The sequence below is a fragment of the Falco punctatus genome (genome assembly GCF_963210335.1).
Source record: "Falco punctatus genome assembly, chromosome: 17".
NCBI classification, from domain to species: domain Eukaryota; kingdom Metazoa; phylum Chordata; class Aves; order Falconiformes; family Falconidae; genus Falco; species Falco punctatus.
Window position 1 is genome coordinate 5646050 of NC_137597.1, and position 120403 is coordinate 5766452.

The following is a 120403-nucleotide window of genomic DNA, read 5'->3' on the forward strand; positions in this document are numbered from 1 at the left end:
GCCTGTTGTTTGCACAAACAACCCAAGGTCTGACATGGAAGGGGTGAGAAGCAGACTGCGGTGCTCGGCTCTCTTAACAAGGAGCTGCGAAACTGCAGTTGGGGAGAAATTGGTAATACACAGGGACAAGCCAACATTTCCAAAAGTGAACGCAGATCCGTGGATGTCAAATCGCACGTCTGATTTCCACCCCCTCCCACCACATACTTTGTAAGCCAAAAAAAGGCTTTATCTGGGTGGATTTTCCAGGGAAGGAGAAGCCCTTTCTGTACCACTGCCCAGTTCCTGGATCAAACAACAGAAAATGGCACAGCTGACCAGATACCATCACCCCCATCCTTTCCCACAGGGCTCCAGCCACAGAATTTATCCCATCAGCTGGAAACCTTCCCCCAGCAAGGCAGCTCAGCCCAAATGTCAGCAAACAGAGTGTCTTACCTGCACAGGCAGCGGAGGGCAGCTCCCAGGAAAGGTGCATCCCTGCAAACAACCTGTCCAAAGTCCATGCTAAGAGCACACATCCAGCCTGGGGGTAGGATCGCTGAGCCCCAACAGGCAAGCCAGGAACAAAAGCCAGTCACTCATTAGCCTTATTCCTAAACAGAGATGTTCTTCCCTGCTCCAGCCTCCCTGCCAGTGGACTTGTGCCTTCTTAGAAAGCTGATTATGAAGCGGTAAGTCATCCAGCATGGCCAGGCCAAGCCAGCCAGCTGTTTTAATTTAGCTGGTTTGTTCGTTAAGTCTCGCTGTGCCCTTAACCCCTCTGTTCCCAGGGCAGGGGCTCCGGGGAGCCCCAGACAGCAGGGAGAGGTGAGCAGAGCATGGGGTGGGAGCTACTGCATCAGCTGCAGCACAAGGCCATGACATACCCCACTTCTTTGCAAGGAAACATTGCATTTTGTGCTTAGCCGCGGCTCCAGAAGAGCTTGAACCATATCCCAGGACACGTGCAAACCAACAAGCAGCTCCTGTCCCTTTTTGCTTCCAACTTCAGGCCTGAGATGTGCTGCTGAGCCACCTGAGGGTTAACGCCGAGCCGCTGCAAACCTTCTCCACCTGTTTCCCATTACCAGCTCCACTTTTTGTTACTTAGGGCCAGGATCTGGCCCAGCTGGTGGCTAGCTGTCCAGGCAGCGGAGGAACACTCAACTGACCCCCTTTGTCTCTGCAAACACTTGCCTGTTTTCCAGCCTGTGTGGTCCCATGCCCGTAAAAGCTATTTACTGTTCTGAGAACACTCAAGGCTCCAGTTTGCTACCTGCCCCAAGCCAGCTTCTGCTGCTGAACCACTGGGTGAACCAGAAATCACACCAAGAATTGCATTTGCCCCAAATAAAACTGGGCTCTGGAAGGGACAATTGTTAATAAAAATCCAGCTCTCATTTTATGGGGGGGGGGGGGGGGGGGGTAAAGAAAAAGAAAAACCTATATGCCATCATCCATCTTAGAGCTATGTTTCCAAAGGGGCCTTCAATCAAACTGTGGGTTTGCACTGGCCCTTACCTCATCTCAGAGGATGAGCAGCCAGCACGAGCTCCACGTGGGCTGCAGCTTGGGGCTGTCAGTGCTGTCACTTGTGCTGCCGAAGATGGAGGGCTCTGCACTGCGTACTGCTATATCCAGAGCCGCAGCTGCAAATTTAGAAACGTTGCCTGAATTTCTCTTTGTGCTCTCCCACGTCCTGCCCTGCTACAACTCCTGTCTGCTTGCGTTTCGGTTCTTAAAAACCACTGCTTAGCAACCTGACAGCCTTTTCGCTTCGAGCACAAGGCAACCAGTTCCTCCCATTCCCACTCCTCCAACAGACAAACCATCCGAGATGGAGCCAGGCTGACAGCCCGGCAGCCGTGGTGACATGAGGGCAGCTTGTGTCACCTCTTGGCAGCTCCAGTGTATTTCTGTCTGTGGGAGGACAAAGAAGGGTCTCCATCCCTCCTGATGCCACAGATCGCATCTGTACTTCCACAACAAGCGTTTCTGCTGTGGAGTAATATCCTCACTGGAGCAAAGGATAGGTAATTACAGAGCCTTCAGTAAATCTTTTAAGCCACTCATCCAAAGTCCCCAGAGGGAAGCAGGTGAGACTATAATGCACATTGCACAAGAGATACGTATCTAGGGTATTTTATTTTATAAAAACCTCTCTCCCCTCTCTTTGCGGTTTGTTTAAAAGGAATGGCAAAACAAACCAGCCCTGTCTTCCACAGCGGATCCACCTTGGGAGCAGCGTGGACTCTGCCATAGCTGCTCAGCAGATAAACTGCTGGAGAACAGAGCAGGGCCTTGCACTACCGATGAGGCACAGCCCTTCTTGCTCCACACTTTGGAAACGTGCAACCTCCCCAGTTGCCTTCGGCTGAGAGCAGAGGGAGGCAGGATGGGGCAGGTCCAAAATGAACAGGGAGTGCTGTGAAAGAGTCTGGAGCGAAGGAGAAGAGCAAAGGGGGGGGACACAGATAAAAGCACAAGACGGGCATGAGTCATGTTGGCATCCAGCCGCTGAAGAGAGCCCGCCAGCAAAGAGGGTATGAAGTAAATTCCTAGCCAGGAAAAAACCCGCTAAAACAAAAGGCAACCCCAAAGAGGCTCTTGCATACCTGTCTCCTCTGGCTCATCATTAAAGGTTCAGCATCGTGTGAACTCGGGCTGTGTTTCTTGCTGGCATCTGGTCACCCCAGAGGTGGGAGCACCCACGGTGCGCTGGGAGAGCGCTCGCTCCCCCAGGCAGGGCCAGAGCTCCAGCTAAGCCTTGCAAAAGCTGCCTTCCTTCCCCAAAGGGGAGAGCTCTCGCCAAAGAGTCCACATCAGGGTTGCAGGTCTCAGACACTTCCACTTGCACACACAGGAAAGAAACCCCGCTGCAGGCAGCTCCTTTCTGTTCAGCCTATCCACACCTACCCACTTATGAGCTAAGGATGAAGGAGTTTAAAGCTGGGATCCAGAAACCAGCCCTCCCAGACCTTTGGGGAAAGCTTGGATCTGAAGTCAAGCAGCGTGGCTCCAGCTATTTCTGTCGTAAACCCTGCTCTCCCGCCTGGGGATTAGGAAAGCAAGTAATGCAGGTGTTCTCCGAGAAACACGCCGCTCAGGCACGCCAGCCCTTTGGAAGCCAACAGCGGATCCATTAGCTGGGGCTCCCGCTGCAGCCTTGCAGCTGGGGGAGCCACAAGCCGGTTCCCCGCTACGCTGCGGCTGGAAGCTGGCCAGCCAGCCTGCCTTCAGCTGCCGGCCTGCTTGGTTTTACAACCCAGAATCTAAACCCAAAGCCAGCTTTACTAACGTTTCTCCTCGACGCTAACATCATTTCTGCACGCACTCACATTTCCACTTTGGAGAAACTTTTGCTGTTTATAGGGGCCAAAGGCATGGGGGAAGCGGACCCTGCTCGTTGGTGCCTATACAGGCTGGACCGTGGCCCTGCAGCACGGGAACAACAAAAAGCAGGAGAAACAAGTTCATCATGGGGACCCTCAGCGCACCAGAGAACCTCACTGGTGGAAAGTGCCCTACCCCATCTGTCTCCAACCTCCACAGCAGCAGCATCTCCTCCAAGGGCAGCAGAAGCAACCCCAAATATTCTAAACTAAGAATAAATCAAGGAATTTCAGCTCCCTTGCTCCTTTCCCTGAAGTCACACTGTGGTAGCTTCTCAAAAAAGCTGGACCAAGAGCTCTGGTCACTGCGCTGAGGAAGGAGCAGCCAGCAACAGCCAACATCTCCAGCCACACAACACTGTCACTAGGACGGATTGCTTTACAAGCTCGTGCTTCTCACACAGAAGTTTGGTGTCTCGTCCAGAGATGCTTGTACCATCCCTCAGAGCAGGACACCTTATCCATCCCCACCAGTCTGGCTGTTTCCTTCCCCAGAGTCATCACTCGAGAAGGGCTGCAGGGACCAGAGAACAACCTCTTTGCTGTACAAACATGCCCTCCACAGGGCAGGGAAATGAGTTCAGCTCACTTCCCTGTCCTTATGTTGGGTCCAACCCAACACTCCTCACTGAAGTCAGCTCAAGGGCAGCTTGAAGTGCGTGAAGTCCTACTCTGGAAGAGAACTGGGGTAACAGCAGAACAGCATGAGCGCACCTGAGTGGAAAAGAGCCTGGAGGTGCTAAATATCAGCTTGAGACATGCTGGCAAAGCCACACAGAGAGGGCACACTGCCTAGCTTAAACTCCTGATGCTTATTCTTTGTTTGTACAAGTACTTAATTCCCTCCCAGATGTTTGCAAAGGCTGGGGAAGTTGGCACAGGAGCAAGCAGTTGGCCTTTAATTAACCAGAAGTCAAATACAAAAAGGACGTCAGCAACCTGTGAGCTGCACTGCTCCCCCTGACCGGAGCGTGCTGCTCCCCTCCGGCTCCATACGCACTGGTGTCTCTCCATAACGCTGCTTTTTCATGCCAGCATGTAAACACGGAGTTTGCTGCTGCTACTTACGTGTCTCCTGGTGGCCTTTCAACACGCACCACTGAGCGAGCCGAACAGACGCACTTCCCACCCCCCTCAAACTGCAGCCGCAATGTCACATCCCCAAGGACGCCAGCGCACCCGGTGCCAGCCGGGTGAAAAACCACCAACACAGAAAAGCAGAGTTAAGGACAACACAACCACCACCTCAACCGCAGCAGAAAAGCCGTCCCCAACGTCTGCCTTCAGGCCCCCACAGGTGCTGCATGACACAAACACCCCCCCCATCCACCCCCGGTTCTGCCTGGATGCCACCCTGCCAGATGAGCTCATCGTATGGATTTCTGTGTGAGTCCAGAACGAACCCTCCCTGCCCATCTCTGGAACGCTGCCGATGCAGAGCCTTGGGATGCCGGTGTGACTCGCAGCTGCCTAAGGGATGCCCCACGGTGGGGACAGCCAGCTGGGAGCCACATGCTGCCTGTCATGCTGCTGCAGGTGGGTGACACCTATGAGCTGTGCACAAGCACCTTGTAAATCTGTCCTCTCCCCCAGCCCCACTTCCCTACACACACACACGCTCACCCTGAATTATCTTGTGTTTCCGTCACGTATATTTAAGAGAGGAACAGTGGTACCAGAAACAGGCTGTGAATATGTGACATCCTCGGACAGAGAGAGGCATAACACCGGACCTCCTAGAATTCATTAGGGTCATTTCCCTCTCTTCGTTAGTGTAGTGGGTTTTGCATTGTTTGCTTGGCTTCAGGGCTCCTGGACTCAGCCTCACAAGGATGAGCAGCAAGATTTAACTTCTGCTGCCGCCATGAAGCGTCCGCTGGCTGTACGGCTGGCCTCGGTGGATCTTCACGTGTTTGGCTAAATGGTCACTGCGGGCAAACTTCTTCTCGCAAGCGGCACACTGGTACGGCTTGACACCGGAGTGGGAGCGCTTGTGTCGGGAGAGCTCATCTGAGCGGGAAAACCTGCAGGAGAAGGGAAGCATGGTGGATCCAGCCTTTGCTGCTAGACAGGACAGGGAATGAGGACCCTGGCACGTGGGAGGCTGAGGTCTGGCTCTGCCACAGCCTCTTGTGTGACCCTAGACAGGTCAGTTCTGCTCTGCTGCATCCCACCTACCAGTGAGGCACCCCAGGCTCCTGCTGGAGGAACAGAAAGAAAGAAACCCCTCCAAGGAGTGACGGAAAGATAGGAAAGAGGAAAATAATTCACTGAGATCTTCATTTCTTTCCACTGCTCTTAAGGGACACTTGTCCACTAACTTCCTTCAGTTGTTTCAGACTTGCTGAAACCTTTCGGAAGCTGACAGCCCCAAAGCCAGATGCTGAGAGAAATGGCTTTTTGGGGCATCAGCCCAGGCTGGCAGCAACTGGAGGTCACCGTTCAGGAGCCTGGGTAGAAAGGCTTTACTGTAATTCCCTCACCAAGCCAAAAAGAGCATCGCTGTTGAGAGAAGGCTCGATGTTCCTCGGAGAGCATGGGTTCTCCCTGCAGACTCCGAGCATTCCCTTGTTTCTCAGAATGGCAGTGAGTTTTCACTGTCAGCCTGGGCTGGGCTGGGAGCTGGGGAGAGAGGAGCTGGTTTAAATACCAAGCACAAGGGAGGAAAAGAAAATGCACCCAGCCTGGAGCGCAGAAGCAGAGGTTTCCGTGCCAAAGCAAGCTGACTGCTGTTCTGAGGATGCAGCAACAAGGACCACAGGAGTACCCAGAGCTCAGACTGCTTGTCTGTGTAATTTCCACACCTGGAGCAGATCAGCCTGGGAAGTCCCTTTAACCACATGCATGTCCCCATGGTTAATTCTCCTGCACCCTTCCTGGCACGCACAGATCCAGACCTGGGGGCAGCTGCAGCAAGCTGGTCTGCAGCTGTTTTATGAGTGCCACCTCAAAGGTCTCAAGAAAGCCTGGGAGCTGGTGTGACTTCAGCACGCTTTGCATGTTGAGTGTCGGGGGAGTGCTGGAGAGGGGGGCTGGACAGGATTTACTCCTGTTCTGCCTCTAAGGAGCCAACACAGATGGCAGGAGTATTAGGACGGAAGGGTTTTTCCATCTGGCTGAAACATGCCCACGCAAAGAAGCACAAAGCAAGGAGCTTCAGCTGTAACCCCAGACTCCCAGCGATAGGATTTCCAGCTCACACCTGGTACGGTAAATACTGCGGCTGCTCACAAAAGGCTCCGCAAAAACAAAACGCGTCCCAAGGCCATCCTCAGCTCTTCCATGCAAACCGCTGACTTCATTTCCAGCTTTACTGTTAAGAAGCGAGTTCCAAGGTTTCAGCTCCTCACAGAAAGCAGGGCCAGGAGAAATGATGTTATTACAGTTAGGGCCACATCTAGAAAAGGGAGGAAGGCTCGGAGAACCCCAGCCATGGCTGAGTACATCACTCGACAGCAGAACTGCTCCCATGGAGACGGAGGGCAGGGCAGCAAGCGGAGCAGAGCACAGTGACTCAGTGGACAGCCTGCAGGATGCTATTGTACAGGCTAGCACCATCCCTTTCCTCCTTTCCAGAGGGAAAAGTGTTGATTGTGTGGTTGCCATTGTCCCCTTCCTCAATCCCCAGGCTTTGAGCGTCAGGTCCGGGAGGATTCAGCAGTACTGGTTGGTACCGGAAAAGGAGCCAACAGCTGCCAACATGTACTGCGGTTGTGAGTGAAATGGAAGGACAATTGCTGATGGCAAAGGGACGGCAGCTTGGCAAGAAGAAGTCCCAACATTCAGATCTAGTCTCATACATTCCAGACTTTCACCAGCCTGAGACAGAAGCCATAACACACCATCCGGGGAAACAAGGCAGCCGTGTATGCCAAAGCATTGCACAAGGAACCAGGAAAGCTCAGGGCTGCCAGCACCAGTTTGCTTTGTGAGATGCTTTGAGATCTGCTGATGAAAAGTGATACGCAGGACCCGAGGACTATTAGCCCTTCTTGCCAAAGGCTGTACCGAGCATCCTGCCCCGCCGGGACAGGTACGCAGTGCCAGGAAGAGAACACCACAGCAGAAAAATAATCAGAGAAGTGCAGCAAGATTATAAAGCAGGATTAATTTAGAGAACACAGATGAAAGAAAATGACAACCATCGTCATGTGCAGAGCAAACAAAAGTAAATGCAGCATGGAGATACGCTACAGGCGCACAGGTGTCTGAGGGATGTAAGCAGCCAGGGCAGGCAAACAGCAAGAGAAAGCAAAGGGTCGCTAAAGAAACACAGAATATGCACTGGCTCCTGAGGAAGCACTGAAACTCTTCTTTCCTGGGACAAATATTAATGGGAAAAGCCTTTTTTTGTAGCCCAACTGCAGAAATTGTCCTGAACTAGACAAGAGAAAGTTTGCAAAATTGTTGTAATTTAAATTTAAATAACCAACGCTGTTGTAATATAAATAACCAACATCATTTGGTAAAGCTGTATTGCTAGGGGGTGTTTAGGCATCCAGTTCAGGGGGGATTTGGGGTGTTCAAGGGGGAGGGTGTCAGCTATGCCTCCCCCAGCTGGAGGTTTTCAGCACTTTTGGGCTGAGTGAAAACTCCCCAAAGCGCTCCACAAACTCTACTCCTCTCAGCCTCCTTCCAGCTCTCATCTATAACTCACTCGGGAAAGAAAACTCGTGATTTTATCCTGGCTTTCCACCAGCCAAGAGCTCTCCTGCAAGCAACGGCAGGCCTTTGGCGGGGACACCCACCCGCACGGTCCCGCGACTCCCACTTACCGCCAGCCGCAGTTGGGCCAAGCACAAGTGTAGGGTTTCTCACCGGTGTGCCGACGAAAGTGAGCCTTGAGGTGGGAACTCTTGGTGTACATCTTGCCGCAGCCCGGGTGCGAGCACTTGTGGATGCGGACGAGGGAAGGGGGGGCTTTGTGATGCTTGGGGTTTGCCTCCACCTCTTGCACATCCCCCGGTGCCGCTGGCCTCATGGTGACTGGCAGGGGGGCGATTTTGACATACTTTTGGTCCATGATGGTTACAGGGGGCTGGACCTGAGGGAGGAGGGACAGGTTTTGGCCCTGCAAGCTGATAACCAGCTGGGCCACCCTCACACCACCTGTAGCACTCTGCGCTAGCGGGATGCCACTGTCCACCTGGAGAGGCTGGATCTGGAGGACAACAGGAATGCTCCCAGAAGCTACTGCCTGGTCACTACCATCCGTTGTCCCTCCAGGCTGAGCAGCGTTTGAGACATCTTCTTGAACAACACCAGAGACAGGCTGTCCCCCAGAGCTACCTAAGCTGATCTCAGAGTTGATGCCGACCTTCCCTCCACCTGGGTGAAGCTCACTTGCTTCTTCTTTGAGGAACTCAGCCTTCTCCCTTAGGAACTCCTCAATCTCCTCCAGGGTGGGAATGAAGTCCTGGGAGAGGCTGCTACAGAAATCAGGCAGCCTGAGGTGAGCCTCGCAGACAGCGGCTTGGGGTTTTGTGTCTTCCCCCTTTGCACCGGCTGGGGGGAGCGGGGTGCCTGCAGAGTGGCCAGTGGTGCCTGCAAGGAGGTGGCCAGAGCCTTCTAGGTGGCTGGACACCCTCTCGCTGCCGTGCCCTGGCAGAAGGGATGGCGGCATGCTGCGATGCAGAGCACTGGCAAAATTTTCTAGCAGGGAAGAGCTGGTCAAGGAGGGCAGCAGCTCCTGGCAACTCACAGAGACCATTTGTTGACTCACGTACTCTACCCACACACAGCTCCTGGCTTGGCCAGATCAGAAGCCTCCGCAAGAGCTCAGCGGGAGCTCCTGAGGCTGGGGAAGTCTTCATTCATCTGCAAGGGAACACCACCAAGGTTATTTCCAAATCGAAAAAAACCCAACCAAACAACAAACAAAGAAGAAAACCTCAACCTTTGAATAAAATGGACTGTGCATTAGAAAGAAAACATCAAAACTAGTCGGTGGCCTTTGTTTTTAAAGAGTCTGTTGCTCAAGAAACACATGCTCACCATTTTCCTACGCAGGATGCCAACAGGCGGCAAAGAGCTAGATTCCCCCCAGAAGCAAACTTCTCTGGGGAGTTTTATTAAGGTAAAAATACACAGTGAAACACTTCATCCGTCTTCCACCTACGCCAGAGGGCAGGTATGTGCTGCTATGGCAGAGAGGATGACTTGTGGCTTACAACTAGGAGTTAATTGAGATCCCTGCGAGGGTGCTGGTTTCCCCACGCTGCAAATGTTGGTAACAACCACACCCTGACGCAGATCTATCATGGCTGGATTAAAGCTAACGAGTTTGGGAACAGATAACGAGACAGGGATGAGAGTGCCGGCTGCCAAACTGCTCGGGGCTCCGGCGAGCGTTCACCAGTGGTTACACTGGTGATGGGTGCCTGAACCAGCGAGTTTAGAGCCAGTTCAGGCAGGTCTGCCCCAGCTCCGTCACACCTCCAGAGAGCATCGCAGACAGCCTGTCTGGGGTCAGCTCACAGGGCCCTTGAGGACACCGCCCCCACATTTCAAAACAGATCGCAGTACCTCCAGGTTAGACCTGGGAGGTCTCCAGAAGGTGGCTGGGCTCCCCACGATTCAACACGTCAAACCCTGCGGGTCACGGGGCTGTGAGCACGGAGCCCCAGCACCCACCGAGCTGCCATGCACCGTCCCTGCCCCTGCCAGGAGGCAGCTTGGGGACTACATCCTGCTCCTGCAGCACCTAAACCACCCAAGAATGCAGGATCTTCTTACATGTAATGCAGAAAGTGAGTTTCCAAGAGAAAGAAAACCCATGCCAAAGTCCCTTAAGAACCTTTTCCAGAGTGAGTCCATGAGATCTCTGCGGAGCTGCAAACCAGTCGAGCCAGTCCTTGTTACTCCTCAGGGTCCTGAGAGCTAGGAAAGGGAATTATTGAGCAGCAGCCTGGATGTGATATAAAGGCTCTTCCCCTTAAGAAGAATTAATCCCCACATCGTTCAAAATCTGCCAAGAGCAAGAAGCCACACTGCTCGGAGTCCCACAGCCCATCTCCGGCATGGCTCTGCACCAAGTCCTGATTAGCAGAGACAATCACAGCTCACACGTGAGGTGAGGAAGGCGTTTGGGCCAACCTCAACCTTCAGGCTTCAAGTTTTCATCACAAGACAAGTGCGTGCTCTGAACCATCACCTTCAAGGCAGCACTCAGTTCCACTCCTTCCTCCACACCAGTTTTATGATCTCCTTCTGATCTCTGCTTCTCTGACTCTTGAAAAGCCTTCCCCCTCTGGCTACCAAACAATTCTGTTTACCTCTTCCACAAAGTCTTAATACCGGATTTTCCAACAAGGTTTCCTTGTAGAGCAGCTCAGGAAGTCTCCATCCCTTCAGTATGCCCCCAAGACAACTTAATTAAACTATAAACTCCTTAGCTCGGGAGCCTTATTTAGTATGTGTCTTGCAAACTCAGAGTGAGCAGTTTTGTTGAACTAACAATAGGAGGAAAAGCGCAACCAGAGGGCAAGAAGGTCCGGTGGTTGAGCTGCTGGCTTGGGACTAAGGAGATCTGAGCAGGACTGAGGAGGTCGGATCAGGTCTGCTCCACTGCAAACTTCTCGTGCAATCCTGGGGTAGTTGCTGGCATGCTCCGGTCCTCGGTTTCCCATCAAAGTGGGGGCAATAGTAACATGCTACCTCACAGAGCAATGATAAGGAGAAACGCGTGAGCTGGTGGCAGGCTCGGTTACCGACAGACTTCACAGATCCCCGTTACAGGTGTCAGCACCTTGTAACTTGGAATTTTTGCAAAATGCACGTCAGCAGCACTATCATCCCAGATAAGCTACTGCAAGAAAATAGAGACCTGACTTTGGCCTTCAGTGAAGCAGGCTACAAGACAAGGTCAATGTCGTTTTCAAGGTTCACTTTGCATTTCTATTCCTATAGTTTTTCAGATCCCCAAGAGCACTGAATTACTGTATGAAATCAGCATGTGTGCAGCTTGAGCGCATGGAGAAAAAGTAATTTGCCCAAGGTCAGCCAACAAGCAGGAGCTGGGAATGCAGCTGAGGGTTCCAACTCTCCTCTCGTGACTGAACGCCACGAGCAAACTCCTGTAACCTCCTCAGGGCCCTGAATTACACGCACAGCGTCCGTGCAAAACCTGGGCTGCCAAAGCCCTTTGGGCCACCACCGCCCTCGAGAAGCCGGACACCGCTGGCGCCATGTGCCACATGGATCCCGGGGGATGAAGGGATGCCCCGCGCTTCGCCCCGGCCAAGGACAAGGCGGTGTGAGCACAGCCTGCACCAGCTGCTGCCCCCAGACCCGCGCAGGGCACCGAGCCAGCAGCAGTCTGGGACCCCCGGGGGCCGAGGGCACCGAGCCTGGCTGGGCGGCTGGCTTCATCCCCGGGGAGGGAGGGAAAAAGGATGAAGCCCCCCCGGCCAGGCCGAGCTCGCCCCACCGAGCCACTCCGGGGCTGGGGCAGCCCCCCGGGCCGAGCCGCCGAGCGGAGCCCCCGCACCCCCCGCGCCCCCCGCGCCCCCTTACCCGGCTGCGCTCCATGCTGGCCCCGGGCTCCCGCAGCGCGGGGGCGGCTCCCGGCCCGCCCCGCCCCGCCGAGGGCTCGGCTCCGGCCGCCGGCCCCATTGGCGGCCAGCGCCCGGCACGGCACGGCACGGCACGGCACGGCGCCGGGCTGAGCGGGCGGCCAGTGCCCGGCGCGGCACAGATGGGCCCGGCCCGGCACCGGGCTGAGCGGGTGGCACGGATCGGCGCGGCACGGCCCGGATCAGCCCAGTCCGGCACGGCACGGCACCGGGCTGAGTGTGCGGCCAGCACCCGGCACGGCACCGGGCTGAGCGGGCGGCCCGGATCGGCACGGCACGGCCCCGGGCTGAGCTGGCAGCCCAGCCCTGAACCCCCCCCGTGCGGGTCCTGCCCGGGCCGCCGGGATTCGGGCTGTCCCGGGGTGCTGGGGCTGGTCCCCCAGGAGATGCTCCGGCCGCTGCCGCCGTTCACCATCGTTTCCTCGCCCCGTCCATCGGCCGGGAAGTGGGAAGCGGGAAGCAGGAAGCGATCCCAGATGTCTCCAAGGTTTCAGGAGAAAAGCGTCGAGCCCCAGCAGGCAGCGGCGATGCTCGCTGCTGGCACGGTTTGGACCCGTCTTTTCCATTGCTTTTCCATCACCGAAGGAATAGTCCTGGCAGGGCAGTGGCGCTGGGGGCGGCTGCGGTGACCAGGAGCTGTACCAGGCCACCTGTCCTTGCCGTGGTTTCGCAGGCAGCTGGTGGCTTCCCGAGGGACCGGGCTGAGGGTGGCCTTGGGGTCCCCTCTGACACGGAGGCTGAGCCCCACAGAACCACACCAAGGGGTGGCTCACAGGCCGCTGGGGACCGATCCTGCGCCAGCAGCAAGCGGCGTTCCAGGCTGGCAGGGTCACTCAGGAACGCGTGGTGTTCCTCACGGCATCGTGTGGTCACTCAGGAACACGCAGTGTTCCTCGTGGCATCACGGGGTCACTCGGGAACGCACGGTGTTCCTCGTGGCATCACGAGGGGCATGCGGCTGCGACGGGCAAAAGCACCAGAGTCACAACAATGACAGCGGGGTGCCCCAGCCTGTGGCAAACACCGACCAGAGGGGGGAAGCGCCTTTACCTAGGACCACTGGTAGGGTTTGATGGCGACGGGGGGTTGGGATTGAATCTTTCCAAGCAGGAGCACATTCCCAGGCAAGCAGCGCCTCTGCAAAACGAGGGAATTTCTGTTACCTACCCCATAAGCACAGGGCAGCGCAGCGTTTCTCCGCTTGGTAAGAAGCATGAGACTTTGAGCCTGAACAAAACCTGCAGTAAGGCTTCACATTTGAAAAACAGAAACAAAACAAAACAAAGCCACCCCAGCAATGAAGATGAGTGGTCATTTGGAAAGGGCCCCCCATTGCCATTGCCCCGACTCACTGCCGTGCGCTGGGTGTCACTTATCCCGCACCTCCGCTTCGCAGCCTTTGTAAGTGCTGATAATACTTAAATCCCTTGTAGGGACCACCTCAGCTCCTCCAACCCCTTGGGTTGTACCTACCGCCACACCGCAGGGCTCACACACAACCGGCTTTGATTTACACTGTGGCACAGAAATACTGGGGATTGGAGCAGGGAGCACGTTTTCCCCGAGGCTCGCACAGCACCTAGCGGAGTGAGGGGGATGTTCACGCCCGAGCTCCACGCACAACGCGTTGAAGCGCTGCCACAGGTAACAGCAGGCGGCTCCGCACCTACCTGCCCGCCTGCTCAGTGGGGAAAGAGGCAGGGAAGCGGGTTGGTGGAATGCTCGGTTACCGGTAGGATGCTGTGTCCACAGCTCTGGTGCTTGGTTACCAGCAGGATGCTCGGTCCATGAGCACAGTGCTCAGTTATGGGGCCCACTGACCAGTGGGTTGCTCAGTTACTGGGCCCAGTTACCAGCAGGATGCTTGGTTATCAGCAGGATGCTCGGTTACCAGGCCAGTTACCAGCAGAATGCTCCATGACTGGGCCCAGTGCTGGGTTACTGGGCCTGGTGACTGGTGGGATGTTCAGTTATCAGCGGGATGCTCGGTTACTGGGCCCAGTTACCAGCAGGATGCTTGGTTACCAGCAGGATGCTCCGTTACCAGGCCCAGTTAGTGGCAGGATGCTTGGTTACCAGCAGGATGCTCCATGACTGGGCCCAGTTAGTGGCAGGATGCTTGGTTACCAGCAGGATGCTCGGTTACTGGGCCCAGTTAGTGGCAGGATGCTCGGTTACCAGCAGGGTGCTCGGTTACTGGGCCCAGTTAGTGGCAGGATGCTCGGCTACCAGCAGGATGCTCCGTGATTGGGCCCGGTGCTGGGTTACTGGGCCCAGCGCTGGGTTACCGGGCCCGGTGACCAGCGGGATACTCGGTGACCGGCGGGAGGAGCCCTACACCGAGCGTCCCCCGGCCCCGGCCCCGCCCCGGCCCCGCCCCTCACCGCAGCGCTCGTGGCGCCACCTGGCGGCGCTCCCTGCAATGCCATCGGTTTAGCGACACACAGAGCTGTCCCATTTAAACACCTTTTATTTCCTCCTTTTCATAAAAATTTATAATAGCCTTCCTCTTACATTTTATACAAAATATTTACTCTACTGAATAAATAAAACATGAACATCTGGCAGACAGTATATGATCTCAAAAGGAAAAACAGCATCCATCCATCCTTCCCTAACCTTGAGATTCACAAGTCTCACATTAAAGACATTTTCCCCTCCCCCCCCTCTGCTCTCCCCTCCCAGAAGGAAAGGAGAGGCACAGCATGCTTCACCCGTGAGCAGAACGTAGAAGTGCACCTACTACCTGAAACAGAAAAGCTCACGGTAACCGCCTCCGAGGAGCTCGTACCGCAACGTGTGATTTGTACAGCATCATCAAGTCCTGGGGAGATTTCGATGTTCACACAGGTTCTGTCAGTGACAACATGTAAGGGATGCGCTTACCTTTACTAGAACGCGCCTGTGTCCCTTGCTGGTCTGTACGTGACCCCGACACAGAGAAGCCGCTCTTAGCAGCAGCACGCTGGGTTAGGCGGAAAGGACAAATCTCACCAAGAAAGGAGTTTCTCAACAGATGCTCTGGAAAATGCCTCTCCTGTCAGCCCCAGCGAGTCCCTGGACTAGGAAGAAAGGCTTTTGGTAACAACAGAGCACACGGAGAGGGCCCTTGTGGCTGTGGGGGAGGCAGCTGCTGACCCCCCAGCTCCAGACCTGAGCTCAGTCTGTGCAGCCAGCTCGTGCGACGGGCTGGCATCGCGCTGGCGTGAGGTTACAAGCATGAAGGGTTATGAAGTGCTTTATGGACAGGGCGAGGCTGTAACCAGGGGGATGCTCTCACCCACTGCCAGGGCACCAGCATAGTGCCAAAGGCCGGTGTCCGGGGCACAGCCAGCCCAGTTCCAGCCAGTGTCCCATACTGGTCCTTCACACAGCTACAAAACTCAGGTTTCCCTGGAACCCCCGCTCCTCCTGATCCCTTACCCTGATCTCTCTCCGTTCTCCTCTGAGGCTGCTGCCTTGTCTTTCCTCCCCACTGAACTCTCACGCAGAAAGCTGCTCCCCTTGCCCCCCAGCTGCCCACCACCCATCCAGGGCAAACAGCCCGAATCTCCTGATGGAACAGGAGGGTAAGAAGGGAAGGAGCAATTACTGAATTTGCAAGGTTTCACTCCAGATGGAGAAATGGGAAGAAGGTTGCCAGGGGTAGGGGAGAAATGAGTCTCTTGGATAATCAAGTAGCCCTTCTCATACTTGCTGAACTGGCTAAAGCAAAAGCAGTGCAGCCAGAGGACAACTGGGTGAGGAGCCCCTGGTTCAGGCTGGATCGTGTCCCTCCAGCTGGATCAGCCAGCTCCAGAGAAACGAGCTCCGTCATCAGCCCGGGCACAGGTCAGGTCAAAGCAAGATGATGGGCACCCAGCAGGGACACGGTGGCAAAGAGCAAGAGCAGCCAGCTGCTGAGCCACAAGTTTGGTCACTCAGCTGTCTTTTCTGAACATAAATTAAGGAAAAGCAGGCACCTCCCTGGAAGCATATCTGATCTATAAGAAAACTGGAAAACCCCAGCCTGCCTTCTCCTAGGACCAGTGAGATCAGAGCCCACACTCCAGAAGCAGACACCAGATTTGCGGAGGAGATCCGGGTGACAAGTCCGTGACCTGCCGCCACGAAGGGGATGGGAGAACAGGGGGGCCAAAGGCACGCTTGGTCTCTCAGTGAAGGACAGGTCTGAGACCCTCCCCACACTAATACTAACCTGTCCAGCTCAGCCAAGACACAGGCTACACGTGCCATGAGCCCAAACCTCAGCGTGTCCACCAGCGACAGCTGCACCAAAGCCACCTCAGCACGTGGAGGGCAGGTCAGCCGAGGTATCTGGCAGGCTGAAGTGTTCTCCTCTTGAGAGACAGACACAAGTTATGGATCAAGAACTGCAACATCTCGTTCTTTCACGTTCCAAACTGAAGAACATTATAAAAGAAGGCTGCCTCCCCGTCCAGCCCACCGTTTTATCTCTTGGATGTCTGTAATGAAGTATCCAAGACCTTTATCCTCAAACCCGTACACCTGAAGTTTGGTGTGGAAGTACTCTTTAGGCACTTAAACAAAATGGCTCAATTATCAAAAGCACTTAACAGCACAGCAGCCTCCACCTGTGAAGGTTCCCCACATTTTACATCAGAACAAAATAAAAATAAAGGATTCTTCAGCACTCAGGTAGGGACCCATGAAAAATTTTGAGGCAGAGGTTACTGACCACTGGGAGCATTCATCCAAGAAACACCCCACCTTTGGCAAGAACATGTTGCCTCAAAGGCATCCTCCTGAAGCATGAAGAGGACAGAGACCAGGGTAGGAAGTACAGATGAAAAACTGTTTCCGTAGGTGGTTAAGCAGCTGCCAAATTCATCCCCAAAACAGCTGCATTTCAGCACACAAACCTTATTGTGGGAAAGGGAGGCTGGTAGGCATATAATTTGAGAAGAAATAACACAAAAACAGGGACCCTTTACGGGAAAGAAATGTTTAAAAAACTTCGAAGCCCTCTCAGGACTCGTCTGCAGACAGCAGGGGAGTAACCTTGCTTCCACGCCAAGGAATAGTCTGACAAGATCTTGCAAAAATAGCAACATTTTGCCCTTCAGCCGAACCTCACCAGCGCCTCTCACTGCCCACACACCTCCGCAGAAAAATTAGTCACAAACACTTTGTTTAGAGCAGCCACAGTTAAGGACCGTTGAACAGCTGCATACTCACAGCCTGGCCTCCAAAGGACCAATTCATGCCTTCCTCCACGCTCCGTAGGCAGTTTGGAGTCTACGTGGTGACTGCGGGCCAGGACCCTAGACTATGAGTAGTGTATGAGTAGTCGAGTGGCAGAAATCTGCCACCAGCAGAATTATTCCAGCTGGTCCAGTCCTATGGGGAATGGGACTGGCCAGAAGGGGACACGATCTGCTCGTGGGAGATGACTCACACCTGGGAGCTCAACAGACGGAACCATCCGGAAGCATTTGGTCCCAGTGCTACGGGAGCAAGAGGCACTTTGCCTTACTCTAACAGTGTTTATGTTGTGCCTCAGTAGTAACAGTATCTCGATTCCTGTCTAGAAATCAAACAAATTTCAAAAAGCCCAAACAAGTCTAACATAGTAAATATGTAATCTGGATCAGCAAATCACAGGCGTATTCAGCATCAAGAGTTTCTGTCCTGCTCCGTTTGTCCAGCCCCCAAGAACTAAGCTCACCCTGCTCTGAAGCAGCTGCCAGAGCGGCTGCAGGCACATTTCATCCCACCCACCTCCTGTTAACGATGCTGCTTTAGGAGCCTCCCTGGGCATGCTGGCAAGGTGTTAACTCTGCCACGGTGCTGGGCGGGGGGCTGCGCTCCCTGCAAGGTGCGCTCCTGCCAGCCGGCAAGCACAGCTGGCAGCCTCTGTCTGGGAAGAGGAGTCTGGCCTCGAAGGCTGCTTTGGGGACACGTTCCTGAGGGAAAACAGACGCAGCCAGCGACCAACTCCAGGCACCTACGCCAGCAGTGACTGCTGCCGAGTCCAGCTACTCATCAGCGGAGAAGCAACTGCTCCAGCCCCTCTGGACTGGCACGCTTGCTCCCAGGCAGCCTTGCAGCAAACCCCTTCTGGTCTACTTTGCTGCCACAGGACATAAAACCTCCTGAGAGCAGATTTTCCTTGTGATATGGCAGCATCTTTTAGTGGCCAGGTGTGGAAGAAGCACAGATCTGTTAGGGGACAAGGCAGGCAGCAGTTCTGAGCACTGGGGAGTGAGAGGTCAGAGCTACTGAGAACTGTGTGAAGAAAGCTAAAAACAATCATTAAAAAAAAAAAAAAAAAGTTAAGAAGTCTTTTCCCTCTGATGCAACTTGGTACATAGGTAAAAGGTAAGTCACTTTTTGGAACTGGTCCTAATGAAACGTTACTTGTTTTTCCAAAACAAGACATAGTAAGTTTTCTCCTAAATGGTTTCTCCCAGTCACAACAGAGGTGGGGAAGGACGGAAGCGTGTGTGCACACATACGCACCCCCTTTGCTCCACGGCCAAACCTTAGCCACCCATCTTTTTTTCCAAAGAAAACTCCTCCCAGTGTCCTATTTGCAGAAGTATTGCTCAAGAAGTTGAGTAAAACTACAAGCGGGGGAATAGGATACAGCTAGAACTGGAAAACAGGAGAGCCAATGATTCCCTCCCCCCCTTCCCATACCACCGCCTCTCCTGCTCACAAACACGACCCGTTATTAAAGGAAAAGTCCTTTCCTGTCTCTCCCCTGTATAACCCCTTTGGTGCTGGCTGTGCAGTGCTTCCTTCTGAACAAGGCACCTTTGGAAAGCACTGATGGCCCGAAGCACAATGCCCCGATGCCTCATATTTACACCTGAGATTAGCCCTGCTGCATCTCTCCTGCCCCCAGCCCCAGAACTACCCCCCCCCCGGGGCTATGGCATGGGGAGAGCAGGTGCCACACGAGGCTTCCCGTGGTGGCCACATGAACACACACATACACCTCGTATGGCCACGTGCAGGCACCCGCGCGCCGCCCCGGCGCTTTCCACATCACACCGAATACTTCACCATGTCACTCTTATCAAAGACAACTTTGGTTGCAAAGTAAATGGCGATCAGGCCGAAGCCGGCAGCTGACACCATGTAGGCAGTCACTGACTGTGTAAACTGGACAATGGACCCCATGAAGAGCGAGGGGACAACCTGAGAGAGGAGGAAAGCACTGTCCAAAATAGCCAGGTCCAAGCAGATCCCTCGGCCGGGAGCCACCGAGTCCGGTTCTCCCACCATCATCATAAGCGAGACGTCGCAGGAGGAGCTGACGCACAGAGCCGAGCTGGCAGCTGGAGGGCAGGAGGAAGAGGAGGAAGAAGAGAAGAGGCTCCCAGCATGTCCATTCTGGTAAGGCAGCTTCTGGCTGGAAAGGAGACCTTTGGAGAAGGCTGATTTCTTGTCCAGTCGAGCTGCATCTCCCTCCTCTTTGCTCTTGTATTTATGCAAAAATACCTGGGGGAAAGCAGAAGGGCATGTGAGGAATGAGTCGGCAGGGTGGAGCCCAGCAAGTGAGGTGGGGGGCAGGGGGGGCCCCATTTTTTGTGCAAGAGAGCAAAACCACTCTGTGCTTTGTGTGCACTGGGTCAGGCTGTTGGAGGTGGGGAGCGCCTGCAGAGAGCCTGGCCCATGTGAGATGGGCTCCAGGAGCCAGCCTGGCTTTTCCCAACTGGCGTGGGGTTCAAAGCAACCCTGACTCACGGGGGGAATCTGGCCAAGTGGTGCCTTTGCTGTGCTGAAGCTCTGGGGCTCAGCAGAGTGCTGCACCCCAAAGTCAGCCCAGGCTCTGTGCTGAGCCCTGGGTTGTCACCTCCTCACTGGGTGCCACGGGAATCTGGGCACCAACTACAGCTCATCCCACCCCGACAGCCGCTGGCGCACACTTGCAGGCCAGGAGCAAAGGGCCAGAGCCCACCTTGGAGCTATCACAAAGCCAGACCGTCCCCTCCGGTGCAAACGGGAGCGTTTATAAAACGGTTGACTGGGAAACCCAAACCCTCCAATGGGCAGGCAAACAGTTCAGAGCCCTGGGTGCACAGCCACTTCTTAGCACGTGGGACATTTCCAAACCAGCCGAGATGGCACAGCGCTGGGAACTCAGGAAAAAGCTCTGTTCTCAGCTCTGCAACAGACCGTGCATGCGTGACCTCAGCTGAGCTGCTTCATCTGCCAGACCTGCGCCTCCTCACTCAGGCTAGAAAAGGTGGGGGGCAAGAACAAGAATCTTTTTCTTCTCACGTTTTTTAGCCTCGCTCTGCTCAAGCTGTGAGATCTCTGGGGCATGGCTCACTCAAGCAGTATTCACAGAGTTATTTGGATCAAAAAACTCTCCAGGTAACACCAACAAATAATGGGCAGTCACGTGCAGACAGCAAAAATGCTGCAGAGCTCCAGCTTTAAAACTCCAGGGCACTTGCAATTATGCACAACCGCTGGTCTGCATGGGGTACAGCAGATAACGAAGGACACGTTAATCCATTATCTGCATGAGACTGAACAAAGAAAGAAAAGAAAAAGGAAAAAACAGCACCTGTTGGAGAGCACCGTACCCCCCGCAGGGCTCAGAGGGGCTTGCCTGAACTTCCTTTTGCAGGTGGGGCCTGGACACGGATCAGGAGCGTGTGGGCACTCCAGCTCTCTTGCAGGCCATCCCAATGCTTCCTGCAGCCCTGGCACCCACCCAGTTACACCCAGCCCTGCCCCGGTGTGTGTCAGCACCAGCCTGTCTCCCTTCATGCCGCCCCAGGCCATGGCTGCAGATCTGTAGCAGAAACAGTTTCAGATTCAATCTGAGAAGAGAAACCAGACGAGAACAATTTCACTGAACAGCAGTCCTCTTCCAAAAGCTTTACCTGGGCTCTGCTGAGCTGCTCGCTACACCCTCAGCTCCTCAGTTCTGCCTGGGCTCATGAATTTATGCTTAAACGCATCAACCCATGACCGTCGCTCACCTTGCGCGGAGCTTCAAAATCCTCCCACGTGCCTCCTACTGCCATCACGCTGCAAAGCAACTCAAACCCAGCACAGAAAGGGCACAGCGTGAGCCAGACTAGGATGTCCCCCGCAGCTCCAGCCCTTTGCACTTGACACTGACACTTCCAGAACCCTGCTGAGCTGCCCTAAAGGCTCAGGCCACAATTGCTTCGTTTCTATGCTGATGCCGGCTAGGACTTCAGAGATACGTATATGAGTCCTGGCTGGAGCATCTAAAAATACCAGTGCAGAGAATTTAGATCTAGAGAAAACGACTTAGAAACTCACAGGCATGACCTTGGTGAGAACTTAGGCTTTAAAACCACCCCTTGTAAGACAGGACACAACCACAGGAGCCACCAGTGCCTCAACCAAGAGCTTCATCTGCCTCTACAGCTGATGGGGAGCGGTGGGAGCAAGGAACCCAGCTCTCCCCAACCTCCTGCAGAAGGTGTGAGTGCTCACCATGCATCTCACCTCTACCGAGCTTTCAAGCGCTGTTAGAACATGCAGAGCTTTTCCTCCTGTTCCAGACGAGGTTTAGCAGCCATGCGAAGATGAGAGGACATGCAGGAGAGCAGAGTGACTTACACAGCCTGTGCACAGCAAGGAGCTCCAGCTGAGGTGGCCTTGCAGGCTTTCGCCAACGATCCCGCACAGGGTGGAAGCAACAGCCACTCTGGATGCCCCTTCTGCTGATTTGCTTCAGGAGGAGTGTTTAAAGGGGGGGGGGAGGGGAGTAAAAAAAGAGAGGGAAGAGAGGAAGCAGGAACGAGGGAAGGCAAACAAAACCGATGACAGATTCCAACAGTATAAGAATAAAGGACAGAACAGAAATGGGGACGCTGGACAACTTTCCACAAAAGGCATTTTGGGGGACTACTTCTTGTGGGGTCTCCCTGCAGCCTGCCGCAAAGTAGTTGGTAAAGGAAGGAGGAACTTTCAAGTTAGGGCAACAGAGAGGCCAAACCCAGCTGCACCCACACCTCGTTGTACTATGAGCGCTTCCCTGTCAAGCCTTTGACAAACAGTTGGGCATGTGGCCTTCACATTCCCAGCCTGTGGAGCTTGGTTTTCATTCTCTTGATCTTATGTCCATGGGAGATCCCAGCCAAGCTGAGTTTTTGCAAAGCAGAACACTCCCTCCTACCCCTATTTTGACAGGGTGCCTGATGCAAATTGGGGTGGGTTGGTCACAAGTATTTGCTCAATGTGAACATCTGGATGCCTGTGGTAAATCTCCTACTTATTTCATGAACCGCCTGCTATTGGGATGAAAGAGCTGCTCTCAAACCACAAATTAATTTGGCATTTGCAGCACAAGAGAAACTCCTATTAATCCAGTGTGCAACTCAGGAACCTCCTAGGACTTCTCCACAAGGATAACATCTGTGGGACACGATTACTAGCTTTTGTATTGGTGTCAAAAGTTTCACAATGTTTATTTTTCTTGGAGCTAGGGGAATAGAAAGAACCTCAGGTTTTCATTTTACTGATCTTCATGCTACAGACAAAAATTGGAAGGCAGGACCTCTAAGGGCTGAAAATTCTGGAGACTTTTAGCACCTCAGGTTGGCAGCGCTACAGATGTGACTTGGATGCAGAATGCACACAGGTGTAACTAACCTGCACCAGGTTCCCTAAAAGTATGCAGAACACAGAGAATCACAGGGCGCCCCTTTTGATACACCAACCCTAGCTGATTTCTCCCATCTTACTGCCTCCCCACTTTTTTAAATTGCATAATATGCTTGTTGCCAGCAGGGGATGCCTAAGGAAGGAGACGCTAAACTCTCTTAGCTCCTCCATTTCAGATGAATCTTCAGAGAAGACACAGCCTGGAGAGAAGAGGCACATGTGGAAAACCTTTGCACACAGGCATACGTTTCTCTTCCATGGGCTGAACTGACTGTACCAGCTACAAGTGGCAAAAGAGGCTGGCCAAGCTGTCCCCACAGCTACCTGGCACGTTGCCCCCTGGCGCGGATCCCTACCTGTTTTTCATGATGATACAGTGATGCCAGTGTGTATGGCAGGATCTGGAGTGCAGAGAAGGTGAAGCCCGTCAGAGCAGCTGAGATGGTAACAACGATGACACTGTGGGAAAGGCACATGACGAAGGCAGCCACGGGGAAGAACACCACGCTCGCCAGGTAGACTGCCCGCGTCCCAAACTGCTTCACCATCCGGTCCATGATTGTCGAAAAGAAGATGGATGTGATGCATTGCAGGAAGAGGCCCAAACTACCCATCCGGACACCTGTAGGTAAGCAGAGATGGTGACAGACACATGGTGACTACCCCCAGGCGTCACACAGCCAAACACCTTTGGTCCCCTTCCCCCTCCTTGGGTGCCCAGCTCAGTACAGCCCCTGCGGAGTGCAGCACAGCTGCAAAGAGCCCCAAGAACCGCACGGCTCGGTCAGGAAGCAGAGCAGCATCACCTGACGTATCGCAGGGCTGCAGCAGCCAGCCTGCAGCTCCCACCCTCCACCAGCAGCGAGTATCTCCTACGCTTGCTCCTGGGCACCCCAGTCTAACCAGAGGGGCAATGGGAGATGGGAGTCCCAATGCCATTCTTCTCTTTGGAAGTCGTTGTCCATTGTTTGCACCTTCCTACTCTTGAGGCAGGATCTGTCACCTGCTTATGAACCAGGATCTGCTGTTATCTGATGCCAAAACCAGCAACAGAACAAAAGGAGCAAGGAATTGTGCTTAAGCCAAGGTAAAGTATACAACACCCCCTAAATGACTGCACTATCCGGTAGCAATCCAGACCTTACCCTTTGCAAAGATCTATCAGATTTCAGGGAATTAAAAGCATTAACTCTTTGAAGTAAGGATCATTACTCAACACATGTTTCTATGACAGCTAGCACAATGGAGTCCTGACCTCCTGGAAGCTATACAGTGCAAGTGTTAAGTAATAATTAAGCTCCCTTTAAGTTAAACAGACACTCAGCACAAAGAGGCAGTGTACTGCAGAGCTCACGGAGGCAGTGAGTGGAAAACTCAGAGGGCAAGACATACAGCTGGAGGAGGAGGGCCAGGAAGGTGCCACCGACAATAAAAGACTTAGATCAGGGAGAGCAAAAGAAGGGCTGGGCAGCGAGTCAAGGCTCTGGCACACCACAGCAGGCAACAACAGTAGGCAGGTAACGTGCCACAGCGAGCAGCATCCCATGATGTGGACATAGCAGCTACAGATTCCAGCGGTGAGCGCTATCGGAAAGCATTGGAGAGAGGGGTGAGAACTGGGGAAGCGGCTCAAGGGCTCCCGAGATCCAGATGTGAGATGGGAATCTCACAGCAGCATGAAAGGAAGATGCAGCAAAGCCCACCGCACTGCCACTGAGCATGTCCTGGTTTTCCAGCCCCTGCTCTCCAGGAGATGGGGAGCACCATCACCCCTCATGTAAAAAGGAGGGAAAAGCAGTGAAAGGAGCTGGCAACAGCAGCCACAGAGAGAGCCGGATCCATCCTGTTCAGTGCACAACCTGCCGGATTGTTCTGCCTCTTAACAATTCAGCCCCAGGCCAGGGCTGCACTGCCAGATCCAGTTCTCTGCTGGGTAACTCACAGGACAAAAAAATTTCCCTGTTTGGTCCACTGTGCAATGCTCTGGGAGCCGGGGGGGAATGCTTTTTCCTGACCCATCTGTAAAGTCTACTTTCCTGTAACTATTTCACATTACGAGCAGAGCTGAGCTCATTCCTAGCTTCCACCAAACGCTGCTGTCCTAGGGAACACGTGCTGCAGCCTCAGAGTAGCTGGTTCACTTCTCACCTTCATCATAGTGGCGCCTGGCATCCGTGCCCGGCTTGGCTCTGGGGATGCCGTGGTACAGCCCTTCCCCAACAAAGTCTGTGTAGAACAGCATGAAAGTCATGAGTGCCATCCAGCTGCAGAGCTCGGCCACGAACAGGCGCCGGATGACCTTGGGGATGCGGCAGTAGAGGCTGTGAAGCCGCGGCACCAGCGTGCAGAGGTTTCTCAGGGCCTGCATCGTATGCCTGGCCTGCAGGAGACACGAGCTCCTGGAGAGCTGGCAAGAGCAGCAGGCAGGAGGCGAGGGCTTAGGGGGAGCGTCCTTCAGCGCTGGGCCATCCAGAACATCTGCCGGGGTGGCCGCCTCCTCCGACACAAAGAGTGTGGCCAGCACACAGCCGAGGAAGATGATGGCAAGGAGGCTGAAGAGGCAGGTCTCCTGCCCTCCCAAGTACGGGGCCAGGAAGCTGCCGCCCCAGTCAATGGCTGGGAGCAGGTAGCCGATGCAGCCCCCCAAGCTGATCATGAAGGCGTACATGGAGAAGGCCTGGCGGCAGTTGTCTGGCTCCTGGAAGAGGTCTGAGAGCAGGGCCTCCAGCGGCGTGAAGCAGACCTGGCCGCAGAAATCCAGTAGCCCAATGCCCAGGATGAGGAAGGCAATCTCCAGCGGGCGAGTGTTGAGGGCAAACAGGCTGGCCAGGCTGCTGGCATGTGGGATGACGAAGAGGCTCAGCAGGACTCCCAGGCAAAGCATCCAGATGAAAGGCCGCCTTCGGCCATAGCTGCTGTGCCAGTGGTCGCTGGCAGATCCAATCAGTGGGACAAAAACCAAGCCAAGGACAGGTCCTATCCCTGGAAAAGAGAAAGGGGTGGCGTTAGGGGGACAGATCTGGAGGACACTGGTGTGCATGCTCTGTATAAAAAGCCTGGGATGCTTCAGGACCTCATTAAGCTTCACAGGGTCACAGCCCCCTCCTCCAAGGCTGCCCTTGACCAAACAGCAGCCTTGCAACCACCCCGCAGAGGCAAGCCTCCATGCCCTCATTAGCCCACACCCTCCAGTCTCGAAGGGGAAACAAGCACCTCAAAGACGAGAGACGAACTGCCTACCCAAAACCATGGTCATGAACTTCTCCTCCACACCCACTTCCAGCAGCAGCGGAGGCACGTAGGTTATCCCTGCTGCCAGGCAGACCTCCAGGCCAAACGTCAGCGAGTTGACCAGCAGGAGCTGGGTCTTGCGGTTGTGGAAGAGCATGGTGAGCCAGGTCCTCTGAGCCACGCTGCCCCGACACCCCTCACTGCCACAGGGCTGTGTCGCTCCGGCTGTGGCACTCCCGGGCATGCCCCCCAGGCAAGGTCTGGAGCTTCCCTTCCTGGTCTGCTGGACAGATGCTGTCTCCCATTTTTAGCAACGGTGAATGAACCGTCTTTTCCTCTTCCTCTTATTGCAAGATGTGGCCCCAGCACTGTTGGGTCTGGCCGTGGGCTGGCAGGAATCCCACCCCAGGCTTCCCCTCCTGCTCACGTGCTGTGGTCTGAGAGAAGAGAGAGCTTGTTAGGCACAGTGCGGTCCAGGGCAGGGGAAAGGGCAAAACCCAGGTATCATGCAGACATGTCATCCCTGAAAGAGAGTCTCCCCATTCCCGACAGGCTTGCAGGCACAGGACGATGAAGAGGGGACATCTGGGAGAGCGGCAGGGTTAAAAGATGCAAACTACATCGGTGCCAGGTTTCGTGACAGGTGAGACAGGCACCTGTCAGACATGGTTCGGGAAAATCCAATCCTGCCTTCGGGCTGAGGGAGGTCTAATGACCTCTCAGTGTCCTGTCCGGCCTCTTCTTATAGATGGGCAGTTGTAGCAGAGAGACAAAAGGACTGAGGGTCCCCTCTCCCAGTGAAATCAATTAAGAGCCCACTTGGAGGATCAGGGCTGCAGGCACTCGCCTGCAGTCACACAGGGTCATCTCTAGAGACCCACACCGCTCCTAATGACCGGGGCATCTCCCGTGCTGCTCTGCAGGCTCCCAGGGAAGCAGTTTCACCCCAATCCTGCCTCCAGCCCCTGAGATGGGGCGCAGAGAACAGATGGTGCCTCCATGGAGTTTCACAAACAAACCTGACCCACTTTAGCCTCATCTAACAGTGAATGGCAATTACCTTACTCATTAGTCTGAGTCATTTATTTGCCCAGTAACATGCTCCCTCTCTCTCCAGCCTTCTTCAGAGGGGAGAGGCCACCAGATCAGGACAGGGACTAAGTAGCTAAGGCAAGAGTAAGCAGATGCTTCTTAGTAACCTGTTATGAGCCTGCCACTATGTCAGTCTACGAACAAAAGAAATCCTGCAAGGTTGCCAGCATCTAGCCCACCAAACTGCTGTTTTGCTAAAAGCATCTCAGAAAGATGGTCTGTAGTTATTCTGGGAAAGGTAGAAGGAGTTAGCAAGACATTAATTCAGGAGTAAAACAACTTGCTGCCTAATTCTCAGGGTTCATGTGCTCCGACTTCTCACCCTAAATGAGCCCTGATCGAGTTGCCCTGTGGCAACAAGGCACAACGGGTCCGATCAGCCTGAATGTCCTTCAGCTTATGACCCATTTCTGGACTGTGCAGCATGTTCCCAGTTTGCAGAGACGCTTCTGCCTCCTGTCCCACCACAGTGCAGCCCCAAGTGCTTTGGGGTCTTTGGATGAAGGGGACTGAACAGAACGTGAGACACACAGGAGGAGTTTCCCCCCGTAACTGCCTGCCTGCACCCCGCACGCCAGAGCAGCCGGCTGGTGCATCGTTTCCCTTCCTTAGCTGCAGAGAGGGAACCCATCTGAAGAAACGAGGAGAAAATCCAGTTTTGCAGCCCACTAAATTCTTTGCCTCCATTGCAGCGGAGAGGAAAAGGCTCCTACAGGGCACGTCCCCGCCAACACTCGCCTTTGCCATGCCTGGCAGAGCGGGTGGGACCTGGCAGGGCGGCTGGTCAGGGGGCTGAGCGGGGTGCTCAGAGGGTGTGCAGGGGCTGCTGAACCTGCAGTGCCCCGGGCCACAGCTCTGCCACAGCTGCACTGGGCAGCGGGAAATCTCCAGGTTATCACCAAACGTGCTGCAAATTAGCGTTCCCTAACTCCACAGAGCGCGCGTGTTTATTGGACCTCCATCACGGCGCAAGTGTTAGTAAACAGGTACAGTTGGGGCAGTTTCCCGCTTTCTCACTTTTCTCTTTCTTCCCCTCTTTGCCATCAGCCAAATAACTCATACAGAGATGACTGGGTGAAGCTGGAAGCGTGGCCATGAGGTTTTTACAAAGATGCAAGCATCGCGCTCTCCTCTCGCCGCTGCAGAGGAAACACACCACTCCTGAGCTGAGGAGCTGTCGGGCTGCCAATTACGCACAATAAATACTATTTTCCTTCCAGGATCCCTCACTTTCCCCCTCCACACTTGCTTAGACCTCGACTGTCACAAAAGATACCTCCTTTTAATAACCGTGAACATTTAAATAACTTGCCCAAGGTCAAACAGCGAGCTAACGGCAGAGGGGAACAGCAGCAGCTTTCCTTTAATCGCACGACAAGACTTCAAAGGAACGCTTGGAGACCCCAGATAGGCTCCGTGTTGCTTCAGATGCCTTCTATCTGCAAGGAAGCGATTGGGGGCAGCAACCACCTTTCTCAGATGTGGGCTAGACACAGGATGTCTCAGCCTTGTTCGTTTGTGATGGGTGCCCAGCTGGCTGACAGCCTTGGGATAGGAATTTAAGCTGCAGCCCTGCAGCTCCAGCAGCGCAAGCCTCGGTGCTATTCGCTGGAGGAAGCAGACTCACAAACCAAAATGAACCGAGCCACCATCAGTGTACATCTCCTTTCCAGGTCTAGCTTAATGTCCACTGCCTGCTGTAGTCCAGGGTCTGGAAGGCTTGCAGAGGGGGGTTTAGCCCAAGGTAAACCCCAAACGTTAAGTAAAAGATGTCTCACACGCACAGAGAAATAAAAATGGGTTTCTTCCCTTTTACTGCAGCGTCACCTCTAGCCCTGGGGAGGAAGCAGGAATCTGTCCGTCTCCCCCACTGCCTGACAGTTTCAGTTTTGAGGCAGAGGGGCTGAATTTCTCGTCAATGGCTAAGACAAGACCCGTCTCTTCCCCTCTCCACACCCTCAGAGGGCTTTAACAAAAAAATAAAACCCAGCATACCCAGAAGCAATACTCACATACAGCCAGAGATGAGAAGCTGACAACAGCAACCAAGTTATACGCAGAGTTGCAACCGATTCTGAACCCTTTTCTGTTTAAATGGCATTTTGTCCCAACACCCATCAATGACTTTGTTTTGTTCACGGGATACAGAGAGACGGATTGGCTTAGCTGCAAAGAAATACCAGCGCAGACTAGGAAAATCATCTGAACAAGTTGTTCTGTAAGGAAGAGGCAGAGGGATGGAAAAGGAGGGTTTGGGAGGCCAGGCTGAAAGGACGGCAGAAGCCGGGACTCACCTCCTCGGCGCTGAGCGGTGACAGGTGATCCCTGCGCTCCCCAAAGCCAGCCCAGCGCGGCACACAGCATTCAGGAAAAGCTACTTAAGTAGTTTGCAGGCAAGCAGAGGTGGAACCGAGCGGGTTTGGTTTCAGGGCCCTCCCTGCCTCCTGATAACACCACGTTACTATATTATATTAGCTCCACAACCACACCTGCGCCTGAGCCCCTCGCATCAGGCGCTGAGCAAACACACGCTGCAGGCACCAGCCCTGGGAAGCTGCCGTTTGCACCGTGCTTCCAGCTCCGAAGGAAACTCCAGGGCTGGGTTCACACCTGAACTTTGCCCAAAGCACTGCCCTGCCGTTAAAATTTGTTACCTGCCCTCGCTGGTCTCGCTGGCACTTCACAAACAGGCAGCAGAGAGAGATTTAGTACAGGGAATTGTTATTTTCGTTTTACAGATAATGAGACGTTCCCTGCAGCTTTGCAGGTAACAGTCTGGCTCTAAATAACAGCCCCAGCAGCAAAACCAAACACTTCATTTAAACCACTAATCTCTCCCAGGACAATTCCTCTGGCATACTATGCAGGAGGACTGGTTTGGTGCTGGTGCTCTATAGCTTTGTCCTGGTGTGGAAGGAGGCAGGGAAACATCTCCTGACTGGGAGATCCTGGTGTAACAGCAGCATTTGCACATCACACCCAACAGCCTGTCCAGCCCAGTGGGATTTGGCATCTTGTGCTGGGGAGACCTTGCACAGTCTGGCAGGGGGTGGGGGGTGGCTGGTCCAAAAAGCTGCACGAAAGCAAGCACCTCATGCCCTGTGGTCTCAGCTTCCCAAAACTTCTACCATAGGGGCAGTATTTGTCCTTCCCTATGGAGCACAATGCCAAGTGCCTTGGCAAGGATAACACCCACCCCCCCAAAAGGGCCATAGCAGCCCCTCTGTGTAAGCTTTCCTGCACACAGCAGCAGGAGGGAGCCACATGTGGGGCTTTTTCACAGCTGCTCACCAAGCTGTCATGCCATGGGGACATCATCTGCTGCTGAGCGTTAAGGCTCTTCCTCTGCTCTTCCTCTCCCGCCCCAAGGAGAAGTAAAGCATCTTGAAACCCAGGGTTTCTGTTTTACTTTTAAGCTTGCAAACCAAATTTTTCCTTTCTCTGCAGAGAAACAACAGATCAACTTGGAGAGGCTGGTTCACCTGGCAGCCAGGTAGGAGGGCGGGTCCTGGGGGCAGGAGCAAAGCAGCAGATGCTGGACAAAGGCAACCGGAGGGGAGAGGGCTCTCTGCCACCCACCTGCACAGAGCAGCCTTTTCAGCAACGGCAACCAAAGCTGAAAGGCTGGCACCTCCTGCAGCCCTGGTGTCTCCTGCCCTCTCTCCCCTCTCCTGCTCAAGCACCCAGAAGAACGGGGAGCAGCCAGGCAGGCTGCCTCCGTGGGTGCAACTCCCCCAGCAGCACCAGCAGGGAGCAAGGAGAAGGAGCAGGGATGGAACCAGGGAAAGCGGCTTCTCAGGGGCCATTTCTCTAAAGGCAACGGGCCAGCAGGTTGAGTTCACACGTTTCCCCTACTCAGAGTTCGTTCACACACAGCAGAAGCGTTGACAAACGTCTTCCTGCGCTCACTGTGGCACAGAGACGCAGCAGGGCCCTGCATGAGGAAACCCCTGGTCTGAGCTGTGCCCCAGCAAGGGCACAGACACGCACGTGGAAACGGGGCTGAATTCACGGGTGATGTCAGATGCACGGGCTCCTTTACAGAAAGCAACCCCAGCGTCAGCAGGCACCCACCTCCCGCCTCCCATCAGCCGGCGCAGGCGTTGCTGTGTGCCCATGCGAACAGACTTTGAACCGCACCTTTCACTTTCAGAAGAAACGAACTCCAAGACACCTGAAGAAAGTGGACTACGTGCAGGGCGCTGACGGACGTGAACGAGCAAACACCGAGTCTCTCCTCCTCCCAATCTCCTCTAATCTTTCTGACGTTCGATCTTACAAGTAATTGCATCTAAACAGTGATTAAATAGAATGAAGATGGAGGGACAGATATTTTAAAAATAAAATTGGGGTGTAGTTGCATGGCAGACAAAAATTCATTTATCTCTCAGAAGAATCCACACCCTTCCATAATCCTTCCAGTCTCTCACACGGGTGCAGAAGGGACAAGAGTCGTTATTCAAGGTGGTAGCAGCAGCCTCCCTGATTTATCACAGCCGCGCACCTACCCCACAGTTCAACAAACAGCCACAGCAATGGTCAGACAACAGAGAATTCGATTCATCAACTATTTGTGACCCGTCAGGGCTCTGTAATAACCTGAGCCCTGTCTTACATGGGAAGGAATTTCCCCACGAAAGCCTTTGCCTTGGCAAAGGAAAAGGCAAAGCCCTGGCTCTGCGGAGAAGCACACGAGGCAGCTGGTACTGGCCAGCACTGGAGGCAGGAGCTGGTGCTGTGCGGGGAGCTCTGGTGGGAGCTGCTCCAGCCCAGCCATCCCCAGGTGATATGGACCCACACCTCCCCTCCCCACGGCACGGCAGGTTTGGTGCAGGAACCTACTCCCACCAGGAGCAGAGAGAGGGGAGGGGGCGAAGGGTATGGCTGGCCATTGGGTTTCCATTCATAACCACCCGTTACATTTCCAACCTTCCAAGGGGCTCTTTATGAATGTTATTAATTCCCCGCTCCCTGGAAGCCCTTTGGAAGAAAGGGTGGGAGAGAGCACAAGGGCGAGTGCTTAGGGAAGGGCTGTTCATACAGTGCCAGATCCTTTCACAGCTATCAGTGTCCATTCACCGCAGCTGAATGTGAAATACACCATGGAGAATAGCCCTGGCAGGCTTGCGCGGGATGAAATGGAAAACTCACCTGACCCCTCCTGACCCTCTCCCCTTCCCCCTCCCCTCCCAAATCTCCTTGACCCCATTCACAGCGTGGGGAGAGGGGAGTGGTCATTAAGCAGGGATGGGAGAACGGCCATTTATTTAGTCTCTCTGAATTAACTCTGCGTTTCCTTTGAGCTCGGGGGCTCCATTATATCGGCTTCGGCAGCTCTGCTTAGGGAAAGAGCAGCAGTGGGTGGAAATCCCCTCCGACGAGAACAAGGAAGACCTGGGCATCCCAGCCCATTTGAAATTCCCTCCCTCACCCCACAGTGCAGCAGCCCAGACACCAGGATATATTAATCTACGACTAAATGCTACAGATGCTTCCAGAGTTACAGGCAGGGGCAGGTCCCCGCAACAGCGCAGAAGACCTTCCACGCAGTTTGGTTCAAAGGGAGACATCTGAATTTACTAGGACTGGGGGTTAGTTCCTTCCTGCCGTGCTGCAATTGCGTTGCTGCAGCACCTACAACGTGATCATCCGGCTTTCAGGGTGACGTAAAAGCCAGAGCTTAGTTCAGGCCCTCTCGTGCTTGCCGCTCTCCTGATGCAGGCTGATCCCCAGCCCAACAGACACACACCGAGGCTGAAGGCAGCTCACCTCCATCCCCGTTTGGTGAACTGAAAGTAAGAAGCCAAAGAGAGAAGAAGCCACCAACGTGAAGCACCTGCAGCCAGCAGCTGATTTTCAGGAGGCTGCATCTTCCCCCGTCTGTGGGCCACTAAACCAGACTGCACCCGCTCAGTGAGCAAAGCTCTGGTCTCCCGTAACCACCGAGCCATTCACCTTCCCTCCAGGTGGCTAGGGCTCACCAAGATGGACTTTGAGATGCAACCTCAGGTCCTGCCAGGCTCCCACTGCCTCAACCACAGAGCACAAGTCATTTCAGAGCCAGCAGAATACACCTGCAGCTGCCATGGAGCAGGGGCAGGGCACAAACCACCCGGTGACTTTCCCTTTACCTTTGGCCCTCCTGACCTGGGAGGCTGGTCAGTCCTGATGGTGAGCAGGGTTGGGCTGTTCCAGAGGCAACCCAAGGGACTGGTTCACTTCTGCAGAAGCTCTGGGAGGCATTTTTTGCTGATATCCTTCAGGTAAAGGTGCATCTGTGAGGGCAAGTGACCACTGAGTGTCTTCTGTGTGTTACAGTGAGCAGCAGGGGCACGTGAAACAGGTCACTGTCCCACATTCACCAGCTGACTAAAGCAAAGGCACCAGGGAAAGGCAAATGAAAGTCCCTATGAGATGGATGCGGAGGTCAGAATATTTGTTAAGAACGGGAGTTAGGAAAGGATGTTTTCCAGCCTGGCAGGCTAACAGCACTGTCCTTGCTCTGCCTGTCATGCAGAGAGGATGCCTTCCAGGGTGGAGAAAGATCTGTCCCGCTTGCCCTTCACCCTGCACGTCTGTGGTATCTCTACGCTCCTTTCAGGAGCTGTGCCAATAGCTTTATCCTCACCCCGCAACGTGAACATCAAACAGACAGCAGGGCAGCCCACAGGCTCCACTGACCTCCTGTCCCACAAGCTGCTTCTCTCTGGCAGACAAAGGAATCGCCCCTGCCAGGAGGCTTTCTCCTGGGCTTTGGCTGCCTTAGCTCCCGTGCCCGCCTGCTTGACCAGTGAAAAGGATACAGCAGCAGAAAGTGGCCAGTTCCAGCTCATCCTCCTCCTCCTCCCCCTTTACAAACAGAAACTGCCTGTCTAAAGAGGTCACTGACTCAGCGGAGGCCACGCTGACACTTTCGGAGCTCACCACACTTCTCCAAGGGACGGACATCAGCCCAGCAGCGCGCACCGCGATGGATGCCAGCGGGTATCATTAACTCTCCCACAGTTGGCAGGCGTCATTGCCACGTTCACCCAGCGGCAGCAACAGGCTTCGGGCCGCCTGGGAGATCCTGCTGCCGTCCACGCTAGGAGGAGCCTGGCCAAGATCAGACGGCGCAGGATGGAGCTGGGCACCCGGCTTTCTGCAGGCAGGCAGCAGCCCAGGCTGAAGGGCTGAAGCCTTGCCTTGCGGGTCTGCAGCTCAGCCCCATCTCCTTCAGGGACACCGCAAAAAGGTGACTGCACTATAGAGGGCCAAGTTCTGCTGTGGTGCGGTGAAGGACTGAGCACCCCAGTAAATACCCTGTAGCTGAGCTCAACTGCAGAGGGATCTTCAGACTGTGCTGAAGGAACCGCAACGGGACTGCTCATGCCCGCCGCACGGCAGGATGGTTTAGGATGGTCTCACAGACCAGATTTCATTAAGCACAGAAGCACCGCACGCTTCTGAGCACACACAACGCCACCTGAGAAACAGCAGTTTCAGCCTCGCTCATTCTGATCGCTCCCTCCTGACTCAGCGTCAGGTCTGCTATAAACAACCCGAGACCTCCAGATGAGGTTGGCTGGCTCTACATCAGAGCTACAGCTTTGTTTTGCTACTGCATGGCCCAGGCTCTGGCTTTTATTCACGAGAGGAGCCCGTGTTTTGGAGCGGGAAGGGAAAGGAAAGATGATCTGGTTCTGCTTTTCACTTAGGTTCATTTTTGGTGTTTAAATACCGTGCCCATCGCCCTGGCGTTTGGTCTGAGTCAGCCTCTCCCCCACCCCCTTCTTCTTTTTTTTATTATTTTTTTTAGCAGAAGAATAAAAATGTAAATTGAACTGGAAAGGGAAAAAATAAGCCCCCTCCAGGTGCCCCCCTTCTCTGCAGCGTGGTAACGGGCACAGATTATATCCGGCACCACATGACCAGGGCCCGTATTTATATGTCAGTGTGTAAAACCCACCCTGCTGAGCTGCCTTTTCTCTGCCTGAGGCTGGGGGCTTCTGCTACGCGTCTAGTCAAACAGGCCCACAAAGGGGATTAAGGAGAGCCCCTCAGCCCCGCAGAGTAATCCATCAAATTATCCCTTGTTGGCGTTGCTGTCCTCTTCAGGAAGGGGGGGGGGGGGGGGGGGGGGGGGGGGGAGAGAAAAAAAAAAAAAAAAAAGCCCTCCAAAGGCTTTTAAAGGCACTGAAATTACACTTGAGCCTGAAACACTCCACCCAGCTGCTGTAGCCCACAGCACAATGGGCTGGTTGTAAAGGGAATACCGGGAAGCGAGGGAAAAGAGATGGACACTGTTAAAAAGGGCAGCAGCCTCCCCGTGTCTAAAACTCCAACAGGTGGCCCAGCCCCCCCCCCCCCGCTGCCGGGACCCCCCAGCAGTGCCGGCCACGGTAACACTTGGCTGCGCATCCCTGAGGCTCCAGGATGTGTGTGTTGTGCCCAGGACCCACGGACACGTCCTCCTCCTCGGAGAACCTTGCAAAGGCAGAGTCTGCACCCAAGAGCCTGCACCCAGCCCTGCAGAGGAGCACCCAGCCCTGCAGGGGACCAGGGCTGGGGTCCAGCAGTGCCCCTGACCACAGGCTGTAGCACTGTCACCCCACGGTACCTGCCTGGTCCCCAGAGCTCTGCGGCTGGACAGTCCTTCGAAACCCTGCAGCACACCTAACACTGGCAGCAGGCTCGTCTGGGGCACGCTGGGGCACACGGCATCTTCACTGGTGCCCCCATAGGCAAAGCAAAGCCAAAGAACGCCCACGCTCACCAAAATTCTGGGAATGTCTACCTGGATTGAACCTGTATTTTCTTCCACAGCTACCTAAATTGCACAAGAACTTTTGTGCCGGTCATTACCACCCTATTTTGAGGTACGATGTCCTCTATCCGCCAGCTCTGCCTAAGCAAGCACGTGGGATTTCATGGGGTTGCGTTACTGTAATCCTGCTTAGGGGAAACGATCACCGGGGGTGAAACAGGGAAAGCAGAGAGCAAAGCTCTTACCCCAGCAAACTGGAACTGGCAAAGAGAAAAGCAAACCGGTTCTGGTGGATGGCTGTTACCACGTACAGAGAACACATAGCTGTCCCACTGCATGCTACACAGGTCACCTTAGCACTGAAAAGTGACACAAAACTGGGTTTTAATCACTAGTGCTGAGCCCCAGAAGAATAATTTCCCCATCTTTTACGGAGAAGAGATGGGAAGGCAGAAACCCTAGCTGCTTTACTGTGTCCATTTTGCAATGCCTGTTCACAGGGCTGGGAAATGGGAAGTGAAATCGGAACTTCTTGTTTCCAACCAAAGCACAAATGCCACATAAGGGGACATCTGACTCCTCAGCAAGCCGATGTCATACTTCGGCTCCGAGACAGCTCTAGGACTTCTACCCCATGACAGAGCTTCATCATTTCTGGCTTTATTTGGGAAGCTGTGACAGTCACGGGGCCAGCCGAGTCTCAGGACTAACCTTGGGATGGAGAGGACCATTCTGAGGTACCAGCAAAACCCAAGGGCCGGAGCAAAGGCCACAGCCGGCACTGACACGTGAGACTGTAAATCCAAACCAGCAGCCACGGCTCCTGGGCCAGCAGCTGCCAGGGGCTCTGCAGAAACAAACTGCCCAGCCCCGGCAGGGGGGCGAAGGGATTCCTTAGCCCAACCCGCACCCCAACAGGCTGATTATCAAGTAGCAGCGAGGGGTCCGACAAATAGAGCCCCAGCGGGAGCTGCCGCCACCTAACACCGAAATCTAACCTTCCTTCGTTTTGCCAGAAGTCGTGTTTGCCAAGGGCTGCACCGAGGAAAGGAGGAGGAGAGCGAGCAGCCAAAGCGCCGCGCACGGCCGTCCCCGGAGAGCAACAGGCACAGACTTCCACAGTCCCTTTTGCTTCAAGTTTTGGGAGCGTGACCTCGTGCTCTTCCTCAAAGGATATACTCTGAATCCTAGACACACACAGAACTAATGGGCCCTTTTGTAATCACATGGTAGTTAGTCCATTTTTTCATGGTAATTTTCTGGTCTGCAATTCCAGTTATTTGTGTCCCTGCCGGAGAAGTTTGATGCTAACATATCTCTCAGTGAGCCCTTTGACCTCTGCTGGCAGGTTGGTGGGTTTCTCCCTCTCTGTTTTCTGTCTCTAAAATGAGGTCATGGCTTTGAATGAGACAAAGAGCCTTTGCAGCGTGAGGAATAGCCCCAAGACAGCTGTGAGTACAGAACCCCCATCAGTCACATCAGACCCTGATGTGCTCGGCAGCAGCCCGCAGCTCTCCCGGGAACGGCTGGGTTTTACCCCCCTGCTCAGAGAAGAGATCATGCAAGTGCTCCTAGCAGAGCTGGTGCAAGAACGGATGCACAACAGGCAGCTACCTCTGGTGGGAGCATTAAAAGGGGGAGAGAAAAAAGCAAAACCCTCCAAATACTTTGGGCTGGGAGTTGATTTAAGATACCGCTGTCCGCGCCGCCTGCCCCTCTGGCAGAGTTGCAGTTTCCACCCCGCTTGCTGGCTCTCCAGCCACCCGTGCTCCCCATCTACCCTCTGGGCTTCAGCGGCCGGTGGAGGTGGGTTTGTGCCAATATGCCAGACTGTCCCCTTCAGTCACAGCAGCCGTGGGCCAAGCACCCTCTGCCAAAGGGACGCATGAAGAGCACGCGTGCAGGGAATAACAGGATTTCTCTGGGGTGCTTTAAGGTCAAAGACCACATATCGGAGTCCCGAGATCTTTCTTATAAAAGCAGCACTTCTACGTGTCCGACTTCTACTTTGCTGTCTTAATGAGGACCCTCAGGTCACCGCTGGAGCAGAGAGAACTTTTTCCTTATCATGACAGACCAGTCACAAGGCCTGGGTCTGAAAACATGAGATGCTATGATTTTTACTTCTGCCTGAAATTGTCCGGATAACGGCAAAGATAAGAAGCAATCAGATTTTATTTTTCAAGACAGATAAGTTTCACTGGAAGATCGTTATAGGAAACTTAAGAAGCCTTTTCCTTTCCCCACTCTCACTATCAGTTTCATGTGTAATGGACCCTGAACACGCAGGGATTTAACATTAAGCTGCAGCCGTTCACACAAAACACACGGCAGCATGGAGAATCTGGAAGGGGAGTTTTCCATTTTCAAAAGAGAAGGCTCAAAGCTGCCATTTGTACAGGAGGTGAATGGAGCAAGGCATTTTTACCATCCCCCTCACTCCCCACCCCATCTCTCCTTACAAACAGGAACCTAACTTCTGTTTTGAGCCCTGGAAAGAATATCAGTCCCAAATATTAGCTTTTTAGTAATTAAGCATGGAGTTCAAGTTCAAAGCTCCCTAGATTTTGCAGGGCACTCTGAGCAGGGGCGCTCAGGCTTTTTGCTGCACATGGTTAGTTTCTTGCTCTGGTACCGAGAGCACAGACTGCATCTATCAAGGAGGACAGGCAGGAAAGGGGTCAGAGCACTGAAATTACTTAGCACTTGCTGAAAAAGTCTGCTGTAAAGCAGGGGATAAATGAAAGTTTGTGCATTTCAGACTCCAAGTAGAGGCAGGATTTTCTCTCCACGCTGGGCTCTCGCTTGCCCATGTTTACTGGAGTAAAGTTCAGTGAGCTACAAATGAAGCAGAAAAGACCTCTGATATTCCCGCAACATGCTCTGGGCTGCCTTGGGCAAACAGCCAGGGCACCTCGGGCAGGCGCAACGCTGGCTGTGCCCAGGAAGAGCCAGGAAGGAGCTTATCAACAGCAGCGTCTCGGGCCACTCTGGTTGTGCATCAGCATGTGCTAACTAGCCTCAGTTACAGTCTTCTGTTAGCAGAGGGGATAACTAGCATTCCCTGCTCTTGCCCAAAAGGCTTATACGCTGCTATCAACATTGGCCACAGACAGTGATGAATGGGAGTATCTGGGGGCAGCACAAACGTAGACTGTGTTCACAGAAATCAAAGATGAAAGAGGCCCTGTTGAATCATCTTCCCTGGGGCTGCTGCAGGACTGCTCCCAACAGCACATTCTCCAGTGATTTGTCCAGTCTGGATGGATGGGTCTCGAGTACTGAGGTTGCAAGAATTTCCCCTGAAACAATATCCATGGGCTAAGAGATTTAATAGCTGGGAAGCGACCTTCCTTCCTTCCCTCCCTCCCTCCAGTCATCCCCTATGTAATTCCTATGCTCTCCTTTTTACATGCATGGTCAGACCCCTCTCCAGACTACATTTAGCCACTTTCCTAAACCTAGCTTTAGTCAGTCCTCACGAAAAGCCACCCTTCCAGGCCCATTAATTGCTCAGTCGGCCTTGGCTGTAGCACAGCAGCCTTTTGTTCCAGCATTGCTCCAGCTGCTCCCACCACCCCTTGCACACAGGAGTCGTTTTGTCATAAACATTCCCAAACGCACCTCTGAAGTCTAACAGCAACAGTGCCCGCACAAAGCCCTCCCCTGTCACGCCAAGAGCCAGTACCTGGTACGCACACAGCACTGCCTTGGAAAGCCACTGTCATCGCATTGTTCCTTTGTGCTCCATCTCTTTGTATTTATGAACTGCCTCTCGCCACAGACCTACAAGGAAGCTCTCTCTGTGACCAGAACAATCCTTCAAGCTGTTTGCACAGCTCTAAGCAAAGGGAGAATTTTTGCCAGAATCCAGACTGAGGTAGCACAGCGACGACCAGTACACCACACGGGCAGGGAGAGCACCAACAGGGGATAATCACCACCAGCAGTGTCAGCTCAGGTCTTGTAGATCACCAAAATGCTTTGGGTACCCCCTCTCCAAACAGAAGATCACACCAGAAGTGGCACTACAGCCCTGGGCAGAGGGGAAAGAGATGAGTGTAACTTCCCAGACCAGTGGCAGAGCACGCTGCCGATGGAAAAAGTGTAAAATCACCAGCAGGGAACTCACACACAGGTTCCAGAGCGACGTGGAGGCTTTTGGCCTCTGTGCAGAGAGGACAGAGAACTAAGTGAGTACACTTACACCCACCTGGAATCCAACTGAAGAGCCAGCTCTGCCCATTGCTCCTAAATAAGAAGGAGGCAACTGGGAGGAGAAGGCAGAAGAGAGTCAGATTTGGGGTTTGATCACCACCTCCGTTTCTTTGACGTAGCAGGTCAGATTCCAGCAGGAATCACTCCTAGCATTCGGTAAAGAAAGCGTGATCCATGGATTTTATTGCATGCACTGTTTCACTAAAACTCTTAACCCATAAATCTAGCGCAAGATTTAGATGTTATCCACAACTATGTACACATCATTCCTGAAGTTGGCTCTAGCCTGCTCTGCAAGAACATTAATGGCTTTTGAGTGCTGACAGCTTGCACTGATTTGAGTCAATGCACTCACTGTATTTGCATTTTTCTTGAAGTCCTAGCTCCTGGAGACAAACCACCATGGAGACCTTCAGCTTTCAATAAAATGAAGGTGGAAGAAAATCCACTCCCTTGATTGAAGCGAAAAACCTTAGACCTCACAAACCAAACACAGTACCCATCATCGTTTTAAGTTTCTTTTTTCAAATAAACCTCGTTGTTTTGCCAGAGGCCATCCTTACACCTGAGTATTCAAAACCTGGCAATTACAAGAATTCATCTGCAAGTCCCCAGAAGCTGGTTCCTTCTGAAATCAACAGAGCTGATTTCAGGTGTTTCTCAAAGAAGGTCTCCCTGAATGTAAGACAGGGCCAGGTCCCCAAGATCTGGACTAGCAGCAGTTTCTTTTAGTGAACATAAAGTAACAAGGAAAAAGAAAAACGTTTCAGAGCTGCAAATCAAGCACCTGCTTATTGCTGTGTGTGTTCCAGGCACCCTCCAGCACCGAGACAAAGAAGCCATTCGGACCACATTTCTACAGAACATTTCTTATTTTGCCAGACAATATTCACGGGGGTCTGTTTCTCCTCTTCTGCAGGCTGGCAAAATGTTAAACAAATATTTTTGAACTGCAAGAGGAACTGACATTTTAGGATATGAAAACAAGGAGGAAGGGCACAAATTTGAGGACCTCCAAGGAACAGCATGCATACAAATAATAATAATAACTAAATGGTGCCTTTATAGTTCCATTTAGTTATGTTTTTTGAACAAGCAACTCAAGAACTTCATTTGTGGACGCATCAGCAAGTTCTGCAGGCCTGCAACACTAGACCAGACTGATTCTTACAGCAGTGAGGAGCAACAGCAGCACAAGAAGTAGAACAGGCTTCAAGGGTTCAACATATTCAAACATCAGGCACAGAACTGCAAAAAGAAACCTTTGATTTACTATCCTCCTATTCTTTTGTGGGGAGCGCAAGGTTTCCTTTATGTTACACAGATCCATGCTTACAGGCAGTCTTCTCTGAGCATCTATATCGTGTGGCAACCTTGCAGAGACACCTTTAAAGTTTCCCAGTTTTATAAAAGCAAGGATTCCTCTGTGATGCTCTCTGTCCTCTCAGCTGAGCCCTAGGATCCTTGTTTTCACACGGAGAGGTTTGATGTCTGATATTAAGCATTCAGAAATCAAGTAAACATTGAAAACAGTTGACAGGTGCTCACAAGCTCCTCATGACTCCCTTGCTCCACTCACAGCGCAACCTTGGTCATGAGTTTAACCGCACGGCTGAAGGATCACAAGACTCCACAGGTTGGCTGTCTAGGGTTAGTTTTCGTTAAAAGTAGCTGTCTTAGGCTGACTGCCCCCCCCCGCCCCCCGCAGAAGCCACAGGACACCGTCATATGATGGAATTGTTTGCAACAGCAGAAGTGAATGGAGGAGATTCACCAGACAGAACTCTTTTTGGTTTCTGCGCATCCCTCTCCACACCGCCTGGTGCTTCCTTCTCTCCAGGCACGAGGCTTTACAGCTATTATTGCTTTGTCACCCCCTACCACTACGTGCGGTTGCTCTCCTCCCATCCCTTTGGTCCTTTTGCTTCGGCTTCCTCGTAGCCTTGACTCCATCACAAACCTCCACAACTTTCACCCAATGGGTCAAGTGTTTTGCTTTGATGTTGCCTTAGCCAAGATAAAGGAGATAGCAACTCACACATTAAAGAAAACCCCAAACAGTCAACTACCAAAACAAGACACTCCTTGGATGAACTGCTCCAACATAGAGAAAGGTGGAGGATAAACACAAACAGATGTTACTCACAACACTTATAGCTCATCTGAAAAGCTCTACAATCCCACTGTGACAAGAGTGGCATAAACCTCCAGAGAGACTAAAATCCGAGGACTGCATTAGTCCTATATCCACTGCTGCGTACGAAATACGCTTAAATTGCCTGAGAATATAGAGCATCGATAAAAAAAGAGAATACAGAGTATTGATAAAAAAAAGAGACAATCAGCAAATCGCTTCGTAAAGTTCGTTACGTGTTTTCTCTGGTCATTTAAGCAAGCTCCTAGCACTGGTCTAGACTGGCACCAGACCTGACTGAGTTACAAGCAGCTTGAATCCAACCAACGGCTAGTACCGTCGGGGAGAACACACAAACCCAGCAGTATTCTGAAGTTCTCGGCCACATCACCGCCTGCAGTACTCCTTCGACAGGGAGCAGTCAGAAAACTGCCACAGGCAGAACTTTTCACACCATTTTTTATCAGTGTAAAACTATGGAAACCAGAGATTGAGACTAATATAATCTAGCAGATTAGAAATATCGCTATTATAAAGACTACTTTCACCGAGCATCAACGTTTGCCTTCCTTTGCTCTTGTACATCCCTCAGTATTAATTTGCAAACCCTCAGAGCTTCTGGTGGATCCAACACAAAAGACTCTGGGTTATGATTTCCACAGTGATGCAGGCACTCTGCGAACAGGCTAATATTTCCAAAGAAGTTTTGCAGAAAGACACGCAAGGAGACACACGCAGTTATGTTCAAAATGCAGGTTTTGCCTTGTCACTTCATCATACAGTGGATTCAATGCTTTTAGCACCAGCTTTTTTTGGTCCATACTCTGAACAAAGCTTCTACAAGCAACTTCATTACAAAACTAGGCAGCTATCGTTATATACAGTTTTAAAAATTATTTTCAGGACTGCGCACTCACAATGCCATCAGCCACAAGAGCCCAGCCATCACCCTGAATTCCATATGGAAGCTTTAGTCAAAAGAGCAGAGATGTGTAACAAGGGAAAAACAAAACCACACACACCCCCCTCAACACTGCCACTGCAGTGCTCCCATGAAATAAACAGTTTGGGGAAAAGGTTAACAAGAGTTTATGCTAGACATCCCTACTTTCAAAGATAAAGCGGAGCAAAGGCTACATTTTCTAACTCAGCGAGCAGTCCAGTGAATTCAGCTTCTCGCACTATGGCTGTAACATTTCTCACTGCCCACAACAGCTGACTGTCCACTTTCACAACGATGCTGCTGGTGGAGTTTGTCCCGAACATATTGCAGTATCTACTATCACTCTTATTACATTACAGTGACAATAATCTTAGAGCCACTAAGACCACTGCTTTGTTCACAGATGATGTTATCCTTATCTCCAGGCAGCTTCTACACAAAGCCATGGGGCTTGGGCCTTCTAGCAACAGCTCCACGGTGGGAAACACCTTGAGGTTCAGGTACTTTGTAACTGGAACCTCGCCAAGGAGACAAGATGTTCTTACAGCTGACACTGCACTGTAACAAGCTGTAGAGGGATATACCCACCAGCAAACAGCGCAAGAAAAATCTCCCTACAAGGAGAAGTTTCCTACTAAATCCCAAGATTGGTTTATGCCCTGAAATACAGGGATTGGTATCCCTTGTAAAGCTCTCATTTAATTTGCTATTAATTCTGGAGATCCTTGTTATCCATATCAAATTTCTAATCCTTTTTTTCAAATCCCAGAAGCCAAGCGCTCTTGGCTTCCACGATGCTTTGTGGTAATAAGTTCCAGAGTTTAAGGCACTGCCTGGAATCCAAGCGCAGGGCTGGCAATCTGGCATGCCTGGGTCCGCCACCGCGGCCACTCCCCACCGAGTGGAAGGGCAGTAGCTACGGATGATGCAAGAAAGTCCAGGTAGCATCACACATTTAAGAAAACAGAAAGAAAATTGCAGGTAGGGTGAATAATATAAAACGTTTAAAGGCTGGTACATGTTTTTCAGGAGTGCCTGCATGACTTCAATGCCCAGGTCATTTGGGTACTTTTGAAGTTCTTACTCATGTTCTGTTTCTATAAATTTCCAGTTATTCTCACGTTATACAAAGGCTGCTCTCTTCAACCCACATCTAGAACAGTGCCAGAATGGGACACGGTTTGAGCCTGGGCACTTTCCCTGTACTGCTCATGAGTCTGACAAATCTAGATGAGGATCAGGAAAGCTGCTCCTGACACATTTCCCTTCCAAAAAAATTTTTTTTTTTTTTTAAACATAAGCATCTTGCCAAGCCTGGCTATCACCAGCATAAAACTATTAGTTTATTCTAGTGCCTGCCACTTGCTCCTAAAGCTGTCATCTGCAGGAAGACAAATTATTCTTTTAGTTTATGTTTACCATAAACAGCTAAGGCGTTTTACTACCAAAGTCCCCAGTCATGCCGAAGTCAGTAACGTAGGGACTGTCCCCGTTAGGATCTTTAGGTACCGCTTTTAAGACAACAGCCTCCTCCCACTCCCGCTGATGGGGAGAGCCAAGTTATCCAGCGCAGGCAGAGCCCTCGGTGAGGTGCAATGAAAACTGCCCTTTACCAGGCGCTGGCTCCTTCGGTTCTAAGGATTCACTGACCTGTCCCCACAAGTCTTCAGGATTCCTGGGAGCCGGCGGTCACATCACGCTTCCCAAACTCCTTTCCCATCCGAGAATCTTTAACGCGAACTCGGTCGCAGCAGATGTCTCTGTAACAATGAGAAGCACGGGGGGGCAAAACCTCTCCTGCCACATCCCGGCCCTGGGAGGGCTCGGGGCGGCCTGGCCGGGCGCAGCGCCGCGCTACCTGCAGCCGCTCCCGCTTCCCCGGGCGCCCGGGGCGGGGGGCTCCCACCGGGAAGCAGCGCGGATCCCAAGGAGCATCAGCAGGACCACTGCAGCAGGACCCGGCGCAGCCGCTCCAGTACCAGCGCTGCGCCGACCCCCCGCCGCCCCCCGCTCCCGTCCCCCCGGCGCTGCCCAGCTCCGGCTCCAGCATCCCGCAGCCGCTCGGGCTCGGCGCTCTGCCGCGACCCCCCCACAACGCCCCCCCGCACCACTCCCGTCCCCCCGGCGCTGCCCAGCTCCGGCTCCCGCATCCCGCCGCCGCTCGGGCTCGGCGCTCTGCCGCGAACCCCCCCAACGACCCCCCCCCCAGCCCTACCTCGGCGCGGCCGGGGCTCAGCCCTCCGCCCGGCCCCGGTGCGGCGCCCGCGCCTCCGCCGCCGTTTAAATGGGCAGGTTGCGGCCCGGCAGGGAGCATGCGCTGCCGCGGGCGGAGCGGGGCCGCGGGGGGGCCCGGCCGCCCCCCGCCGCCGGGCAGAGCAGCCCCCAGCCCCCGCGGCCGGCGGAGCGGGGCTGCCCGGGCCCCCAGCGCGCCCGGTGCCGCTGCCAGCAGCCCCGCGGGGACCGGGCATCCACGCAAACCACTGGCATTTGGAGAAGGAACATCTCCCTCCTCCCCCCCCCCCGCCCCTTTTTCCTCCCTTCTTCCTTGAGTATTACCCAGTGTGAATGGTTTCCCATTTTGTTTGATTTTACTAACCTATTCATTACTTGTAATTGCTCGGATTGTATGCAAATGGATTCCCATGCTATGGGAAGCTTGTGACCTGGCCCCTGGACATTATTCATGGTAGATGACTGCTTCAAATCACATGGCGTGTGAGGGAGAGAGACAGACAGAATATATATGCTTGTACAGAGAGATCTAGACATTATATCGGTATCTAACTTGTCCAACAATTGCTGAACAGAACTGCGAGTTGAGGAAAATGAATGCTCTTATTCAAACGTACAGCCCTCAAGATGTGGACCCTCAGAAGAAACAGCCTTCCTTAAACATCTGCATCAACAAATATCTTTTTTTGTGTGAACACTCACGAGCGGAGGATAGGAAACAGGAGACAAGAATGCAGTCGACAAAACCAGCTGTTCTTAAATTAATGTTTGCAAATGCTTGGGCCAGTTCTTCAGCTGATAGGTCATCAAAAGACTTGTACTAGTTCGTACTATTTAAAGATTTGGCCCCCTGTTCTGCAACGTATTAATCCAGCTCTGCTTGCTGCAGAAATGTTACAAAGATCTTGTTATTTTTAATCTTCGCAGGGTCCCCTCCTTTGAGCAACTCTGTACCTCTCAAGGTCAAAAAATCCATTTCCATGTCACATTTCAGCTTGGATCAGCAGGATAGTCTTGTTTTCACTGTGAGCAGCTGTTCCCTCCCAAAGTTTGCTGAAAAGACTTACCCTACATCGAAAAAGCAGAGAAGCACCTGCATTTGTTGTCACTTGAACTGATGAGAACTCACTCTCGCTGGGGGGGGGGGGTTGACAAGGAGAAACGGCACCGCTGTTTCCTGAAAAAAGTTTTTTGGCAGTCCAGATGCAGCTAGGAACTCGCAAAAACTGCTGAAGAGCTAGGCTATGACTTCAGTTGGTGAAGTGGAGGGTCCAAATTCAGGTGGGGAGAACTGCCCCTGTTTTATAGTCAGGGAAGTTCAAAAGCAATTAAATAGCTATTAGTGCTGCTGCTTTTTTTTTCTCTTTTTTTTTTTTTCTTCTCCTTTTTTTGCCCTGGAGCGTCTGACTCTCAGGAGGTGGGTTCCCAAATGCTGTGCACTGAGCTCGAGGAGCTCGGCATTGCAGGGCTCAGTGGTTAGACTAGCAGCATGAATTCGAGTTTCCTATCTTCTATTCCCGGCTCTGACTCACTGGGTGAGCTTGGTCCAGGCACAAGCAGCCAATTTTATAAAAGAAATTGCAGTCTGTGGTGGTGGATACTCCTAGACCGTCGCGCAGAGGAAGCTCTGCTCGTTTTGCCGCATGCCACAGCGGGCTGGCACTGTTTGAACGGGCCGGGAGTTCCACGAAGCTCTGCGAGTCAGAGAGCAAACCAGCAGCTCCGCTGGATGATACCACCTCCCTAGGATCATCTGTGCTCACAACAGGACACAGGGCAGGTCATAGGAAGGTCTGGCTTGCTACTCTCAAAACTCTGGAGGGAGATTTAACATTTACAGTTCCATAGCTGTACCAAAGAGCAATACCTCCTGGAGATGGACAGGGCTTGCTCAGAAGCGGTGCTCCAGACCAGAGGCAGGGCAACCTGTGCTGTTAACAGACAGATCACATTTTTTAGATTTACCAGGCAGAAGGTGGGTTTAACTGTGGCTAACAGGGCAGATTAGGACAACCGATACTCTGCTATATCAAATACTAGTTCATTCATGCTTCAGTTATGTTCCTAGGGCACACGACCAATGCCCTTCCATCGAGGCACCATAAAAGTTAGGTGCTTCTCAAATACTTCAGCCTTCCCATCTCTCGTCTCATTTATCCTTTAATAAAGCAGTGATAACAATATTTGTGCACTCTGACAAGCACTTGGCAACTTGTTGATAAAGGCTCCAGCTGATGCGATATATCTTTATTGCAATAATCTCTTCAAATTCCAGCCAGACGCTCTGCTCCTCCACAGAAAGCATTCACGCGTTCTAGCTGCAGGTGAACACACCTCTAGTTCCTCCCTCTTCAGCAAGGCATTTTCACACTTACTTAAAGCACACCTTCGCCTCACCTGGCCTCTGCTGTACAGGACGAGCTCCATGCTGAACTGCTACGTCTCACACTGGTTCCCAGTACAAGGAGTGCAGAGGGAACCCTGAGCTCCTCTACATGTTTTTTCTTTGTACAACTTTTGCCCCTTCCTCTCCACGACACCACTGTTTTTATTTATTGCCTCCTGCTCTTCTCTGGGACAAGACCATACCTTTCTTTAAGCTGACAGCAAGGTACTACTACTGCACAGATAAAGAAGAAAACAAAAAAAAGAACAATTACTCCCCTTTAGAGGAATAAGCACTGGAAGTTACACCCAGACATCATAAGAGAGACTAAGGTGGCAGCACATCAGAGACAGCACTTGCACGGCTGTGAGCAAGCACAAATTTGAGTTTCACGGTCCCCAACACAGCAGGGGCAGCTGCGAGGGCGGCTTTCACCCTGCGCTGCCTCTCGCCAGCTCACGCACCAACGCAGCGTTTGAGTGCCGATTTCCAAAACACCGATGCTTGCCTACGGGGCCTCAGCCGAGGCTTTCCACAGTCATTTCACAAACGTTACCAGAAGGAAAGAAGGGACATGTCACCACAAGAAGTAAAATACAGCCACACACTGGTGGAACTTCCACTGCTCCCTGCTCAGGTCCTCCTTCCTTCCACCACGGCTCTACGGATCTCACATCTACCAGACAACTCCCCACAGCTGAGCAAGACCAAAAGACCAGGCATATCCTGGAGCCTTCTCACATGCTCCTGTAACTCATCCACCAACCAGCCGAGGATTTCACAGCACGTTAGAGGTTTTCCTGTTGCAGGGCTCCATGCTGATGGCTGCTGAGGATCCCACACCTCGATCCCAGAAGCACTTTGGCAAGGGCCCAGTGGGATCTTTGGTGGGATCAGCAGCTCTGAGAATTTAGACCATATAGTTGGGTACCTAAACATGGCAATAAGAGCCTGACATTGTTTCTACTACTGGTTTCAGTAGATCCAGTCCTAGGCTTATAAATAGACCTAATCATTTTGCTGAAGTAGGACTAGAAGACTGAGAACATTGCAGGATTGAGCCATCATGGGAATCTGCAAACTAGACTGATTTATCAAAGTGGGGAAATCCAGAGTCAACTGCCCTCTCAGCTGCTCGTGCCTGATTAGATCATAGCATAGATTTCCCCCATTTTATCTAAATCTCATCTACCCGTGGAGCTCATGATATTGCCTAGAATATCGACGGGGGTAAGGCACCCTCACAAGTGGCAAATAAAACACGGAGCCAAAGAGCAGGAGACCATCTCAGCTTTACCTTGAGCACAGGGCGCGCTGTGACAGCTCAGACACTTCTGCCACAGCAACACAGAGAGAGTGCACAATCCTGATCTCCTCTATGGATCTTAATCTGGCTGCACAGAGAGATTTCGTGGATGGTGCGATCTACTCTGGAAGCCACATCAGCCCCAGCCTGGCCAAAGGTAGCTTTAAGCCCATTTCGTGCTTAATTACAGAAAAAAACGAGTCCTGAACTTGATTGCAGATGGTCTTCTGACTCACAATACAAACCTTTCGCTCTCTGTAAGCAGAGAAAATAAACCCATTCTCAGCACCCCACCCAGGGAGGTTAGGAGTGACTACGTACAGAGCACTCAGATACCAAGGTGGAAAAGTGTTAAGAGAAATGCAAAGCAGAAACATACTCTGGTGGTGCTGAGAGCTGTTGCCTCGAAAACAAAGGTGGGAATTCATGCTGCACGCTCAGGGCTTTTAGAAGGATCTTTCTTGACATGCCGACAGCCCCAGACCTCTCGTGCCAGTTGGGAGCGATGCTGCCAAAAGATGGACTGTGTGCAACTGTGTCTAATGCACCTTTAAAGAGAAAAAGCCACTAGAACAAACAAAAGCAGCGCCCGGCTGCACAAGCTGTTTATACTTGAGGTAGCCAGAGCAGGCGGCTCCACTTTTGGGCTTATCTTCACTCTCTTTCTAAACAGGAAATGTATTTTTGTCTCAAGCATTTCAGATGACCAGGCTAAAACCTTCAGAATGTGGGGTACCAAAAAATTAGCATTTCAGCTCCTTTTGTGAGCCCTGAGAGGTGGCGGGTGGGTCCCCAGAACAGCAGGGGTATCACCTCTAACCACAACGCGAGGCACCGCCGGGCCAGCTCTGCTGGGCACCAGGGGCATCCGACACATCGGCTGCAGGAAAACAAAGGGATGGAAGTGGGGCTACCAGATCGGCTCTTGTGCATGTGAAAACTGCCACTGTCAGCATAACTGAGGACGGAGAATTTGGCGCAGGCAAACTATAGAAATTGCATTTTCCATGGCAATAGGGTTTCCTTGATAGAGGCATTACCTCTGCCCGGAGCAGTGCCAGGCTGGAAAGTGCCCGCTCCTGAAGACTGAAGAGAACAGCACATGTTCTTGCTTCCTCCCTGACAGCAAAGCAAAGCTGCAACATCCCAGAGGTTTACTATCTCCTGGCTCAGCACCACCATCCCCAGCTAGCCACGCAAGCAGCTGGTTGTCTCTGTAAGACTGCAGGGGGGACACTGTGTCAGCACTACACTGGCTTTGCACAATTTTAATTCTCCCGGTTTTGCTGTAAGTTTCATAATATTTAGCATCAAAGCATTTGGAGTCATGGATTTAGTGAGGTGGGATTATTTTTTTTCTTTTTCTTTTTCTACATCTTTTAGTTATACATCTAGATCCATTTCTACATCTTTTATAGAGAAAAGCTTGGAAACGTGATTGGCCATAAACTGCCAAAATCAAAAGGCAATTAGTTTTTAGTTTTTTGTTTTGGTTTGTTTTTTTTTTTTAATTGGGAAGCTCAAGACTTAAACAATCTCATGATTTTTGAGACTGCAAAGCCTGTCTCATATTGCAAGGGCTGGATTTGGTTAGAGAGATATTCCTGTTTGGTAGGGAGATGGGGTCACCGTGTACCACTTACTGGTTTCCAAGGCCTCTGCAGACAAGCAAACTTGCTCCCTCGTCCAAGTCCTTATTGATACTGGAACAGCTCCCACTGTTTGCCGCTCAGTGTCAACGTTACTGTCCCTGCAGGCGATGCAGAAAGAAAGAAGCTGTCCGTGAAACTGTGTATATGAGCGTTGCTAAACCGGGTTTGAAATCTGGGCATATCTGCTATGTTTACAGAGTGCAGGACAAACATTTTAGCATTCCCCCTGCTGTTCCCTGGGCTGCATTCTTAACCTCTGCCTCTTCCAGCCAGCCTCCTTTCCCCATACACAGCACCACGTGCTCCGTTGCCTTCCCTTCTTTTCAGGATGTAGCCAGTTTTGAACTCTGCCACCTGCCAAGCAAGCTGTGGTTGCCCCTTGCCCTGTCAGGACACTGCAGATCCTGGCAGGGAGGGATGTCCTTGCTAGGAATAGACGAGGAGAAACAGCCAACCTCAACAGCACCACAAAATCCACCTTCACTAAGGGGAAGTTAGAAAGGAACCGAACAACAACAGCTCTGCTGAACCCTCTTCCCCCGCTGTTGTTCTGTGCCTTTTTTTTTTTTTTTTTCTTTTTTCTTTTTGTTGCTGTCACCTCCGGTGTGCAGGTAAGCCCAAATTTCCCCTGTGTGAAAAGGAAGCACAGCTCTGTTTCAGTCCCCTGCCTGAGAGCAGCCACAGCCTCCAGCTCTCCAAACCTCTGGCTACTGTGGACTTCAATCCTTGGCATAGCAAAGCTTGCCACCCACACCTGGCCTCTGGCCACAGCGAGCTCTTTAACCTTCTGCATCGCAAAACCAGCCAGGCACCACTTTGGAAGGCCACTGTAAGGATAAAGATCACTTTGCAACACCTAGTTCTACGACCTACAGCGCATCTCTGCTACCACCCTGCCTCTCCTCCCCCAGTACGTCACTCCTAGCCTACCTCAGTCCTACAAATGAGGCAGGGAAAAATTGCCTGGCCAGGACCTTCAGCAGCAGCACAACAGATGCCAGGCTAGGAAAGGTACCACTGTCCTCAAAATCTTGAGCTACATCACCCACCCGAGTATCAGGTAATTGCTCACACTCTGCCCACTGCCTTCCCACTCTTACCCCAAGGAGGTAAATGTTATTTCACTGTGCCCAGAGTCACATTGCCAGGGGGCACAGCAGACAATGCTGGCGCCAGTTTACAATTTCCAGCCCACGGGGTAAGATTTGAGGGTCTTCCTCGTGAAACAGCCTATTTTGATTCAAATCTGGTTAGAGAAAGCCGCCTATGGATTGAGCTCGTTCCCACCCTGCACGTTTGGTACCGGCAACTTAAAGCTACTCTCTGCCTTGCTGCCCTTTAGTTCTGCTAAGCTAGAGACAAAGCAATGGATTTCTTTCTGGTTTGGGTGCCAAGGAAACTGTCAGCTCCCATTCAGTCTCCAAGCCTTTCCCTGCAACAGACTTGCTCAGCCACTTGCAAATGATGCACCCCATGAGCCATCCAGTCAATTTCCCAGGACAGCTTCAGCGCTGAGCGCCGGCCACGGGACCCCGGGACATTCGGTAGGTAACAGATGAAACCAGGGGCCCTGGTATGCAAGAGGCTGATGACCTTGACTAAACAATAACTTACTAATACAAGTCCCTCTGGAACAAGGGCAACTAGATGAAAAAGCAGGTCTTGCTGTTTGTTCCAGTTGGGGGCCATCTCATTTCTTTAATGAAATTCTACTTATTTGCAAAGGGACATAAAAAGTTCCAGTTCCTTGAATAAAGCAGGGCCTAAACAATGAGAGATGCTGCCTTTGATTATAAATCCAAACCTTTTCTCCAGGCAGAACCCCTTTCTCCAGGCAGTACCTAATGCCACAGCACTCGGCTCACCCTGGAGGTGCCCCCAGACCCGTTCTGACTGAGCCCTTAGCTTTTCTGCCCCCACTCAATTTTTTTTTTACTTTCCATCCCTCCTTCTCTCACATAGCCACGACTCCTCCAGGCGACATCTCTTAACTTCAGCAAGCCCTGCTGCTTGCAGGACGGTTCTCAGCTTTGCTAGAGTTTTGTGCAGAACTTGGAGTCGGCTCTTTCAGAGTAATTCTTTGGCTCCATCCCAGGCATGCACACTCCTGCAGATGTCCTAACAGAAAACAAAAAAGGCGGTCCTCAGCCTAGACCTTGACATCCGAGCATAGGAGGAGACAGGACAGATGGATCCGAGGAAAACAAACAGGAAGAGGGGCAAGGTCATTGCTTTGCACCCCAAGAAGAGCTTGGGATGGGGTTCCAATATAGTTTGTATCGGACCACTGAGCCTCCTGTGTGGCGTATCTCCCACTGCAGGGTACACAGCGGGATCTGCAAACAGGAACCATTATGGGAAATGGGGTACTGGAGCCCCTGAGTTGGTGCTCACACCGTAAGGTGCTGCTCAACTGTTACTCTGTGGTGGTAGGAGACATCCAAGGCAAGCGATCGCAGCCAGGCAAGGAGGAGGGCAGGAATCTGCAGGGGGTGAAACTAATTTTGAATAAAAGTCCACCCTAAAGCAAAGCCCCTGATGCCGTCTGAACCATCATCAGTTTCCAAAGGGAAAGCCCTCAAATCTCTGACTTCCAGCCTCCCAAAGCCTTGTAAAACCTTCAGGCACAGCCAGTGGCACACAGGCTGAGGGGCAGAATTGCCTCTCCAGTAGAGGAACAGGTTATCTGCCAGGCAAGAAAGTCAGATTGCCTGAAAGAAACATGCCACGTTCAGAGGGTGCTTACACACTTCAGATCACTGCAAATTGACTTGCAAAATCCTGTTTGTCACCACAGCAGCCCCGCGGCCATCCCCGTGCCCACGCACAGCACCCCACGTGCTGAGCCAAACCCGCTCGCCAGCTCTCAGCCTGCCAGGCTGAACAAGACCTGAGCTCCCAGCCTGAAGGAGCCATAGGAAATTACGTGTGTCCGAACATACATTCTACAGTCTGAACTGAGATCCAACCCCAGCCATGAGATGAAGAACTACGCATTGTTGTGGGGACTGCTGGAGATTTCCAGGGGTATTTGCTCCAGCAGCTCAGCTGCGAAGAGCAGTAACAACGGTGGCAGAGAACCGCCGTCATTCATCGTGAGTGGATGAAGCACAAACCTGAAACAGAAAATAACTGTATTTACAGAAACCACCCCAGCCATATTTGCTGAAAAAGGAATTTCTTGTCAAACCAGTTGATCAAGAGTAATTATCTATGAAACTTTACAAGCTTAACATTTCCCTTTTCTTGACTATTTTATTATACAATTGATGGGCAGATATTTTTTTCAGGTAAACAACTTGCACCCTGTTTATAGCACACAGTGCAAATATTTCCCAGCATGTTTATTCTGAAATACTTGTACTGTACGGCCAGGAAGTGACTGCAGGAGAAAGACACCCAGGCTATGCTCCTTTCCAAAGCGCTGGTTGGAAGCAGCTGCTAGATGATGAAGCCTCCCTTAGAGAAACTGAGATACTAGAGATGGAGAGTAAGGCCATACACCTGTCTGCAAAGAAACATGAACCTGATTCTGCAGGACTGGGAGAACCTTGATTCTATTTCATTAATTTAAAAAAAAAAAAAAAAAAAAGCATCATCAGAAGAATAATAAGAGTGTTTTCCATTCAGATCTCACAATGACAGAATAGGGCAATCATGGCTATCCAATTTGCTTACCATTATCCCAGGTTTCTGTATCTTCACAGGTCTTGTCCTTCTCTCCCTTTAATCTCGCTAAAGCTATTTTTCTTTCTGTGTCACACTTCCCTAGAATTTTTATTGCAATTCACAGCACCAGGACTCAGGAAGGAGGTATCCTAGAACCAGCCAAGGCATCAGCTCCTTTGCTTCTGCTATTCCCAAACAAAATAAAGAAATATTAATAGTGAGTGTGTATTGCTAACTTTGTGATTAATTCACCTCCTACACAGCCTCACTATCTGAAATCCTAGGGATGACTTTGACCTGAATGTTAAAAATTGTTCCATGATGAGCCCTACCCGAAATGATTATTGACAATTCTGTGTCATTCCCAGCCCCAGCAGCTCAGGAGACCTACAAAGGGGTCACTGGCATTCAACAAATCACTTGTTTAACAAAGGAAGAATGGAGGAATTGCCTGGGGTCAAGACACACAAACATCATTGGAGACTCGCCCCAGCAGTGGTCCTAGACAGAGTTCCCCCTTTTTCCATATGGTAGAGTGAGTGCTCAAATTTGATGTAACGAGCACTGTCAGAATGGGATCAACTACAGAGAACGATCTATTACCCACCCCCCTTACTCCCTTTTAATAAGGAGCCGAGAAACCTTTTCTGGAGTGGATTTAGCTGTCACTTGCCTTGATTTTTTTATGGGAATTTTTATCTTGCAGAAGCCTAAGCATGAGAGCTGGAAAAAAAATATCATACAGCCTTGCCACCAGAATTAACTCAGGACCGCTCGTCACCATGCCTTCTCTGCAGCAGGGTGGCTCAAAAGTCACCAGCTGACAGGCCATGGCCACTTCTCAGCAAAATTCAGAAAGAACATCTTAAACTGCTCCAGCTGTGTACAGAGACCCATGCTGAGAAGTGCACATGATTCAGACAGCATCCCAGCGCGCCACGTGAGGACAAGTCTCCTTGAGGTTCTTTTTCCTTTTCCTTTTATACAGCATTTCTCAACTTTTCCACCACATGACCCCCAGTTACAAAGACAACAGCTTCTCTCTCGTTCATCTGCAGCAAAAGGGTACGACTGCTGGGGTCTGACATGAAGTTAGATGGAGAAGATTCACAAGAACATGAGCAATTTGTTTCAAGTGGCTTTCCTTTTCTTTTTTTTTTTTGTCAGAGCAACTTCAGATATATTCCAATGAGGAATGCGCTGCAACTAGCAGCAGGTTGAGTCCAAGTTTATTATCCAGACTCACTACACACCAGGAAAAACTTTGTCTACACTAACAAGTTTTTAACCTGCTGTGCAAGCACAGCCCCCTAGAGCAGATGCAACACTTGCCTAGAGATGGCATTTCCCACCCCTTCCTTGTTGTAGGTCCACATACTTCAGAGAAAAGCCCAGAGATCAAAGTAAGTTTTGAGAAATGTTGCAGTATCAGTGAGGAAAAGGAGGCGATGGCATTTTTTTTTTTAAAGTATGTTATGCCAACAGCTATTCTGCCAATGGTGCCAGATAGACCAGGTTTATGTTTAAAGCTTGGTGATTTGTTTTGGTGTCAGCAACGCCTTCAAGCATTTAAAGTCTTGGGAATTTTTGTTTATTTTAATTACTCCAGTGTTCTAGCATCAGATCAGAGGACCGGTCTCTTCCTTGTTGCGTTTGAACTAAAATGACTGAACGGGCAGAGAATAATTCCCTACAGCCTACTTCCCACGCCGCACTCGTTGGGCACATCCGTCTCAGTTGCTCCCTTTCCAGCCATATGGAGTACTGATTCAGGGGCATCTACGTCACGTTGTACCTGGGGAAGCGATACTAGAGAGGCAGAGAGCTGTCCCTCAGCCAGGCAGATCTGCCAGGGGTCAAGGGAGCTGCTTTCTCCTCCCCAAACTGTCTCAGGGTCCAAGCTGTAACATGGCTTGGGTTCCTCTGAAAGGAGACATCAAGGTTTCTGTCCTCACCGACACCCAGCACAGCCGTCCAGCAGAAACCTGGCCAGTAGAAGGCAGAGTCCATGAATTTAAAGCAGACTGAAGACATATTTCTGGAAAGAAACAAATATCCAACAAGTTCACCTTAGATCTGACCCAAGATAGCAATATCTAGCGTTCATATAACAACTCGCTTTTTCAAAGTAATCTATTCACATTAAGAATATTTATGTTTGCATTTAACTGACTTGGGAAAATGAAATATCAGAGGTAACACATATCGTTAAACTCTACCACTTGGTCTTTTACACTTAAAAGCTCTTGGTGGTGTGGGGAGATACGAGAGTGAGAACAAGGACTTGTGCCCAAAGGTATTTTCTTTTTCCTCTTGGCACCCTCGCTCAACAAAAGGAGGAAATGAGGAAAAATGTTTAAAGAAGTCGCTTAAGTGGCATCACGCATTTAAAGTTGCAAAAAAAGTTTCATGTGAATGAGACTGAAAGAACCTGAGTCACTTCCAAATGAGACCTCGTTTGCCTTTGAGAAATGCGTCACCTGTTAGTTTAAAACTAATGTACTGAAGTATTTCTGGGAAAAGAACTGTTTCAATTGCAGTATCATCATCAGCAATGAATTAAAAAAAAAAAAAAAAGATAGCTTAAGGAAAAAGAAATGATGCCTTTATATAATAATGGGATTATATTCAAAGTATTCCGTTCATTTCTCAGGAGGTGAAGCAGAAACACAGCACACGCTTTAGGAGACTACAAGAATATCCTCTTTATAAAAGTCAGAAGACCATTTAATTAAAAAAAAAAATCCAAACAGAAGAGACAATTAAAAAAAAAAATCAGTACTAACTTCATCTCACAAGAGGACAGAAGTTCTCAGACATAAACCACTCCAATCAATTCAAAAATGTTTGAAAATGTTTGTAATGAACAAAGCCAACAGACCTCACTTAAAGAAAGCCACTAATTGATAATGCTAACCAAAACCTCCTTACAAGGCCAACTGCTTAGTTAGAAATGCTTAAGGAAAAAAAGACAGTGTGACAACAGGAAATTTATTGCTGCTGGAACTGTTATCTTATCTACTCAAAACATAAATGTTATTCAACCTGAAAGACAAGGGATTATTCAAATATAACAGCAGTCGCTCTTCAAGCTACAGAATTTGCAAGCAAATATAAAGCAAACCCTTGAATATAAAACAAAACATCATTTTGAAGGGTAAATTAAATATTATTGAAGAGACAGAATAGGAAGTGGCTTTGACTTTGTGCAAGATTGCTTTCATTTATTTTCCATCCAAAAACATGCACACACAGGAGACCAAACTGCAAATATGGTTTAAGGCCAAGGGCTGAATTTGACCTAGAGAGTTTAATTTAACATTAACTTTTCTTAAAAGGAGCTATCTCTTACTGGTCTCTTTCATTCATGGGGGGAGAGTGCATTCCGATGCTTCCCCACAGTGGGATAATAGCACTTGAACTTGACCTACAGCCATGGAAAGAGGAAAAAACCCTAAAACACACAAAACCATTTCCTGGTCTACATAAAACCCTGAAGCTGGAGACGTGCGTTAGCCCAGGATGTGGTTATGAACTAACAAGCGGTACTCCCAGATCAAATTCAAGTCTAACATATCACATGTTACAGACGTGTAGATCAATGCACAATGAACAGATACCTTTCAGAGCTCTTATGTTCTCTTTACCCCCCAGGAGCGCCTTTGTGTCAACTCCACAGGAGTTTCGGTTATTAGTGATATCTTTCTAGTCTTGATTTATCATATCGCATGCAACATAGACCCCAAATACCAGTGAAAGAAGTAAAAAAACCAACTCTGTTCACTTTGTGGTTTGCTGCATCAAAACTATACCTAAAAATACACTTTCCAAGTACAGGGAATTTGCTGGGAAATAATCTCAACTTCCACAATTTTTCTAGGTTTCCTTCAACATGCAAGACGGGCAAGAACAGAACAGCAGCTCTTTAAATCAACTTCATCCCATTTACTTACTCTTTCAAGCCCACCAGGGCCAAACCAAGCTGTATTGCAGAAAATAGATACAATCTTGAATTCCACCTTTTATTTTTGTCCTGTGACCAAATGCTACCAAAAGAAACAGAAACAGGATATTCCTGAGGCAAAATTCTGTTAGATTTAAACTTGACAGCTGGTATTCTTTGCCAAAGGAATCTTATCCCCCCGGTTTGGCAGCGCTCACTGTAGTTACAAAACATTATGCGTGTCCACTTCTCAGATGCACATCCATTAAATCTGAAAACAAATAATTTGGTTTTGGTATTAGTTCCCTGTAAATACTACTACAGAGCCAAGGGGAACTTTTAACTTATGCTGGCAAAGCATCTGCCTGCAGGACTGAGCGGTCAGTAAATACGTGGGGTTGAGAAGAGCAATATTGAGGAGAAAAGCCGCCAAAGGCTGGGTATACTGACAGGATGGTCAAAGCCTAGTGGCAGCAGAGAAGAAGAATAGCTCTTGAAAAAAGAGTTCACAGATCCTAGTATTGCACCATTTCTTTGAGTAAGTAAGTGGTGTTTACTTCTGGAGACAATAGAAGCGCCACACCTATAACTGCTAATTAATCCTAAAACTGAAGTAGCACAGCAGTACCTGCAGGTAACCCTACAGCTGCTCCAGATAAAGAATCCACGTCAAGGCCGCAGCATATAACTGCAGATACCATAGCAGTGAGGTAGAAATACCTGTCAAGGTTAATTGGCTGGCGTGTTTAAAGAAAGGAGGGAGGAATGCCATAAGCTGCATTATTAAACGCTCCATCCCAGAAGCCTGGAGCATCATCAGCAGCATCCACCACCACACACGCCTCTGTTACGTAGTCTTATTTTACCATGCTGTGGAATAAAATAAACAGAAGAGGGAGAGAATCTGCAGCCAGGTACCAGCTTATGGCTGTCAGGGAGGGTTTTGTGTCGGGCAAGGGGCAGCATTTCACAAAACTGCCCAAACAACCGCTGGAAACAATACACAAACCAGTCTGTGCTGCCACTGGGGGCAACTGCAATCTGGTCTCTCGTCCAGCTGTATCAGGCACCAAACTGGTTTGTTATGGTTGAACGTGCTGCTGAACTGGGCCAAGGAGGAGACACAAACGACTCACCCAGCGAGGTCGCAAGTGCGTGTCGCCCCTTAGCACAGCCAGCTCCCTTAGGAGCCCAGCAGCAGCTTCAGCCTGAACCCTATGAGAAACAAAGGCTTTCAGGTGTTCACCCTGTAGAACCACAACTTCAGGTTTTAAAGACAGACACACACGAGTGACACACAATGTCACCACGGGATGCACGACATGTCGCGCCAGTGGCGGCGCGGGCGGAGCGCCCCCTGCTGGCCCACCGCAGAACTCCACAAAAGAGGCAACTCCTCCAGGCGCTGCCCAGCTTGCCGTTGGGCGTTACAACGAAGATTCTGCAGGAAATTAAGATTAAATCGGCTATAATGGATTTCTTAAAAAGCACCAACTCGTTACACACCACTACAGCGTGCGGGACAGGTGGGGAAAGCGACCTGGACCCGGGTCGGTTCATCTGCCTGGGGAACGACAAGCAGCTACTGATGACTCGGCACACGCTCCTGGCCAACACAGTTGTCCTCTCTGGTTTGACACCTCCAAAGAACAGGCTGTGTATTTGTCGTCATTGCTGGGGCCACAAATGGCAAAATCAAAAGGCTATTGATTGCTGGGGGCACACTCACGGAGGCAAGCGGGACAGGTGAAAGGCTTTCCCTCTCCCCTCGTCATCGCTTTTAGTAACTGGATTTGAATCTGAAAACCTCAACTTGCAGCTCTGGGGTGGAGCAGCCTGTGAAAACAAGGAGCAAGTTCTTTACAGCCACTAGGACTTAATTCTCCGTCTTCCCCTCAGCTCACGGGAAGGTCACCTTTGCCCAATTGTTCTGTCCAGAATCTGACCTACCCTCCCCAGAGAAAGCACAAGGTCTGCAAAGGAATTAATCCCCAAACTATTGGACCTTATGGAAGATGAACACGTTTCTACATCTCACCAATATCCACGTAACAAAAAGTAATACCTTCCAATATCAGAAAAATTACACAAGCCATGTTTATGGGTTATAAAAGCCCTTTTATAAAGCCATTTTTAAACAAAACCAAAAAGTTTACAAAAGAAAATAAAAGATACAGAAGAATGAGTTGCTTAATATATTCCAAAAAGGAGAAAAATAAAAGAGGGGACACAATTCCAACATGCTGAACAATAAAGGGTTCTTTTTCCTTGTGTTTTTTTTTAATACAAAATACAAGCGAAGGATACACATACTTAAAACAGAGCTCAGGAGCAGGTATGCAGTCCTGGGAACCCTTTCAATAAAAGCAAAGCAGGGTTTTGTTATTTTTTTTTTCTTTCTTTGCAGGTACATACAGAGACTGGAATATGTAAAATTAAGTAGCACAAAAGACCATCACACAATTCTACCAATGAATGTTGCATCTATAAATTCACGAACATGGTCAACAGTCATGTTCACTTCAACCCCTTAAAAAAAAAAATAAAAGTGTTGTTTTTATTTTAAATAAAGCATTAATGTTACATTCAGACTTAACTCCTAGTACCATGCGGTAGATCTCAGTATTGTCAAGGTATCGCAAGAGTCACCAACCCTGTCGGGCCCAGTGATGACAGCGTGTCTGCACACCCCCCCCCCGACCGCAGGCCAGCAGCACTGAACACTGTTTGCAGCTGCCCCTTTTTCTGTCTGCTCTTGAGATTAAAAAAAAATAAAAATCAAAAGGGATGGGGAGGGGAACTGCAAAGAGCCTGATTTTTAGAAAAGCTCAACGGGGGATTGCAAATACTCAAGACAAATATTCATTGCATACCATATAACGATGCCTTGCTGACAGCCAAAGGCCCAAGGCCCTACCTGGAGTATCCTCCTCTACTTTCAAAGTGAATATTCAGGGTTTGCTGTGACATGATGTTCATGGTTAAACAAAAATTATGTAGCTCTTATTTACAATTTTTTTTTTGTAACAATTGCTTCTGCAGGAAAAAAAAAAAAGAAAAGTAAAACTCACAAATCTTCAGAACACAAAGGGAATAAGATGTCAGACACTCCCATGCGCGCACTCACACCCGCGCACTCACACACAAAATACTTCAGGGGCTTTTACACACATTATTCTGGCTTAAGCTGATTGAGTATTTCTCCATCCCACCCACTACCCCTCCCAAAATATATATATAAAAAACCCTCGCCCCAATATACAAAGCATATGCACAATGGTGTTTGCAGTCACACTGAGCATGCTCAGACCGATGGACCCACTCGATTCACCGCGGCTGAAGGGGCAGGCAGTCTAGAGAGTCGTTTCCAATAGTGGTTGATACACAGAGTCAGCACATGGTGAGAACTTGACTAAGAAATATTGGTGGTTTGTTTTTAATATAAAGAGTTCAATGAAGAGACATTCAAATGCCAGTCATCTACTGAAGTGGGAAGTCTAACACGAGGATACACTTGATTTGGGGAGGTCAAGGAAGGACACTGTCATCTTTCAGAGCTCTGATAATCCTCATAGTACTTAAAAAAAGTCATCACGGACAGTAAGAACATAATTGTTAGTCTTGCTTCCTAGTTTCATTAGCAGAACTTGTATTTAAACCTCCCAAAACTGTAGGAAAATTTTCAAAGTTCAGGGAATATTTTCTATTTGTTCATATATGTAGAGAATATATAATTTCCACGTACAGATGTGACACCCCCCCCCCAAACTAACATATCCTATATGCCAGCAACTATTTTGTGACAGTGTCTCTTTAAATATCCATCTGCTTACATTTCCATATCCTGCCTCCCCCAACAGATGAACGTCCACTTCTCAAATATTAAACTCATGGATCAGTTTGTAGTTTTTAAGAACCATGTGTTCAACAACATGATCTGTTATAAAAATAAACACTTCACAAACAAATTACATAAAGCAAAGCACCAGTTTCTACAGCTCAAAAGCTTCCAGCATGTTACAGTTTACTTCCCTCCCTCCTTAACCTGGGTGCCTCAGTGTCTATTGTACCTTTGTGACCATCACCAGAGGGAAAGAAAAAAAGAAAAAAAGAAAAAAAGGAATATGCAGCGCATCTTCTGCCACTACCCTGGCTGTCCATCACCTGCGGATGCAGTGGTGCGGTGGCACAGCAGCTGAGCACACTCAGAACCATTACCCAGCACTGGTGAAGTTCCCCGGCAGAAGTCACCCAAGGTGTGCTGCTTCTCTCCCCACACACGCTTCTGCTTTGATGAAGTTAAAACAACATAATTAAAAGCTTCTTGGCTGCCCCATTTCTATGTCTTGCTCTCACCCACAAACCATTCTGAAACCCATGTAGCTTGGCATGTTTGGCATTCCCATGCTGATCAAACAGAAACCAAAGCAAATAATCTTTACTACGAAATTCCAACTGGAATTGCGAATTTTTACTGACCAAGCCTTGTGGCCAGTTAAACGCAACACTACTGGCACGTAACTGCAAAACTGAACGTGGTGGTGTGGATTTGGAAACAGAATGTAGGAAAGGACATATAATGGACGTTAGTTACGAACTACCGTTTTAAGAGTAAGACCAGGGCAGGGCACTAGATCAACCGAACTTTGGAATAAATTCATTCACCTCTCTGCAAAGGCTCCAAAACTACAGCTGTAAAACAGAAGACAATCTTTTCAAAGTCGTCATCTTCTGTGAATGAAACTTTCTGCTTCGTGAAGAACTATTCACACTCCTAAAGAAAGGCATTTTTACAGCTCTCCTTCAAGAAATCAGAATGCTCAATACAAATTAATTAAAAAGGACATTTAAAAGTATTAAGTCTGCTGCTACTGAAAAATGTTGCATACTGAAGAAAAAAAAGTATTAACCTTCACACTTTTCTTCTATCTGTAAAAATGTAAACTGCTGTATTTCTAACAGAGTAACCAAGAGACTGTTAGGGCTTAGTGTTTGCACAAATCAGCAAAACAGTAAGATATAGAAAAAGTTACAAAATCCCAGTAGTAGTACAGGATTTACATAGTGTTTGGGTTGTGACAAACTCAAAGATAAGTATCATGCAGCCTGTAACAGCCACGAGAGATGAACGTATGAGAAAGCAGAACAGTTCTGTAAGATAAAGGGCCAAAATTGCCAGGCATAAAATAATTCAGTCCAAAACCTGAACTGAGAACAACAGAAACATACTTTTCACAGCCTTAACTTTAGTTAACCGTGTTAGAAAAAACCCAAAGAATATATTTTAAGTGGAACTTACAAAATACACTCTTCAGGAAAAAAAATCTCATCTAGCGGGTAAAGAAACAGCTGTCTGACCAGATCAGCTAGAGGTATTCTATGTTTAAGTAATCCTTGTACTTGTGATACCAAAAAAACCATAAGAACCCAACAGACAATAGCTTGAAACACAATCTGGACTGAAGGGGAACTGTGTGGACCAGACATTCACAAAAGTGTATGCTATCCCCAAATTTAATGCAAGTGTTTTTTCTAAAATTCGGCCATTTATTTTCCCATATTACCTAAGAAGCACTGGACTAGGAGTGGAGGGAATGCAAGAGACTCTGCTCTCCCAGAAATCTGGAAGGTGAGAAGAGGTGTGGGAGAGGAGAGGGGATTACATTGGTTTCTTTTTCCAAGACTGACACTTGACTCCAGCCTTAAGCTGTTCTGCAAAATTAAACCACTTTAAAAAAAAAAAAAGATTTACAATGGAAACACCGATCATCTTTATTGTAACGGCAACAGTAGTTTCATTATAGTAAAGAATGTTAGAGAACTTATTATAAGCCAAGGTAAAGTAATTTACCAGCCTCAATAAAATTCATGGCTATGAATCACACAAGACAATCACTCGGCTGTTATATTAATATTCCGTTCCACATTTTAGGTTCCACACTGTGCTCAACATCTTCAGGCTCCCTACGCCATTCAGCCAAGTGTCCTTCCTCTGGTCATATTAGTGTATCACACCTAAAAGCTCTCTAAAATCCAAAGAGGATTAAAAATCTGGTAGTATGTGCACCAGAAATCCAACTAATTAGCTGCCTTATGTTACCTTCAAGAGGCTGGTTACAAAATGTGTAGTTCTGTGACAAAAAAAAAAAAAAAAAAAAAAAAAAAGATGCAAAGCTTGTCAGCTATAAGATAACTGTGAGCAACATACAGAAAGCACAAAGGGTTTAAGAAAGAAAAAAAAAAAAAGAAAAACGGCAGGTCCAGTTTTCAGTATTTCCACCAACAAACATGGCAGCAACCTCCATATTAGGGTTTGATAACCAAGGCTTGTGAAGTTTAATTGAAGTTAAAAAAAAAGGATATGGCTGCTTTCATAAAAACACATTAAAATGCCACCACACACATCTCAAGTGTCTTGCATTTCAAAAGACATCCTGCTTTTTTAATAAAATGATAGCCCTGCTACACTGCTTCCAAACTCCCCTTCCTCCCAGCTTCATCCTTTAATACTGTCCCTATTCAGCACTTCTCAGGCTTAGGGAGCAGAATGATGACCAACAGTCAGAAGCAGACATGTCGATGGGGGAGCAAAAGCCTCCCACGCTGTAGGATGGAAGGATGAAGAAATGGAAGTGGCATCGTGGCGATGATCACTATCGATGGAAGTCTGCTGTCCAACACTGTAGCTGGAGAGGCTGAGAGGTATGACTACATAGCCTTTCTGAGGACAGATGGAGGGAGAGAAGAGAAACACTTAAGCGTGACTCATGGGATCCGAGACTGACCAGAGCATTACAGGAATCCTTTGCTTCACATTTATAAAAGGACATCCCTCGCCCCAAAAGCTAAAGAATTTAGTTTGATGCTACCCATTGATTTTTTTTTTTCCTTGGGACATCTTCCATAATATCAAATGGAAACCAGAGTTTTAAAAATTGTTTTCGATTTCTCTTCCCTATTCTGACCATCTACAGTCAACCTTGGAAGAAATAAAATAGGGTTAATGGATGTGAGAAGCTTGTAGGTTGTGTATCCGAGTTGTACAGGATGAGCTGCAATTTGCCTAAAGCAGAATAGTATTCTATCCAGTAAAGACAAAAGATCTCGCATCCTAATTGGAGGGTCTTTTCTAAATAAAAGACAGTGGACCATCTACAAGTCTCTTGATTGCTTTCCATGAAAAACGTGCCTGAATCCAAGAAACACAGGTTTCCTCCCCATGTTTCCTCTTCCTCAACTGGAATTCGTATCAACTACATTTTTTCTGAGAGTGAACTTGTATCAACAGAAGTCTGTTAAAGCGTAGGTTCATTTTTTTCACATAATCAAATACAGAATAGTTTTAAGGAACTCTTACCAGCACTGGGAAATCTATTCTACTTAACGATTTGTAAGTATGGTTTCCACGTATCAGTCTCAAACCTTATTGCTTCACAACTGCAGTATCCCTTGAAAAAAATATATATTTAAGTGGTCTGTTAATTTGTCTCAAATGGCTTTCAGATTTGGTGGGGGAGGGAGAACGGAATGGCCAACAGAGAACATTGACTTCAAAATATTACTGTATAAGGGTTTCCTCTTATTAAAAAAAGGATACACTGTATTAAACAGCTGAAAGTAAAGACAGCATTCAAAGCCCATGAGTCAAGCCACAGCCAAAACCGTGTTCTACCCCTAAGTATGTTTTCTTTTCCTTTTTCTTTTTTTTCTTTTTTTTTTTTTAAACAAAGATTTCCTCAACTGCCATTTAATCTTCACCAGAGGGTGCTTCATCTTCAGATCCCTCATCCCCTGACTTCTCTGGTGGAGGGCTGGCTGATTTTTTCTTTTCTGGGGGACTTTCAGGCTCTTCATCCTCTTCTTTGGGGGATGGGGTCTTTTCTTTTGTTGCCTTGGAAGCTGTGGGGCGGCCTGCCTTCCCTTTGCCTTTCACTGGACTGGGGGTCACTGAAAAAAAGAAAAAGCTTATAAAAGTTACGATCAGCAACAAAGACTAAAACATCACAAGACTTTATATAAACAGGATTTACAAGACACTTTGGTAGCAGCTTTCATTTTGTTTTGTCCATACCCCACACACAGTGGGTTTGGCACTGCATATTAGTAAAGCTGAACTGAAAAGTTAACTAACAAGATTTAAAAGCTACTTAATTGCAAGTCCTAACAAATTACTGGATATGACATCATAAATGAATGTAACTAGCCTCCTGTCAAACCAGTACATACGTTGCTATTATGATTATAGACTTCCTGCAGAAATCAAATTTTCCTTTGGTTCAGATTTCTCCACCTTCCTCCACCCTGAAAACATCAAAGTCCACAAACTGTATTATTTGGCTACGATACACAGAAATTCAAGACTGCGGCATCTCAATAGGGAAAGTTTTGCAATCTAGGCAATTTTTGCCAACGAGACATAGATACCAACTCAATTTCTTATTTAAGAATTAAAGCCACCTTATTATTTCATAGTGCTGCCTTAAATCATGGCATGAATCATGACGATACATGAATCAGCCCTTCACCATTACATGTGAATGCCTACCGACCCCTAGATTTCTATCGGGTCTTCTGTAGGAGAAAAAAAAAAAAATACTAACCCCTAAAGCAAACCATGTAACTTTCTTTGCATAGACTCACCTGTGGCCTTTAGCCTGGGCTTCGGCATTTTCTTTTCTTTCCTCTCAGGTTTGGATTTCTTGGAGACCTTTTTGTTTTTCTTTTTTGAACTGCCATAGTCACTATCATCATCATCTTCCATGAGGAAGTCTTCATCGCTTCCTGAATCTGCTGAAAGCACAAAGAAATTTAAGTTGGGGGGGTGTGGAGGGTGTGGGGAAGAAAGGGAAGAGAAGAGAAGATACAGTTGAGAGATCTGCAAGTTGAACTGCAGAGACAGGAAACCAGGACTCACCAACCTTATGCGATTCCACCTATCTGCTTCTACTGTGCTAAAGAAATTTGACATAGCAGAAGATTTTACACTGGTAGGGATAAAGCACTAGTGTAGCAGTTACAAACAGTAAAGCGTTTTGAGGTCCTCAAAATATGCTCCATCTTAATATGTAACCCATCTCAAAATAAAGAGAATCTCTTGACAGGGAGAAGTTACGGGATCTTTTCAATGATACCGTTACTCCATTCTGAAATCATGTTTGCACTCAGAACTTGAGGAACTTACTGCGGTTCATTACTAGCTGAACCCATCTCTTCTTGTGAAACAGAAGGTCCTACTTCAATCAATCAAGGATAAAGTACTTTTGCATCATCTGAAAGTAGCACCAATGCCTCAAAAACCAATGGGATAGCAAGCAGCAGCAAAAAGCATGACGAACTTTACAATAATCCTTTAGGGCTGCTTATAGAGACACACATACATCTTTGCTGGAAACTTCAAACAAGAATTCTAGACATGAAAACCCCAAGTTTGATCTGTTGGAAAGATACACAGTAATAAGGAAGTTACTGAAAAGGACAACTTAGGTCTTCACTGTTGCAGTCAAAAAGCAAACTGCTCCTTCTGCTGCCTGGCCAGACCCATAAGCTCACGTGTGGTACTATACCCATGTCACATTGTAAAAAGTTAAAATCAGTCGCATTTACTCACTCTCCTGGAATTGTGCCTCATCATCCTCTTGTTCTTCCTCCTCACTACCCACATCATCCATAAGCATCTCTCGTTGTTTAGAAGCTGCTTTGGATGCCGCCTGTCGTTGCTGACGCACGTTTTTATGGTCTTCTTTCTCGTCCTCACTGTCCTCTGCAGCAAAAGTCACCAAGTGATAATGGAGATACAGAATACAAACCACTTGTCTTGAGGTAGCATGTGGGCAAGACAAAGGTCGAGTTATTCGCAAGAAAGTTAATCAAGACACTCGCTGAGTAACTGAGCTACTAGGAGAGCATGGTCACATTAAACCCAATAAGCACATTTCTGTAGTCACCCAACAATAATCATGTGCAATATCTTCCACTGCACATACTAGCAACGACTTTTTTTTTTTTTTACCTGCAGGCCTTTTCCTGGATTTGGAGGCTGCTCTCTTATTCTTCTCTGGTTTAGCCTTTTTTCCTTTTTTGCTTTTTTGAGAGCTCTCATAATCACTGTCAGCTTTGCCATCATCTGCTCCTAAGTCGTCATCTTCACTGCCAAAATCTTCATCTGGAAGGAAAAGGTACAAATATGAAGTTTCTTCTATCATTCTGAAATACGGACAAGAACTACAGGGAAGAGATTAACATACAACTATCTACCTGTGAAGATAAGCTTTATAGCAGCATCATATTGCACCAAAAAAAAAATCTGTTACCCCATACAGGGAAGAGATTAACACGTATATATGTTTATATGTATCTGTGAAGACAAACTATAGCAGCATCATATTACACACAAAAAAATGTTATCCCAAATCAGGGCTGGAAGTAAGAGCAGTAGAGGCAGCACCCAGTTTAAGATAAGTGTATTAGAGAAGTGCATGCTTCTCTACTCTGAGTATTTTCTTTCCTATGTCAAATCCTACACCAGTAACTCTTACAAACTGGTCTTCATTTTGAAGATACACTATCTGTACAATGTAGTTAGTTACCTGCTGAGTGTGAATCATCTTTCTTAGTCTTCACATCTTTTTCTTCTGAATCCTCACTGAAAATGAGAGGAAGACAGGGTCTGACTGCTGTTTTAACTTTGATTTCAGTCAGTGCTGTATGAAAAATATCAATTTTCAGAAAGCAAACTGATCTCTAGACTGGGAATATGCACTTTTTCTAGACATTACCACGTTATACTTCAGAATTACTCAGCTGTACATGTAGTTATCATGGTTGGAAAGATAATATTCAAACTCTGAATCACATACAAACTTACACGGAGTCAAGTAAACCAACCAGGAAATAATAAGGTTGAGCTGAACCATGCACTTCACTCTGAAACCTACCAATAATCCAGATGTCTTCCATTTTCCATTCAAATTCTGAAGTTTTACATGCTAATGCATGGCTGAGTCCATAAATGGAATAAAGTTTAATTCTGAATAGATTTATAGCCATCACTTGTCTTTATGTCATTGTTTTCCCTGACTCCTTCATTCTGTGTACATTGCTGTGCAGCACTTCACTAGCACATATTTGGTGTACAATCTCTCGGATGATCTGCTCTGATGGAGCTTCACCGCTCCCTTCTAGCGGTTTCAACCCTCATCAGAGGGTGTCCCTATCAAGCAGGTACTAATGTTCTGTTTTTATCCAAACCTCTATCATTACTCACTACCACTGTCCAAAGAGGGTTCTCCTTCCAGCATGTAAGAACATGCACTCCAATCAGAGAGTAAACAAGTGTTTTAAACAGAAATGGTGAATAGTCTCTCGAGGGCCACTGATGTACAACATGTGCTTTGGGAACAGCTGAACTGCTGAGTTTGCCAAGGTCAAGAAATACAATAGATCAAATCTCTGCTACTTTCAAATTTGGCAGTTGGAGCCGACACACAACGTTTCTCAAGAACTCAGTTTAGATAACTGGCCACATTACAGCCCCTCAGGCCCATCTGTTTTCAGTCTCATACAGACAACTGTGTGTTTCAGTCACTGAAATGTGTGAGTGCATTTTACATGCCAGCCCTCTGCAATGTTTGTAATACACATAGAAATGTTCTTACATACTTAAAAATCCTCAAAGCTAATAGGACATCAAGGTCAACTATTTAGTTGCTTTGGGAGCTGCCTAGCCCAATTTCTTTATATGTCACACCCATTAAATCTTTGATTTCAGGTGTTACAGGCATTTACCATGGCGAATACAGTCTCTCCCTCCCAGTTCACAATAGCAAGTGGTCCGTGCAAATATTCCCATGCCTACATTCAGCTTTCAATTTATAGAAAAGGAGCACAACAGGGAAGCCTCTTAAGCATACCTGCCAATAAGTTAGGTACATCCCAGCAAACGGTGCAACAGAATAAAGAGACACCTTGGGCTTATAGTGTAAGAACTAGCTGGCAGAACCTCCATCCCTGAAGCTGATGTCTGTCATGAAAGCAGTTAATTGGCTTAATAGTCTTATAGCAACCATTTGCTGACCATAATTATTGTAAAAACGAAAATACCTTCACTCTACAAGGAAAGGCTTTCACTATTCCGTAGGGCATCACTTAGAAGAGAGCCCTTTCCCACCCACTGCTGGAGCTACTCAGTTATCAAAGCCAGTTACTTTGCTTATGAATTAGACAAACCCAGAAATAGAAGAACCGCAAAACTAACAAATAGCCTAACTACTCCTAACTGCCACTGTACCATCCCATTTAATCTTTAACCACAGGAATGCTCTGAGTATACTGAAAAAATGATGGAAAATGAAATGCATCTTGCTGCTAACTTACCTGGATAACCATGCCAGCTGCCAATTTTTGTAACTTGGATCATACTCCTTCCTATTCCACCTATCTAGCTCTGGGAAACTGTTTTAATGACAAAGTGCTAATAACAAGTACTTTACACATTATTTCTGTGTCTACTCAGATAAGAAAGAACCACCTCAATGTCCAAGCTGGTTATGCAAGCTCTGTGATTGAGAGCTCTGTATCTTCTTACACTGCAGGCCTCGAATTCCACTTACAATCATTGCTCTTAGAAGATACTGCTCCCCACATAAAGAACAAGGTTTGGAGATACGTTCGTAACAGATTAAGTGCTTCTTTTACCTGTCCTCCTGAGAATTCTTCCCAGATCGCCTCTTATTTTTAGCCTCCCGGGGAGACGAACGGATTTTCTTGGATGGGGGGCCTGAATCTCTTCCATAATCTTCATCTGGACGGGACAGTACAAAATGGTTTTGAATCAAACTCCTAGTTCCCAGCAAACTGACTTCCTCAGCTATAACTTAAACTGACCATTTCATGCACATCAAAAAGAAGCCCTTCAAAAAAAAAAAACAGACCACAAAGCTTCAAACAAAACTTTATAGAAGCAAAGTCCTGTCTTAAACTAGTGATTTACCTTTTCTTCTGCCAACAGCACAATAAAAATGCTGCGTACAATCAAGTCTGACACAGGAGTATTAGGAAACATATAAAAAGCCTCACAAAAGGACAGAGTAGCTCATTTTACAGCTAGTCACGAACAGAGTTATTTTGTAAACCTATTAAAAGTTAATATCCATACATATTTCTACATGCTTTTAACAGCAAAAACTATTTACTATCCTACGATAGGAAAAAGCACATCATTATATAGTAGCTTACAAAGTAACTTTTTACAACTATTACACAACATCTTATACGATATAAGTAACAGGACTGCAATTAAGAACTACATGTAATTGTTTTCCATTATTGATCAGTGCAACCTCATTTTGCAAACAGTAGCGGTATGCCTATTTTCTAAAACCACAAAACATATTCCATATGGTTTCCAGAAAAATTTGTTAATTCACACAGAACATAAAGATATTTTTTTAGATGCAATTCACAAAAATGCCTGACATTATGGGATTAGTAAGTAGAGTCCACTAAAATAAATTGAAAATGTGTTTTACTGTAGAAAAAAAGTGGCATCAGGGAGATTCTGCCACAGAACATAACATAGACCAAGGAAGAAGACAGTTGCTGCCAACAGCCTCAAGGCACTACAACAATACAAGCATTAAATAATAAGATTTCTATCACCATTGTTTGTTTAATACAAAACATATGAGCATCATTATATTTTCAAATACTTATTAACAGTTCAGGCTGTGAAGAGCAGAAATTCATTAGAATTTAAGTTAAAGATGTAACTAGAAGCAAAACAACTAACATGTAAAGCAATAAATGAACTGCTCTAGCCCAAGAATATTATATTGTTGAGAAAAAAGTCATTTACCAGCATCATCTGATTCCTGAAACTGGGAGTAATCGACCACCTTCCTGTTCCTGTTAAAAAGCCGGGGGGAATACAATAATTAGCAATTAATAATCTCAGAGATACAAAAAGCTTTCTTCAAGTTACAAAAAAGTGCCATATCCTTCTTCCAGTGCAGGATATGTAGCCCAAAAACATCCCATGAAAACTCTTACAAATAAGCCAACTATACCTTTGAAGTCAGAAATTAGTACACACAGTATATTCTAGCATTTTCCTAAGGAGGTATTAGAATATTCTCTGAATTTGAAAGTGCTTTCTGATAAGAAGCACTCTCTTATGGCTCGTGACTGCAGCCAGGAAGAGCCATCTTAACCTACGCTATGCAGTTATTTCATTATTAAAACTATACATGTATCATCGCATACCACTATACTAGTGAAAACACTATTTTAAAGCGATGTCTTTACCCCAAGATTAAAGACACATTTAAAGAACACATCAGCCTGAAGTTTAAGCCACAGCTCCCCCTAACTCCCTGTCTCAAATCTATGATATTTAAGACTAGGATTCTAGGTATAAAACAAGTACACAAGTCTTATCATTAATTAGATAAACATGTCTGAACTGCTCTTTTTTTAATTTCTGCTTCTCACAGCTCAATATAATCATGCCTGCTCTCTTACCTTCTCCTCGAGATTTCTGTTTTCCCATGTGATCCCTGTTTCTAAAGTATTTTAAGTTTTCACTGGGGACTTCTAGGAGCTTTCTCAATTAGTTACACTGATGCCCTAACAAGATGTAAGAGAGCTGTTACAATGCTTAATTATCACTAGGCTCAGCAAGGAAAGAAGATAGGAATTTCACCCAACCTGCATTTTTGGCTAGTGAATAAGCACAGACCCATACTTTCTTTACCTCATCAGCACCTTCTCTGCTCCCTAACCAAACTGAAACTAGCACAGGCAACAAGGTATCTATCATTAACAGTGAAAATGTGATGGTCAATTCTGGACAAAATTAGTTATCTACACAAGCAGCTATTACTGAAACCAATACCTCACTTGCCAACAAAATTAGAACCATTTCTCTAACTTCTGAAACCTAAAAACTGAGATGTCAGTAATCGTTGGCTGTTTTCTCAGCACCTGTCCCACCTACTTCACTGACAAGACATAACTGCCCTGTAATACAGCTACTCAAGGGAACCAAGAGAGCTATGCAACTGAATGATACTTGAGTTCTAGCTGGTAATGCCTCAGACTCCAAACATCCACCTCTTACAGCTGACGTGCAATAGGAGGAGGTGGCACAGCTGAAAAAGGCGCCAGAGATTCAGACACCCCTCCGCACATACTTTTTACAATCCCTCTGACCCAAAGCCAATGATTAATCTGATTCTGCAGTAATCAGCACGTGATCTCACCTCCACAGCTAAAAAAGTCAGTCAAGCAGTAGGTTAAGTGACCTACCCAGCATCACAGCCTTCAGGACCTGCAAAGAGAAGCCAACACAAGCTCCATCCAGCACAGGAACCACAAACCCCTTCCCCTGTCCCGCACCGCAGAGCGCCAGCTGTTGAATTCCACATTCGGTTCCCATAACCAAACTGCATTTGTGATTAACATCATGCATTGCTGATAAGACCCCTTAGCTGAAAGACACCCCAAAAGCCATTGTTTTGTTCTGGCTGTCGATCCATTCGAAATCAATTATAAGCTGCCCTCCTGTACAAGTACTTCTGTTCATGGCTTACAGCAGTAGCCTTCAAAAGATGAAGGAATATAATTGTTTTTCATCCAACCCTAGGCCAAGCCTCTTAAAAACAAAACAAAAAAACCCCACCAACCCCTCAAAAAACCAACCCCCCCCAAAACAAACAAGCAAACAAAAGGAAGGCTAGACCAGTCATTAGATTTCTACAGGTTGAATACCATCCAAGCTTCAGAGCAGGCGTGAGTGGAGCAAAGTACAACAGCAATGTGCTACAGAGAGCACTGCTCGCTCACCCACAGCCCGAATATGGTAAAATACTGATTTAGGAATACAGCTACTGGCAAGCTTGTTATGGCATACCATCCAGGGCCTCAAATTCCTATTCCAACAGGCAGCCTTCCTGAAGATTGCCTCCTGATCCATCTCACATGCGAAAACACTGAATTTATTCTGGTAAGCATGTTAAGAACCATAAAGTTACTAAGTAAGATGTCTGATTCAGTGTAAGGATCAGGTATTAGGTTTTTTTCATCTAAAAGCGTAAAGAAGGAGGCGGGGGGGAGGGGGAAGTAGAACTGCCAGATATTTTGTTCTAGCAGCTTTGTAAAACAATGGTTTCTGACATCACTTCTCAAACAAGCAAGGTGGAAATTGCAGTATTACCACATTGTAGCAAGTTGGTCATACACAGCTTCATCTTGCTCATTTCAGTCAGACCCGTATTAGATCAGGTACTGAAAATGTAACAAGAGTCCGGTAAAACATTAAAGACATACATTGTCCCTATGGAAAACACCCTTCCTCTTCCTAAGCACTGCACCCTGTGTTTTCAGCTAGAAAGTAAACCGTGCGAGGCTCTCATTACCTGATGAACAGGAGCAGTGACACTTGTATTAATGTTTGGCTTGCTTTATCTTGTTTTGCAGGGCAAGGAGAAGGGTGGAGGAAAGAAGGAATAGCTATACTGGTATTACTAAAGATAGAAACTTGCAAGTCTTCCCAACAGAACCAGAGAAGCTCACAGAGGCAGAAACATGAAACAAACTGCTCTTGCATCTGCCGTTCTCCTCACTTCACTCTTGTCTTTCATCCCATGTAGATCAACTTAGGTTTTTCTTTAAAACTGTCAACAGCAATGATGGGCAATGCTTAATAACTACGAATCTGTAAAGAGAGACTGCATCTTTCATCACACCAAGGTGATAAAAACACAGGAGTTAAAGTTTGCTGGAGTTAAAAGCCAGGAAAAAAAATGTTGCTGGTTTTGTCAATGAAAAGTCTCTCTAGCCACTAGCAAAACCTAAATGTTAAGGCAAGCAGCCAGCCATAAAAAACAAAACTATTTGTTAAATTCATTTAGACTGAACATAAAGACAGTCCAGTAGACATCCGGGATGGATATTGTTCAATCTGGTTTAAAACAGGCACTGAAATTTTAAGGTAACTTACTTGTTAATTCAGCTTAACATTTAAAGTGTGCATGTGAGAAGGAACTGGGGGAGGAAAGGTATATAGAGAAGTCCCGACAGCTTAAGTTTTAATAACAGCTGTCAGTCCAATATTTCTGCAATAAAGAATAACTCATCTATTAAGTCATCAACATGTTACATCAGAAGCATTTACTTAGCAAAGTAATGCTCAAGTAATTTAATAAGAAATCAGAACTGCACAGTAATTCCTACAAGCCATACTTTGAGCCTACCAAACTGAAATTTTGAAATGACGAAAAGCATGTAATGATGTAAAAGGATTGCTTAACGCCTATACAACCGAATCAGGACTGCATAGTGATACCCCATCCTCACCTAGTGAGGTCCCTAAACCTTCAGTCTTTAAGTCAACATGTCAGAATACAAATTAACAATCAGTTAGAAAGCTTTTGTTTTTTTTAAATGGGAATGCTTAGATCCCCAGATATTTCCACAGGCGTTAAAATCCACAGGTAAAGACACTGTTTAAAAAATACACATGTACTTCTGAAAAGCAATGCTAGAAAGAGTCTTCAAAAAACTAGTAACTGATCTCATCGTGCACTGAAGAGGAGTGTTTAGGTCAAATGGTTATCAGTAGAAGTATCAACCTTACACAACTCTTACTCAACAAGGCAAGTAAAATGAATGACAGATTAAATGGTTACTGAGATTTTTTATAATTATTATTATTATTTTAACTACAGCATTTAACCAATATAACCATCAAGCTAAGCATCTATGAAGTAAGTTATGGACCCTTCATCACTGTAAAGGCTCAGTGCGAGCCTGGCATAGACAAGAGTGGTCATTTTCACTTTCTGGTTCTCATTCCAGTTGATAAAGTTGTCCCACTTTGAGGTCAGCATATTATCAGTAAGTTTTGTCATTAAAAGCACCCCTTTGATGCCTTTTTTATACATAGGTAAGAAAAAATAGATATAGATAGGATATGTTCCTTAGAGGTATTTTCAAAGTTGTGCAGAACAAAATATGCAGTGCTAGATTTAGGCCTTAAATGAACATTCACTTACAATTACGCATGAGAGTTGAAACATCGAAAACTAGTGACAGTTATGTACCTAAAACACGTCACTATGGTGTTAGTCTATTTAAAAATTGGCACAACTGTACTCAGACAAGACTCACCGACTAGAGGTTCCCAATTACAGAGGTCATTGTTTGGGTCTGGACTTGGTGTAACTCCAAACGTCTGTAAGACTAGGCACTGCTCATGGTATCTGCAGAATTTTTAGGGATACACATGACTTGAAACTCCATAAAGTAATTAAATTATTTATGCAGCAACAGTTTAAGCAGTCTTGTGCCCATCCTCCATTTGAACCTAACCACAATTGAGAAGATTTTAAAATACAGCAATGTTCTGATGCAGAGCAGGGGGTGGGGGAGGAGGGGGAAAACAAACCCAAAAAAACGCACACACACAAATCAATTCTGCAACCTGTATTGTTCCTGGTATTCTGATTTTTTTTTTTTTTTTTTTTTTTTGTACCTCTGCCTTGCTCTCTGTTTCTCTTTAGACTGGAAGCTTTCAGAGCAAGGATCACATCTTTTTACTTATCTGGAAAGCGCCTATAGCTTATCCCTGGACACTACCACACATTATTCCTCAAGTTAAACGCCAGTCCCCAAGGGAGTGTTGCTTTCCCGCTACCCCAGGGAAGTTTTCTAGCATCACAATACTTGTATTTTACATTGTCCAGGTACAACACTGGCAACAAGACAAGTTAAATTTAATAGATAAATATTTTCCCTGCAAGTAAAATTTCAAAGGACCACCCTTCCACCATTGTGCCAATGCAAGACTGGGATTCAAGAGTTACTAATAAAGCAAAATTAAGTACATAAAGCCTTGAAGCACTGAGATAGATCAATTCTAACTGGCTTTAATCTTAAAATGAACATACAAAACCACCCTGTGATTTCCATACTTGCTCACACTGTTTCATTTTGCAATGCCTGCAGGAGAAGAGTACCAGCAAGTGAAAGTGACCAGCAAGGAAAAGCAGAAGCAAGCTCCATCAAATTTAAAGTAAAAATTCTTAATTAAAGCATATTAATTGATGCTGTATACAAAAATAGTGGCTCAGAATGTTTTATTTCATTTGTATCCAAGTATAGATGGGCTATAATAATGTAGCCACCAGTTCCAAATGCTCTTTGCAGTACTTCAGAAGAGTTAGCCACAAGATGCAGAGGTTCTGTAACTGTAAGTACCCTTACTTTTTACTTCTTGCTGTTTTCTAACAATAGTGCAGATACCATCATTATCCATGCAGGAGAACTTTAATTGTGTAGAAAGTACTTGGCTCTAAGTGCCAGACACATGAAGCCTGTAAATACCAGGACTTTATCACTACTATTTAACAATTTTAAGAAACTGACTTTAACAACCAGACTCAGACTTAAGGCAGTCTTCCACCAAGAACTGGAGTAGAAACTGGGGATATATGATGGGTTTTATTAAGTTCATTGTTTCAGGTGTGCACATATTCACTAGACTAGCAGACGTAATACATCAATTCAAAGACCTCTGAATAAAGGAAAACCTTTCCAACACTAAATCTTATTCTGATGAGGAACCTTCCACCAGACTTCCGTATTACCAACAATATGCTGAGATAACTAGGACAAAAAATACAATTTAAAAAGTTTTAGGTTTAAATCCATTAGGAGAGTTCTCCAGTTACTACCCAGTAGAGCAATATAATGTATTAGCCACTGAATATTTTCATTTTTTCCTCCTGAAAGGCTATTAAATACAGCTAAATAGCGCATTGCTAGATCTATTCCTGACACAAGCCAAAAAGTTTTCTGCTACTAACAGCCTGCTGGACTTTGGCACCTGATCTCCTGTAGCCCAGTGCCTGTCAACTGAGGGTAAAACAAGTCAGATCTTTCACAACAGTGCAGATTGTGGAGATATATATATATCTTATTTTGAAATTATTATTATTTTTTAGAAACTGTCGCTTATGAAGTTATTTAATACAGAAACCTTAGAAGCTATACTTCTAAAGATACAAACTTCCCTTACCTGTAGCAAGAGCCCAGTGCCGGTAAGTAAATCACCAGCAGAATGTACACTGAAATGTCACCCTGAGCAGCAAAGTCACACCACTGTATTTCAGAACACAGGCACTGTCATTCAAGATCAGACCACTAGTCCAACATCCTGCCTTGCAAAAGGCCAAAGACGGATGCTTCAGAGCAGTCCCATTAATCCACCTTTTTGACATGAAACAATTCCCTAAGGCTGGAACTTTAAGCTTAATCTGCCCTTACCTCTGCATGCAGGTATACACTATTGATCTAAGGAAGAGCTATAAACCCCCCAATTGTTTGACAAATCACTGTGCCAAACTCCCCTACTTAGCAAGCGGTCCTAGCTTCCATTTTTAACCTCATATTAGAGGTTAATAAGCATATTAGAGATATTACTTAAATATCAAGACTATAACCTATAAATGTACACCTGTCAAGTTTTACAGCTGCAACTGGTTTTGTGTTTATTACTCCAAAAGATCCAAAATACCTAGGATCCACATCCCAGATCAGGCTTCCATGGAACATAAGTACAACCAGTTACTTAAAAGTATCTTGAGAACGAAAAAAAAATCAGAGCATTCAACGAAGACCTTATGAAACCTCTTTTCTATAAAGACAACTTAAACTACAAGTTCGCTCTCCGAGTACTTTCCAAAGAAAAGTAAAGAAGAATACATTCCTGCCCCCCAGTAAACTTTCAGACACATGGCAAGTTCTCTACACCGTAGGTTTCCAAAGTTACCGCGATTCAGCAACGCGGTTAAGATTACCCTGCAACTCCATGCTTCAGCGCCGTTTTAACTAAAGACACAAACACCCCGACCTACCTCCTTCACTGGTGGGGAGAAGACAGCCCGTTTAGCTAAACGGCCCTCGGTTTCCTCCTCTCCACGATCTAAAATAGGCCTTCTCGGGTGGGGAGGGGGAAACACCGGGAGGAAACCGACCCGAGAGAAGCAGTTAAGCTACCGGGCGAGAGGGAAAGGGCGTGTGTTCACTGCTGTTCCTACCAGAGGGGGCGGCTCCTCCGAACTCCTCCCCTAAACGTGGTTTAACTTCTATGCACAGCCCCTCTCCTCCAGACCCTCGCTGGTCACGGCGTATTGCAGGCACATTCCCTCCCCCAGCCAGCGCGGTCTGCTCTGCCCCCCCCCCCCCCCCCTTCCCGGTCGTTCTCCCCCCCCGCCTCTCCCCTGGAAGGGGGTGCAGGGGGCTGCGACAGAGGCCTGCTGGCGCACACCGCCTGTCTCCGCACGAAGTGGGTCACGGTGGATCACTAAGGTTCACTCTTCCCGTTACAAAATGTGGGACGCGGGACGCGGCCTCCATCGAGGCCTCCGCCTCGCACCCCCCTCGCACCCCCGTAAGGGCGCAGCGAAACGCGCCGCCGCCTCCCTGCACCCCCGGCCAGCCCAGGGCCACGCTCACCGCCCGGCCAGCGAATCAGCAATAATAACAAAAAATAATAATAATAATATATATATATATATATATATAAAGTTGTGAGGAAAAAGGGGAAATACAAGAGCGAGCGGCCCATGCTGCATCCGCGCAGCCTCCCTGCCCCCTCCGCCGCGCACGCTCGCCGCCCCAGGCCACGCAGCCGCCCCTCGCCCTGCGGGAGCCCCGCCGCACGCCTGCCCTCCCCCGAGGGGGCACCGGCCTCCCCGCCCCGCTGGGGCCCGGCCCGCTTCACCACGGGCTGCCCCTTCCCCGAGCACGGCCTGCGGCGAGGCCTGCAGGGGCGGGAGGGCCTACGCCGCCGGCCCGCCGCCGGGGGCCGGGCCCGTGAGGGAGGGAGGGAGGGAGGCAGCGCTGGCGCCGCGGGTGGGAGGAGAGGCGGGAGCGGGGCCTCCGCGCTCCACCAAGGACTCACCTGACAGGCCTGGACATTTTCCCCGGCGGTTCGGGCCCGGCCCGGGGGACGCCGCCCAGCGCTGAGGGGAAGGAGGAAAAAAAACGGTCGCCTGGTGCGGGCTCGGCGTCGCCCGTCCCCTCCCCGGAGCGAGCGGGAGCCCTGGGCCCAGCGCCTCAGGCCGCGCCTCCGGAGCCGCCTCTTCCCCCTCAGGCGCTGCCGCCGCCGGCCCGCGCCCCGCCGCGGGAGACACCCGCTCCTCTGCGAGGGCTGCGCGGCCCCCCCCGCCCCCGGTCACCGCTCCACCGCCGCCGCGGTCGCCGCCGCTCGCCGATCCCCCCCGCAAAATGGTCGCGTTCGCACCGCCGAGAGGATGCGAGCGGGGGGCGGTGCAGCCTACCCCGCTGGCACCACCTCCTCCCCCGCTCATTGGCCGCGGCGGGCAGATCGCCGCGCCCCATTGGCTAGTTCGAACCATCACGGCGGGCAGACCCTGCCCACTCTCCCCGCGGGGAGGGGAGAGGGGCGAGGACGCCCCACACGCTCAAGCTGCTCTGAGCGGCAGAGCGGGCTGCGCCGCTGCCGGCAGATTCGCCACCGGCTCCCGGTGCCCCCGGGCCGCCGTCTCGCGCCAGGCCGCCCCGTCCCGCTCCGCAGGGCCCGCGCCGCCGCGGCCCGCCCCCGCCCCGCATTTTCCCTGCGGCGCACGGGGCGCGGTGGGGGCTCGGGGCCCGGCCGGCAGATTCGCCGCGCAGGGGCCTGGCGTGGTTTTGGAGGGAAAACGCGGGGAAGCGGCGCGCCGCCTCGCAGCGGCCCCGGGGGCGTCGAGGGCCCGGCAGCACCGCCCCCGGGCCCGCCCGGCAGCGCCGCTCCCCCGGCCGTGCCCTCCGGCGGCTGCCCGGCCCGCCGCGCTCCCCGCGCCAGCCCGCACAGCCCCGGGGCCTCGGGACGGGCCTGCAGGGCCCCGCGGCCCGCCGGCTTCCCTCACCGCGGCCCGCGCCGCCCCCCCCCCGGGGCTCCCCTCAGGCCGGCCTCCTAACGGGAGAGGCGCGGCCGCGGCCCCGCCTCGCTGCTCGCCGGGGGCCGGGGCCTTTGCAGGGGCCGGAGCGGGGCCTGGTGCGGGCCGGGCAGCGCTCACCGCGGCTGAGGCGGGGAGGTTGGGCCCGGCGGGGAAGAGCGCCGCGCCGGTTGCCGCAGCCCCTTTGTCATGCACGCTGCCGCCATTCAGGGCCGCGCTTCAGAGCGCTCTGCCGGGCAGCGGCACGCAGCCGGCTACGGCACCGGGCCGGCCGGTGCAGCGGCAGAGGCCTGGCAGCGCTCCATGACCGCCCGGGGCTCCGGCAGCAACCGGCCCCGCTCCGCCCTGGGCCGTGCGCGCCATGGGGTTTGCGATACAGCTGCAAGCATCTCTATTTTCACAGGGCTTCGATGTTTTTTTAATTTTTTTTCTTACACTGATTCGGTATGAAAGATTTTTCTTACAAAGAAATGCAGAAAATAAGAAGCTGGTGCAGATTCCACGATCAGAACCGATTTTATTGCCACCGCCGCTTCTCCCTGGAGCAGTCGGTAGACAGAACACGCACAACTTACTCCACATCCAGGGAAGGGTTTTGGGTCTTTAAATTCCCTAGAAACCCCCAAACTGCTCGTGTTGTTCAGTGGAGGAGCTGCTTTTGCCATGGAAAAATAAAAAGTTTTCCACAGTCCATTAAAATGGCAGCTTCTGCCACAGCAAGGCACTTTGCCTTGCACTGGAATCTCTAAAGAGACTCATTCCGCCCTTTTATTAAAAACAGTACTTTAAACCATCTTCTTTACACATCGAGTTATTTGAGAAGACTGCTTTGACAATACAAATATGGCCAGCTTCTTACCTAATTATAGGAGTAATTTGAGTTCATTTAATGCCCTGCTTGAGCTTAATTTGTCTCCTTTGGAATGACTGCCGTTTTTCTGATCAATTCAGATGTGCCCTGTCCTTCATGCCAGTCAATACTCATGAAAATCAAGCTCATCAGGAAAGAAAGAGGGGCATTCAGAGCAACTGCCTGCCTGCATCACCAGCCTCAAAATACACTCTGTGAATTAATGAGCCTTAAGGAGGAAGGTGTATTAACAAGCAACCACATCAAGGAATTCTTTTCTTTCTCCTCTTAGCTAGATATATTGGATTAAAAGCCACTGACTGACTCACAGATGCAAAAGTTTTGCATGCTTGTAGGTCAGTAAAACTACAGTAATTGAGACAGCGAGATGTTTCAGTAAAAAGGATCTAATTTGTTTTGCTGGCAACGCAGGGCAGTTCATGCTGTATGCTTTACACATGCCCTGTTACAGACAGCAAGACTTTCTAGTTTGAACTTGTCAACCCATTTGTTAGGACTGTTGAGACAGGAAAACAACAACAACTACTACTACACAAGCAATGTCAAACTTTTATTTCAAACTTTTGCAATACTGCAGTAGTTACTGATATGGAGAAAACCTCCCCGCAGTTTCTTCAATCTTTACATAAACACAGTAATACTGCAGCTTTACAGTAATCAGAACCCTGTGTCTTAAAGACTGCTGTGTGACTGCAAGCGTTTAAAAAAAAAAAAAAAAAAAAGCTGTTTTGATATTGTTGACTGGTTTCTGAACTATAGTCTGCCCTCATGCTTTCAAAATCTATTGCAGTAAAAATTTCCAGCTATGTGGACCCATAGTGCACTGTCATCAATATATAACATACACCGTTAAACTTCATATGGTTTTGAGTCCCACGACCACAAATTAAAAGTTATAGGAATGAGAAACAACATGTGGAAGACAGGGAAATAAGTACAGTTGGCCCGGAGTCACACAAAGAGTACAAAGTCAAAGTAGGCACTGCAGAAGGGAAAACTTGGTGCCTTCGTTTTCAAAACAGATCATTCCTGACAAAGACACCAGTGAACCACAGTTCATCCGAATAAAGACAAGGCTTTTCTGATTCATATTTGAAAGACTCAAGTTTTTATCGGTCTGCATGAATGACACTTAACTTTGCTTAATATGTGTCTTGGAAACTGCTTCGCTCAAGTTGGCGTTTCCCTTTCAGTTGTTTTAAAAATGAGAATTATTTCAGCTAGTGCAAGCTGGGCACAATCAATTTTACAGGCAACCATTCTTTCCGCACTGCCTATCCCAGCAATGAGCATGTTTAGATGGGGCTTTTGAATCAGTTTGTTTTACAGGGCCAAATCAAGGTTCGTTTCTTTTGGTTTTGTTTCGCTTTTTTAAGCACCTTATGCGCCACAAGAGCAAGGTCTGAAAAAACAAACACATCTGCACAGTAAAATCGTTTTCCTGTCTGGTTGGGTTTTTATACCGATCTCAAGCAACGATCGTTTCTGTTGTCTATTAAGATGTTAGCAAGCAGTAAGCAGTGTGGAAAAATAAAAACCCCAACAGCCACCAAGGCATACATCGGTACCGGAAACCACTGGGCAAAACAGAAATTATTTATATTAGAAGAAAACCTTCTAAAAAGATCTTCCTTTGGCTTCTTGCTTGTTTCTGAGAGGCACTTACAAAAAAAAGGTCCAGATTAAAAGGTCCAGACACCAAAGAGGCACTGCTACACATCAAACCGACGTGCAAAAGGTACGAAGATGCTTTCCTGCAAGATGCATGGCCTATTGCCTGGGCCATTGGAACAGGAATTAGAAATTTTCCTTTCAGGGCCACGTTTTTACTGACTTGAGTAGTCAGCTGGTCCTGGGCAGAGCTTTCCACTGGGTGCCTGCTTCTCCATCTGTTAGGACAGCTCTTAACACTTGACCTCGTTGCTGAAACACTTTGAGTCGCATATACAGAAATCGATGAATAACACATGAATCTTAATGGGTTTGTGACAGATCCTTTAAAAAATTAGGCCCTTCCCCCCATGTTCCCTAAAGAACTAAAGATACCTTTTTCTTTTTTTAATACAATGTTTAGGAAGTAGAATTCAGTAAGACAGTTCAATTTTGTTGCTAACCAGTTCTACGCGTTCCACATGTTTCTACAGTGAATCCAGCAGTGCAGAAAAGGTATATTTAAGTGCCTATAAACCCAAATTTGGCAGTGTTTGCACAGCAGAATCCTTGCCCGGACATTTTAGCTTTTAATTAAAACACTGGAACACAACACTAGTTATAAATTTCTCAGCCCTTACTGTTTACTCATCGATCCTTTTAAACTCCAGAAAATGAGAACTCAGAACTTTTCGTGCTTAGTGAAGGCAATCTGCTCCTGTTCTTACCACCCTCTCCCTCCATCGATTATAGAAAGTAAGAAAAGACAGACCGAAGCAATACTTTGCCAAAGAAAAGTAATCCTAATTCAGCAGGAATCCGGACAAACCGATTTATAGCCCTGTTTTCAAATTAAACTAGTTGGGAAAGGAAAACCGTTATTGAAGACCATTTGTCCAAATCCTGACTTAAAACATAAGCAAGACAATTCTAGAACATCGCATGGTGATGTAAAAGGCCTACAACGCTACGTAACTCCAGCCCCACAGACTGAGTTCGTTAAACTCTCCCCAGATAACCATCTAGTGCGCTTCTACCAATGTTGTGTTGTTGGCAAGACCTCCACGGTGAGTACCTGGGGACGTGCTAGGGAAAGCAGGCATCAAAAGGCAAGCGGGGAGCGGTTCTTTTCGTTTCCTTTTGTCCTGCAAAGTCTTCTCCCTTGCTTCCCCCCACACCGCTGAAGCCAGCGGGTGAGCTTTCAGAGCACTGCCTGCCCTGCACCAGCCCCGCTCCCAAATCCGCTCCTCGCTACACAACAGTTGTGGGAAGGCAATTCATCCGCAATTGCAAAGCTGTAGGATACAGGGTGTTCTAAAAGTGAAAAGGACTGTTGTTCTGTCACACAAAGGAGTTTACAACCTATTCCTCATTCAGCTCTCCGTGCCCTAATAAAGCGGCACCAGAACAGAATACACAGGATTGTGCTAGGCAGAGGGCGAGGGAGAAGGAGCGGACAGAAGGCAACTGGGCAATTCTTGAAAAAATCCGAGGTCTCTGCTGTGTTAAGCACCACAGTCAGCACACACAAAAATAAAGGCTGTGCTACACCGTTGCTCATATTCACGCTGATAATTTTACAGAGCTGGGACACCATGCTCATCCATATCTGGCTTCACATCGTGAGGACAGTTAGTGGCAAAGATGAGATGTGTTGGTCTCTCCAGGACACGTAAGCAGAGGCATGTAGTTCCAGAGTATGAAGTACGAGTTTGCTGTAATCCCACGCCGGGAATCCGCAGGCTCAGGGAGACCACTGGAACCCCGTGTGCAGCAAATGAAGGTCACTGTAACATGTGGGACTGGTGCCCCTATGTATGGTGGGTGCAGGTGGTGGGGAATAAAAGGTGCAACAATATTAAAAATGTACCTTCGACATCCTTCGCCCTGCCTGAGACAGGCCGTCACATGTCAGAAGACGAAGTGCTCAAAATTTGTTAAAAATATTAATTAATCCAAGCCATGTGCTTGAACATGGACCACGCTACATCACTAGCAGCAGAGCCCCCAGCTGCTGCTACACCAGGATAAAGAAGAATCTTCTCACTCCTCTCTTCTTTCCTCTCCTCACTCCAAGCCATTGTAGCAATGCTCTACTGAGAACAAATATGCACTAAACAGAAGACAGTTCATGATCGTTAAAAAAAAAAAAAACAAACCACAAAAAAAAACCCAACCGAAAACCAGTGACAGCCAGTTTAGGAAAAAATGATGATAATAACAAAAGGCCATTGCTGCTAAGCCCAAGGCAGATGGTGTAGTCAGTGCATCTAACAGCAAGCCCAGCCTGGCGGGGTTGTCTCTTTGATATTAATATAATCCCCACTCCCGGCAGCAGAGGAACTTCCATCACCAGTGGACGAGGACATCATCTTTTCAATCAGCACTCTAGAAGACAAACAGATGTGAGTTTGTTTGGGTTGGGTTTTTTTTTTTTTTTTGAAACCAGCATTGGGCACACCGTTTTTCAGCAGCGCAAAAAAAGAAACAGCGATTCATTCTAGGACACAAACCTGCAGAACTGTAACGACTGAACGATGAGGTTAAGGAACCTCGTAGCACTGGCAGCAGCATTACTGCTGTCACCTGGCAGCACCAGAAGACTCTGCAGTGACTGGATAACTAACACCTACTGCAACCACCTCACCAGTATAGGACTGGGACACCTCAACAGCCTTCCAAGTGCCACCTGCCCAACCTCGCCATCAGTGAATACCTAATCTAATATCTTTCAGAAAAGGCCAAATTCTCCATCAAAGGACTGGTGTGTCACAAAAGAATTTCTAAATCTTTGCACAAGAACTCCCGTCCTCCTGGTAGAGGCCAATACCTGAAAGAACATCCCCGGTATTGCTGAAAGAATTTCTGTTTCCAAAAGCACATCAGAGCTTAACCAGAGAGAGAGAAACTTCTTACCTTGCGGAATTCAGTTTCCCTTTGGGAGATTTACTTGTGTATTATTGCTGCTATTTGTTACTTACTGACAGCATTTCCCCTCACCTCAAAACGGCTGTGTCTGAAAGAGGGAATTAACTCCCAGATGTATCACCACCGTGCCTACCTCATGGACTCATTGATATTCTTGTTCTCCTTGACAGATGTCTCCACCCAACCAGAAAAGCCATTTTCTTTGCTGAACCGATCCACTTCTTCTCTTGTCACTGCCCACGGGGAAAGGTCACACTGTAAGGCAAGAATCAGTCATTTTAAGTTTAGCCTTTTAATTTTTAAGCCGGGAGGAGAATTCTCTGCCTCAGCCCTGTACTGCCGGTGTGGAGGCAGGCAGGCACGAAGGCAGCGGGCAGGCTCAGCCGTTCGCATCTCCCAGATCGCAGGCTGATAGAGAGTTCTTGGGGCAAGGTTCTTAATGGGATGTTGCAAGCAGCAATATATTTATCTCATCTGAGATAGTGACACACCTCAGTCAAGCATGCATGGAATGGAGGTTCAGCCAGCACAGGACAAGAAAGCATCGCCACTCATCCAAAATTCACCCGGCCTCTCAGCAGCACAGAAATGTGTTACCTGTGTGGTGTCAGGGAGGCAGCCAGGCTGACGCCAACGGGGCGTACGAGGAGGCAGTGAGAAACCTGTCCCCTAACAGCTTGTCTTAGCGTGACTGCATCGTCCCTGGAAGGGTTCAAGGCCAGGTTGGACGGGGCTCTGAGCAACCCGGGCTGGTGGAAGGTGTCCCTGGGGGCTGGAACTAGATGGTCTGTAAGGTGCCTTCCAACCCAAACTATTCTAAGATTCTATGCAGTGTGTACAGTCACACAGATTTCCCTAATGCAGAGGCAAATACTTTAAAACAGCTATCGAGGGAGAGCATTGTTTGTGGAGAAGTGGAGAAGAAAAGCCACCCTCCTGCCCACCCATCATGTTTTTGGGTGATCTCCAGTTTTAGGCTCTCTCCAACCAGGCAAGTCTCAAACTGAATCTGGAAAGGGCTGCCGAGCCAACGTTGGCACGTGAAGAACACAGAGGTAGTTTTTAAATGAAAAAAAATAATACATCATTAAAAGACACCAACTAATCTACACAGTGAAACTTGAAACTGCATCCAAATGAAAACCAGACATCCCTCTGGCAGCTCTGAACAGAAACTTGACCTGCAGCATCATACATGAGCTTCCCAGGCTACCGCAGATTAAAGACCGAAAAAGAAAAAGAAAGAAGGTACAGAGCTCGAGCTCTGACAGCACGGCACAAGGCACTGCGTCCCAGGACAGAGATGCTGTTGACATCTCCCTAGTGCCATCCCCACATTAAGTCCTACCAGCGTCCTACTTATGGCGGAGAATCCTTGCTAAAGGAAGAAAATTCAAGGAGAGTTAAGGAAAGGATTAGAAAGACGACAGGTATGGGGCAGCTCTAGGCAAGGCTTAGTGCTAAAGGCAGCTCCTTGCATTTTGCAGTCCCGTGCACACGCAGGCACACACGCAAACACCCAGAGCGCGCCCAGAGCTGCTCACTTTGTTAGCCAGCAGCAGGCAAGGCACGGGGTTCCCATCCGGCAGCATGAGCTTGCTGTCCAAATCCTGCTTCCACTTCTGGCTGTTGCTGAACGTGCTGATGTTGGTGACATCAAACATGATAACGCAGGCTGATGCCTCCCTATAGTACAGCCGGGTCATGGACGTGAAGCGCTCCTGCCCTTCAAGATCAAAAGGAAAAAAACGCCCCCCCCCAGAGTTAACACTTTAGATTTGTTCGTGCAAATAACAGGTTTATCACAGTACATCGTTCCCCCAACTGACGCTAACAATCTCCACTTAAATAACAAGGAAACGTGGGCACTGAGATGTGTCCTGCCTGGTGCACCTCAGCAACACAGCGCCAGAACTGGGACAAACTGGGCAGCTCTTAATCCTGACCCAGACACGCCGACGTCCCAGAAATACTTGCATTACTGCCAGCGTAACAATTTAAATGTTAGTGTCCCCGATCACAGGTTCACCTCGCCCCGAGCAGAATCCTGCCACCACAAGCCATCCCTGCACCAGCAGGATTGTGCCCCCGGCACTGACACGTGCTGCGGGCACAGCGTTACAGACCGAGCTCTCCAGAGAGAAAAATCCGATACTAAACAAGGCATCACACCCCACACACGCTGTTACGGCTGCTTACACCTTACACCCCGCCTGTACTACTAAAACTGCAGCCAGAGAGTAACTCTGCTGTGCTGCTGCACGGTTTGATTGCGTTTGTGTGGATGGGGACACAGCACAGAGCATTCACATCACATCACACGGTTCAGCGGCACGGTGACAACCAGCATTTCTGACACCTGGGAGATTCCGCTGTGGGCTCCCATGCAGCCCCGTAGCTGGTCAACAGGCTTTTCGCTCTGAAGCCGTCGAGAACTGAGCACTTGGAGTAACCTCAAGCCATCCGACTCTGCACACCTCCGAGGTGGCAGGGACTGTCGGTGCCTGCATCCCCTTCTGCCCAGGGTACGACAGCAGCACCGTGACCAGCGTGGCCCCTCTGCTTTCCAAAACCTAAACGCCTTTTCGGGGCTGAAACTGAAATCAGTTTCTTGCTGCAATCCTCTTGCTTCAAACTTCTCCTTCCTGTTTTCTTTTTAAGGATTCCAGATGCATGTGTCAGAGCAGCGAAACCAGAGGAAACCACAACCCTGTTTTCCTGACTCCTCTAATCCAAAGGTGCCATTGTGGAGACGCTACTGCACCGACCTGTCCTCGGGAGCCTTGGGAACCGCATTTCTCTGCACTTCTTCAGGGAGCAGGTGCTCCTTGCTCCACTTCATCGCATATAACACCTGCCCCACTCCCGAGCCAGACCCATCGCCTCGGGGGCACCCTACAGTCTCCTCTTGCCATGACCGCTCCCCAGGGATCCTCTGGCTCTGCTCACACAGGTCACTGGGCAGCCAGATCGCAATCCTGATCCTGGCAGCCAGGGCAGCGCGAGGTCAGTGGAGCTGCTCCACACAAGGATCAGGCATTCCTGCCTATCATGCCAGAAATCAGGATTTTAACACAAAACTCGGGGCTAGAAGTTATATCTCCAGCTACAAATGAGCCTGTTTCCCTGTTCATTCTACTCTGGCTTTGAAATCAAAAAGAAAGGCTCAATCGGATTTATCATCTCTGTTGCTGCATTCTTTGCAGATGGGCTTTTGATGAAATATTTAAATTACTACCGCAAACTAGAGACAGCACTGTGAACCAGAGCAGTCCTGTCCCTTGAATCGACAGGCCTTAAGGATTTATTTTTGTAGCAGACTCCTACTGAAAAAGATAGAGGGAGAAAAAGATGGGCCAAGCCACTGAGAGCTTTAAATTCTGCTCCTGAGCAGCTTCAGGGTTCACGTGAACATACCTGCGATGTCCCAGAGCTGAAGTCGCACTGTCTCAGATTCCGACCACTGGACCACCTTCAGAGCAAAATCCACTAGAGAATCCCCCCAAAACAAACAAAACCGAATTAGAGGCATTCTGCAATACAGGGCTTGTTTCTCCACACCCTCTCACAATTTCCCAGCACAGGCCAACCCAGCAACCGCCCTCACAGCCACAGCAATTTGTACTGGGCCAGCACCAGCACCAGCACCAGCACCCACACCGGCACCAGCACAGACCAGCCACAGAGCAGGAGGGTCTGCAGGTGCTGACCCCTCTCCTCCATCACAGAAAACTGCACGGTAAGTGTTAAATCCAGAGGGCTCCACACCCTGCGGGAGGATGACCACAGGCACACCAAATGCCTTCAGATAAGCAGAAGGCAGGCGGTTATCAGCATCCCATCCCTCCCCCGGGATGCTACGCTGGGCTTGTCCCTTCCTGAATTTCAGATCAGAGTGTTAAATAGCAAGGAAGGGAGCAGCGCTCCCCACTGCCTTGTGGAGGAGCCCAGCGGATCTGCTGTCGAAGCCCTCACAAGGGCGGCAGAGATGCTGCCCTGCAATCCTTTGGGAAGCAGGAGAGCAAGGTGGAGTTCTTCCAGCGAACACAGCGCTGGGTGGGCTCCACTCCCCCAGATCATGGGGCTTTTCAGCATCCTGGTCCTCCAGCGTCTGTAACCATCCCAAGCACAACTCTGGGCCCAGCCTCTGGAGCTGTAACGCCGGCACTAGACACTAACCAAGGGCGGAGGAAGCCGAAACTGCAATGCTCAGGAGTAAGAATTCCTCCTGCACATAACCCTGAACAACCACAGGCAAACAAAAGGACACCGGAGACCTTATTGCTTGGAGAGCTTTAAGAAAATCTTCCCTTGCCCGACCCTGCGTGCCAGTAAAATGCTGGATTTGGTGCTGTTGCCTGTCTTTGCTCTGCGCTGCCCAAACTGTTCAGCCGCTGGTACGTGGGGCTCCGAGTCTGCTCCACAGCCGCCGCCTGCGCCCACCTACACCCCAGCTGTGACCGGTGCAGGGAGCCCAGCGGGAAACGCTGCCTTTTTCTCAAATTGCCATGCATCAGGTTTTCACTGCAGGGGGAAAACTCTCCAGCTACGCAGCCAGCCGTGCTCAACAGGGCTGGAACTTACGGAAGCCAGGAGCAAATTAGAAAAAAAAAAAAAAATAAAAAGCAAACCACCTGCAGCTCTTACTGCTGGGAATGCCGGCTCCGCCCCAGAGGGATGCAGCTCTCCAGTGTTTTCAACTCCTAATCCATCCCCTCCCGACTCATGAACAAGATTTAAACAGCCGTGCTCAGCCCCCACAGTTTTGGAGATTTTCTGGGTAAAGCCCTGGCACCTCCCGCTCCCTGCAGGTTATTCATTTCCACCGATGTTAAACAAAGACCCCGCTCCCCCTCGCCCCCAGCATCCCCGCTCTGAGGCTGCGCCCCCCGCCCCGCACAGCACCGCCGGTACCCAGCGCTGCTTCACGCCGTTAAATCGGGCTCAGACCGACGCTGCTGCTGTGCTGGCCGGGCAGAGGGGGGGCTGCCGCCCCGGCCCTCCCGGTTAAAGCTCCCGGGGGTGGCTGTTCCCGGGGGATGGGGACGGGGCACCCCGAGCCTGCCGTGCAGAGGGAGCCGGGGCTCGCCGGGCTGCCAGCAGCGCAGGACCTGCAGCCCCGAGCTGCTACAGGAGTTGCAAAACACAGCGGCTACCGACGGGCCGTTGTTCCTGCTGCAGATTCTCGCTTCCACGTTTGCGGGGAGGGAGAGGAGCGAGCGTCCCCATCACAGCCGGAGCGGCGGAGCTCGGCAGGCACCAGCGCCGCTCACACCGGCACAACGGGGGCCGCGGTGCCCCTTCGCGGGGGAGACTCCGCGCATCCCCGCCCCGCAAACCGCCCCACAAACCGGCCCGCAGCGCTGCTGGCGCGGCCGCCCCCGGCGCGGCTCCCCGGAGGGCCCCCCCGCCCCGCTCACCCCCCACCGTGGACTTGTAGTGCCGGTTGAAGCTGTCGTTGGCGTAGCGCTGCACCAGCGACGTCTTCCCCACCGTGGCGTCCCCCACCACCAGCACCTTGAACATGCGATCGCGCTGCCCCATCCCGGCCCCGGCCCCGGCCCCGCCGCGGTCATGTGAGGGTCAGGTGGGGGCAGCGGCGGAACCGCCGCCTCTAGCGGGGCTGCCGGGACATGTAGTCCGCACCGCCGGGCCCGGCCCCGCACCCTGCCCCTGCCTGGCCCCGCACCCTGCCCCTGCCTGCACCCCGCACCCTGCCCCATGCACCCCCAGACCCTGCCCCTGCCTGCACCCCGCACCCTGCCCCATGCACCCCCAGACCCTGCCCCTGCCTGCACCCCGCACCCCCGCACCCTGCCCCTGCCAGCAACCCCGCACACCCGGACCCTGCCCCTGCCAGACCCCCGCATTCCCAGACCCTGCCCCATGCACCCCCGCACCCTGCCCCTGCCAGCAACTCCGCACACCCGGACCCGGACCCTGCCTGCACCCTGCACCCCCCAGACCCTGCCCCATGCACCCCCAGACCCTGCCCCATGCACCCCCGCACCCTGCCCCTGCCAGCAACTCCGCACACCCGGACCCGGACCCTGCCTGCACCCTGCACCCCCCAGACCCTGCCCCATGCACCCCCAGACCCTGCCCCATGCACCCTCGCACCCCCACACCCTGCCCCTGCCTGCACCCCCGCACCCTGCCCCAGCCTGCAACCTGCACCCCCACCCCCTGCCCCTGCCAGAACCCCCCCGCACCCCCAGACTCTGCCCTCTGCACCCCTGGGCCCTGCCGTCTGCACTCCTGCACCCTGCCCCTGCCAGACCCGCTCCCCCTGCACCCTGCACCTGCCTGCACCCCGCACCCCCCAAACCCTGCCCCATGCACCCCCAGACTCAGCCCTCTGCACCCCCAGACCCTGCCTGCTGCATCCCTGGGCCCTGCCCTCTGCGCCCCTGCACCCCCTCACCCCCCAGACCCTGCCCCATGCACCTGCGCACCCCCACACCCTGCCCTCTGTACCCCTGCACTTCCACACCCTGCCCCTGCCTGCCCCATGCACCCCCAGCCCCTGCCCCACACACCTCCAGGCCCCCCAGCCCCTTTGCAACCAGCAGACAAATGAAAAGATCCCCCCACGCGCACACACACGGATTCCAAAAGCAACGGCACGGCCACGCCACTGCGCGGGCTCCTTCAGGGTCTTAACGCCAAAACGGCTGTCGCGGTGATGGGTGCTCAGGGCCTTCCCGCATCGCTCCTTCCCCTCGGCCAGCAAAGGGCAACACAACCCCCCTCCTGCCCTGAGACCACGGTGTCACAGCAGCCACCCTGACCACGGTGTCACACTGGCCACCCCGAGCCTGTGGGAAATGACCTCCCTGGCCTGGAGAAGCCAGTGCCAGCACAGTCCCGGTGGAGCTCCGCAGCCCCTGGCGCGGCCGGGGCTTTGTTTTACTCTCCACCAAGATCCTTGCTTGGGCGAGCGGCCAGGAGGCTCAGCCCTGCAGGACAACACCCCACCAGCAAATCCTGCAGCTGGGGAGGGTGGAAGTCCTTCGGCAGCCGCTAATTCCTGCCGATTGAGGGGCTCAGCGTGCCCCCCGAAGCATGCGGAGCGCTTCTGTCCCACACCCCTCGGCACAGGGGCAGGATCCCGCACACCGCAGTGTCTGCAGCAAACAACGCAGGGCACGGCCCTGGCCAGCCTGGCAACTGTCACTGGTCCCAATCACCGTTGGCTGCCTGTGCCGCCGTTTATTTGATTTTCTTAACTCTCACTTCACTGTCTATCAAAAGAGTTTCAGCATAAGCTAAACAAAGCTGCAGAATGCAAGAGACCTTTAAGTGAGTAGAAAGGAAAGACACCACAGTCCACATAAATAAATGTCATCTTTATTTAACCAAATATAATTTATCAGTTAAGTTGACATCTGTCAATTCAGTTATAGGAACTATAAATAATTAAGACAGTCTTTTTCCTTTAATAAAAAGAGTAAACCAGTATTTTTCATTTGCAGTCAGCTGTATAGTAGGCATGCATTTGAGTGCAACTGGTGGGAAAAGTTGTCGACCATCATTATTCTTCAATTTAAATTAGATTCTTCCCTGACCCATTCCCCCCCCCCCACCTCAGACCGTATAGAAATGTACGGACACCACCAGCCCAGCCCCGTGACAGGTCTCAGTCACCTCTGGGTCTCTCTTCATTTTACAGGAGACCATGAGCGGTAGGTTCTTCCTCTGGGGAATCTTTTCTTGGGGAACTAAACAGTGATGTGACGCCTAAAAGACCAGGCGAGTTTCTCATATATACACATAAAAGCTGAAGTGTTAATGGAAGGAAGTCTCGTATCTATTCCTCAACATTAGACAGAAAAATGAGGTGAAGCGGCACAGAATGCTCCAGAAGCCCCTGGGGCTTGGGTACAGCAGGGTGAGAAATTTGGGGTTTGTTGTTTATTTTTTTTGGAACAGAGCTTTGGCCAAACACGATCTGTGAGAAGTCACGTCACAGGGGTGGAGAGCGCGAGGTTCAGAGCTACTGCCACGAAGGACACGTTGCAAAGGGTAGGGGACAGCAAGGCTGACGTTACGTTAGCAAGGCAGAAAGGGGAAAACCATCTCTGAAATGGATCACCTGCTCTCCTGAGGGTCTGAGAGTGAGCAGCCTGACAGGGCAGGGGTCCCCTCTCTGCCTCCGGAGCACCATGAACAGCTTGGGTGGGAGGAGGAGAACTCGGCGCACACCCACTGAAGCAGGAGAAGATTCTTCTGCAACTTCAGAGAGGTCCTGGAGCAGGCTAGAGCCTGACTGCCATTTGGTTTGGATACATCTGCTCCCGTGGCCTTCCAGAACTGGTTTCCCACTCGCCAATCCTGACCTTCCTTTCCAGCATGCTCATCTCTAGACTAGGGACCAGCTCTGCACCAGACGGCTGGGCTGGGACCGTTCCTGATCCCAGACTTACTTTGGTCTTGGCTTGGACCGTAAGTGGCGCATTAGCTCCATGTTCTGCAGGGAGGCAGGAGCTGTTCCTAACAAATCACTCCTTACCTAGAAAGCAAAATCGTCTGCACTCAGCGCAGGGCTTTGTGGAGCTCAGTTAGTTCTGGTATTGACCAGAGTAACAAACAGACCTCGCAAGGCCAGCATTCCCAGCACCACAGCACACCATCTTCCAGCTGAGCAGAGGTGCCCAGCGCTGCTGGGACAGAAAGCTGAAAGGAGAAGACCAGCACTGGCTGGCATAAGAAACACAGAAGTTACCCTAAAGGAGGAAACTGGGCCGATCAAGGATGGTCACGTTCTACGAGGAACACACTTAAAGCAAGAAGAAAAGCAGACAACCACAGATCCAGCAGCTTTCAGGTTATGTTCTGGGGCTGCAAATGAGCAGGACAGGCAGCGCCCAGACCAGGAGTGGAACCAGCACCCAGGGCCTGCCCAGCTAAGTAAAATGAGAGCTTTGCTGGCATTCCAGGATCAGGATGCAAGGTGCTACTCTGCTGAACACCGAGGGCATTCCCCCAGTGCTTGGCAAGATACTGGCAGCTCCCCGGGCTTTGGACAGTGCAGCACTGAAGTTAGGCTCCATGGGATATACTGTATTTTCCTCCCCCCTTGACAGATGTTAAGAGCTTCCCCCCATGCACACTTACACATTCAATTTATATTCATGCATTACAGCCTGCTTAATAACGCCGTCTGCTTAAGCACATCATTTAAACTTGGTGAAGTTTCCAGTCGATAAGACCTGCTTACATGAAACTGCACTCAGTTTACTGAAGTGATTTATATCCAGATGGGAAAACTAAAAAGCGTCAAGTGCCGACAGCGCTCAGGAAGATCGTTTACAAGCGCCTCAGTCACGCAGCCAGAACAGGTTCTCTCTCATGCCACTGCAAACTGCGCGAGCCTGTCCAACATGCACGAGCAGCAGAAGAGAAGGCGCCTCAGCCATCACCGAGCCAAAGAGCACAAAAAGCAGAAGGGAAAGAAGCAGAGCAGGGAACCCTGCGCTCACGGCGCTCGGCTGTAACCCTGATGCCAGATTTTCTGTGCCTGCTCAAAGGCAAGCGCGTTCCTTTGCTACAGCCCCGCACAGAGCGCTGTGCTGAGAACCAGGGCTTCGGACATCTGACGGCACCCGCTGACCTGTTTTCCAGCTGGCAGCTACACAGACAGAGAAATCCAGCGGCTGAACATGGATGTCCTTTTTCTAACAGACACCAAGAGCCTTAATGCTCCCAAGTCTGAAATGCCTCGGGGCTCAAGTGGAAGAGCTATCGGGTGGCTTCTTCCCAGCTGCAGTGGGCCCGTCAGCAGCACTTAACAAGTGCAAGAAAAACTTAACGCACAAAATAGGATCTATTTTTCCATCTACCCCTCCAGGAAAGTCAAGAGAACTGAGCAGGCTGCTGTGAAAAAAAGTGCTGTGCCCATACCAGCACGAAGGAGAGGCTTGCACACAGCATCCCTGCCAGCTCCAGGAGATCCTCCCGCAGAGCGCCGGCGGGCGGAGAGGGAGAAGGATGGATCGGGAGAACCCACAGCCTCTTCACAGCGCAGCGCGTATCCCTCTGTGCGCAGCAGTAGCTGAACTCGGTTCGTGACGGGAGGCAGAACAAGGACCCTGCGCTTCAAGATGCTGCCGGGTGGCTGGCAAAAGGGAGCCAAAATCTGGCAGCAGAGACCAGCCTGCTCCCAGCCAGATTTTGGGGCTCTGCAGTCCTCCAACCCGAGACCACTCCCTTTCCTCATGGGCACACAGGAACGGGTGTTTTGGCATCGAGGACCCTTCCTCGCCATCTTCGCTAATCCCTCTACCAGAGACTCACTTTGGATGCTAGGCACAGGAGGGGATTCAGAGAGCGAACACAAGGGAGGAGGGCGACAGGGCAGAGAAGATGGGAGATACCCCACGCCCTCCTCCATGAGGTTGTACTTTGCTAGAAGGTGCCTGTTCAGTAAAATAAATCTGAACCTTACCTCCAGTATTTAAAACGCTTATGAAGCGAAAAAAGCAGCCCTTCACCTCTAGTGACTGGGACTGGGTGGGCTCCCTGCACGGACTCATCAGTATCTTCGCTGTAACCTTGGTTCAGACATAACTACTATGAAATTGCACTTGGTGATTGTCTCGTTACACTTTTTTTTTTGTCCTTCCTAAAACTAGATTTATTTTCTGTACAAACTCGGCTTGAAATATAAACCACGTAAAATTCCCATTGAAAATAATGAGAATCCAGTATCAAAGATGAAGTCTCAAGAAAGACAGGGTGGGGGGAAGAAGCAAAGAAGAGCAAAGGTGGAGGAAAAGAAACAACAACAAAATGAGAGGAGGAGTAGAGCTGTGAGAAGGAGGGGGAAAACAGGGAGAGCTAGTCTCCCACATCGGAGTCCCGGTCACCGATGAGCCAGAGGACATGGAAGCTGAGAGCGAGCAGACCTGTTCCGATCAGGTCCCCCAGCGCTGTCAAGTATGGGATGGAGAAGTTGTCCGGATCGAGGTCCCTGCCCCACATCCAGTGCACCATCCAGTCAGCAATGTAGAGAAGAATGAGAACCTGGGAGGCAGGAAGGAGAGAGCCACATCAGCCACAAATCCCGACCTCTGCAACCCCCGTCTTCACGGAGCACCAGCTGGGGCCATTCCAGCTGGGCAGGTCAGGCTCAGAGATGCACAACCTCAACCCGAGGAACGGAGCTGGTGGGAGCTCAGACCCACCTTGCTGAGCACCACGCTGCAGGCAGTTAACGCGGGCTGCATCCCCAAAGCAACAAGTACATCACAAAGAAGCAGCTGGTGAGCTACAGCGGGCCCCTGGGCATCCATACCCCGTGTTCTTAACAACCTCTGTCCTGTCCTTCTTTAGCTTCACATGCCACCATCAAATTTAGGCTTAGAAGGGAGAGCACTGGCACTCAGGCACCGAAAAGTCTAAATTTTGCTTCTTGTTTTTCAGATCTAACCAGAATAAGCTTGAAGAGATATGGGGCAAAGAGGGGACCTGGCAGCACTGAGGATGCTCGGGCAGGGACAGCAGCGCCTGGCTTCCAGAAATAAAAGAGCAGCTGCCCTGCAGCTGAAACTAGCTGAGGGTGATGCTCCCCGCATCTGCTTCAATGCGGTGAGAGGCTCTTATTCTGTATCCCGAGACAGAAGAAATGTGTTGGCATTTGATCCTCTCAAGCGTTAGGCCTGGGACAAGGATTTGAAGTGGCTACAGGCCTGTTGCTGATGCCTCTGGGTGAATCCGGGGCTGGGAGGGTCTCGCTTAGGCCCACAGGAGCCAGCAGATGGTGGTCCCTCTGCGCCAGCTCCCGCTGCAGCGCTCCCAAGCCCACAGACTGCTCAGAGCAGAGGCTTCGCTGAGCGGCTGCGAGCGGAAGCCCCCTCGAAGCACCCAAACGCCCAGCAGAAGTTCACAACCTAAATTTAGCCTCCTGGATGACAGCCCTCTGCTCTGGCCTCTGATGGATGCTCTGACTCATTTCCTCACGCTGGCTTCGGCTGTTGGTTTTCGGGGACACTGAAACCAGGCACAGCTCCCGCAAGCGGAGGGGGTGAGCCGGGGAGGGCAAAGCTGGGCTCCACAGCAAACTCCCTAACCCGAGCGTCTCTCCCTGCCCTCCAACGCAGGCAGCCAGACTCCTGCAAGCAGATTTCACAGATATCCCTGGATTTCACAGCACCAGTACCCCGGTCTGTGTACGTCCCTCAGAACAACCATCGCCGTGTGCTCACAGCTCCCGCGAGGAGCCCAGGGGCCCCATCCTGCAGAGCTGGCAGGTCCCTATGCTGCAGGGGAGGCAGGGAAAGGGCTGGACGAGCACACAAGGCACAGGGCCGCTGCAAATGCCACATCCTGTTCTCTTCACCAGAAGTTTTAGAATTGCTGAAGCAACTTACAGGACAGATTAACACATCAGAGCTAAGCACTTCTATCAGGAGGACTTAGAAGAGACAAGAGATTCAAAACTGGCCAAGGATGGTAGGAAGGAAAAATTGTGTGTATAGGTACCAACTAAGGAGGATTTGCTCAGTTTGATACCGGTTCTTTTGACAAATACAGTCTACTTGGCACACCTCTCCCCAGTACATACACCTCTCACCTAGGGACAGGGCATATCGCTGTGCCTTCAGCAGGGTACCTACAACTTCACTGGCTGAACCCATCCCCACCGCCGATGACAAGGCAGCAGCCCCTTACTCCAGCCTGAGGAGCCTTACTCCCCCAGAGGGGCTCCAGCTTACCTGGAGAAGCGCTGCTGTCATGTAGAAGACTATGAAAATCAGGGTGAGTGTGGTGTGTCCACCTTGCATGGAGCTGATGGTGTAAAGGAAAACCAAGTGTCCGGGCACCACCAGAAGAAAGAGCACACGAGCAGAGCGAGAATTCACATCTGCAAAGAAACGGAGATGGGTTTCAGGCTTTAGATGGGCTTGAACACACAGCAACTCTGCAACCTGCCTGGGCTCCAGGGGACAAGGCAGCACAGCTGTGGCCGAACCAGAAGCAGGGGCCAGCACCCTGGGCCCTCACCCCTGAACTACGGATTTAGGCTGGAAGACAGTGCCCTGAATGATGCCTCAGCTGTCAGGACACCCAAGGACTCTGCACCAAGCTCAGCAGGAGAGTTTAATTCTGTCCCCAGAGCAAAAGCTGTTCTCGGACCTCAGCTGCCCAAAGGATTCACATCCCACCTCTGACAGTGCAGAGCTGTCAAGAATTTACCATGAACACTAAATTTCCTTGGAGCCGTGTACCTCATCTGGTGATCAGTTTTCTAAGAGATCACCACCACACTGGGGACCTCTCGCCCCTCCTCGCCGCTCGGGGACAGCCTTGGCCCAGAAGGCCAGGACCCAGGCTAACAAGGCTGTCTAGGACGTTTGGAGAATAACAGCCTCTGCCCACACTCTGTGCTGGAATGCAAGCTTGGGCTGTGCTCTGTCACACAACTGCCACAAATAACAGAGCCACTCGGAAGCCTTTGTAAATGAGAAGCTTTCTGTAACTGCAGCTCTGTAAGCCCAGCAGAGCTGCAAGACTCAAGCAGCCTCCAGGCAGGTTTCAGCATCCTGACCACATCTGGTAAAGATTTAGAGGGTGGAGGATTTACAGCATTAGACAGTCAGGGCATGGGACTCGTGCACCATGTCCTCCTCATCCAGCAGAACTCCGTCCTCTTGCACAGCAGCTCTGCTAAAGGTCCAACGGTCTCTAGAGGGCAGGGCAGGCCAGGGGACCAGCGCATCCCTGCGCAGGCAGCTGCCTCCCAGCAGTCCCAGTGACAATGCTCCAGCGACTGTCACGGCCAAGTTTAGCCAGCCAGCTGCAGCAACCGCTGCTGGCAGAAGTCACTATATGTCAACGCCTGACAGATACCTGAGCTGAAGAAAGTGCTGCAAGGGCTGGGGCACTTGCGAGGGGCTGTTTCGGAGCTCTCTCCAGGCATCCCGCTCATGTGCAGGTAAGTGGAGATGCGACTAGCCTGCACGGCCACCAGGTTGCCACCCACACCTGCAGATAGGGAGAGAGCAGCAAGATGAGATCTCAAAACACTTTAAGGAGAAAGCACAGTTTGCAGCAGCCTGCAGCTCTGGAATTGCCAGGTGCCAGAATAATGTAGCACAGTCTATTTTTGACTCGAATTCCAGTTTTGCAGGATGTAAAGAGCCGAGACAAAGCACACTGTTCTATGGTTTTCCTTTAGGCCCCTTAGTAAAATACATGCAACTATTACTGCAGCTTTGATTGGAAGAAATAAGCGAAACAACAAAAAAAAGACGAGTCAGCTGCCAAAACAGACACAGGAAGTCTAAAACTATTATTTTTTGCATAATGTAACTGTGGAACCCCCAAGCATAAGATGCATCGGCTCAGAATTAACTCCATTTATTCAGAAAGTAATAAGAAAAAACTTTCCCTGGTTCATTAGGCAGAAAGGACGTCAAAGCTTTATACCAGAAGCAATTATATTTCCTGACTCTGAGTTGCAAATCCAAACTTTTATGTCACCAGGTGCCACAAGGCGCACATCTTGGACAATGGGGGTCTTCCACCATCGCGGAGGAATCATGACACGAAGACAGTTTTTGTTGGGCTCCTGGAACACATGTCTTTTTGGCAATAGCCTCCCAGGCCACCCTCTGGTGTGGGCGGCACCAGAGGGAGCCACCCTGATGTAAAACCCAAGTCAAACCATGTCTCGCTGGCAATCAAGAGTTAGGTCTCCTTAACCTGCCTGAAATAAGGCACGCAGGACTATTCCACCGTTCGCCAAGAGCTGCGGTGCCAGAGTGGAAAGGAACTCACCATTAATAACCGGTGTGAAGACAGCCATTCCAGCAAAGTTTGGATCTGAAACTGTTCTGTCCAAAATCAAACCCCCAACGCTGCCGAGGGAAGATGGAAGAGGTCAGTACTGAAAGCTCATTAGGAAACACACAAAGCACCGAGGGTTCTCTCTGCTGCAGGGTGTGCACCCAAGGGTGATATACACCCCTATCAACAGGCACCTATGGTTGCGGTTGTTGCACGTGATTTTTAAGCGTCGTTATTTGATAACAGAAGACAGTTTTACCAGGATCTTTTCTCATGGCTGCCAAAAACCATCAAAGACTAAATCCCCTAACGTGCAGTTTACTGCAACACACTAATCAAAAGCAATCCCGCCCTTCAGAGGGCTCCTGTGCAGAGGGCTGCTAAACAGGACCCGTGTTTACTCTGTGGCCATGCCAGAACCTCCCTGTGCAGCAGCTGGGACATTGCTAAGGCGCTGGGTACCAGGTGCTTAGTCACTCCTGTGCCTCGGAACCTAGAGCCCCGTGTCTTTGTCTAGAAAACACACAGTGACCCCCAGTTTCCTGGCAGCCTGGCTGTGGAAGCAGAAGAGGTCTGGTTCCCTCGTGCTGCTGAACCCACCGAGGGCTCTAAGAGGCTGAAAGGGCCAGGGCAGAGGGTGCACGTCTGTGTCGGGGGGAGAGGAACTCTCCGTGCTTCCCTACCTGCTAATCGCCATTGCGATAATGACTGGCTCCCAGCCAGAGTACAACACCTCCCGCGTTGCCGCATTCTTCTTGGCGATGATGATCCAGATGGGCAGCAGAGCTATGAAGAAGGCGCATACCAAAGGGTTCACGTAGGCTTTGCTCTCTGAGGGGGAAATAAGCAGAGGCAACATATCAAGGACACATCCTGCTGCAGTGAGGCGAGGTGCTATTTCAGCTGAGCTCATCCAGCCTGCCTACAGACTGCTGTCACCCCTGGAGACAGAAACTCCGGCAAGGGCAGGTAAACAAGACCAGGCCAGCCTCAGCTCTGCAGGACACGGCATTTCCTTCTCCTGGTGTACTCACAGGGGCTTTATCAACAGATTCGAGTGAGACTTCTTCGATTTCAACCGCTCATTCCCACTTCCCTCTCCTGGGCAAGACCTCAAGGCGTTGCTTCACCTTTGGCTGAACCTGGCTGAGTCACATCCCCTGCATCCCAGTCACCAGGGAAGGAAGGTGGGAGGGAGGGAAGAGGAAGTCTGGAGGCTACAGCTGCAGCTCTGCACTGAGGATCCCTGGCTGGTGCCAACAGCACAAAAGGTGAAATCCAAAGCTGCCTTCTCTCCTACTGCTTTAGCCGCAGTCAAGTCCCTGGCACTCGGAAGGGGACAACCTCTCCCTTACTACTTTACCTGGTGAGAAGGAAGCATGCAGATCCCTGCCAAGACTGTCTGCAGCTACAAGGCAGTAAGAAGGTCCATTTCCTCCCCTTATCAGCTCTGACTAGGTCTCACTAACTGAGGTAGCTTCCAGGCCAGGCATCCTATATACCCCGAGAACAGAAAGGGTAAAGGAAGAGGGTGAAATGAGAGGGAGATGCAGCAGTGCACGGAAAGACCAGGGAGAGACAAAGGCCTTTTGTTGCTCCTCACCCAACTCTTTGTACAAGCCCCAGCTGATCCCTGAAAGCAGAGCCAGGGTGATGAGATCCCCTAGGCTGGCAGCAATTGGCGTGGCAACGTTATCAGGATTGATCCCCATCTTCCTGGATCCGATGATGACCCCAATCATAATCATGCCTGCAACCAAAAAGAGGAAGAAAACGTGATGAGGCCAAGGGGAGCCCAGCATTTCAGGAAGAGGTACATGGAGGGTGTGCAGGGTCCGTCTCTCACCCAGAACAAGGGAAGCAATGAAAGCAGTAGCCACACTGCTGGCACAAAGCAGGACAGCATGGTCAATGCTGAAGTGCCCGTCTGGGATCCATCCAAATACCACTGCTGCGATTGAGGCCAGGAAGCCAACCACAGTAGCCTGAACCTGAAAACAAAAACTAGACAGTGACCAAGAGGACTAAAGAGCAAAATGGTCGCGGGGTGAAGGAAGAGGGAAACACCACCCAGGGTCCCATTTCAGGTGGATTAGCACCCAGCAGGGAAACACCAAGTCTAACCTACAGGGCAAACCGTTACAGTAAGGTGACCGTGGGACAAACACGTGCCGTTTGCCTCCCATTAGACATGCAACATTGACAGTCAATAGCAAACCCCAGGCGTTTAGACCTTCTGACACTTGTCACAGCTGGGCTTGCACCAGCTACCAATATTTCCACTTTCACCTTCTTTTTCTTACCTGTATCAGAGCCATGTTCCCTGTTATCATCTTCCAGAGCTCTTTGGGTGTATCCATTTGGCCAATATTAGCCTGCAAGAGGACATTGCAACACCATTAAAGACCAACGGCATTTTGCACTTGTTAACAATGAAATACGTTCCTGCCTTCCAACTACACAAGTTTGTGCCAGGAACAGGAGATAATCATGACCTCAAACCCTTAACTCTTACGGGAGAGCGATCCAGTAGAAAAAGGCATGTGTGTTTGCGTGTGCACAGCTGGGGCACAGCCCTGCCGTGACACCCCAGCCCGTGACATGCAGCTCTGAATGACACTTGGGCTGTACACCCTGGGTAAATACAGTGCCCATTCTGGTCTTGTACCCCAGAACACCAAAGCTGTTCCCAGTTTCGGCACCTTCCCCTTCCCAGCTGCAGGAATGGGATGCCGCTCTCCTACGTGGCGGGAGTGGAGCCAGACCCGCTGCAGAGGGGGTTTTGAAGGGAGCGTGAAGGGGAATCGACGTCAATAGAACATCTGATGAAAATCTTGCAAAACAACAAGATATACTTTGCCCCAATGCAGAGTCACACGCTGCTGCTTATTTACTAATTGAATTCACCCCACCGGTGATCAAGCCAAGCCTGGCTCTGGCCCAACAGGGCCACGCTGCCCCTCAGGTCAGCCAGCCAGGAGGGACGTAGGGGTGCAGTGACTCTCAGGTCAGCCGTGTGCCCCCAGCTCCAACACGGGCCAAGGCCAGAGCAGCATCATGTGGGCAGAGGAAGCTGGCAGCAACAACTACTGCTTCAGTTAAAAGCTGAGTAAACAAGGCTAATGCCACGTGGAGACATCCTGAGTAGCGGGAAGCAGCCATGGCACACGGGTCATCTGGCACCGCTACAAGCTGTGGGAGATGCTAATCAGACTAACCAGAAGAGACGGAAAGTTGCTTTAATTCCCTGGCATATGATCCAAAATAGCCCAGCAGAATCGCTGCAGGCTGCCAGTTACTGCAGAGCATAAGGGTTCTGCTCTTCCCTAGCACCTTCTAGGTCTTTATGGAAAGCTGGAAGAACGGATAAGCAGAGGGTGTAAGCTTATATCGAATTTCGTATTATTAGAAGTGGATGACCATGAAGAGGAAACAAGGGAGAGGCTCAAACAATCTGAAGTGGTAAATGCATGTTGGGAGTTACTGGCTGACAGCATCAAACTCAAACTCCTGCACACCAGTCCAGCAGCAGTTTCATCCTTTCACATTTCCTTGCTGGCCTCTGCAAAAAACCAAAGCAGCAGTGATCAACTAATCCTTCTGCTCTCCTTCCTGCATGCACCTGAGAGCTGCCAGCTCTTTTCAAGCAGCGCTGAGATGCACCCATCTCTGGAGTGACTTATTCTGATCAGTTTAGTGGAGAGGAGGAAGAAATGGGGGAAAAAACAACAAAAGGTTGACTGGAGTAGCACCGAGCACATCCAGCACAGGAATTTGAGCTCCATATGAAGCTTGACCTTAAAATTCCAGCCACATGGCAATTAGGTTGGGATTAACGTAACCTAGCTGTAGTCACTGGCAACAGGATTTTAATCCTTTAACTAATGGGGGAGTTTTGCTTCTTAATTGTGAAAGGAATTTTTGAGGTGCCTTAATGCAGCACTAATTAGAAACCTGCAGTTTGAGAAACCACTCCAGGCTGCATTCCTGCAGAGAGAGCATGAGACCCACACCATGAAGCCCTGGTCAGAGGGGACCTCCCTCCGCACGCCTGCACGTGGGTCCCCCACAATGAGGGAAAAAAAAAAAAAAAAAAGTAGCAAGCCGGAGAGATCCTGCTCTCCCACCATGCACAGATCCAAGGAGGTACAGCGCGAGGGTCGGGGAGTTGTGTAAAGGCAGCACAGCCTTCTTTCCTGGGGCAAAGGAAAGCAGAGGACAAACCCTGGGTGTTGGCCCACGAGGGTAATGCCACCCCACAGCTGTCAGCTGAGGGGCAGGAGGAGGCACCAGCAGACCAGACTGGTGTAAGGGCAGCAGCTGCTCGGCACAGACAGGCAGGCGAGGTGGCTGGGTGCTCCCTGTGCCAGTTCCCTTGTGACCCTACCGCAGCAGATAGGGGAAAGTTTTGCATTCCCGTGACTTTCTGCCATCTCATTCCTCTGCCAAACCGGCCCCAACGCTGCTCCATGCCAGCCCCGTAAGAGAAGAGGGCAGGAGTGCCACGCTGCCTTTGTCCCAGGAGAGCCGAGCACGCGCCCTGATAAGCCCGTGCCTCAGAAAGTGCGAGCTGGCCAAGGCCAAGAGGGAGAACGGCCTGTGTCTGGGGCAGCAAGGATCCTGACATGATCCGAACAATAGAGAGCAAATAAAACAAAGGGATTTGTTTCCCAGAACGAAGGGGCAAACAAAGCTCAGCCTGCGACACAAGCTGCAGCACTCAGCCTGTCCCTGCAAGCCCCAGCACCAGAGCGCAGCTGGGCCGGGAGCAGCACGAAGCCTCCCAGCAGCTTTGCCCTCCCCAGCAGCACCTGGGAGCTTACCCAGGGGAAGCAGCCACAGCCCAGCTTTCGCCAGGCACATCCCCCCATGCATCCCCCCGGGCAGCCCAGTGCCTCGCTCCTCCAGAGAACCAAGAGCAAGGCCTGAGTCCAGGAAGCTGGTCCCCACAGCAGGAATTGGCAGGCAGGGGCTGGGGTGCAGAGGCCGAGCCAGGGGCTAGTCCAGGGAAATGCTGTTGGCCTTCCTGCTCCCCAGGGACTACAGAGACAACCTCAGACTCTCAGAACATGACGCTCCTGTGCCACAGGTTCAGTGGATGAGCATGGCATCCCTTAGGGTATCCACAGGGAGCTACTGCGTAAGGGACAAGAGGGGCTGCCGGTGACAAAGGCTGGATGAGCAGCTCACAACGCTGGCTCTGCTGCCACCCAGGAAGGCACCAGAAATCTTGGGCCTCGGAGGCCAACAAGAAGCTGCTGCGGAGTGAAGAGTCACAGCTGGCATCACCCCACTGCTCAAGATGGAAGAACAAGGACAGCAGATATACAGAGACCTTTTCAACGCTCTCCTGTGCCTTCTCCTGCAGCAACCAGGCAGGGGAAGGCTGAGAGGGAGGGAACATGCTAAGAAGCAGCTCTGCCGGCTATGCTTGGTGCTACCACCCAGGCAGGAGGGTCCTCCATCCCCACACCCCAGCGAGCGCTCCCCGAGGGGCTCTCTTGGGCCAAGGTGCATCGGTTCCTTTGCACTGTCAAGGCCAAGACGAGGCCGCTGGCTGCCAAGGGCTCCCTCTTCCAGCAGCTCACAGCACAGGGACAGGGAAGAGCTCGGAGCAGGCAGCTAACACCTTGCAGCTCCAGGAGTCACAGCTATACGCACTCCCATAATGGGAAACACAGAAACATCAGGCAGTCGCTTGCTGACACGCTCAAGCAGAAGATGCTTTGCAGAAGGAAGGAGTATTATTGTCCCCGTTAGGAGAGGATGTCGGTCTCTCTCCAGCGCCGCTCAGCTACAGAGACAGACTGCTGTGTTATAGAAACATTAAACACAAAGCAATTCATTTACAGCTGGACTAACGCAGTATTCTGAGGAGCTAACAGAGCCTGCCCCCATCTCTCACAGGGAACTCACTGTTTCACAGGAATCAGACTGAATTCTAGCAAAAGAAATGCCCAGCCATGCCTCTCCATCAACTTAAAGAGGCTGTCAATCCACCTGCTAGCTCTCACTGCAAGGTCCCCTCCGTTTTGGCCTTTGCCGTACGGTTCTCTCCAGGCTCTCTCCTCTCCTAGACCTCCTGAACCCGGCTTGTTTCAGCCTCCTTTGATGACGTGCCTGCCACCAGCTTCCTCACAAAGGAAGCTGGATCCAGGCCTCCAGACATTAAACTGCCCAAGTCAGTTCACACACTGCGCCTCCAGGCCCACAAGCAGCCATGAGAAGGAAGTGAACTGCCAGCAAATCTTAAGGACTATTAATCCTTCAAATCTGATTAGTCCAGTGGGATGAAGACACCTTCCCAGCATGCTAAACCATGCTAAAAGGTTCTGGGTTCTGTGGTCACTGACTGAGAGGTTTTTGTCCAGCCCCCCCCCACACACGCACCTTCCCACCCCTTCCCAAACCAGGTATCCCACTCCCTCCCTCAACTCCCTGCATACTCACAGCTGTCGAAAGGCGAGATGCCAGAGTCATCTCTAGGTTCCCCTTCAGGCCCAGTAACGCAGGTACCAAGATAAACACCTCAGTCACGTATTTGAAGACATCCCAGTGCTGCAAGATTAAAACAAAGACAGACCATTAAAAAATAATCATGGCTGTTAGAAACCGTTGCTTTGGACTCAGCATCACTCACCCATCTGCCTCTGCAACCTGGCACCGCCCATGTGTGGCCTTGAGCTGACAACCCAGGTCCCCTCCTAGTGCCACACTTTGACCTTTGCAGCGATATCACTGTGTTTGACCTTCAGGTAGTAGTGACAAGATGTTCCTGCTGAGCTTAAAAACCGGATCTCAGCTTGCAACTTCCAGTTAAAAATCCCCCAAAGATTAACCACTGACAAAATGTTTACGCATGCAGAGGCCAAAATAGGGAAAGATGAAGAGACTTTGCCCAATACTTGCAGTTTTTGGCAGAATCGAGTACTGAAGTTCAGTCCGTCTCAGCTGAGAACCATTCCCTACATGTAGGTCTTAGAAATAGATTCTGGAGCAAGGCATTGCTGTCCCCTGATCCTGCTGGCTCCAAAAAGCAGCCCATACCCTCCTGGCACCTACATTGCTCAGGTATTTACCAACTACTCCGGCTCTATGGTCAAGTCAGCTCCCTGGGGCACGAGGCAGAAATGGTTATTTAGAAAAAAACCAGAGTAATTGCAGGGTAAGCAGTATTATAGGAGAGCAGCTGGCTTCCATGAAAACACAAAACCACCCCCAAAAAACCTCACAACCGCATTTAAAAAAAGCCCTGCGAGCTACACAAACCTCACTGCCCGATTCTTTAGTTTCATGAATATTTTGCAAGAAGGCCCTGTGTCCAAAATAACTCCCGCTTCCCACAGTGCCCGACTGCCATACTCCTTAAAGGACACGAGCACAGCTGGAATCACGCTCTCAACAGCTGGCTGCTGCCCTGAACATGTTAACAGTCACGGCTCTCGCAGCTCTCTTTTTGCAAACGTTACCTGCAAAGGGCTCCCTCTCTCCGAGTGCTCTCCTTCGCTAGTTAGCCTGGTGGTGTGACACAGCCAACAGGACATGTATTTCTTTCTAGGACAAGGAACTCTATCAGCCAACATCTTAGAGCAAATACAAGTTACTCTACCTGCATGACTAGTACCTTCCTGTGGGGAAGGACTTCGGTTATTTTTGTTTATTTTTCCATCTTTGTGCTGCTCGCCTTCACCACTGAGACAACAAATTCCAAGTTTCCTGCTAGGTCCTTTGCAATACCGCATTCAAGCTGCGCTCACTTGAAAAACCATTTGAGAGAAAACTGTGATCACAGGAGGCAGGTAAGTGCTTAGACAGATGAACTGAGAACATTTTTCCTCAAAGGGAAAAAACTGTTTTCCAGTTAATAAAAATCCCCTTAATCTTTCTGACAGCTTGGTAAGACAAGCTAACCGTGTTCTCCAGCTCCCAGGTGCACGGATGAAAGCTGCTCAGCTATTTCAGGCACAGCGACAACCCTCTCTCTACTTGAGGACAAGGCTCTCGAGGGTACCCAGTCTCCAGATTTTCTGCATGCAATCAACAGTCCTCTCCCGGCCGTGGTGATGGGCAGCACCTAAGGGAACCTCCTGCAGTCCCTGCTCCAACCACCTCACACCCAGCTAACCTGAGCTTGGCTTCCGAGGTCTTCCCACCGCAGCCAGGGGCACGCCGGCAGGGTACGGCTCTGCACGACCCCCCGAGCAGGGGGACATTTGAGTTCAGTGCTTGCTGCTGACGGGGCAGGAGAGAGCATCAGTCTGAAACACTTCATCCAGCACAACAGCACATCAGGCCGTGCTTTAAGGTCACATCTAGAAGAGGGGAGCTCGGCTCTCCTCAGACTATTTTTAGGCAGGCATTAAGATTATTTTTGTTACTTGTACCGGTGAATCCTTTCCCTTAGCACCTAGAATTCAATCAGCAAGCAACACGCTCCCACTCCCCAGCAGGACAAGCTGGGTGTCACCAGCATCATTTAATGAGAGGAACATCGTCATTAGACTGCAGGCTGGAAGTGCTGTGCAAAAGTTTCCTGGCTCTTTCTGCCTCCAGAGATGGTAGAGGCAGGGTCAGGCAATAGCCAGCACAAGTCCACAGCCCTCCCTCACCTTGTCCCACCCCTGGCTTTGTAAATTAACCTTTACAGGCGGCTGCGGTGCAAGCTGTGCCAGAAGCCGCTGTAACTGGAGCCTGTTAAAGCAGCTCCCTGAGCAAGACAGGGGTGTTCCTCGAGAAAGGAACAGAAGCCATCTTTGGGGAAGGAAAACAAGGAGATTTCTGCAGACATCAGCAGCTTGCTCACTGCAAAGAGCAGGACCCATGGGCTCCTGCCAACTTTCTTAATATAAGATATTATACAACATTGGTCTATGGGCATTCAGTACGTCTTGAAGGCCTCCCTGGCTCCTGCAGAGAACAATGACGTGGCTCCGAGGCGAGAACCACAGCCAGACTGTTTGGGGCAGTCAAAAAAAGGGAAAGAGAAAGGAAATACAGATTTAAGTTCAGGACACTGAGCTGCTAATATCCCTCTCCCCCCTGTAGCAGTCCCTCTGAGAAGCACACAACTAAGCTGCTTTCAGGGGCGAGGAGGGAAGCTAACACGGCCCACAAAATCCTTCAAGATCGGCCAGTCTGCTCCACGTAAAGGGGAGTGCAAGGGAAGCAAGGAGCTGGGAAGCAAGGGGGCTCCCAGCTCGCTTTCAGTGGAGTTGGGGAAGAGAATTACAGGGAGAGGCACTTCATCTCCAGCACCTCCTCCCTGCCCTCTGGGGAGGAGCAGCGGAGAAACCAGAAGTAATCTCCGTGTAACTTATTTCAGCTTCATTTTCTGCTAAGCCCGCAGTCCCTTTGAACACAAATGACAGAGCCACCAGAGCCTGGGCTCTCCTGTGCAGCACTGGAGGGGTGAGGTCGGACCCTGGCCTGCCAGAGGTTGTGGAAGAAACATCAAACCCCAGGTGGTGTTTTGCAGTTTCCTCCAGGTTGGCTGCCTCTCGGAAGCTTTGCACCTGCAGAAAACAGATATTTCCAGGGTAACAGCTGCCTCAGCTGCTGTCATTTTTAGTCACCACATGCGAAGTTAAGGCGTACAAGAATCATGAGTAACAGCGTGGTTTTGCTCAGATTATAGCGGGATGGTGACTCATGACAGCTCAGAAGGGAGGGCTGTGCTTCTGGTGGGAGCTATGACTGCCTTGGTGCAGCTCCTTTGCATAGCAAGCTTCTCCCAGCGTGCTCCCTCCAAAATGCCAAGGAGCAAGTGGCCTTAGCAGGACAACTACAGCTCCAGGGCTGGCAGTCCCCCCCACCCCAGAGGGATGCTGACACTACAGGTGGTCAAGCAGTGGAAACGAGCTGACTCCCTCCTCCATACGAAACACTGTCCATCCCATCCGAAGACCCTCCAGGGAGCAGGCAAGTCTGGAAAACAACAATTGGGGCTCTGCTGGGAGAGGGGACTGTGCCCATACTGCAGAAAAAAGCAGCTGGTACGTTCACATGTCACCTTGCCCAAAGGTCTCTCCAATCCCTAAAGGGAGCAGAGGCAAATTCAGAGGGACACAGTAATGGGACAGCATGGCCAAAGGCCAGGGCTGCTTGTTTTCACAGTGGGGAGACCAATTACAGCTGGCTGATTAGTCGTTTACCCTAAAGAGAGGAAATTGAGTGCATGGAGCCCTCCATCCATCACAGACCATGGCTGCATCCAAAGCAATGGGACTCCAGTCCGTCCCAGTGCACCAGCTACCCACTCCACACGCTTATCTCCTTTCATCCAAGGCCTTGAGCCTCTGGAAAGCCAGCTATCAAGATCAGCTCCCCAGACTCTGCAGGCAAGACAGCCAAGACCACACGCTTCCCACCCCCTTTTCTACCCGATGGCATTTAGATGCCTCATTTAATCCCAAGGCTAAAGGGAGTTAGAGGAGTTGGCAGAACAAGCTGCATAGCCACACGCTGAGCTGCTGTGGGACAGAGGACTTATGAAGCTTTATTTCTAATGGCTATTAAAAAAAAAAAAAAAGGCAGGAGAGCACAGCACTCCGCCACAGTATCCCACCCCTGCCTCCCTTCTCCCCAGCCAGAAGGGCTGCTCCTTCTCCAGGCAAGGTTTTATGTTGGGTTCAAACCACCCGCTCAGGGAAATTACCAGAGGAGCCACACATGAGTTCACAGAGACCTTACCAAGGGAAACATGCTTGAAATGCCTTTCTTTTTAAGAAAAGTATTCCGGTAAATCTCTCCCGGATTAATTTAGTGCAGCCAGCCTTTCCTGTTCTGAGTCACTTCACGGCTTGCTCTCAACAGGTTGCATCAAGAGAAACCGTAAGGATGACCAGCATGCAAAGGCATGCAGCGAAATAAGCCATTAGGGGCAAAAAAGCAAGCAAAGTGACTGCTTGACCACCCACAAATACGAAAAAAGCCTGACTTACCCTACTGGCACGCAGCTCGGGTGGAGATAGTCATAACTGCCAGCAATACAGACAAGCGACCGACATTCGAGTCTGTCTATGCCAACACCGCGAGGGCTTGTTTACCCCACTTAAGCAAACAGAGGAGATTCAAGCAGAGCATTTTTGGTTGACCACAGCTCCAAAATGGCTGCCTCCTCCATCCAAATAGTTTCATAAACCTACACAGCATGGATGATCAAGCTTTGTGCCTCAGTCACTGTTCTGGGCTGGGCATCAAAGTAACTCTGTCAGAGCAAAGCAGAAGTTAGGCAGCTGAGCGGCTGCCAGAGGCACACATGCTTAGAAAACACACACGAGAGAGACTAGAACAGGAGCCACGGTTTGCAAAGTCGCTTTTCCCATATAAAAGCCTAAACAAGCTGCATGGGTGCTGGGTTCCTACAGCATCACCTGCCACAACAGACCTCATGAAAGGTCATGTCTGCTAACACGGCAGTTTTCATCCAGAGGTTAACAGCCGGCTCTCTGGCTGGCCCTTCCCAAGGATCACCTCCGCACAAGAAGGCAGCACAGCGGCCACTCAGCCAGCCTTGAACCTCTGGATCAAGCCGCCATGCAAGTGTGCCGCACACAGTGCGCCGGGAGAATCATTAACCTGGCTGGCACGAGCCTGGTGTGCCGGGACAGCGCAGCAAACGTCAAAAGATGGAAAAGGGACACAGGACCTGTGGAATTAGTGACTGGGATGTCTACAGCCACCGTCAGGGAAGACTTTATTTCAAGCTGTGATACACAGAGTAGTCTCAGTTCCCAGGTAGGTGCTTCAGCTGCAGGTGTGCCAGCTGCAACCTCCTCCTCTTGAGGCAGCTGCAGTGCAGAGGTGCCTGCAGCCTCCCCTACCCTCACTGCAATCACTGAGGTCTCCCCGTTTCCCCCAACCCCGACCAGCATGCAAGGTAACTGGTCTCCTCCCCTCACAGTTCCTAGCCTTGGCATTTCAGTCCCTCCTGGAATGGGATCAAGCCATGGTCTACAGAGACAGCATTCAGAGATGAGTGCCGTGCCAGGGAAGTATCAATCCTACCTGCACAATGTCCAGCACCATTCCAGCAGCAACTGTCCCAAAGCCTGCCAGGAGGAACGGAAAGAGGACTTGCAGCCCGATGGAAAAGGAGGTCTCCTTGAGGGGTGAGGCTGGCTCAGGACCTCGGTCTGTGCTGGTGTCATCGCTTTCATTGCTCTGGCTGCCATTTTCCAGCAGGGCGTCTTCTTCTCGCACCCCTTTAGCATTGGCACGGGACTCCAACACCACCGCTTCTACCCCGTCACCATCAGGTCCCAGGAAATCTGAGGGCTCCACCAGCTGCCCCCGGTCCGGACTGGTGAGACAGTCCACAGGCACAATGGGCAGCACAGCCCCATTGGCCTGGTGGGTCTCCTGCTCTGGCTTGGAAGACATGCTGCAGAGAGGCTATCCTGACCCTTGACTTGATGGGTCTACAGCCAACAGCTGTTCCAGAAGAGATCTTCTGCCAGAAGCTTATACAAATGGCCTTTCCAGCATCTAAAGGCAACCTCTCCTATCCCTGCTCGCCTGCCTTTGAGTGCAGAGACTGCTCCTGCAGCAGAGATCCCCATCAAGCAAAGTCCAGAAATGGAGGACACCAACCAGTGAGCCAGCAGGGAACGCTGCAGGGACTGGAAACTACAGCAAATTCACTCTAGTTCTCCTTTCCAGCACCGTGCAGTACAGCAGCCACCAAGACAGGATCCAAGTTTTTCTTCTTTGATGCGTGACACTTTAGTGCATCTTTCTCCAGGTCTTCCAGCAGCACGACTGCTGTGATGGGGCACACAAGGCAGAAAGAAAAACAGATGAAGACCACTGAGTAACACAGGAGCTTAAGGGGATGAGGAAGGAGAGAGCAGCTAAGAGAGGGGCTGGTTTTTAAAAGATGATATAATCCAGAAAAGCTCTTCTTACTACCAGGGCTTTGTCACTTTCTGCAGTGGCACCGTCCCCCTACAGAATTTGAGTCTGAAGGTTCCTGCGGGCTTTTGCTCAGTTTCAGCCTGTTTTGTGCCCTCTGCCAAAACGGCCAGCAATGCCAGCAAGCTCCAGGCGTCACTGTCGTCCTCTTCTTCCAGAAGAATTTCTCACCTTACAGCACGAGGCAACAAGAGTTCTTATTTAAAGTAACAGCAAGTCCCCAGTTAAGGTTACTTACTGAGCTGAGCAGGCTGCAGGGTGGGAGCTGGCATTTGGGACAGCCTTAGATTTAACGTCACCCTCCAGGAACTCGTCTTTCACCTGAAATATATGAGAGGAAAGCAGATATTCTATGGAGCCTCCTGGCAGTCAGCATAACGGTTTATTCATTCAGGAATATTTTCCTCCAGCGCATGTTCAAAGCCGTGCCTTCAACAGACGGCCATCAACGCACAGCTGCTAGCCACAGCACCCCATGGCTCTTTACACCTTCTTCCACAAGCCTTCGTGCGCTTCGGGGGGGGGCAGTGCCAGGGCCCGCGGGGGGCACAGCAGCTCTGCCCCCCGTGCCGCACAAGCCAGCACCCAGGAGGGACCCCCGAGCCGCAGGACGAGGGCGCCCTGCCCGGAGGCCGAAGCCCCCTACCGTGAGCCCGGCACAGCGGCGGCTCTGCCCGCTCCCCAGGTGCCGCAGAGCCCCGCAGAGCCCTGCGCGGCGGAAGCGCTGCCGGGCGGGCGCGGGGGGCCCGCGCTCCCGTAGCTCCGCAAGCCACCACTCCAGCGCGGCCCCGGCCGAGGCCCGGCCCCGCCGGCAGCCCCATGGAAACGCTGCCCGGAGCCGAGCGGAGCTTCCCCGGCCACCGCACCGCCCGCGCCCCTTCCCGGCACGGAGCCGCCGCGGCCCCGGTACCGCCGCAGCGCCCGGTAACTCACCGCTGCGCACCCGCGGCGCTGCCCGCTGCCCGCCGCGCTCCGCTCCGCTCCGCACCGCTCTGCCCGGGACCCGCGGCGGGCTGCCCCGCGCCGCCCTGACATCACCGCCCGCCAATGGTGGCCCTGCCCCGAGCGCCGCGGGCCGCCCCTATTGGCTAGGCGCGTGTGGCGTCACACCTCGCCCCGCCCCGCAACAACAGTGCCGGCGCAGCGGGGGTTTGTCAGGCGGGAGGCCACGCCCCTTCGCAGCGCGGAGGCGTGGCCTGGGGTCACGTGGCGCTGAGCCTGCATGGAGCCACCGGCGGCCGCCACCCTTCCCTCCGTCCCGCCATGCCCCCACCCGCCTCGCCATCCCGCCTTCCACCCCCCGCCATCCCCCCCTCCAATCCCCTTCTCCATCTCTCCACCCCCCCAACTCGCCATCCCCCCCAGCTCGGCATCCCTCCTTACACCAACCCCCCCCGCCCCGCCATCCGTCCATCCCGCCATCCGTCTGTCGAGCTCGGGGCACTCCTCGCTCACCTGCGGCGCTGGGAGGAATGGCTCCTCCATCCCCCTCCCCGCCATCTGCCTGCTGTCACCGCGCTGAGCCAGGTGCCCGAGGCACGCTCCTGGGAGGGCTCCTCCTCCTGCCTGCGGAGAGGGGGTCACAGGTCACACATCCCACCCACCCCACCCAGGTCACTGCCATCCCACCCACACAGGTGCTCCGGATAAACCCCCCAGCCAGGAAAATACCCCTCGCTTGGGTCTGCTTAAAATTACTCCAAAATAGCAACCCAATGGCGTTTTATCATTTTAATGCTATAACTTATTAAGCACAGCTTTGGTACATTGTCATTTTGGGATGGAGGCCCAGGACCACCAACACGCTACAAGTGGTACGCGCTGGCTTTTCTCGGTGCCAGACCCAAAGGCTTCTCTGATGTCATTCAGCAAAGAAAATCATGCATACTGTCACATACTTTGTCACTTTACATCTGCATACACCACACTGTCCCACAAGAACGTACATAAAACGCAGCAGCTTCTGCTACAGAGGTCAGTGCCTCACTGCTCTGTAGAACTCTGCGGTTTTGAATCAGAAGAGCTGGTTTCATTCAAGCTTTCCTTTTCTTTTTTTTCCTCTTTTTTTTGTATGAGTGGAACTTTTGACCAGTTGTTTTTTCCTTCCTGCCTTTCCTTTCCTCCCAGGAATGGGTCAACAGCAAGTTACTACCCGGAGTGATTACAGATTCCCAGCTCCATGCCTTGGAGACAGGTCTTGAGCCAATAACGGTCGCTGTGACACAAGCACGTGCGTGAGGGGAAGAGGGAGGGCGACACAGGAACTGCATCGCCCCACAGATACACTGAACCAAGTGTGACTAAAGCTGGTGACTTCATTTCTTAAGGAGACGAAGGTAGTCATGGTCAACGGCAGCAAGAGATCCCTTGTGATCGTGACCCCTCTAAAGCTGTGCACTGTGCTACTTCATTTCTTTCTGCTTGTGTTAAAAACTGAGCACGGGGAGCTTGCTTTCCTGAAATACTTGTTGCTTTGGAAGAAAAGGGTGACAGGCACACTTGAAGCAGAGCTATATACTTACATAAAGCAGCACAAAGATAGCTCAGATGAACCCACTTCAGTCTTCTAACTTTCTCAAGCCCAAAAAACCTTTGAAATGTGTCTCTTCTAAGCAAGCTAAATTTTTGGAGCAGGTGAGCAGAGGGCTATTTTCACTGTGATAAAGTATCTGACAAAGTGCACTGGGCTTTGTACCAAACTGCTGCTACAGTCTACTTGAACCTATTTCAAGGGGTGATGAGCATCTGCAGCCATTTAAATGATCCTTAGGAGCTCCTGGTGTTACAGTGGCAAAGAGACATCAAGGAAAACTTGAGACATACAGAGACGATGTCTTAACTAAAGCTGTTGCAGTTCCACACTCAAGAGTGGAGTTCCAAATCCTGCCTCCATCCCTAGCCTCCATTTTCCTTTGTCCAAATAAACCTGGTCTGTAAGGCTCTCTTTACAGCCTTCATCTTTCCTTCCTGACTTGGAAAAATCTGTATCTCCCCCAGAGCAACCATTCTTCCCCCACACCTCTAAAAACAACGTGCTCCAAAATGTGACCTTGTTGATTAACAGACCGGCCAGCTGCACGCTCAGGAAGTGGAAGCGCAGAGACAAAAGCCGCCTGAGACAAGAAAACAGAAATAGATAAAATCCCCACCAGTGACACTGACACACAGAGATCAGAAAGGCAGAGGATGAAAGGGTAGGAAATGTGTTTCCAATTGCAGGGTAGCAGGTACCAAAGGCAACAAAATGCTTGGAGAGGAAAGTTTACCATTGAGCTACACTAGATCACAGAATGTCACATCCATGTGTTTTACAGGAGCCATGTGACTTTAGCACTACCAAGCTGTCCAGCTCTTGGCCAGCACTCAGTAACGACCTAGAAGGCCATACACAAATATGTACAGGATGATTTTTTTTTTCTCCCTTTCACAGAAGAATCCAGCAAAAGAAAGTAGTTTGGCCAAAGTCACTCGACAAAACCCACCTAACAGAGCTGACAGCGCCTTGAGGTCCCTTTGCTCTCTGTTCCAGTTCCACTGTCTGTCACAGGTCTAAATGCTGACCTGAATGAAGTCTCAGCTGCCTTTGACCAAGGATTCTGAAAGAACTTAGTTCTTAATTACTTGTAGCCAGAAATTTCAACAGGCAAACTCAAAGACTGAACAGGTTATGAATAACGACTTACCCCTGCAGACGTCAGTCCAGAGCAAAAGCAGTTCATGAGGGCAGGCAACAACGTCAGAAGCTGACCCTAACGTGGTCCTGATCCGAAAGAAGAAATGCAGACCTCAAAGTTCTGTTTTACCAGCCTGGAAGCAAATAAAACCATCACCATCCTTTTTTCCAAGGTCTGAACGACTACCGCTCCCAACTGCGTTCATGTGTCACCCACGTGCTGTGCCTGCTGCAACAAACACAGGCCAGTCTCTGCCAGGTACATCCCTAGGGCTTTTGGCCATGTGAGAGCATCTGGCAGAGAAAAGCTGAAAGGTCCTCGCTTCCTGCGTTCCACAAGGCCAGCGGTTCCTGTGTCAGCAGCTGCTGACCCAGTGATAGTGTGGACACCTGTCATGGAGGCACTGAGGACATGCCTCACATTTCTGCTTTGTTCTGGATATAAGCTGTGAATTCATTTGTATTCAGAGATAAAGCTGAAGAAAGCATGAACACCACAAGGCTGACCAGAGCAGAGGCTGATATTTAAAAAAGTATAAATGAATATCACCTCTTAACTCCCCCATTTCCTATTCCACAAAGACCCTCTCGCTTCCCAAAATCCCAGGGAGGACGTTAGACTAACCTTTTCTGATGTCCATATACAACTAGGCAGTACTGTATAACAATGTTTAAAAATCCAGGGGGACTGGGACAGATAGAAGTGCTCCAGGGCAATAATTATGATTTCTTCCCGAGTACTTACACAGCTCGTCCAGTAGGCTGAACTCAGACCTGTACTGAAGCTGGACTGCGATCAGTAGGTGAGCTAGTAAGTTTAAAAGGTAGTTTACATATGCACACGACAGATGTAGTGGCTGCAGTACAGCTAAATAGAATCTGGGAAAAAAACATTCAGGTTTTCTCCTATGCACTTTCTGGAGGAGTCCATATCCCTTACTCTGGCCATTGGATCAATCTGTGATGATAATCCACTGCTGCCTTTCTCTAATCACCTTCACCATATGGAAAACATGAAAATAACTTGTTGCGGCGGTGGTAGTTAGACAGAGAGAATGTAGAGAGCCTCCGCACTGACACAGTCAGCACAGTCACTGCGTAAAGGATTACTGCCATGAACTAGAACAAGGTTTTTTTGGTTACTCAATTAAATAGCTGAACTGCAGCCAGGCCCCTTGTGCAAGATCAGGCACAGCGTTCAAGTGAGCTGAGTATTTACAGGGCTACAATAAACCATACAATTGTGCTGGATTAAAAATATAAATTAAGAGATGTGTGAAAATCACCCTGGGATATGCTACATGACTTGCATGCTGCTTCCCATACCCCACTGCCCAGGCCGTGACCAACTCATGGGGAAATCCATCAGTGACAAAGAGCATTTACCCTTTGTCCCCTACCCCCTGCATTAACCACCCTTCCATGTGGTCATTTTCCTTCCTGCTGAGAACTGACTGCAGCTTCCTCTGGGGCCCACCATCACAGCTCTTAAACCAGCCAGAGCGATCTCTACTGAGTGAAGCAGGTCACTCCCTTCCCCACCATGCTGAGCTCTTTATCTCTGCCGCCTCTGCTACCCTGGGAAGCTGTGGAACCGGAAAGTGGAGCCAAACCCCCCGCACGGCAACTCAGATGACACGCAGCCTTCACTGTGCTGTTCCGTTGAGGAAAATAATTCCCTCGGCAGCACCTCCACACACCTCTAGGCCTTGCTATGGGCACTGAGAGATGCTGGCATGCAACTATCAATGCTCTACCAGAGACCCCACAGGTCACAGCAGCACAGTTTTCTTTCAAGGGTTATTGCAAGAGCCTGGATTTGGGGACTGAACTGTGAAAGTTTCAGAGTGCTAGCAAGCTCTGCGCAGGAGCTACGGGTGAGGGCTGAATGCGTTCGAGACTCCAGTACCGAAGACCAGTGGAGGTCAGGATTAAGGGTCACAGGCTGAGCTACAGGTGAGGACTGCTGCTCTGTAACAGCAAAGGATCCTGCAGGTTTTGCCTGAGTGGCCTCCAGGTGCCTCAGTGGATGTCATGCTCTCCAGTACCGATCAGATTAGGGCTCGGTGGCATGGGCTGAGCTGAGCTGAGTGGGGAAGCTTTCACAGCACCCGCCTGAGAAAATGGATTTCACCAGCTCCACGACATACCAAACGAAATGGCAAAATAAGAGCCAAGACTATGTCAGACTCAAGGCTGGAGGAAACAACTTCGTAAACACCTTGTTCCTCCATTCTCCTCCAGCTCTGTGCCCGAATTCTTCATGGTCACTTTTGGCTGAAAATAAACCAAACCCTTTTAAATAAAGGCCAGCAACAGAGTTTTCTTTAGAAAACGCAGGTGTGGAATGTGACCTCTTCTGCATCATGGAGCAGGCCTGCATGACCCTAAATCAGCTGGTCTGCTAGCTAGCAGGCTGCTATGGCTGGACAACTACAGACACATTAACTTTGGGTAACTGCTCTCAGAAGAATAGCGGTTTTGTAGACGTGGCTG

General features: G+C 50.3%; 5 protein-coding genes and 1 long non-coding RNA gene across 14 annotated transcripts; 1 reads left to right on the forward strand and 5 right to left on the reverse strand.

Annotated features, from left to right (window-relative positions):
* Window positions 1-1395: 1395 nt before the first annotated feature.
* On the reverse strand, window positions 1396-12599 carry LOC308054482 (Krueppel-like factor 15). 2 transcript variants are annotated; one of them, XM_080367379.1, is made up of 3 exons: window positions 10171-10254; window positions 8150-9191; window positions 1396-5398 (listed from the first exon to the last, which is right to left on the reverse strand). In XM_080367379.1, exons 2-3 carry the CDS (start codon window positions 9082-9084, stop codon window positions 5221-5223), a joined length of 1113 nt encoding a protein of 370 aa, XP_080223505.1. In that variant the 5' UTR covers window positions 9085-9191; window positions 10171-10254; the 3' UTR covers window positions 1396-5220. The 2 variants fall into 2 exon arrangements, 1 of the variants encoding a protein (XP_080223505.1); XR_013924122.1 differs by having other exon boundaries at window positions 5286-5398; window positions 5858-12599.
* A 1800-nt stretch (window positions 12600-14399) lies between these two features.
* On the reverse strand, window positions 14400-63732 carry SLC45A3 (solute carrier family 45 member 3). Of its 5 annotated transcripts, none has more exons than XM_080367662.1 (7): window positions 50969-63732; window positions 45153-50611; window positions 44588-44697; window positions 25814-26241; window positions 24722-25555; window positions 22930-23195; window positions 14400-19417 (listed from the first exon to the last, which is right to left on the reverse strand). In XM_080367662.1, exons 4-7 carry the CDS (start codon window positions 26046-26048, stop codon window positions 18962-18964), a joined length of 1791 nt encoding a protein of 596 aa, XP_080223788.1. In that variant the 5' UTR covers window positions 26049-26241; window positions 44588-44697; window positions 45153-50611; window positions 50969-63732; the 3' UTR covers window positions 14400-18961. The 5 variants fall into 5 exon arrangements, with proteins under 5 accessions (XP_080223788.1, XP_080223786.1, XP_080223787.1 ...); XM_080367660.1 differs by having other exon boundaries at window positions 45153-50083; window positions 50505-63732; XM_080367661.1 differs by having other exon boundaries at window positions 45153-49369; window positions 49902-63732.
* Window positions 26248-31258, forward strand: LOC308054590. The gene is made up of 2 exons (XR_013924161.1): window positions 26248-30389; window positions 31050-31258. It is a non-coding gene; the product is annotated as an uncharacterized lncRNA (long non-coding RNA).
* A 140-nt stretch (window positions 63733-63872) lies between the features above and the next one.
* On the reverse strand, window positions 63873-80333 carry NUCKS1 (nuclear casein kinase and cyclin dependent kinase substrate 1). Of its 2 annotated transcripts, none has more exons than XM_080367664.1 (8): window positions 80087-80333; window positions 71978-72027; window positions 70819-70924; window positions 68712-68767; window positions 68135-68287; window positions 67733-67885; window positions 66766-66915; window positions 63873-66072 (listed from the first exon to the last, which is right to left on the reverse strand). In XM_080367664.1, the coding sequence occupies exons 1-8, from the start codon at window positions 80101-80103 to the stop codon at window positions 65873-65875; spliced, it is 885 nt and encodes a 294-aa protein (XP_080223790.1). In that variant the 5' UTR covers window positions 80104-80333; the 3' UTR covers window positions 63873-65872. The 2 variants fall into 2 exon arrangements, with proteins under 2 accessions (XP_080223790.1, XP_080223791.1); XM_080367665.1 differs by having other exon boundaries at window positions 66766-66912; window positions 80087-80328.
* Window positions 80334-82480: 2147 nt separating this feature from the next.
* Window positions 82481-92110, reverse strand: RAB29 (RAB29, member RAS oncogene family). Its single transcript, XM_080367666.1, has 5 exons — window positions 91953-92110; window positions 89950-90021; window positions 88077-88258; window positions 86666-86787; window positions 82481-85992 (listed from the first exon to the last, which is right to left on the reverse strand). The coding sequence occupies exons 1-5, from the start codon at window positions 92074-92076 to the stop codon at window positions 85875-85877; spliced, it is 618 nt and encodes a 205-aa protein (XP_080223792.1). The 5' UTR covers window positions 92077-92110; the 3' UTR covers window positions 82481-85874.
* Window positions 92111-93860: 1750 nt separating this feature from the next.
* SLC41A1 (solute carrier family 41 member 1) lies at window positions 93861-115463 on the reverse strand. 3 transcript variants are annotated; one of them, XM_080367606.1, is made up of 12 exons: window positions 115168-115463; window positions 114473-114555; window positions 113329-114081; window positions 107773-107880; window positions 103626-103697; window positions 103169-103313; window positions 102926-103072; window positions 102006-102153; window positions 101314-101393; window positions 100384-100518; window positions 99249-99397; window positions 93861-97557 (listed from the first exon to the last, which is right to left on the reverse strand). In XM_080367606.1, exons 3-12 carry the CDS (start codon window positions 113701-113703, stop codon window positions 97372-97374), a joined length of 1545 nt encoding a protein of 514 aa, XP_080223732.1. In that variant the 5' UTR covers window positions 113704-114081; window positions 114473-114555; window positions 115168-115463; the 3' UTR covers window positions 93861-97371. The 3 variants fall into 3 exon arrangements, with proteins under 3 accessions (XP_080223732.1, XP_080223731.1, XP_080223730.1); XM_080367605.1 differs by having other exon boundaries at window positions 113329-114084; XM_080367604.1 differs by having other exon boundaries at window positions 113329-114555.
* Window positions 115464-120403: the final 4940 nt, after the last annotated feature.

Coding starts and splice junctions, on each gene's coding strand:
- LOC308054482 (XM_080367379.1), bottom strand. CDS start 9,084: ATGGTCTCTGTGAGTTGCCAGGAGCTGCTGCCCTCCTTGACCAGCTCT. Junction 5,399..8,149: donor TGGCCCAACTGCGGCTGGCG/GTAAGTGGGAGT, acceptor CTTCTCCTGCAG/GTTTTCCCGCTCAGATGAGC.
- SLC45A3 (XM_080367662.1), bottom strand. CDS start 26,048: ATGCCCGGGAGTGCCACAGCCGGAGCGACACAGCCCTGTGGCAGTGAG. Junction 25,556..25,813: donor GTTCATGACCATGGTTTTGG/GTAGGCAGTTCG, acceptor TCTCTTTTCCAG/GGATAGGACCTGTCCTTGGC. Junction 23,196..24,721: donor CAGGCGCCACTATGATGAAG/GTGAGAAGTGAA, acceptor GCTTACCTACAG/GTGTCCGGATGGGTAGTTTG.
- NUCKS1 (XM_080367664.1), bottom strand. Junction 68,768..70,818: donor AAGAATTCTCAGGAGGACAG/GTAAAAGAAGCA, acceptor TCTCATTTTCAG/TGAGGATTCAGAAGAAAAAG. Junction 66,916..67,732: donor TGAGGCACAATTCCAGGAGA/GTGAGTAAATGC, acceptor TTGTGCTTTCAG/CAGATTCAGGAAGCGATGAA.
- RAB29 (XM_080367666.1), bottom strand. CDS start 92,076: ATGGGGCAGCGCGATCGCATGTTCAAGGTGCTGGTGGTGGGGGACGCC. Junction 86,788..88,076: donor GCCTGCTGCTGGCTAACAAA/GTGAGCAGCTCT, acceptor CTTGCCTTACAG/TGTGACCTTTCCCCGTGGGC. Junction 85,993..86,665: donor AATATCAATGAGTCCATGAG/GTAGGCACGGTG, acceptor TTTGTCTTCTAG/AGTGCTGATTGAAAAGATGA.
- SLC41A1 (XM_080367606.1), bottom strand. CDS start 113,703: ATGTCTTCCAAGCCAGAGCAGGAGACCCACCAGGCCAATGGGGCTGTG. Junction 101,394..102,005: donor ATCGCAATGGCGATTAGCAG/GTAGGGAAGCAC, acceptor TTCCCTCGGCAG/CGTTGGGGGTTTGATTTTGG. Junction 99,398..100,383: donor CAGCACTTTCTTCAGCTCAG/GTATCTGTCAGG, acceptor GTTTCTTTGCAG/ATGTGAATTCTCGCTCTGCT.